At 49.5% G+C, this 122,533-nt stretch overlaps 5 protein-coding genes across 17 annotated transcripts; 4 read left to right on the plus strand and 1 right to left on the minus strand.

Moving 5' to 3' along the window:
* Positions 1-26,974: 26,974 nt before the first annotated feature.
* FXYD3 (FXYD domain containing ion transport regulator 3) lies at positions 26,975-34,342 on the plus strand. Its single transcript, XM_054464730.1, has 8 exons — positions 26,975-27,071; positions 30,054-30,107; positions 31,747-31,779; positions 31,894-31,917; positions 33,449-33,523; positions 33,601-33,637; positions 33,955-33,992; positions 34,134-34,342. Exons 2-8 carry the CDS (start codon positions 30,068-30,070, stop codon positions 34,148-34,150), a joined length of 264 nt encoding a protein of 87 aa, XP_054320705.1. The 5' UTR covers positions 26,975-27,071; positions 30,054-30,067; the 3' UTR covers positions 34,151-34,342.
* Positions 34,343-35,196: 854 nt separating this feature from the next.
* Positions 35,197-46,246, minus strand: LGI4 (leucine rich repeat LGI family member 4). 2 transcript variants are annotated; one of them, XM_054464728.2, is made up of 9 exons: positions 45,188-46,245; positions 44,710-44,781; positions 44,370-44,441; positions 42,642-42,713; positions 42,460-42,531; positions 42,055-42,224; positions 37,515-37,679; positions 36,932-37,437; positions 35,197-36,176 (listed from the first exon to the last, which is right to left on the minus strand). In XM_054464728.2, exons 1-9 carry the CDS (start codon positions 45,355-45,357, stop codon positions 35,862-35,864), a joined length of 1,614 nt encoding a protein of 537 aa, XP_054320703.1. In that variant the 5' UTR covers positions 45,358-46,245; the 3' UTR covers positions 35,197-35,861. The 2 variants fall into 2 exon arrangements, with proteins under 2 accessions (XP_054320703.1, XP_054320704.1); XM_054464729.2 differs by having other exon boundaries at positions 35,199-36,176; positions 42,055-42,169; positions 42,462-42,531; positions 45,188-46,246.
* Positions 46,247-49,496: 3,250 nt separating this feature from the next.
* On the plus strand, positions 49,497-53,923 carry FXYD1 (FXYD domain containing ion transport regulator 1). Of its 4 annotated transcripts, none has more exons than XM_054464735.1 (9): positions 49,497-49,608; positions 50,797-50,861; positions 51,318-51,350; positions 51,851-51,925; positions 52,164-52,200; positions 53,100-53,149; positions 53,348-53,399; positions 53,545-53,663; positions 53,905-53,923. In XM_054464735.1, exons 2-7 carry the CDS (start codon positions 50,801-50,803, stop codon positions 53,368-53,370), a joined length of 279 nt encoding a protein of 92 aa, XP_054320710.1. In that variant the 5' UTR covers positions 49,497-49,608; positions 50,797-50,800; the 3' UTR covers positions 53,371-53,399; positions 53,545-53,663; positions 53,905-53,923. The 4 variants fall into 4 exon arrangements, with proteins under 4 accessions (XP_054320710.1, XP_054320711.1, XP_054320709.1 ...); XM_054464736.1 differs by having other exon boundaries at positions 49,528-49,608; positions 50,712-50,861; XM_054464734.1 differs by lacking the exon at positions 49,497-49,608 and adding an exon at positions 49,824-49,946.
* Positions 53,911-64,808, plus strand: FXYD7 (FXYD domain containing ion transport regulator 7). Of its 2 annotated transcripts, none has more exons than XM_054464737.2 (6): positions 53,911-53,992; positions 59,289-59,318; positions 61,830-61,904; positions 62,016-62,058; positions 62,209-62,249; positions 64,401-64,808. In XM_054464737.2, the coding sequence occupies exons 1-6, from the start codon at positions 53,962-53,964 to the stop codon at positions 64,421-64,423; spliced, it is 243 nt and encodes an 80-aa protein (XP_054320712.1). In that variant the 5' UTR covers positions 53,911-53,961; the 3' UTR covers positions 64,424-64,808. The 2 variants fall into 2 exon arrangements, with proteins under 2 accessions (XP_054320712.1, XP_063513614.1); XM_063657544.1 differs by having other exon boundaries at positions 62,016-62,049.
* A 367-nt stretch (positions 64,809-65,175) lies between these two features.
* Positions 65,176-80,306, plus strand: FXYD5 (FXYD domain containing ion transport regulator 5). Of its 8 annotated transcripts, none has more exons than XM_054465637.2 (8): positions 65,176-65,316; positions 66,057-66,117; positions 67,943-68,023; positions 71,236-71,334; positions 74,593-74,682; positions 76,588-76,617; positions 76,697-76,771; positions 79,992-80,306. In XM_054465637.2, the coding sequence occupies exons 1-8, from the start codon at positions 65,191-65,193 to the stop codon at positions 80,039-80,041; spliced, it is 612 nt and encodes a 203-aa protein (XP_054321612.2). In that variant the 5' UTR covers positions 65,176-65,190; the 3' UTR covers positions 80,042-80,306. The 8 variants fall into 8 exon arrangements, with proteins under 8 accessions (XP_054321612.2, XP_054321614.2, XP_063513610.1 ...); XM_054465638.2 differs by having other exon boundaries at positions 65,224-65,376; XM_063657543.1 differs by lacking the exon at positions 65,176-65,316 and adding an exon at positions 65,445-65,539.
* Positions 80,307-122,533: the final 42,227 nt, after the last annotated feature.

Below are 122,533 nucleotides of genomic sequence, written 5' to 3' on the forward strand. Positions count from 1 at the left end.
ACCCTTCACCCAAACCCATACCCCCAAGGGAAAAACTTATTCTGTCTCTATTATTTCTACATTTTACCTCTATTCTCTGATTATACACCCATTTTTGACTATATCCATCAGATGCTTTCAGCTAAAATAACAGAAACGCTCTCAGACCAGCTTAAGAAAAAAAAAGAATTACTGATTTACACAACTGAAAAAAAAAATCTACAGGTGTATGGATTCAGGCATAGCTGGACCCAGGTGCTTGAACAATATGTCTCAAATCTGTCTCAATTTCTGGGCTCTCCTTTCCTTCATTTTCAGACACGCACCATTCCATCCCACCTTGCAGGGACAAGGACAGCTGCCAGGTTAGCAAATGTCACTGGAGGAAAAGTGTCCCCCTCACTGGCCCAGCTTGAGTCATGTGACCATCCCTGAATCCCTTGTGGACCAGCTGATTGGCTGGGCCTGGGTCACGTGCTGGAAGTTAGGATAGGATTGACTTTCTGTGAACCACATGGATTGATTTTGGAGGGGTGAGTTCTCAGGGAAATCCAGAGAAAGGAGAAATGAATGCAGAACAGGGTAAAACAAGAGATGGTCACTATTACAGTGATGTCTTTGTTCCTTCATCTAAAAATATTTTACATGTATTTGGTGCGGTGGCTCACATCTGTAATCCAAACACTTTGGAAGGCCAAGGCAGGTGGATCCCTTGAGCCCAGGAGTTCAAGACCAGCCTGTCTCAAGCAGGCAATACAGTGAGACACCGTATCTAAAAAAGAATTAGCTGGGTGTGTTGGCGCACGCTTGTAGTCCCAGCTACTTAGGAGGCTGAGGTAGGAAGATTGCATGAACCCAGGAGTTCAAGGCTGCAGTGAGCCATGATCATGCCACTGCATCCAGCCTGGGGGACAGAGTGAGACCCTATATCAAAAAAATACCAACATTTTTACATGTATTTGAACACCTGCTATGTGCCAAGCAACACTGACCCAACTGTGGTCCTATGCTCCCAAGCCTTCTTTTGATTCTGCCTGCTCCTTAGGTGAATGGTGAGAAAACAGCCCTCCCCTTAAGCCTGAATGGGGGCAGCCTTGCCGTCCACTGGAATGGCCTCTTCTCCCTGCTGCAGTCGGACTTTGGCCTCTGGCTCAGCACAGATCTCACCTACAGCCTCACCCCTGCTCCACCTCTACGAGGGTCACACTTGTGGGCTCTGCGGCAACTTCAACGGCAACCCCAGTGAGGATGCTAAGGCTGCTAAGGCTGACGTTACCTTGGAGAAGCAGAGCAAGGCTTGTAGGGACAACTGTGGGGCTGCCTGTCCAGTCTCAGTCTGCAATGGCCAGGGGCAGATTGTGTCAGCCAGGAGGCAGTGCTGTCTCCTACAGGACCCCCAGGGACCCTTCAGCCACTGCCACTGGGAGATCAACCCAGACCCATATGTTTCCAGCTGTGTCGATGATTTGTGTCTTGCTGGGGGCAATGACCACATCCTCTTCCTGGCCTTGCAGACATATGCCGCCATCTGCCAGGGCGCCAACATCACCATCAAGCACTGGAGGAATTCTTCCTTCTGTGGTGAGTCATGGTTGAGCAGGGCAGGAATTCATCCGCATGCTCTGTATGGCCACACACAGACTGACATCCTTCTGTACTCCTGGGCTGCCTGAGTACCCCAGCCACTTCCCATATTCCCAATTCCAGCACACGAAGGGCTTCCAGGTTCTCCTCCTAGGCTCCAGCTGGATGCATGTGGATTGGTAGGGGGCCTGTATGCTACCGACTGTTATGTTTTTTTGTTTTGTTTTGTTTTTTTTTGTTTTTTTTTGTTTTTGTTTTTGTTTTTGAGACAGAGTCTCACTCTGTCACCCACGCTGGAGTGCAGTGACTTGTTCTTAGCTCACTGCAACCTCCTCGTCCCGGGTTCAAACTATTCTTCTGCCTCAGCCTCCCGAGTAGCTGGGATTACAGGCACCCGCCACCACGCCCAGCTAATTTTTTGTGTTTTTAGTAGAGATGGGGTTTCACCATGTTGACCAGGCGGGTCTCGAACTCCTGACCTCAGGTGATCCGCCCACCTCGGCCTCCCAAAGTGCTGGGATTACAGGCATGAGCCATGGCACCCAGCCCGCTATGTATTTTGAATACCACCCTGGGCTGACTGGATCCCTGGCTCCCAGTCAAGGAGATGTCCTTTTCCACCCTCAGAAAGCCTGACCTGAGATGCCACAATAATAATCCCAACAACTGCTAATACTTATTGAACATCTACAATGTCACAGGCATGGGGCCGAAGGCTCTGTGTACCTCTTGCCGCCACTGTCTCAGAAACACCCTGCAAATGAGAGGCAATGACTGTTATTATTCCCACTTTACATTTGGGAAAACAGAGGCTCATAGAGGTAAAGCCATTTGTCCACAGCTAATCACAACAGACAGAGTTGAGACTTGAACCAAGACTTTCTCCACAGACAAAATAAGTTTTATTACTAGCCATATCCTCCAATTCTTTCTTTCTTATTTAACTATTATGGAAAATTTGAACATAAAAGTAGAGAGAATAGCCTATTGAATGCCCCTGTACCCAGAAGGCAGCCTCAACAACAGCCAAGTTGTGGCCGACCTGTGTCCACCTCCACCCCTCCCTTATTGATTTATTTTGTGTAAAGTAAATCCCAGACATCGTGTAAACCTGTAAATACTCCAGCATGATTTTTTAAATAGATTAGGACTTTTAAAAAGAAAAAAACCTGCTGTGGCCGGGCGCGGTGGCTCACGCTCACACCTGTAATCCCAGCACTTTGGGAGGCCGAGGCAGGCGGATCACCTGAGGTCGGGAGTTAGAGACCAGCCTGACCAACATGCAGAAACCCCGTCTCTACTAAAAATACAAAATTAGCCGGGCGTGGTGGTACATGCCTGTAATCCCAGCTACTCGGGAGGCTGGGGCAGGAGGATCACTTGAACCTAGGAGGCAGAGGTTGTGGTGAGCTAAGATTGTGCCATTGCACTCCAGCCTGGGCAACAAGAGCGAAACTCCGTCTCAAAAAACAAAGACAAAACAAACAAACAAACAAACAAACCTGCTGTGATTTGCTCACACCTAACAAAATAAGCAATAATTCCCAGATATCATGAAAAGCCTAGTCCATGTTCAGATTTTTCTGATTGTTCCTAAAACATCCGGCTTTCCTCCCTTACACCAAAGCTTTGCTGGCCCCTAATGCTTGCCCATTAAGGGTTCCTAGCTGGTTCCAACATTAGGGGCGCAATCGGGGCAGGTCATGTTCTATGGGGTGGGGGTGGAAGGTGACGCTTTCTTGCTCAACCAACAGGCAACAAAAGCCTGTCCGGTACCATCCTGGGGATCAGGACACCCCTAAAACCAGGTTCTAACCCACCTATGTTAGATCCAGATGTGAATCTCTGACACCTGGGCCGTAGGGAACCCTCAAAGGGTTTGGAATAGGGGCGGGGGGAGTGAGAAAGGTGGGCCACCTAGGGGCTATTTCTGGAATAACAATAGGTCGCATTTATCCAAGGTTCCCAGGGTGCCAGGCGCTGTCCCAACCACTTAATTTATTTTAACTTGCTTAACCCTCAAAGTCAGTTTGAGGTCAGTACTCTTTTTGGAGAGATGGGTACGGAGTCCTGGAGAGGTTAAGCACCACGACAGAGCCGAGATTTTAAGCACTCGGTCAGGGAGTTGGGCAAATGTGGCCTGCAGATCCTGTTTCCTTACCCGCGCTTTTTCTCCTCCCTGCACAGCCGCCACGTGTCCGAAGCACAGCAGCTACCAGCAACGCTTGGACCCGCGCCGAGTGCAGCTCTGCGTCCCCGCGGCCGCCCTGCCTGCTCCGAGGGCTGCGCCTGCGATAACGCGCACCTGTGGGCAGGGGCCAGGTGCGGGCGCCCCAAGGAGTGCGGCTCGGCGCACGGCGGCCCCTCCTACCAGGTGAGCTGGGGGCAGGGTCTTGCTGTTGCGAGAGGGTCGGCCCATCATGGGGATCAGGGAGCCCCCAAAACATGCCAGGGATGGGCGCCCATTGCGGGACACCTATATTCAATTGTGCGGATGGCACATTGTGGGTTCACAATGTGTTGACCTGCTTTATTATTGATGATTCCAATACTGCTACTAGTTACTAAGGTCATTCCCTGTGTGCTAAGTGCTTAGTAATATTGTTATTGGCTGGGTGCGGTGGCTCACGCCTGTAATCTGAGCACTTTGGAAGGCCGAGGCCGGCGGAGCACCTGAGGTCAGGAGTTTGAGACCAGCCTGGCCAACATGGCGAAACCCCATTCTACTAAAAATACAAAAATTAGCTGGATGTTATGGTCCACGCCTGTAATCTCAGCTACTTGGGAGGCTGAGGCAGGAGAATCGCTTGAGCCCGGAAGGAGGAAGCTGCAGTGAGCCGAGATGGCGCCACTGTACTCCAGCCTGGGCAACAGAGCAAGACTCTGTCTCAAAAAATATATGTATTATTATTATTACTGTCAGCACTATTGACTTTTTAAAATATTAGCCATCATTTATTGAGTGCATGGCCCCCACTACACACTTTGGCAATGTAATAGTAGTAATAACAATAATCAAAACAGCTCATTTTATTTATCATTAATAGGTACAAGACTCTGTCCTAAATGTTTTAGCATTGTGGTCAGTGCTATTTTTTATTTTTTTATTTTTTATTTTTATTTATTTTTATTTTATTTATTTATTTTTTATTTTTTTGAGACAGGGTCTTGCTCTGTTGCTGGGGCTAGAGTGCAGGGGCGCCATCTTAACTCACTGCAGCTTCAAACTCCCTGGCTCAAATGATCCTCCCCCTAAGCCACCTGAGTAGCTGGGACTTCAGTTGCGTGCCACCATGTCTGGCTAATTTTTAAATTTTTTGTAGAGATGAGGTCTAACCGTATTGCCTCACAATACGGTCTCAAACTCCTGGCCTCAAGGGATCCTTCTGCCTCAGCCTCGCAAAGTACTAGGGTTACAGGCGTCAACCACCACACCCAAACCGTTTGTATTATTTTGATGGCCAGCATTTGAGTAGTGATCACACATCAGGTCCCATACTGCTAATAATAATAATTAAAATGTGGCCAGGCACGGTGGCTCATGCCTATAATCCCAGAACTTTGGGAGGCTGAGGCGAGTGGATCACCTGAGGTCAGGAGTTCCAGACCACCCTGGCCAACATGGTAAAACCCAGTCTCTACTAAAAATACAAAAATTAGCTGGGTGTGGTGGTGTAGCAGGACGAGCTGCAGACAAAACCCCTCAGACACCGAGTTAAAGAAGGAAGGGCTTTATTCGGCCAGGAGCATCAGCAAGACTCACGTCTCAAAAAACCAAGCTCCCTGAGTGAGCAATTCCTGTCCCTTTTAAGGCCTCACAACTCTAAGGGGGTCCGTGTGAGAGGGTCATGATCTATCGAACAAGCAGGCGGTATGTGACTGGGGGCTGCATGCACCAGTAAGAACAGAACAGAACAGAACAGGGCAGGGATTTTCACAGTGCTTTTCTATACAATGTCTGTAATCTATAAATAACATAACTGATTAGGTCAGGAGTCGATCTTTAACTACCAGGCCCAGGGTGTGGTGCCGGGCTGTCTGCCTGTGGATGATCATTTCTGCCTTTTAGTTTTTACTTCTTTCTTTGGAGGCAGAAACTGGGCATAAGACAATATGAGGGGTGGTCTCCTCCCTTAGTGGCGGGCGCCTGTAATCCCAGCTACTCGGGGGCTGAGGCAGGAGAATCGCTTGAACCTGGGAGGCAGAGGTTGCAGTGAGCCGAGATTGTGCCATTGCACTCCAGCCTGGGGGACAAGAGCGAGACTTCATCTCAAAAAAAAAATTTAAAAGGTACTGGGGGCTGGGCACAGTGGCTCACACCTGTAATCCCAACATTGTGGGAGGCCAAGGTGGGCGGATCACTTGAGGTCAGGAGTTGGAGACCAGCCTAGCCAACATGTCGAAACCCTGTCTCTACTGAAAAATACAAAAATAAGCCGGGCATGGTGGCACATGCCTGTAGTCCCAGCTACTTGGGAGGCTGAGGCACAAGAATTGCTTGAACCCGGGAGGCAGAGGTTGCAGTGAGCTGAGATAACATCACTGCACTCCAGCCTGGGTGACAGAGCAAGAATCCATCTCAAAAAATAATTAAATGAATAAAATAAAATACATTGGGTATTTACTTTGTGTTCATGCCTGGGCTAAGCATTTTATGAATAGTAATAATAATAATAATGGCTAATATATTAAGAGTTTGGGCATTTACAATGTGCCTTGTGTAAGCATATTAAAATAATGGTGATATTAACAATAATAATGGCTAGTATGTACCAGGCATTTGCTGTGTTCCTGTGCTAACCATTTAATGATATATAATGATAACCATTGTGAACATATTTTGGTCATTTGCTGCGTGTGTAATCCTGCCATCAGGATTAAAGGTAATATTTTCTGAGTGCTTATTATGCCTTGAGCACTGGGCCAGCATATTATTAATAATGGTATCAGATATATGTCAAGAACTTGGTTACTGTAGGCTAGCTGGGTGGTGAGAGCCTTATGTGTATGACGCACTGACCTTCAAACAGCCCTTTGATTGCCCCCAATGTGCAGAGGGGGATACTGAGGCTGCAAGATGCACAGAGATCTCAAGGGACAGAGCTAGGTCTAGACTCCAGGTCTCTCTGACCCCAAAACTGTGCTGCTAATCACTAGGCTGTGCTTTCCACTAAGAGAAAACAGGTGTCACAAGTTTGCTGCCCTCTGGGTAAGGCAGTAGCCTGTCATGACCGTCAGACCCCCAGCTGTTGACTCTGGGCATGGCATTCCTGCCCATCCCATGCTGAGCCGGCCTCTGAGCCTCTGCTCTTCTGGGTCTGCTGCCAGGCCAGCCTCGGGCCTCCGCCAGGCCCTGTTTGGGTCTACCTGGGCTGGGCTGGGCTGGGCTGGGCAGGGCATGCTGATCTGGCCTCCTCCCCAGGTTGGGGACCTGGTCTGGCTGAACCAATGCACCCGCCGCTGCAGCTGTGACAGAATGGGGCATTTCCGCTGCAGCCCAGCGTGCTGCCCCACTGGGAAGATCTGTGGTCTGTAGGGCGGCCGGCTGGGCTGCCAGAGCCCCCTGGGCACCTGCGTGGCCACTGGAGATCCTCATTACTTCACCTTCGATAGGGCTGTAGCCCGCTTCCAGGGCACCTGCACCTACCACCTGGCCTATGCCATCCATCCATTCATCCATCTATCATCCATCCACTCATCCATCCTTCCATCCATTCATCCATTCATCCATCCATCCATTCATCTACCCATCCATCCACTCATCCATCCTTCCATCCATTCATCCATCCATCCATTCATCTACCCATCCATCCATCCATCCATCCATCCATCCATGCATCCATCCATCCATCCACTCATCCATCCTTCCATCCATTCATCCATTCATCCATCCATCCATTCATCTATCCATCCATCCATCCATCCATCCATCCATCCATCCATCCATGCATCCATCCTTCCATCCATTCATCCATTCATCCATCCATCCATTCATCTATCCATCCATCCATCCACTCATCCATCCATCCATCCATGCATCCATCCATCCATCCACTCATCCATCCTTCCATCCATTCATCCATTCATCCATCCATCCATTCATCTACCCATCCATCCACCCATCCATCCATCCATCCATCCATCCATCCATGCATCCATCCATCCATCCATCCATCCATGCATCCATCCATCCATCCACTCATCCATCCTTCCATCCATCCATTCACGAAATTTTTCTGAGTATCTACTTTGTAGCAGGCCCTTTTCTAGGCTCTGGAGACACAGCAAAGAACAAAAGAGACAGGTCTCTTCTCTCCTAAAGTGCACATTATAATAGTGAGAGACAAACAGTAAAAAATAAATACGTAATATTTCAGATGGTGATAAGTCCTGGAAAAATAAAACTAGAAAGGAGAATCAGGAGTGCTTGTGAGGATGGGGTGGGAGTTATAATTTTTAAACAGGGTGAGCAGGAAAAGCCTCATTGAGGAGGTGACTTTGGAGCAGAGACTTGCTGGAGGGAAGGAGAAGCCTTATGAGCAATGAGGGAAGAGCCCTCCAGGCACAGGGAAACTTGGGTGCAAAGTCCAGATGCAGAAATGCCCTTAGCCTTATTAAGAAAGAACAGGGTAATTCCAGCAGTTTAGGAGGCCAAAGTGGATCACTTGAGGCCAGAAGTTCAAGGCCAACGTGGGCAACATAGGTGAGACCCCTGTCGCTACTAAAAATTAAAAATTAAAAAATTAGCCGGGCATGGTGGCATGTACCTGTAGTCCCACCTACTCGGGAGGTTGATGTGGGAGGATCACTTGAGCCCAGGAGTTGGAGGCTGCAGTGACCATGGTAGTACCACTGCACTTCAGCCTGGGGGAGAGAGTGAGGCTCTGTCTCTAAAATAAAATAATATAAAATACAATTTTAAAAAAGAAAGGAAGAGGCTGGGCACAGTGGCTCACGCCTGTAATCCAAACACTTTGGGAGGCTGAGGCGGGCAGATCACGAGGTCAAGAGATTGACACACCCCCAGGTGTGGCGTGTCCAGCCAACAGCTACTACGACTTCTGTGGGCCACACTGCCTGGCCACCTGTGCCAGCCTCAACTCCTCCACGCCCTGCACCTGCCAGTGCACAATGAGCTGCTTCTGCCTCGAGGGCTTTGCCCTGGAGGCGGGCATCTGCGGTGCCCCATGCTTGCTGCGGCTGCCACCTGCAGGGCCGCTATATCTGCCTGGGTACTGAGGTGCTGCCTGCAGCCACCTGTGACCAGAGGTGCGATGGACCCAGATGCCCGCTCGAGTGCCACCCTCATGCCTGCAGGCCCTGTGAGCTGTGCTGCCAGCACAGGGGTGTTTGGGGTAGCCACCCCATGCGCTACGGGACACTGCGACTCTACAGAGACCCCCACCTGCACACTTTCAGTGGGACCCACCACCAGGGTCAAGGTCCTGGCTGGGAGATATTGGCTAGAACATGCCGGCCACACCACACCGCCTTTGCCATCTGGGTGGAGATCAGGCGCCAGGAGCCGTAGGATGCCACGTGGGCCCAGCAGATGGACGTGGATGTGGCAGGATGGCAGCTGTCACTGCTGGTAGGACAGTTTGGAGCCGTCCAGGTACGTGTCACCCAGCTCTGGTCCTGGGCCTCTGGGAGCTCTAGTGAGTAATGAGCATGAAGAACAGCAATGCCGGGCACGGGAGCTCACGCCTGTGATCCCAGCTCTTTGGGAGGCTGAGGCAGGAGGATAGCTTGAGGCCATGGGTTCAAGACTAGCCTAGCCAACATGGCGAAACCCTGTCTCTATAAAAAATTTAAAAATTTAGCCACAGGTGGTGGCACGTGCCTGTAGTCCCAGCTACTCAGGAGGCTGAGGTGGGAGGATCATTTGAGCCCAGGAAGTCGAGGCTGCAGTGAGCTGAGATCGCGTCACTGCACTCTAGCCTGGGCAACAGAGACCCCATCTCAAAGAAAAACAAAAACAAAAACAAACAGGCTGAAGAAATGGTGGTGGCCCAAGGGCCTTCCCTTTGGAGAAAGAGCTACTGGGACCTTTAGAAGTGGGCAGAGGGCCTCAGCCCTGAGCTTCAGAGGATCCACCCGCTTTGGCCTCTTCTGGCTGCGTCCCACTCCGTGGGCTTTGGAGTCCTTTGGGAAACGCCCCTGACCCCTACAGCCTGGAGCCTGCATGGCCCTCCCCTTCTAGACCATGCTCCAGGAATGGGAATTCCCTGCCTAAAAGGCTCAGAGCTGCTTCCAGGGTCCACGCCGGCCTTGCCCCCAGGTCCATCCTCACAAGAGTGGACCATGCGGCCCACATGACGCCTTCTAGGCACCATTGCAGGAAGCCAGCGTGGACCAAGCTGGGCAGAGCGGCGCAGGCTAGATGTATGGGGATGCAGTGCCTCTTGCAGTGAGGGCCAGAGCTGGGGCTGCACAGAGAAGAGACGGGCCCAGGGCAGTCTCTCCTTGGATGCCAGATCCTGTCCAGGAAAAGTTGGAAATTCTGATTTTGCACCTGACCACCAGGACGCTAGGGAGGTTTATGCATCAAGGCAGGAGGATAGACCGTATTCCGTGTAATAGTGTGACAGCTTGGTTTGTAATCCTAAACATGAAGATGTGTAAGGTGTGTGCCTCCATTTCTACTCTTGTCTGGGCCCCTCAGGTTTGATGGGTGTTGGGTCCACCTGGGGTTCGGTGGATGCTTTAGCTGGCAACGTGGTAACACGGTGAAGCCTGTGGTGATGGGCCCAGGGGGCCAGGACTGAATCCCACTGTGCCATTTGCTAGCTGTGGACCTGGACCTAGTGGCTTTACATCTCTGTGCCTCAGTTTCCCATCTGTAAAAGGGAAGTGAATGGTACCTACCTATATGTGAGGATTAAGAGGTGTGAATTGCCTAGGAGAAGGCATTTAGTAAGGGCATAAAAGCATTTGATCAATAAATAACACAGGTGAGGTGTGATGGCTCATGCCTTTAATCCCAGCAAACTGGGAGGCCGAGGCAGGAGGATCACTTGAGCCTAGGAGTTTAAGATCAGCCTAGGCAACATAGCAAGACCCTATCTCTATTTAAAATTTAAATTTAAAATGGAAAAATAATAGTAAATAAATAAAACATATAACTGCAAAGTCAAGCCAACTTTGTACAACTAGTGCTGCGTCCCCACCCCCAGCAGGCAGAGTAAAGATGCAGTCTTTAAAAATCTGAGGCCGGGCATGGTGGCTCACGCCTGTAATCCCAGCACTTTGGGAGGCCGAGGCCGGCAGATCACCTGAGGCCAGGAGTTCGAAACCAGCCTGACCAATATAATGAAATCCGTCTCTACTAAAAATACAAAAATTAGCCAGGAGAGGTGGCATGCGCCTATAATCCCAGGTACTCGGGAGGCTGAGACAGGAGAGTTGCTTAAATCTGCAGTGAGCTGAGATTGCAGCACCATTGTACTCCAGCCTGGGCAATAAGAGTGAAACTCTGTCTCAAAAAAACAAACAAAAAAAAAACTGAACTCAGGAGCCAGGTGTGGTGGTTCATGCCTGTAATCCCAGCACTTTAGGAGGCCGAGGCAGGCAGATTGCTTGAGCCTAGGAGTTTGAGACTAGACTGGGCAACATAGTGAGACCCCTTTCTACAAAAATAAAAAAAATTAGGTTGGGCACGGTGACTAACACCTGTAATCCCAGGACTTTGAGAAGCCAAGCTGGGCGGATCACCTGAGGTCAGGAGTTGGAGACCAGCCTGGCCAACATGGTGCAACCCCGTCTCTACTAAAAATACAAAAAATTACCTGGGCGTGGTGGCAGGCGCCTGTAATCCCAGCTACCTGGGAGGCTGAGGCAGGAGAATTGCTTGAACCTGGGAGGCGGAGGTTGCAGTGAGCCAAGATTGTGCCATTGCCCTTTAGCCTGGGCAACAGAGCAAGACTCCATCTCAAAAAATAAAATAAAAAATAAAATAAAAAAATACAAAATTAGCTGGACATGGTGGCGCATGCCTGTAGTCCCAGCTACTCAGGAGGCTGAGGCTGAGGTGGGAGGATCAGCTGAGTCCAGGAGGCAGAGGCTGTACCATGCACTTCAGCCTGGGCTACAGAGTGAGACCTTGTCTCAAAAAAAAAAAAAAAAGAAAAAAGAAAAGAACAAGAAATGAACTCAGGTCACATTCCTTCTGTCTCAAATCCCTCCCGTGGCTCCACCTCACTCAGAGTGAAACTGTGGCTTCTGGGCCCTCATCCCCTCCCATCTGCCCCTCACTCACTCTGCTCCAGCCACAGTGACCTCCTAGTGTGCTCCTGTACTCCAGGCAGGCTCCCACCTCAGGGCCTTTGCACAGGCTGTTCCCTCTGCCTGAAACACTCTTCCTGGAGGTCCTCATATAACTGATCATTCTCATCTTTCAAGTCTCAGCACAAATGTTACCCTCTCCGAGAAGCCCTCCTTGACCATACACATGAAAAGAACCACCACTCCCACCCTCTCTCTACTGTAACCCTACTCATTTTCTTTCCTTTTTTTTTTGAGATGGAGTCTCGCTGTTGCCCAGGCTGGAATGCAGTGGCGCGATCTCGGCTCACTGCAGGCTCCGCCCGTCAGGGTTCATGCCATTCTCCTGCCTCAGCCTCCCGCATAGCTGGGACTACAGGCACCCGCCACCTCGCCTGGCTAATTTTTTGTATTTTTAGTAGAGACAGGATTTCACCGTGTTAGCCAGGATGGTCTCGATCTCCTGACCTCCTGATCCTCCCGCCTCGGCCTCCAAAAGTGCTGGGATTACAGGCGTGAGCCACCACGCCTGGCCCTTTCCTTTGAAGTATCTGTCAGTCTCTTAAATCATCTTTTCTGTCAATCATTTCTTTCTTTATGATCTATCTTCCTTTTGGCAGAATATGTGTTCTTCGAAGGCAGGAACTTAATTTTGTTGAAAAATAGACAAAAATCCCTGGGAGAAAGACAATAAACGAATACAGAAGTAAATTTCTGATATGTCAGAAGGTAACAGCTGGTTCTGGAGAAGAAAAAAGCAGGAAAGGGGTGAGGGGCCAGTGAGGGTGTTGCCCTTTAAGACAGGGAAACAGGCCAGGCACAGTGGCTCATGGCTATAATCCCAGCACGTTGGGAGACTGAGGCAGGAGGATTGCTTGGGCCCAGGAGTTCAAGACCAGCCTGGGCAACATAGTGAGACCCCATCTCTACAAAAAGTCAAGTACATTATCCAGGTGTGATGGTGCGTCTGTAGTCCCAACAAGTCGAGAGGCTGAGGCGAGAGAATCACTTGAGCCCATGATGTTGAAGCTGCAGTGAGCCGAGATCATGCCATTGCACTGTAGCTTGAGTAACAGGGCAAGACCCTGTCTCCAAAAAAACAAAAAAAAAGGGAAGCAGTGAAGTGTGGAGCAGAGATCGGAAGGAGAGACCGAGAGCCATGTAGATACATGGGGAGGGTGTCCAGGCAGAGGAGCAGAGGCTGGAAGGGTGCCTGGTGTGTTGGAGGAGTGGCGGGGAGACCCGGGGAGCTGGTGCAGAGTGAGCAGATGAGTGAAGGGGTGAGTGAGACAAGATGAGGACAGACGGGACAGAGGTTTATTTTGTGGGACTGCCCAGGCCATGGTGGCAAGTTTGGATTTTCTCCAAGTGTACTAGGGAGCTATGGAAAGGTTTTGAGCAAAGGAGGGATAGGATCTAATGTGCGGTTTCAGAGGGCTCCTTGGGTGCTATGTGCAGAGTGGATCTCAGCAGTGGCAGGAGCAGGGGCCCAGGAGAGGCAGGTGTCTGGACGTGCTTGCCCGACGCAGCCTGGGTGTCTGTGTTCCAGGTGAACGGCTCCCAGGCTGGCCTGCCCCCGACCCTGGCTGGGGGGCACACTCCAGGCCTTCTCCATGCCCTTGGTCATCACAGTCCAGGTGGCACCCGGCCTCTCCGGGACCTTTCACGAATCCCATGCCCTCTGAGTGGCAGTGCCTGAGACCTACACCAACACCTTCTGTGGCCTGGATGGGGACTTCAGCATGGATACGCAGGATGACTTCAGCGGCTCTGATAGCATGTGGCTCTCTGATGCCAACAGCTTAATGGGGTCCCAGCCCCTCTGTGCCCACCAGACAAGGCAGCCCTATACCAGGCCTTCTGTGGCTTGCTGGGCACCCAAGATGGGCCCTATAGGGCCTGCAGTAAGGACGTGGATCCCCAGGTGCATGTGGAGAACTGCATCCATGACCTCTGTGCCACGGGGGGCTCAAGAGAGACTCTGTGTGCCGTACTGGGGAGCTACACCTAGGAATGCCAGCAGCGCAGCCTTCCCATGCAGCCCTGGAGACACCTCATGGCCTGCAGTGAGTGGGTATTCCCAGGGAGGGTCTTTCTCAGCCTGATCTTCCCAGCTGGCCCAATACCACTTCCAGGATGTCCTCCTAGGTCAACACCACCCAAAGTGAGCCACTGCATGCCTTGCTGGCTAACTGTTCCCCCGAAGAACCTACCTGCTTAAAACTCTGCAATGACAATGACAGATGACACTGAGTGCTATTGCATCAGTCAAGATGGTCTGGGTTATGCTGAAGTAACAAACTAACCTGAACATGACCCAGCATGACCAAGGTTGTTTCTCCATCACTATCTTCATCACCTTTGTCATCACCACTGTCACTATCATCATTACTGTCACCATCACCACCACCACTGTCATTGTTACCACAACCATCATCACCACTACCGTCATCACCATCACCACCATCACCACCAGCATTACCATCATCACCACCACCATCACCACCAGCATTACTGTCATCATCACCACCACCATCACCACCAGCATTACCATCATCACCACCACTACCAGCACCATTACCACCAGCATTACCATAATCACCACCACCATCACCACCAGCATTACCGTCATCACCACCACCATCACCACCATCATTACCGTCATCACCACCAGCATTACCGTCATCACCACCACCATCACCACCAGCATTACCGTCATCACCACCACTACCACCACCATCACCACCAGCATTACCATCATCACCACCACCATCACCACCAGCATTACCATCATCACCACCACCACCATCATTGTTACCACAACCACAACCATCACCATCATCATTGTTACCACAGCCACAGCCATCATCACCACTACCATCACCACCATCATCATTACCACAGTCACAGCCATCACATCATCACCATCACCACCATCACCACCAACATCACCACCATCACTATCATCACCATCATCACCACCATCATCATCATTGTTAGCACAACCACACCATCATCACCACTACCATCATCACCATCACCAGCATCATCACTATCACCATCATCACCATCACTATCACCATCATCACCATCACCATCATCATCACCACCATCAACATCATCATCACCACCACCACCATTACCACCATCAACATCATCATCACCACCACCACCATCATCACCACCACCATCACCACCAGCATTACCATCATCACCACCACCATCACCACCAGCATTACCGTCCTCACCACCACCACCATCACCACCAGCATTACCGTCATCACCACCACTACCAGCATCATTACCACCAGCATTACCGTCATCACCACCACCATCACCACCATCATTACCGTCATCACCACCAGCATTACCGTCATCACCACCACTACCACCACCATCACCACCAGCATTACCATCATCACCACCACCATCACCACCAGCATTACCATCATCACCACCACTACCAGCACCATTACCACCAGCATTACCATAATCACCACCACCATCACCACCAGCATTACCGTCATCACCACCACCATCACCACCATCATTACCGTCATCACCACCAGCATTACCGTCATCACCACCACCATCACCACCAGCATTACCGTCATCACCACCACTACCACCACCATCACCACCAGCATTACCATCATCACCACCACCATCACCACCAGCATTACCATCATCACCACCACCACCATCATTTTTACCACAACCACAACCATCACCATCATCATTGTTACCACAGCCACAGCCATCATCACCACTACCATCACCACCATCATCATTACCACAGTCACAGCCATCACATCATCACCATCACCACCATCACCACCAACATCACCACCATCACTATCATCACCATCATCACCACCATCATCATCATTGTTAGCACAACCACACCATCATCACCACTACCATCATCACCATCACCAGCATCATCACTATCACCATCATCACCATCACTATCACCATCATCACCATCACCATCATCATCACCACCATCAACATCATCATCACCACCACCACCATTACCACCATCAACATCATCATCACCACCACCACCATCATCACCACCACCATCACCACCAGCATTACCATCATCACCACCACCATCACCACCAGCATTACCGTCCTCACCACCACCACCATCACCACCAGCATTACTGTCATCACCACCACTACCAGCATCATTACCACCAGCATTACCGTCATCACCACCACCATCACCACCAGCATTACCATCATCACCACCACCATCGTTACCACAACCACAACCATCACCATCATCATTGTTACCACAGCCACAGCCATCATCACCACTACCATCACCACCATCATCATTACCACAGTCACAGCCATCACATCACTACCATCATCATCATCACCACCACCATCACTACCATCATCATCATCACCACCATCATCATCATTGTTACCACAACCACACCATCATCACCACTACCATCATCACCATCACCAGCATCATCACTATCACCATCATCACCATCACTATCACCATCATCACCATCACCATCACCATAATCATCAGCACCATCACCATTACCACCATCACCATCATCACCACCACCACCACCATTACCACCATCAACATCATCATCATCATCATAACCATCACCACCAGCATCACCATCACTACTATAATCACCATCACCATTATCACTACCAACCACCATCATTGTCACCACAACCACAACTATCGTCATCACCACCATCACCACTATTATCACTGTCACCATCACCACTATCATTACCATCACCATCAACACCATCACATCACCAACAACATCACCAGCACTACCACCATCATCACCATTACTATCACCACCACCACCACCATCATTACTATCACCACCACCACCATCATTATCACCATCATGATCACACCACCACCGTTATCACCACCATGATCACACCGCCACCGTTATCACCACCATGATCATGCCGCCACCGTTATCATCACCATGATCACACCACCATCATTATGCTACATCCTGATGATGCCTCCACCTCCCCTCCTTTGCCTTTATGACTTACCCTTGGCCCCCACAACCCTCTCTCTGCTCCCTTGGTCCTATTCTGGTTGGAAATGCTCCAGAATAGTAATGCTTGCTCAATTATTTAACTCCTACCTGTTTTCTTCCAGAGCTGGCCTGTCCTCCCCACAGCAATTACGAGCTCTGCGGCTACTCCTGTCCTAGCTCTTGTGCCGAGCCTGCCCTGCCCGACAGCTGCCTGACACCATGCCAGAATGGCTGCCAGTGTGACCCAGGCTTTGTGCTCAATGGCATGGACTGCGTGCCCCCAATCCAGTGCGGCTGCTCCACTGGGGGTAGGTACCACCCGGCCGGGGAGGCATTCTGGGCTGGGGAGCGCTGTGAGCCATTCTGCCACTGCGAGGCTTCCATCCATGCCGTGTGCTGTTCCCCGTCCTCCTGTGGGCTGGGGCAGAAATGTGGGACCCTCAGGGGCATCTTTGGGTGCCACCTACTCTCCCCTGGCATTTATGAAGCAACCATGCACTCACACATCGCCTCCTTTGACCGGAAGAGTGTTGAGTTTCCAGGCACTTGTGCTTCTGTTTTTACCAAGTCCTGTGGCTCCTCCAGCTCATTGCCCCTTTTCAAGGTGGAACTTGGGAAGGAGAAACAAGTCCAGCAGCCCCACTGTGTTCATTTCAAAGATGTAGGTTCATGGGACCCAGGTTTGTCTGCAGAGAGAGCCCTGCCCTGGCGAGGTAAGCACTCATTGGCATCTAGAGACTCTTGAACCGATTGAAGCTAAAAGAAATACATTGGCTCAAAGTAAGTAAAAATCATGTGATAGCCTAGTGAAAGTGTAGAGATTCTGGGTCCACAGAAGTTCCCTATATACCACTTTGGCTGTTTTGGTTACAGAAAGCCTCATAAAAAGTAACTCAAACCAGTCACAGACTGTGTTTTATGATTTTTAGATTAATTACATAACTGAAAATTCCAGAGGGAGATCAGGCATGGTTTGATCAGGGTGTTAACTCAGTTTCTCAGCATTTCTCTTGGTCTGTGGTTCTCTATAACATTAGCTTTGTCCTAAGGCTGGCTTTTCTTGTGATGGCAAAATAACTGCCAATTTTCCAGTCATTAAAGGTGTATTCCCCATTGTCCAAAACCCAAATCTTTTCTTACCCCAAGTACTCAACAAAAATTCCAATGCTTCACTTTGATTAAACCTCACTGAGCCAATCACTGCAGCCCAGAAGTTTTCTTAAGCCTATCTAATCCTACACAGGAGTTGTAGGTGGGAGAGATCCTGCCCCCACCCCGACCTCTGGCAGCCACTTCTTGCAGGGAGAGAGGGCAAAATAGGAATCCACCCCAGTGTCCTTATATCCCCCCAAACCAGTATTTCTTCTTAACAATCTTCAAAGAGTGTAAATGCCCTGGTGAACCTCCACTCTGAGACCTGAAACTTTTGTCTAGAACCCACAGGGGTGGATGTGTTTTCTACGCCCGAGGGCCCCTGCCTACAAGAGTTCCATTGTTGGCTATTGGAAAACACACAGCCACACCCCTCCCACTCCACCCCCTTCCAGGAAGGGAACCAGCTTTCAGAATTAGTCATGCTGTCAGCATCCCACACAACGAGCACATTGACTCCAAAGGGCAGCCCAGCAGATGGACTGCTGATATTATCCCAGTGGTACAGATGGGGAAACTGAGGCCCGGGAAGGGAGACTTCCTTGCCTAATGTCACACAAGGAGAAAGTGGCTGTGCTAGGATTTGAACCCAGACTGTCAGGCTCTGAGCCCTTCCCTTTCTGTCTGCGGGCCTACTGTGTGCTCCCAAAGCTGTGGCCAAATTAAGGAGGTGGCATGCCTGATTCATCTGTGGAGGGGCCAGGGAGATATAGTAACTCTCAACAATGGTGGTCATTAGTCCGGGCATGGAGGCTCACGCCTGTAATTCCAGCACTTTGGGAGGCCGAGGCGAGTGGATCACCTGAGGTCAGGAGTTCGAGACCAGTCTGGCCAAAATGGAGAAACCCCATCTCTACTAAAAATACAAAAAAATTGCACTTTAGGAGGCTGAGGCAGGCAGATCACCTGAGGTAGGGAGTTCGAAACCAGCCTAACCAACATGGAGAAACCCCGTCTCTACTAAAAATACAAAATTAGCCAGGCGTGGTAGTGCATGCCTGTAATCCCAGCTACTCGGGAGGCTGAGGCAGGAGAATCGCTCGAATCCGGGAGGCAGAGACTGCAGTGAGCTGAGAACGCCATTGCACTCCAGCCTGGGCAACAAGGTGAAATTCCGTCTCAAAAAAAAAAAAAAAAAAAAGAATGGCGTTCATTCATCCACTCATTAAAAACTTCCTGAGCACCTACTATGTGCCAGACCCTGGCCTCAGTGCTGGGGAAACAGCAGTGGGTGGAACGGTCAAGATCTCTCTGTCGTCGTGGAGCTGAGATTCCAGAGGAGAGAGAGACTATAGGCCTCACCAGTATGAATTATATAGTTTGTCAGGAGGCCGTATGCGTTCGTGTGAGGGAAGAACATACAGAACAGGATGGGGAGGGGTGGTGGTGGCTTCCAGATGGAAAAGATGGTTTTAAATTGAGAAGCCAAGGAAAGCCTCCTTGAGGAGGTGATATTTGAGCAGAACCCCAAGAAAGAGGAGGAGAGAGGGACTCATGTGCGTATCTCGGGTGTGGCTGGAGCTGAGTGAGGGGCTGGGGAGAAGAGACGATGAGGTCAGAGAGGTGACGGGGACCAGATGGTGGGGGACTTATGGGGCTGGTGAGGACTTTGCTTTTGCCTGGAGCGAGGTGCGCCCAGGACAGGGCTCTGAGCCAGGTGGGCCCTGATGGGACTCAGGTGGTCCCAGGCTCCCTTTGGCTACAGGTGGGAACGGACTGCGGTGGGGTGGGGACCGGAGCAGGGAGGCCAGGGAGGAGGCTCTGGGATGTCCAAGCTGGAGGCGACAAAGGCTGGGCCAGGGTAAGGGCAGTGGGAGGGGAGAAGTGGATGGTTCTGGAAATATTCTCTGGGGTCTTACCCCTCTTCAAACCCTGCTGACTGTTCCTGGGGCCCTCAAGGCTACGTGGGCCCCTGGTTTTGTTTTTGTTTTTGTTTTTTGAGATGGAGTCTTGCTCTGTCGCCCAGGCTGGAGTGCAGTGGCGCGATCTCAGCTCACGGCAACCTCTGCCTCCCGGGTTCAAGCAATTCTCCTGCCTCAGCCTCCAGAGTAGCTGGGATTACAGGCGTCCACCACCACGCCTGGCTAACTTTTATATTTTTAGTAGACATGGGGTTTCACCATGTTGGTCCGACTGGTCTCGAACTCCTGATCTCATGATCCGCCTGCCTCAGCCTCCCAAAGTGCTGGGATTACAGGCATGAGCCACCACGCCCAGCCGCCCCTGTTGTTTTTAGTACTCCGTGCACCCCCTGCAGTCACACAGGGTGTGTATGCAGCCAGACGTGGGTTGGAATCCTGACTGCCCATTAATTAACTGGGTGACTTTCCGCTAAGCAACTAAGCCCGGGTGCCGCAGTTTCCCCAAGTGGAAGAATAACTCCCCTCAGGCAGTTAAGTCCTGCAGCCACAAGCACCAGGATTGTTGGTTGAGAATAGAGACAGTCAGCAATTGTAGGTAAATGACTCAGGCCCGAGCAGGGGTGTGGCACTGGCGCAGGCTGAGTGCGGCACTGCCTTCTTGGATACCAGGGTGCAGGGGGAAGGGGATGTGGAGATGGGCCCCGGCTGCCAGCAGGCTGCTGGGTCAGTGCCTCCCCGCAGCCGAGAGTGCCAGCCAGGCTCTTAGAACTGCAGACTCATGGTCCTGCCTCTGCAGCCAGGAGGGAGCCTGCCAGCCCCAGCACCAGCCTCAGAGCCTTGGGGTTCCCACCGTTAGGGGGGCCGGGGCTGGGTGGCCAGGAGGAGTTAAGTCACCCACAGCCAGGAAGGGGCAGAGCTGGGACCCAAGGGGCTGTGAACGGTGAACTGATCCAGGAGGACGGAGAAGGAAGACATTGTGGGAGGGCCAACAAGAACACAGGCAAAGGAAAAATATATAGACAGTAAAAGGAAAAATATATATAGATAAAATATTTCATATATATACTATAGTAATATATATAAATACATAGTTTCTTAAGTTCATTTAAATTCTGTTTCCTTAACTGTTAGTTTAGCTGGTTCTAAATTTACTTTTCCTTCCACTTTTTCGGTGTTGTTTTTTATCTTGTGATTTATTATTTTGTGTTAACTTTAATTTATATTTTTAAGGGCTAGGCGCGATGGCTCACGCTTGTAATCCTAGCACTTTGGGAGGACCAGGCGGGCGGATCACTTGAGGTCAGGAGTTTGAGACTAGCCTGGCCAACATGGTGAAACCCATATCTACTAAAAAATTACAAAAAATTAGCCGGGTGTGGTGGCGGGCACCTGTGATTCCAGCTACTCAGAGGCTGAGACAGGAGAATTACTTGAACCCGGGAGGCGGAGTTTGCACAGTGAGCCAAGATCTCACCACTGCACTCTGGCCTGGGTGACAGAGCAAGACACTGTCTTGAAAAAATATATTGTTTAATTGATATTTTCCCCAACTTTTGAGATTTTTGACTATAGAAAAGTCATGTAACCCGTACAATCCACTCAAATACCCTTCACATAGCTTCCTCAATTCTTAATATTTTGCCTGAGTCGCTTTATCTCTATATATCTATGTAATTTTCTTCTGAGTTTCTGTGTCTCAGAAATCTTTTCCTGTCTCTATTTACTTGTCCAGGCATTTTCAAAAGACTCAGTCTTCTCTGTTGTTGGTTGACCAATAAATAAATATTTAGCCTTTTCCTGGAGGGAGATTACAAAACAGGACAGAGCTCTTCCTGAATCCTTCAGGCGGATGCGCTCTGTCTTCCTGGTCTGGGGAGGACAGTCCGGGGGCCTTTGCTGTGTCAACCACGCCCTGAGGCACCCCAGAAGCTGCATCTGTAGAGTCTGTGCTGTAATCATGGCCTTGAAGGTGGAAGGCAGGTCTGAGATGGGAGGTGACCGGAGCAGGTCTGGGCCGGAGCAACCGCAAGCCCCCCTCTCCTTCTCTCCCTCCCTGCCTCCCTCCCTCCCTCCATCAAACCAGGCAGAGCTGGGGCCTGGGGCACCCCAGGGAGACAGACCTGCCACCTCAGCAATGGCTTCCAGGTGGGAATGGGGGGTCTTTTAGTCTAGACCTTTCCAGAGATGCTGGAAACACAGCTTGTTATGTTGAAATGTCCTGCTGTTTAAATGTTCGCAATTATTAATTTTTGCAACGCTTTGTAAACTAAAGGAAAGGTACAATAGTTGGGTTCCACCCTGGGACCGCCAGTTTGCAATCCTTCTCTTAGGGACTGAGTCAGGCTGGGGGGGGATGCTGCAGGGCTCCCACTTGAACCAGAAGTCCCTGTCCCAGATGTCTAGCGCCAAATGTGTTCCCTGCCCTCTCCTGCTTCCCTGTAGTTCCTGCCCACACCTAGGACCCCCAGCCATCTGCCCAAGCCCTCCCCACCTCCACCACGCCGCCCCCACTCCCCGCATGATGGAGAAGCTGGCCAAGAAATTCATTCCTCCATACCCCCTGCCCCCATCGGCAGCTCCACCCTCAGCACCCCCACCTCAGCTCCTGCAAGGCCTCCATGGATGGGGGGTGGCGGCGGAGAAAGTCTTTCTTTTATAATTGTTTTAAACATACTTTTATTTTTATTTTTTTAGAGACAAGATCTCTCTATGTTGCCCAGGCTGGTCTTGAACTCCTGAACTCAAAGAATCCTCCAGCCTCGGCCCCCCAAAGTGCTGGGATTACAGGCGTGAGCCACGGTGCCCAGCCTGGTAATTAACAGATGCTTTGTGACCGCCACTATGCACGAGGCCCTGTTCTGTAATTCAGATGAAAATCCCTGAGAGGAGCTGACGTGCTAGCAGGGGAGGCAGATAGCACCACACACAAAAAAAAGCAAACAGAAGTTTCCTAGAATATGCTTTGAAGAGAGCTAAGTCACAAGGTCACAGAGAGGTCAGGGGGTAGGTGCGATGGTGGTTGGGGAAGGCCACTTGAGCCTCATGGCTTTGAGCTGTCCAGATGTGGGAGAAAAGAGAGCCAGGCAAGGGAATAGGCATTGCAAGGGCTCTTGGCCAGAAACATGCCTGGAGTGATCCAGGAACGGCAAGGAGGCCCAGGTGGCCAGAGCAGAGTGAGTGACAACCGGGGTTGGGGGGACCCTGAACCTCCCCTGAGTTTGCCTAGTCTGTAAGATGGGGGGCTCCAACTGGTGGCCCCAGGGCCTTATCCAACCACTGGATATTTTTCATTCTGTCTACAAAGTATTAAGAAAACGAAGTTACCAACATTTAAAAATGAGGGCCGGGTGCAGTGGCTTGCACCTGTAATCCCTGCACTTTGGGAAGCAAGGTGGGAGGATCACTTGAGACCAGGAGTTCAAGACCAGGTTGGGAAACATAGCGAGACCCCCATCTCTAAAAAAATTAAAAAATTAGCCAGGTGTGGTGGTATGCATTTGTAGTCCCAGCTACAGGGGAGGTTGAGGTGGGAGAATCACTTAAGCCCAGGAGTTGGAGGCTGCAGTGAGCCATGATTGGACCACTACACTCCAGCTTGGGCAACAGAGCAAGAACTCACCTCTTAAAAAAAAAAAAATCAGGAAGGCCAGGCTCAGTGGCTCATGCCTGTAATCCCAGCATTTTGGGAAGCTGAGGCAGGTGGATCACTTGAGGTCAGGAGTTGGAGACCAGCCTGGCCAACATGGTGAAACCCCGTCTGTACTAAATATACAAAAATTAGCCAGGTGTGGTGGCACACACCTGTAATCCCACCTACTCAGGAGGCTGAGGCATGAGAATTGCTTGAACCTGGAAGGCGGAGGTTGCAGTGAGCTGAGATCGTGCCACTGCACTCCAGCCTGGGCGACAAGAGCAAAATTCCATCTCAAAAAAAAAAAAAAAAAAGTCAGGAGATTTCATCTTAAAAACCTCCATTTCTAGCTTCTGTGGGTGAGTGATGACGTCAGAGCAGCACAGAGGCAGGTGTCGGGGAGCCTGTGGACTCTTGGCCACTGTGTCACCTCATGTGGCTCCTGGAAGCCATGCAGACAGTGATATGTCCACAGCCACACCATCCCCATGGTGGCGGGACAGGGCTACCTGCCAGTGCCCACTCTTCTCCCACAGGTGCTGAGACCACAACGCTGTTCCACAAAGCCCCAGGAAGCCACATCACCCTGCCCACCGGCCTCTCTAGCCCCATCTTGCCCAGGAAGTGGGACCTTGGCGTATCGCTGTGACCACACCTCCCAGCCAGTCAGCCTGGCCGCTCAGGCTCTACCTGCAAAGGCAAGGCCCCACCCAACCAGCACCCCTCTCATGGCTGGGGGTGCCTCCAGGCTGCCCTCTCTAGGGCCAGGAGCCTGCAGAAACACTCCCAGCCTTAAATAAAGAGCAACGAAATTATTGAAACAAAATCAACAAAAGTTTGAATCAGGGATGGTATAACATGCTCTGGCTTTGATTCTGTGCTTTAATTCAGCGTTCCTGAAAACCTTGTGATGTCAGAAACTATCTGTAGGTTTGGTTTTTTTTCATTTTGCAAGAATTCCCAGGATACGGAGAAATCACGGCCACTCACAGCCTTAACAGTTTCTTTGGGCCCAAATGATTCCAAAAGCAAAACGAGAGAAACTTTTTCAAATATGTTTATTATGTGTATTATTTACAATATATTAATAAAACATATTACCTACGTGCATTTAAAACATAACTGAAGTCAAATTGGCCTGGAAGGCTCAGTCCAAAGGAGACCTAATCCCCGATAGGGTGCAAGTGACTGCACAAACTCTGCTCCCCACAGCCCTTCCTAAGGATCTCAGTGTGCTCATCACACTGGGGTCTCAGAGTCCTTCCGACCATAAACCCAAGCCCCAGCCCCAGCCCAACACACACTTGGATGCAGCATATTCACGTCCAGCCTAGGAAGAATTTATGGTTGACCTGGGTTGGGTAAAAACCGTAAACGTCTGTACATCAGAATGTAAGATCATGGTGTTTAAAACTACAGAACATTCAGAGGTTGTCAGAAGGCTCTAATTGCTGGTCCCTCAGGTTGAAATCAGCCCTTAGGTTGAAAATTTGACCTGCAAATTTTTTTTTTTAAATCTGAACCAAATTTTTTAAATTAAACCTCTTTAATGTAGTACATTTTCAAGATGCAAAATTCAAAAAATATAAGAGGGCACGTGATGATGAGTGAGTCTCACTTCCACCCCATCCTCCAGCCTCCCAGTTTCCCTCTCCAGAAGCACCCATGGATGCCAATCTCCAAAAATATTTTATTCATTACAAGTATATACATATGCATTATTTTACCGCTCACAAATGGTAGCACACTGCACGGTTTCCCTAAATCTTGTTTTTTTTTCCTTTAGCAAGCTGTCTGGGAAATACTTCTGTATCTAACCACGGGCAGGGGTATTCCTCCAAGATTTTTAGACAACAGTTCTCCAGTTCACCCCCTTCCGGTGAAGGGCAGAGCATCCCCCGCCCTTCCCAGCCACCCTGCACACACCCCTGCTTGCTCTCGGATGCCTGCAGTTCCCAGGCTTCCCAGCAGAGGGAGACACCATTCCACTCCCAAGACCACCAAGGGGTCGTCCCAGACACAAGCTTCAAGGATCTGGGGAAGAGACGCTATCCGCCCAGACACAAAGACCCCTTTAGCTAGACTGAGTTGGCCTCCGGGCCCCCCCTTCCTGTTTCTATCTCCTCCTGGACTTCTTGCTTAGAGCCCTACCCCGAGGTCCCCCCCTCCCCCCTGCCTTCCTTATGGGAACTGGCTCCGCCTTAACAGTTGTAGGAGGGAGCCTTGTCCTGGTCTAGGGCCTGGGATTGACAACTTGCCCCAGGGAACCACACAGAGAAAGGGTGTAGCGCTGGGCGAGCGTTCCCCGCCCCCATCCCTCAGCGATGACAAGTGGGGGTCCTTCTCTCTGCCCCCAGCAGACCAGTTTCCGGAAGAGCCTTGACCCAAACCCTCTTTTCCTGTCCTGTGCTCTACACTCCCAGCAGCTGCTTCTCCCTGGCCTGGCCCTGCAGCCCTCCTCCCCGCCCCCACAATGGTGTTGGGGTCGCCTGGAGTCCAGCTGGTGTCCAGGGCAGAGCTACCCCTTTCCTGGCCCTACCCCTCCCCGTGACCCCAATCCTCCGCCAACCGCTCAAAGGATCCTTGTTCTCCATCCAGCCCCCAGACAAAAGTCCCTCTGTCTAAGAAGGCGGAATTGAGGGGAGGGGGCACCCCCAACTGGGACCATGGGGGAGCCTGCACAGACCCCATCCGGAAGGAATGCCTGGAGGAGGAGGAGCAGGAGACAGGGGAGGAAAGGGGGAGGGAGCCTTGTACAGTGCAGGGGGCCTTATGTGGACTGGGAGGCAGCCGCCCCCACCAGCGCCCACTCTATAGACCCAGGCGTCTGGTTCCCAGCACCCGGGGAAAGAGCCTGGCTAGGAAACTGCAGCCTGGTGCCTGGGAGCCAGTTCTCATTCTCTCCAAGGCAGGGAGCGGGTTATGACCAGGACTAAGGTCCCAGAGTCCCCACCCTGACCCCTCCCTGCTGTTCCAGCCGCTCCCTCATATCCACCCCTGCCCCATCTCCTGACTTTGGTCATGCTAGCATCTTCTGCTGATCCTGAAATTGTACCAGCAGCAAGATGTGGCCTGGAAGTTAAGTTCCCCACAACTGCCAGCAATCCTTCCACCAGGCAAAACACATCATCTAAGGAAAAGAAGTGAGGTTGGAACACCAACGCATCATCTCACTGCTTGGCCCAGGAGGCTCTGCCGTTTAAAGGCCCCAGAACCTTCCCCATTCAAGGTCTTCTCCTGGGCACAGGAGATTGGAGAAAGCTCCTCCCTTAATTCCAGGGACCGAGTTCCATCCAGCCCATCCAATTCTCCGTGTCACCTGAGGCTGCTATGGCCCTGGTGACCCCAGGGAGCAACCTGCCGCCCATGGCTGGGGAGGGGGTGAAGCTGTCTCTTTAAGAGCAGGAATGAAGCCCCTGGGCCTTAGGGCATCTGACTTGTTTTCTACCTGCCCAGGTTTGCTTAGGGCGTGGCAGCTTCGGATAAAGGCAGGACTCCGCCTGGCAGCCCGATTTCTCCCGGAACCTCTGCTCAGCCTGGTGAAGCACACAGGTGAGCAGCTGGGGCCCCTTCTTCCAAGCCCTCCTTGGTTCTGCCCCTAAATTAGGGAGTATCTACCTGCCCACTGACCCCGCCACATAGAAGCTCTGCTATTAAAGAGCCTAAAATCTTGTGAAATGCTTTTCTGGAGCCAGGAGATAGGAGAAAGTCCCTTCCCCTAATGTCCCTTTCCCCACCATTCTCCTCTCTGGGACTGGTTGAGCCAGCTGGGGTGAGGGCAGGACCGATAAGTGTGGTTGGGGTGTCTGGGAAGACTGATGTCTGCATGTATTAGGGATATCTGGGTGGAAAAGAGGGGGTGCCTGGGTAGGTGGGGGTATCTAAGTGGACCAGGGGTGCGTAGATGGACTGGGGACATCTGGGTGGATGAGGAGTGCTGGGTGGACTCGGGTTGTCCAGACATTGAGGGATCTGGGTGGATAAGGAGTGCTGGGTGGACTCGGGGTGTCCAGACATTGAGGGATCTGGATTCTGGAGACCTCTAGGAAAAAAGGATGGAGCTGCTGGGGGAAGCTGTAAATGGGGAGTTGCTTGGGAGATTTCAGGAGCACAGAGCGGGCAGGATCTTTCTGCCCACCCCTGAACATGAGCTCCTTCTCCCATGGTATGGAGGACTAGAGGGGATAGCAGAGGGCAGGTGGGGGAAACAGTCCTCAGGCCGGCCTTAGGACCTCATGGCCAGGAAGGATCACAGCAGGTAGACAGAGCATCAGCTGCAGGGCTGCCTTCCTCTCTAACCTGCCCGCCAACCACATCGGTTCAGGAGCAGCCCAGGGCCTCTTCAGACAACAGTGTGAATGGGGAATGTGAGGGCAGACCCAGCTCCCGGCTCCCTGCAGCCTCCAGAAACGTGGGGCTGGACATTGTTTTGCAGAGGCTGGGGCGAGGTGGATACCATCTGTCAGTCTTGGCTGCGTGACATCATAGGAAGGAGGAATAGTGGGGTCTTGCAGGCCAGAGGTGGCTTGGAGGAGCCCCTGGAAAGAGGCTTAAGAGGTGAGACTCAACAGCCATGGCGACGGAGCATAGGGCTTTAAGATGAATTTGCAAGGGTTACAGGATTACAACTGCAATGTGGGCTAATAATAGTGCCCCCTGCATTAAGCTGCAGAGATTGAGCGAGTAACTGGGAAGCTGAGAAAATGCCCCCATGGGGTAGACACTCAATAAGCATCTGCTGTTGTTACCAGGACTCGTATGGTCATTGGTGACAGCTCCGGACCACAGGCAGTCCACCTACAACCTGTGCCCCTATCCACCATGCCATCCTGCACACCCACCCATGCCAGCTCCCCCAACCCCCAACACTTTTGGGGATCCTAAACACTTCCTGGGCCTCAGTAATGCTCCCCAAAGCCTCAGGCTTTCTGCCCGCAAAAAAAAAAAAAAAAAAAAACGAAAAAAGAAAAGAAATGGATGCTCCAACTAAAATTGTGAGTTCAGCATGTGGAATTAACTGGGAAGCTGAGAGGATTCCCAGGCCCTAGGGTGCGCAGGCAGAGGGAGGAGTCTGTGCCAACCTGCAGGGACCACCCGCACCATTGGTTGCGGGCACCACCCTCTCTGAGCATTTTTGCTGTTCGTGAAATGAGGACATAGTGGACAACCTTGGGGATTGCTGTGGGGTTGAGTGAGAACACGGCAAGGTCAGTGTGCACTCCAGGGCAAGGTGGAGGAAGTGCCAGCTCTCGCTATCAAAATTATAACTAGGCCAGGCATGGTGGCTCACACCTGTAATCCCAGCACTTAGGGAGGCCAGGGTGGGTGGATCACCTGAGGTCAGGAGTTGGAGACCAGCCTGGCCAACACGGTGAAACCCTGTCTCTACCAAAAATACAAAAATTAGCCGAGACTGGTGGCACACGCCTGTAGTCTCAGCTACTCAGGAGGCTGAGGCAGGAGAATTGCTTGAACCCAGGAGGCAGAGGTTGCAGTGAGCTGAGATTACGCCATTGCACTCCAGCCTGGACGACGGAGTGAAACTCTGCCTCAAAAAAAAAAAATTATGATAACTACGCACTCAGCATTTGGGCAGGGACAGCGCAGAGGAGGGCATGCTCGGAGGCTAGGGCTTGGTGCAGCCTTGCAGGCTGGTGAGAGGGCAGGACTGGTGCCAGTTCAGGAAGGAGAGAGAAATGAGTTCCTTATGCTGAGCAGGTCTACCTGGGAAACAGAAAGTGTTTGCTGTCACCAGGAACTCTGCGGGGCCTAGGAGGGTCAGGGGCTGGGCTGGGGACCCAGGCTAGGCAGGGCCAGGGCTGGGACCGGGAAGGGCATGGGTGTGGGATGAGGGGCAGGAGGTTCGGGGGGAACAGAGATGGAGCTAGGGCTGCAGCCAGGAGGTAGAGTCCCCCTCTACCCCCAGTCCCAGCCTCAAGTCAATTCCTCCACACACTGCCCCACCCCAAGCAGCTTGAAGAACCTGCTCAGTCCTCAGCCTGAAGTCTGCAATGTCCTGGCAGGGCCAGGCAGGCTCTGAGCCGTCTACGGAGACACTCCCCGGAAGCGGGCCTCCTACACCTGGCTCCCAATGCCCCGCTTCCCCAAACACCCCAAGGCCTTGACAGTCCCTAGTTAAGAGCAGCTGCTGGGGAGCCAGGCCTGGCTTAAATCCTACTTCCTGGCTAGAGCACCTAGTTTCACCTCTCAGAGCCTCAGTTTCCCCATCTGTCCAGTGAGGACAACAGCGGGCAGTGGCGCCCTCGTTTGGTTGCGGGGTGATTCCCAGAAAGCCTGAAGTTCACGTCCAGTGAGTTATTATGGCTCCTCCCGCCTCAGGCCCGAGTTTCACCCAGTCCCCACTCCACGGTGCAGCTGAGGCTTATCTCTCAGCCCAGCGAGATGCCAGCCTTCCTGCCCCGGGTGAGCTGTGCACCCTGCCTGGGGAGGAGAGGAGGAAGGTTGGGGAGCCATAGGCACAGGGCCAGCCTCCCAGTGGCTCTGCTAAGGCTGGACTTCCCGCCACCCCTCTAGGCCAGTGCTCTGACATGCAGAAGGTGACCCTGGGCTTGCTTGTGTTCCTGGCAGGTGAGTACCCATCCCCCAACTGCCTTTTCCTCTGGATCCCCTGAATGCGGGGATCCAGCCTCTGTCGCTCTCCTGTGCTTTTCTACCTCCCCAGGAAGGTAGTAAATGTTAGAACAGCATTTCCCTGAGGGTAAGAAAAGTCAAACTAGTGATTGCCAGGGATACACGAGAAGAGCTGGCTCACACAGCTGGAAAGTCACCGTCTTCCCCATTCTCTCGCTCTCTTCTTTTTTTTTGCTTTTTTGTTTTTGAAAGGGAGTCTCTGTTGCTCAGGCTGGAGTGCGATGGCGCAATCACAGTTCACTACAGCCTTGAACTCTTGGGGTCAAGCGATCCTACTCTCTCAGCCTCCTACACAGCTAGAACTCCAGGCACACGCCACCATGGCCAGCGCATTTTTAAATTTTTTGCAGAGATGAGGTCTCACTGTGTTGCCCAAGCTGGTCTCAAACTCCTGGCTGAGTTTGATCCTCCCACCTCAGCCTTCCAAAGTGCTGGGATTACAGGCATGAGCCACACTGCACTGGCCTTGATTGGACTATTAAACAGAAATAACGGAAGCTAGAAGATGATGAAATGACACCTTCAAAGCACTGAAAGAAGATAACTGCCCGGCCAGTTCTCTAAAAACTTCAAGTAGAAGGCTCGGCTCAGTGCGACTGCATCTTTAACTTCCAAACACTTTTCCCTTTTTTCTTTTCTTTTCTTTTTTTTTTTTTGAGACAGAGTCTCGCTCTGTTGCCCAGGCTGGAGTGCAGTGGCATGATCTCGGCTCAATGCAACCTCCACCTCCCAGGTTCAAGCGATTCTCCTGCCTCAGCCTCCCAAGTAGCTGGCATTACAGGCATGTGCCGTCATGCCTGGCTAACTTTTGTATTTTTAGAAGAGACAAGGTTTCACCATATTGGCCAGGCTGGTCTCAAACTCCTGACCTCAAGTGATCCTCCTGCCTCGGCCTTCCAAAGTGTTGGGATTACAGGCCTAAGCCACTGTGCCCAGCCCCCTTTTTACTTTTTCACTGCAGCCTTGACCTCCCAGGCTCAAGAGATCCTTCCACGTCAGCCTCCCAAAGCTCTGGGATTACAGGCATACTTTTTATCCATCACATAGGGCAAGACTAGTATTCCCTGCAGGGTAGTGATCTAAAATTACATTTTCAATAAAGTCTATTTAAGTGTATAATAGTGAGTCATTTTCAATGATGTGCAAACACCAGACCAGGTGGGTGTGGACATGGCGGAAGCGAGAGGATGAGCTTTGAGCATGATGGGACTTGGGGAAACAGGAATCTGGGAACTGAAACCATCTGTCATCTTGACCAGAAAAGTCCCCGGCTGCTGCAGGAGGCATGGATTAACCACGTGTCTGGAAACACGAGACCAAACAGTGGCCAAAAACCTCCTAGATTAGAACCAATTTCAGGTGGCAGAATGCTGGCGTGACTCGGAGGTGTGGGGCTGAGTGCGCGAGTCCACATTTCCATGCTGGGATATGAGGGGATGAGGTGGTTGCTCAGTGACAGGACCCCTGTCCCTCAGGGGACCATTTCCCAAGGCCCCTGAAACTCCCCGGGCCCTGCCCAAGGGCTTGGCTGAGGCCGGCATCACCATCTCCCCTCCTTCCCCTCTTCTCCCACCAGGCTTGCCTGTCCTGGATGCCAATGACCCAGAAGGTGAGTCAGACTGGACTCTTTCACCCATCCCACCCCCAAATTCTCCCCTGGGTGTGGGGGGGCCTGCATCCTGGCTGTAATCCTGGATTCATGATCTTTTTTCTTTCCTCGCAGATAAAAACAGTCCTTTCTACTATGGTGAGAGCCTGTGCCCCCATTCCCCTCCCCCCAACCCCACATATTGCTTGGTGCCAAGGGTTCCCATACAGGGTTGGGTGAGGGTCTGACGTGAGCGTCACAGGACAAAGATAGGAAGGGACTAGGATGGGGGCACTGAACAGGCCACACAGTGGATTAAAGGAACTAGAGGCAGCAACCTGGCCTTTGGGAAGGTTCTATTCCAGCAAGATAGACACATGCAGGAGGTGAGGACAGTTTGCAAGAAGCCATTGTTTGGTTCAGATCAACTGCTGGGAGAAGTGTTGACTTGAGAAAACTTCCTGGAGGTGGTGAGCTATTTGGCCAAAACCCTCATCTGGCCTCCAGGTTCCAATGACCTGCTCCCTACTCCCCGCTCTGCCCTCACTTCCTCCACGCTCCTCACTCCTTCTGCTCCAAGCCTCTCAGACACAGCAGACATACTGCCAGCCTCAGACCTCTGCAACTTTTTGGTTCCTCTGCCTGGAACACTTCCTTCCATAGAACCACACAGCTCCCTCCCTTCCCTCTGCTCAAATGCAGCCCCCTGAGAGGCCTTCCATGACAACTCCCTGTAAAAGAGCTGCCCTCTGACTTTTTTCTTGTTTTAGAGACAGGGTCTCACACTGTTGCCCAAGCTGGAGTGCTGTGGTGTAATCATAGCTCACTGCAGCCTCAAATTCCTGGTCTCAAGCGATCCTCCTGCCTCAGCCTCCTGAATAGCTGGGACTGCAGGCATACACCACCATGTCTGGCTAATTTTTGTATACTTTGTAGAGATAGGGTCTCACTATGTTGCTCAGGCTGGTCTAGAACTCCTGAACTCCTGAAGTCCCAAAGCACTGGGATTATATTAGGTTGGTTCAAAAGTAATTGTGGTTTTTGCAACTGCTTTTAATGGCAAAAGTGCAATTTTTTTTTTTTTTTTTGAGGCAGAATTTTGCTCTTTCACCCAGAGTGTGACTGGCTGGAGTGCAATGGTGCAATTTTGGCTCACTGCAACCTCCGCCTCCCGGGTTCAAATGATTCTCCAGCCTCAGCCTGCTGAGTAGCTGGGATTACAGGCACCTGCCACCACGCCTGGCTAATTTTTGTATTTTTAGTAAAGATGGGGTTTCACCATGTTGGCCAGGCTGGTCTGGAACTCCTGACCTCAGGTGATCTGCCCACCTCGGCCTCCCAAAGTGCTGGGATATCAGGCGTAAGCCACCGTGTCTAGCCAGAAACGCAATCACTTTTGCTCCAACCTAATAGGTGTCAGCCATTATGCCCAGCCCGCCCTCTGACTTTCCATCTCCCACCCCGCTTATTTTTCTTCATATCACTTATCTCTGCCTGACCCTGCATGACAGATCTTGTTTGCTGGTGTGTGAACCACAATGTGAGCACCTGGGATTTTGTCTGTTTTCTTATGGCGGTGTCCCCAGTACCCTGTGCATCCTAGGTGCTCCATATGTATTTGTCAAGAGGATGGGGGGACAGATGGAGAGGACACAGCCTGGCACTGAGGTCCCCTCCACTTTCCTCCTAGACTGGCACAGCCTCCAGGTTGGCGGGCTCATCTGCGCCGGGGTTCTGTGCGCCATGGGCATCATCATCGTCATGAGTGAGTGGAGGAGCTGGGGGAGCAGGCGGGCCGGAGCTGGGGCTCCCCTCCCCTGACCACTCAGCTCTCCCCAACAGGTGGAAAATGCAAATGCAAGTTCGGCCAGAAGCCCAGGTAAGATACTGTTCCGGCATGGCCGCCTCAGGCTGGCTGGATGCTTTTCAGGGTGAAAGGGCTAACTCTCCCAGCAGGAGAGGCCTCCAGGCTCTGCCCTGCAGAGTTCCTGCCCGCTAAGATTTCCAGGTTCATTGTTTCTAGCTGGTAATCCCCAGGGGGGCCCAAATCCTGAAATGCTTTGGCCCCTGGGATTGCACAACCCCCCAAATGGAAAAGCAGCAAGGAAGACATGTCTAGGCAGGCTAAGAACCCTCTACCTGGAGGGAGAGGGCAAATGGGGGTGGACACGGATCTCACCACTTTTGTCTCCTTAGTCACCGTCCAGGGGAGACTCCACCTCTCATCACCCCAGGTAAGATGGGGCAGCATGGGGCTCAGGGGAACACGGAAGTGGTGTGTGTGTGTGTGTGTGTGCGCGCGCACGTGTGTGCACATGCACACTGGAAAGAAAACTCAATCCACCCTCACAAACGGACCCCATCACCTCCCCCAGGCTCAGCCCAAAACTGATGAGGATGGACCAGCTGAAATTGGGTGGAGGACCATTCTCTGTCCCCAGGTCCTGTCTCTGCACAGAAGCTTGAACTCCAGGACGGAATTCTTCCTCCTCTGCTGGGACTCCTTTGCATGGCAGGGCCTCATCTCACCTCTCGCAGGAGGGTCTCTTTGTTCAATTTTTTATCTAAAGTGATTGTGCCTCTGCCCAAGCAGCCTGGAGACTTCCTATGTGTGCACTGGGGTGGGGCTTGGGGCGCCATGAGAAGGTCGGCGTGCCCTGGAGGCTGACACAGAGGCTGGCGCTGAGCCTGCTTGTTGGGAAAAGCCCACAGGCCTGTTCCCTTGTGGCTTGGGACAAGGCACAGGCCCGCCCTCTGCCTCCTCAGCCATGGGAACCTCATATGCAATTTGGGATTTACTAGTAGCCAAAAGGAATGAAAGAGAGCTCTAACCAGATGGAACACTGGAACATTCCAGTGGACCCTGGACCATCCCAGGAAAACTGGGACATAGGATCATCCTACTATGATGGAAGTGTTCGGACAGTTTATAACAGTAAGACCCCTGTGACCCTCTCACTCACCCCCTGAGACCTCACTTTATTATAAGATCTTTCCAAATACCCAAATGTCCGTTAAAATAATTCCCTATGCTACCCTTAATAACGTACAATGACCACATCGTGTGAGAACTTCCAACAAGCCTCAAACTCCCTTGAGACTCCCCAGTACCTAATAAGGCATCCAAAATGTTCCCATGAACTGCCCCACAAAATGCCTAAAACTCAAAACACCCAAAAATATCTCCTCCAATGTCCTGAGACATGAACCCAAAAAGAGACCCACAATAAACTCGTGACTTGTCCCCTCATCATGCCGTTTTATCCCTCAAACATCCGCTGAGTCCCTCCATAACCACGAACCCACACTCAGAGACCATGAGCTGCGGAAATGCCTCCCTGGGACCTGGGCCGCTCCGAGCACTGCTCCAGGGACACCATCCCCGCCCTGTGCCGTTCACAGGACATCCTCTCCCAAGGATCCACAACACTGGGCGGGGAGGGTGCACAGCGCATTTATTGAGCTCAGACTCTTCTTGTCCTTGCCTCCGTCGCCCATCCAGGAGGGCACCGGGCTCCCCGCGACACCTCCCGCTGTCCCTCCCTGTGCCCCGCGCACGCGCAAGAAGCGCAAGAGGCACAGCTTGCTGGGCGGCCGCACGCATGCGCACAAGCAGCAGAGGGGAACCCGCCCAGCGCTGAGTTGTCTTCGAGGTTGGCGCTTCTCCAGGAAAGCGATTGGCTGCGTGGAGTTTAGAATGGGAAAGGAATGCCATCAACCCCTCAGTGCTTTCAGAGGGACCAGCGGGGGTGGGAGCGGGTTGAGAGGGGGGCTTCTGGACCTCATGGAGCTCTGCACGTGACCTGCACCTCGACTCCATGCAGTGCACCAGCCTGCACCCCCAGGTTGCCTTTGATGGGGAATCTGCCCCAGCCGAGATGTCCAGATGTCGCTTTAGATCTGAAGGGCAGCTCGGGAGGTCCAGTAGGCTGGGACCCTCTATGTCCCCCCCCGGGTGCAGATCCTTTAAGAAGCAGGCTTGAGGCCTAGACATGTGGCTGATGAATGTGGCCCATGGTCAGCCATCACCCCAAGTGGGGCCAGGAGCCAGCCAAGGGGCTGTCCAGGGTCCCCAGCCATGCCCAGAGTCCCATTGGTGGTTCTCAAGCACTGAGGTCGATCTCGTGATGCTGGTAGATCTGTGTGGGGCCCTTAAAGCAAGCAGCAAAGAGGAAGCGTCTGCCGGCCATAGTGATGTGGGCGAAGGCACGGGGGGCCACCAGGGCCGGGGGCCCCAGCTCCTGCAGCGGCTCCAGGAGCCCCTTGTCAGGCTCAAGGCGGAGGACCTGGCTGAAGGCGAAGTCGCTGCCTAGGATGGCCAGCTGGTCCCTGGCGATGAGCAGTGGCTGGAAGACGTGGGCACCGCGCGAGGGAAGTTGCTGCAGCAGACGAAACATGGAGCCATCCCAGCGCATGACCTGTGGGGGTGTGGCCAGTGAGGGCCTGGGGTCCCGAGGGTCTCTGGGGGCCCTGGAACAGCTTGGAAGCAGAAGCCTGTCGGTCCCCAAACTCTCATAGCTTTCTTATCTTCATAAAGGTCACCACCCACCTGTTCAGCCACACACACGCAGTTGTTCTGAGCCCTTCCCTTGCCCTCATGCCCCACAGAAGCACTCAGCCATGGACTCTGTCAGTTTCACCTTCTATAGTTGTACATTTCTCCCACCACCTCTGGCTGAACTCTATCCCCTCCCGTCTGGACCATCCTGGCAGCCTCTTCCCTGGTCTCTAGGCTCCTCTCCCTGCTCCCCCAGTCTGTTCCCCACCCAGAGACCTTGTGAACACCTGAGTCAGATCAGGGCCCTTCCAGACTCAGAACCCTCCCCTGCCTGCACCTCACTCCAGAAAGAGAGTGGACAGGACTTAACCCCAGCGTCAGCCTTGGGGGCTCAGTGTCAGGGTGGGGACAGGTGTGGCTGTGGTGAAGTCTGGAATGCATCCGAGTCACAGAGCTGGCGGTAGAATCAGGATGTTGGGGCCAGCATCAGTGTCGGGGACTGGGGAGTGGTTCAGAGTCAGCCAGCCTTGAGGGGGTCAGAGTCTTGGCATCAGTGTGTGGTGGGGTCCTGGTTCAAAGGTCGGCATGTGAGGCTAGGCCAGAGTTTAGAGGCTGAGTGTGCAAGATTGGGTCGGTGCTGAAAAGCCAGCCCCCCACCCCCAGGCCCAGCCTCACCATAGAGTCCCCAATGTAGCGTGTGAGGCACAGGAACACGTCCCCACCAGCCTGGAAGTGGCGTGTGGCATAGACATCCTCCGCCTCAGGGATGTCTGTGCGTCTCTCGAAGCGGCCACCGGTCCAGTGGAAGAGCACGGGCCGCTGGGAAGCCGAGGCCAGTAGCAGATGGGGCCGGCCGTCCAGCTCCAGGGCCTCAGCGTCCGTGTCCCGGTGCCAGGCGTGCAGGCTCTGGTGCGGGTAAAAGCCGGGCCCGTCGCGGCACAGCAGCGTGGTGCTGCCCGCCTTGGAGGCATCCGCCACCACGAAGCAGGGCTGCCCTTCCAGCCACAGGAGCTCGGCGTCATTGGGCCTCAGCAGCCGCCGCGGGGCCAGGGTCTGCGTTGGGGCCAGGCGCAGGCCTGGACTGGGCCGGGCCCACAGCTGTGAGCCCCCCGACAGGCGGGCAGCCAGCACGAAGAGGCTCGGGCCCAGCACCAGTGGCTTGCAGGACACCACGGAGGCCGCTGTGGGGAGGTGGGGAGGCAGGTCAGGCCAGCCAGGCAGGCTGCTGGACAGGCAGAAGGACGGGGAGGGGGCTCACCTGGCAGCTCTTCCTCGGGCCGGAAGCGCTGCAGGCTGTAGTCCCAGGAGAGAATCAAGCAGCGGCCAGCGAAGGGCTGTGCCAGCACAATGTGAGGCTCCCCTTGGTAGGAGAAGGGCTCTACGCTCAGTGCCGACTCCCCCACCGTCTGGAACCAGGACAGCTCTGCGGGTGGAAAACAGAGTCAGGCAGGCCCCAGGACCCCAGGGTCCTCATTGCTGAGCCTCAGTTTGCCTACATCTCTGAAATGGGGGCCATTCATGGTACTCCCCTTATAGGGACATATAACTGGAATCTTGATCTGTAGATGTTTGTTTGGTTTGGGTCGAGGGGTATTTTGTTTTGTTTTGAGACAGGGTCCCACTGTGTCTCCCAGGCTGAAGTGCAGTGGCACAATCATAGCTCAATGCAGCCTCCACCTTCTAGACTCAAGCAACCCTCCTTCCTCAGCCTCTTGAGCTGCTGAGACTACAGATGTGTGCTACCGTGCCTGGCTATTTTTTTATTTTTTGCAGAGATGAAGTCTTACTATGTTGCCCAGGTTGGTCCGGAATTCCTAGGCTCAAGAGATCCTCCTGCCTTGACCTCCCAAAGTGCTGGGATTACAGGCATGGGCCACCTCCACCTCCTGGGTTCAAACAATTCTACTTCCTCAGCCTCCCGAGTAGCTGGAATTACAGGTGCCTGCCACCATGCCCAGCTAATTTTTGTATTTTTAGTAGACATGGGGTTTCACCATGTTGGCCAGGCTTGTCTCGAACTCCTGACCTCATGATCCGCTCGCCTCAACTTCCCAAAGTGCTGGGATTACAGGCGTGAGCCACCGTGCCCAGCCCATAAGCCTTATTTTCTAAGCTGTGTGGCATCACCAAATAATCCCTTAGAAACAGCATCTGGATTAATTCATTTAACTTCACAACATCCCTATGAGGTACATTCTGTTATGATTTCCCCTTCGCAGATGAGAAAACAAGGCTAAATGGCACAGGCAGCCTGTTATCCAACGAAATCCATCCTTCCCACCTTCCAGGAGAGAGGATTGAAGCTGGTCACTAGGCCACCCAGCTAGAGGCTGCATTATCCCGGGACCCCCATTCATCACCCTCCCTGAAAGTTAGATGTGGCTGTTTTGAGACCGAGTGACCAGTGGAACAAGGGCAGATGTGATGAGTGTAATGAGCCACCACACCTGGAAACAGCTTGTCCCAATTTGGTCTCCTTTCCCACCACACGAGTGTTCCACATCATGGTTTCAAGCATGAAAGCAAGGATGATGCCCAGGGACTGCCCCCACACACCTGGACAGCTCACTCCAGATCCCTCTGTCCTTAATTCATGGTATTTTGAGAGTCTGTGAGAGCGGGTTGGCCTTCATGGTCACTGGGGCACCAAGGCTGCTCCGCTTGTTAGTGGGGGAGCTGGGTGGTTGACTCCAGGCTGTAACATTTCACTCTGCGTGCCAGGCCCTGTTTCCAGGTGCCAGCGTTGAAGCAATGAGCCAAACTACATATAATGCCCACCTAAAAGGCGAATCTTTTTTAAATGGCTATCAAATCACCTCTTCCTCAAAACTCTCAGCTGACAGTGGTGGTCCACGCCTGTAATCCCCACACTTTGGGAAGCCAAAGCGGATGGATCAGTAGAGCCCAGGAGTTCAAGAGCAGCCTGGACAACGTGGTGATAACCCCATCTCTACAAAAAATACAAAAAATTAGCAGGGCATGGTGGTGGTGCACCTGTAGCCCCAGCTACCAGAGAGGCTGGGGCGGGAGGATCACCTGAGCCTGGGGAGGTCAAGGCCTCAATGAGCCGTGATTGTACCACTGCACTCCAGCCTGGGCGACAGAGTGAGACCCTGTTTCAAATAAACAAACAAACACACAAAAAAACTCCATTCTTGCCATGGCCCAGAATAAAGTCTCCTCTCTCCTCTCTGTAGCTTCCAAAATCCATACCTGTCCCTCCACTCACCACCCCTGAGCCACACCTGCCTTCTTTCGATCTTCAAACAGGGCACACTCTATGCTGCCTCAGGGCCACCGGCCAGGCTGTTCCCCCTCTCTGAAGAGCCCTTCCCTCTGTTCCTCACTTAGCCACACCCAGACCTAACATCCCCACCTGAGAGAAGCCTTCTCTGACTCCCACAGGAACCCTCATTCTCTCATCACTCCTTGTAGTTATCACAACGTATAGCACACATTGATCTGTGCAGTGTTTGTTAAATGTCTGTCTCCCCAAATTCCCAGGACTGTAAGTCCCGTAAGGCCAGGGCTCAGGCCCCAACCACAGTGACCATCACCTCTTACAGGGCTGGGCACTGAGTGGACTTCAGTGAACATTTGTTGGATAACTTGAATGAAGAGGGACTCCCTAAGTTAAATCCCCTTCTTCTATGTGTCCCACAGACCAAAAATATCTTTCTTACACTTAGAATAATAATAATTATATGCTGATAATAATTATGTATGCATATATAATTATATCTATATTATATATATACATGTTGTGGGGGAAAGGAAGAGAGATCAGACTGTTACTGTGTCTATGCAGAAAAAGGAAGACATAAGAAACTGCATTTTGATTTGTACTAAGAAAAATTCTTCTGCTTTGAGATGCTGTTAATTTATAAACTTAGCCCCAACCCTATACTCACAGAAACATGTGCTGTATTGACTCAAGGTTTAATGAATTTAGGGCTATGCAAGATGTGCTTTGTTAAAAACGTGTTTGCAGGCAGTATGCTTGGTAAAAGTCATTGCCGTTCTCCAGTCTCGATTACCCAGGGACACAATGAACTGCGGGAGGCTGCAGGGACCTCTGCCCAAGAAAGCCTGGGTATTGTCCAAGGTTTCCCTGCACTGAGACAGCCTAAGATATGCCCTCGTGGGAAGGGAAAGACCTTACCGTCCCCCAGCCCGACACCTGTAAAGGGTCTGTGCTGAGGAGGATTGGTGAAAGAGGAAGGCCTCTTTGCAGTTGAGGTAAGAGGAAGGCATCTGTCTCCTGCTCCTCCCTGGGAATGGAATGTCTCAGTGTAAAACCTGATCGTACATTCTGTTTACTGAGGTAGGAGAAAACCGCCTTATGGCTGGAGGTGAGACATGCTGGCGGCAATACTGCTCAGCTACTCTTTACTGCACTGAGATGTTTGTGTAAAGTTAAACATAAATCTGGCCTACGTGCACATCCAAGCACAGCACCTTTCCTTAAACTTATTTATGACAAAGAATCCTTTGCTCACGTTTTCCTGCCGACCCCCTCCCCACCATTACCCTATAGTCCTGCCGCATCCCCCTCGCTGAGATAGTACAGATGGTGATCAATAAATACTGAGAGAACTCAGGGACCAGTGCCGGTGTGGGTCCTCACTTGCTGAGTGCCAGTCCCCTGGGCCCACTTCTCTTCCTCTATACTTTGTCTCTGTGTCTTATTTCTTTTCTTGGTCTCTCTTCTCCACCTTGTGAGAAATACCCACAGGTGTGGAGGGGCAGTCCCCCTTCATATTGTTATAGATAATAATAATTATTGCTGTTGTTATTGTATTCATAGCATCTGTGGCCGGGTGTGGTGGCACGTGCTTGTAATCCCAGCACTTTGGGAGGCTGAGGTAGGAAGATCACTTGAAGCCAGAAGTTCAAGACCAGCCTAGGCAACCTAGCATCTCCCAGACCCTATCTCTACAAAAAAGTTTTTTAAACAAAATTAGCCAGGCACAGTAGCATATGCCTGTAGTCCCAGCTATTTGTCAGGCTTAGGCAGGAGGATCTCTTGAGCACAGAAGTTTGAGGCTGCAGTGAGCTATGATGGTGCCATTGCACTCCAGCCTGGGCAAGAGAATGAAACCCCAACTCTTAGAAAAGAAAAGCATCTGTGTAAAGACCCTTCAGGCTTAAACTCCTTCAGGAAGCTCTTCCTGTACCCCCAGCTCTGTGTGGCCCTGGCCCTGACTCTGGGCTCCCTCAGCTCCCACGGCTTCCCCCATCCCTGCCCTGACCCCTCTGGCTGGGCCTCCCCATCCTGCCCAGATCGTCCTGGGCTGTCCTGTCTGGGCCTGCATTCCTCTGGACGTTGAACTCTTTGAGGGCAAGACCCAGGGCTGGCCTCATCATTCTGTGCTCTCTGCACTGCCCAGTATCCTAAAAGGCAACAAAATCTATTTATAGAAAAGGCGAGTCAATGTAAACGAGGTGACATTGCACCTGCAGTTCTTAGCGCAATACTTGGCACTTAACGAAGAATTTTTAAAGTGGTTGCTTTTATGTTAACAAGGGTGAACGTTTATAAGGACCTCCTGTCCCAGGCCCGGCGCCAAATGCCGAACACGTGAAGATGTATCATTGAATTCCCACGGCACTCCTATATCACTGTTTATTACCCCCACTTTACAGATGAGAAAACTGGGGCTCAGGAAGGCAGTGCTGCTTGCTCAGGGTCTTCCCACTCCGGGAAATGGCAGGGCAGGGAGTGAGGCGAGCCTCTTGGCCCTGGCAGCCATTCCCCCAGATCTCCCGCCTCCCACCCCATCGGGAAAGCCCCCCACCTATAGCTCTGCACTTGAAAGTCTTGGGGTCGAGGTGGTGGAGCTGCATGTGGCTCAGGGCGGCGGGGCCCGCACAGGCGCCGGTCCCCACGCTGGCGTTCACGGTGGGCATCCACTGCAGGAGCCAGAGGATGCCGCAGTCACACTGGAACGGGTTCCCGCGGAGGTCCCTGGGGCAAGAGGCCGGGGAGGGGCTGCGACCCGGCCTCCATGCCCTGGGGGCCATGCTCCTGCCCCTACCTCAGGCAAGTGTCCCCAGAGATGGGGCCCCATAATGGTAAGAAAAATACGTAAGAACCACTGCAGCCAAATAAATGCATGCACGCCAACCAGAAGTGGGCACGGATGCCCCCCCGACACAAACATTCCCCAACCCCCCACATTCCCAGCCCCCATGAGCCTCACACGTGAGTAAGGGTGTCCAGGCCTCGGAACAGGAATCTGGGGAGGGTCTCCAGATGGTTATTGGCCAGGCTTCTGGTGGAGGAAGAGAAGGCACCGTCAGCAGCCACAAGGATACCCTGTGTTCCCTCGGGGGTGGAGCATGGGTGCCTCTCATGGAGGGCTGGGGCGGTGGAGGCACGCACAGGTGTGTAAGTGAGCGAAGTCCTCTGAGGGCATTCTTAGAGATGGAGCCAATCTCATTGTCCTCGATGAAGCTGTGGAGGGAAGCTGGGGTCAGGGGGAGGCCCACTGAGCTTCAGGGAACGCACCCCATGAAAGACATAGGCCCACTGGAAGGTGCTGAATTCTCTTCCAATACCACGGACAATCCCAGGGAAAGCCTCTCAAAAACCTCTCCTCCCAAAGTCCCAGCCATCAATTATAGGAGCCATGAAACTGGCCCCATAGTCATTGCCAGTTTCACTGTGAACATTGCCCTGCTGCCACCACCACAATCACCATCACCAGTGCTAACACCCAAATCACCACCAATACCTCCAGCATCATTAGTAATGACCAACACCAATGCCAGCATCCTCAACACCCATGTCTTTATCACTGTCATCAACCCCAGGACCAATAACTGCCATTATCCCCAACACCACACCCTGCCACCACCATCACCACCACCAGTGCTAGCACCCACACCACCACATTACCTCCAACATCAACTGTAATGACCAACCCAATGCCAACATCCCCAACACTCATGTCTGTGTTACCGTCATCAACCCCAGGACCAATAACTGCTGTTATCCCCAACATTATACCTTGCCACTATCATCACCAACACTAGCATCATTGTCACAAATAACAAAGTCACCACCCACTCCCATCAACACCAACACCAATATCATCATTACCAAACTCCACACCAACAACACTGATAATCATCACCAGCAACACAACCTTCATGATCAACACCAAAAAGATTGCCACCCTCATCTCCAATGCTGCACTATCACACACATCAGCATGAGCGCCACCAACACTGCCAACATCATCTCCATTATGCCCAAGATGCACATATTCACCCACCACCAGTACTACCACTGCCAGAGTTTCCATAAATACCAACACCTTCACCATCATCACCAACCCAGTACCAACAACATTGCCATTCATACCAACCCCAACATCCTACCCACAGCCATCAGCAACATCAGCACCAGTACTGTAACGACCCACCCCCACAACACTGATAATTATCACAGACACAAGCCCCAAGAACTTCATCATTGATTTCATCCATAGCATCATCACCACTGGGGCTACCATTTTTACCAACATCATCCCCACTCCATCATCATCAATAATGCCATCAACCCCATGTCAGCAGCAGCAACAGGGTCATCACCACTGCCATTATCATCAACGCCATGACCAACACCAATGCCAGCGTTGTCATGCTGTGACTGCCACCGCCGCCACAATCACCACCACTACCCAATCATCAGCACCACCCTCAACACTACCACAGTATCACCACCACTACCTAATTCAGAGTTGTTTCCTGGTCATTTGAAACGTTTCTTGTCTCTGACTTCTTTACACCCTTCCTGGGTTTCCATGAGTCAGGTAGAGCCAGAATCAGGCTCTGGTTATCCGGGCCCTTTGTAGATCTTGAAGCAGAGAAGTGAGGTGATAGTCAACACTGATAAGCATCATGGACGCCAGCCCTGAGAACTTCATCAATATCACCCAAAGCATCATCACCATTGGGTTCGCCATTTTTATCAATATCATCCCACCATGATGTCCAAACACCTGCTCCTCAGGGCCACAGCTCCCATCTCCCCCTACTCTGGGAGCCACAGAAGGGTCCCTCCTTCTCCCAGACCCACCTGCCTCCATCCCCTGGCCTCACTCACAGGTACTGCAGGTGGGACAGGCCCGCAAATGCATCATCCTCAATTACGGAGAAGGAGTTGGAGGTGAAGAGGCTGACAAGGGGGCAAGAAAGAAATTTTTCCAGAATTGCAGCCCCTACCTGACATTTTAACCCTGGCCTCCACCCTCAGCCTATATGGACATGGGCACACAAGTGTGAGTATGTGCATGGACACAAATGCTTTTGCACACACGTGTGCACACACCCCCACACACGTGCATCAACTCCCACCTGACATCTGTGTGAGCATACACTCCCACACATGTGCATAAACGCCCACTCCCTTGAGCTGGTTGTCGGCCCAGCCAGGCCCCACTCACAGCAGGTGCAGAGACGGAATTCTCAGGAAGCTGCCGGCCTTCAGCTGGGTGACTCCTGTTCTGACGAGTGAGCTGGGGATGTGGGCAATGGTAGGTGAGAGGGACACCACAGCAATACTCCAGTTGCAAACCAGAGCCTTCTGCCGTCCGGGAGACCCCAGCGTGCCACTCTGACCCTGGATGTGTCTCCCCTGCATGCCACAGGAGGCAGGCATTTGTCTTCCTGGCTTGACAAGGACCCTGACAGCACTCAACCCTTCTCCTGGGCCCCAAATGCTGTCCCTGCCCTCTGGGGTTTCCCTCTGCTCCTTCCCAGATGCCAGCACCCCTCTTCGAGGCATCCCGACAGACTTTGCTGCCCATCTCCTGAGATCCTGATGGGCCCCTGTTTCCCTGGAGACTCGGCACCACATCCCAACCTCTGGGGTCCCAGGACTTCCGTCCCCACCTTCAGGCATGCAGAAGGCTGGACACTCACAGTGACAGCAGGGTCGGAGAGAAGCTGACAGGCAGGTCCGGGGAGCCCTCACACAGGGCGCTGTCTTTGGAGCAGGAGCAGCGCAGGGGACACTTTCCCTTTGGGGGTCTCCAGGCCACCACCACCCCCGCCCCAGCCAGCAGCAGCAGCAGAATGCCTGCCCCTCCCATGCCCCCACCCCCACGCTGAGGCACCCGCTTCTCCCGGCCCACCCAGCTGAGCCCAGGCCACTACGTCTCCTCCTCCACCAGGCCGCCCTCCATCCGCCTGCTGGCACGCTCGGCCCTGGCTTCTCTCTCCTCTTCTCCGTCTTTCTTTCAGTCGGCCTTCCTCCCTGTTCGTATGTCTTCGGTGTCTAATTTTCTGTTTCTCTTTCTCCCTATCTTTCTGTCTCTGTATTTCTGACTCTGTGTGTTAGTCTGTTTCTATTTCTGTCTTTGTCTCTCTTTCTGCCTGTTTCTCTTTTTCTGTGTTGCTGTCAGTCTTTCAGGCTTTAGGTAGCTGTCTATCTGTTGGCCTCTATGTGTGTGAGTGTATGTGAGTGTGTGTGTGTCCCGCTGCCTGGTGTCTTGATTTCTTGTCTCCTGCACCCCCCACCCCCCCTTCCAGCTCCCTGCCTGTTGTTTCTTTGCCTCCTCCCACCTCCCTTCTCCCTGAAGGTTTGGGAAAGGGGTTCACTGGACACCCGGCGCACCTAGCAGAGTAGGATGGGAAGGAGGAGGGGGTCAGAGGCCATGACAAGGTCGGCCTTGGGGGAAGGGACTGGACAGCCCCACAGGAGGGGGAGGGTCCACCAAGGGCTGGAGCCGCCCCACCACTCCCGCCAGCCCCCTCCCCAGATTCCCCACTCAACCCTATTGAGGGAGCAGGAGGACGATGTCACCAGGGTGGGGACCAGATGGCTCTGCAGACTGGAGCAGGGTGGGAGGAGAGGCCCCGGGGGGCTGGGGACATCCCATCCTGGCCACTCTCTGCCAGCCCCCTCCCCTGGCTCCAGGAGGGTGTGTCGGGCGCTGTCAGCGGGGCCAGATCAGGTCCAGCTGCTCCCTCTGGTGGTCATACTCGGCAGGACCTCTGCCTGGCCCCAAGCCCTTAGCCTCCCTCCCCTACCCTGAAATTAACCCTCGAGTGGCCAACACCCACTGGGGGGCAGCACCAACCCGAGGACATGATGATGATGATGATAATGATGATGAAGATGATGATGATGGTGAAGATGATGATGATGATGCCACCCCTTCTTCAGCGTCTACTCTGAGCCTGGCCTTGTCCTAAAAGCTCATCTATTAACTCATTCTGATCTTGCCAAAGCCCTCTGAAGTCGGTGCTGTCATCATCACCACTTTACAGCTGGAGGAAGTGGAGACAGAGGTCAGGGAACCTGAACTCTAGGTTACCCAGCTGAGGGCACAGCCAGGATTCAAACCCAGGCATCCGGCTCCAGGGCTGCTCCAGGCTATTTTGCATTCTTTCTTTGGAGATCAGAGTTCATGGATAGATGGATAATTGGTTGTTTTAATCTGGACTAAATTTTAGTCATTTGGATAGATTCTGTCCACTAAATAAGAAACATAAGTAAATGACACTTGTTAGCTAACATGAAATGTAGTAATGTTTATACTCACTCAACCTTCACAGCCACCCTGTGAGATGGGCAGTTACTGCTATCCCTGCTTTACAGATGGGGAAACTGAGGCACAGGGAAGTTATGTGATTAGTTTCCCGGCTCTAGTCAGCTCTAAACCTAACCCCTAGGCTGTACCACCTCATCACCTGAGGACGAGACTCGCCCTGTGATTGAGGAATTCATGCAGCCTCTCTCGACACTGACGCCCACGCCCAGAAGCCTCGTTGGAGGATAAGGGGGCTTAAGAGCTTGGAGGTCACGCAGATCTGGGTTCCAGGCCCAGTCTTGTGTGGCCTCAGTTTTCCCATCTGTCAAATGGGGACAATCGTGGCACCCACTTCCCAGTTGTGGAGAGGACTCAAGTGATGGAGGCAACTCATCCTTTTGGGGTTCAGCACAAGGTGGGCATCCCACAGTGGTCGGCAGGCTTGGGGGTGGGCTCCGGATCCAGGACCTAGAGGAGCAGACCCCAGCAGCTTGTGGTTTGAGCCATGCCCCTCAGCTCTCAGTTTCCTCTGCTGACTATCGGGTATGATAAACAGGGATCCTAAAAGTGAAGTTGGAGAGCTGAGTGCCAGGGACACAGAGGGATCTGAACCCACTCTCATAGGGTACCCAGCCCAGCAGTCCAGTTCACAAGGAGGAGGATGACAAGGACAATAATAATGGGCCAGGCATGGTGGCTCATGTCTGTAATCCCACACTTTGGCAGGCTGAATTGGGAGGATCACTTGAGGCCAGGAGTTCAAGACCAGCCTGGGCAACATAGTGAAACCCCGACTGTACAAAAAATTAAAAAATTCGCCAGGCGTGGTGTCGCACGCCCATAGTCCCAGCTACTCAGGAAGCTGAGGTGGGAGAATCACTTGAGCCCATGAAGTTCAGGCTACAGTGAGCTATGAATGTGCCATTGCACTTCAGCCTGGGTGACAGAGCAAGACCCGGTCTCAAACAAACAAACAAACAAAAAATGAAGTTAATCATAAGACAATGTCAAGTTCAGAGACCTCTGAGCCCTGTCCAGGATTATACACGTGATCTTAGTGATTTTTCCATTTTGGAGCATGTGAAAATGAGGCACAGAGCTGCTCAAGTTCACACAACCAGGAGTACAGTGCCTGGGCCTGATTCCAGGTTTTCCTGTCACCAGGACCTGTAAACCTGGCCTGCCCATGGGGACACCAGGTGTGTTGTCCCCGACAAGAGCTCAGGGGAAGGAAAGCGTGGGGTTAAATACATATCTGTGGTTTTGGAATGTGTGAACATGCAAGTGTGTCAGCCTACGCGTCTGTCACCATGGCCAACCATGTGCCTGTTTGCTCAAGCATAGGGTGTGAACCAGTGTGTGTGTTTCTGCTTTTGTGGGTATGTGTGAGAGTGGCGGGTTGTCCTTGATGGTGTTTCTGCTTGTGTATATGTGCCCATGGAAATCTGTCTGTGTGTACACAAGCTTGTTGGCCTTCCTATCTTTGGGACCGTGTAGGAGTGCTGGCTGCATGTCTGTACCTTTGGTTTTTTTTTGTTTTGTTTTTGTTTTTGAGACAGTCTCGCTCTGTTGCCCAGGCTAGAGTGCAGTGGCATGATCTCAGCTCACTGCAACCTCTGCCTCCCGGGCTCAAGTGACTCTCCTGCCTCAGCCTCTAGAGTAGCCATGATTACAGGCACATGCCACCACACCCAGCTAATTTTTGTATATTTTTTTAGTAGAGACGAGGTTTCGTCAGGTTGGCCAGGCTGGTGTTGAACTCCTGGCCTCAAGTGATCCTCCTGCCTTGGCCTCCCAAAGTGCTGGGAGTACAGGTGTGAGCCACCGTACCTGGCCATGTTTGGCCATGCATCTTTGAATGCATTTATGTGAGGTGTGCACATACTTGTGTGTTTCTGTATGGCCATTTGTGGGTGGGTCTTCACAGAAACATGGGTCTTCACAGAAACATGCATTTTTGTGGCCAGTTTGTGAGTGTAGATGGTGGTGTGGCTATGTCTTTGACTGTATCTCTGTGTGGCCATCCATCTACATGAGCGTGTGTGGGTCTGTGTAGACATAAATGTGCTTGTTTTGGTATTTTGTGACTGGCATAAGAGGTGCTGACTGTGTGTCCAGGTCTTTGGGTTTCTCTATCAATGTGTCATTCTGTGTGTGTCTGCTTCTATGGATGTACATACATACATGGTTTTGTCTGGTTTTGTACCTGTATATCTGGGTCTTTGGGATTCTGTGTGTGTGTGTGTGTGTGTGTGTGTGTGTGTGTGCTGCATTTCTGGGGATCTCACCGCAGCAGATAGTGCACACGCACCTCCCTCCCGTCCTCTAAAACAGCCCTGTTAAGGACCTCACGGAGCACTGGGATCGGGGATCAGTGGGATCCTGGGCAGTCGGGCTGGGTGACCTTAGGCCCTGGCTGGACCCAATTCCCGGGAGGCAGCCGCCTCAGCCCAGAAGCTCTTGGAGGCATGTGTGTTTGTGTGTGTGTGTGTTCACAACCCTGTCCTCCACAATCCTCCTGGCCTCTCCAGCCTGCCTGCTGGCTGCCTGCTGCTGCTCTCTCTGAACTGAGAGAGTTAACCTAGCAGGCCAGGGCAGTCTGGGCTGGGGGCCGCCCCCTGGCCCCCCTCCAGCCCCAGCTCCAGTTACAGCTGCTGGTTGGGGAGGGCATGGGTAGGGTGGGGCTGGGAGGGGAGCTTGCTGGGGGCGGCGCGTCCAGCTCTGGGCCAGGGGGTCCAAAGTGCTCAGCCCCCAGGGCACAGCAGGACGTTTGGGGGCCTTCTTTCAGCAGGGGACAGCCCGATTGGGGTGAGCGTCCCCCACTCCTTCCCTCCAGGCCTCACCCCTGGTCTGGCTGGGCCGCCTATTTTGGGAGCAGGAGTGGCCAGCCCGAGGCTTCCCAGGCAGGCCAACCCAAGAGGGAGGGAGTGTGGTTGAGGCAGTGGGTTCTGCAGGGTGGGATGTGGGCGACTCCTCCCTGCCCTGCTGGTGCGTGTGCACCCTGGCAGGGTGTGGAGTTTGGACACACACGTGTGTAGGGCTGGTTGCGTCACTGCGTGGGGGCACCGGAGGCCCAGAGGAGGAGTACTGGATGCCTGACGGTGTTTACACCCCACGTCCTGCTCCAACCAGAAGTTTGGGGAGAGGTTGTTGTCCATGTCCATTCCGGCCCCACTGTGTGTGTGTGTGTGTGTGTGTGTGTGTGTGTGTGTGTGTGTGTGTGTATCCCTGCCCCAGCATGTGTTTTCTATCTCTCAGGCCCACTGGGCTGGGCCTCATGTCACTTGCCTGACATCCGATTGTGAAAGATGTCACCCAGAGGCGGGCAGAGGGGCTGTCTTTTTCTTTTCTTGTTGCTGCCCAGGGAGGAGATGGGGTGGACTTTCCCACAGGGGCAGCCTGTGGCGATGTGGCAGCTGGGCCTCACCCCGGCAGGGCTGTGCGTGACCCCCTGAGTGGGGGAAGGCAGGCTGTTGCCATGGTGGCCTGAGCGAGCAGAATTCCTCCAGGGTGAAGTGGGAGATATTTATACCCCGGGTCAGGCCGGGAGCGGGCGGGCGGAGAGGGCAGGGAGCTGGGATTTTGCGGGGCACAGTGAGGCCGGGCATGTAGGCAGGTGGGACTTGGGCGTGCCCTGCTGTCTCCTGCTCCGTGTTTGTGTGAGGCAGCGCCTCCTCTGCCCTGCCAGGGTAGGTCTGGGAATCGGGGGCCTGCTGCGGGAGGTGGAGGCCTAAGGGAGGCCCCCAGGGACTGTGTGTCTCACCCCTGTCCCTGCTACGTTGTGTTGTTGTGTGACCCCATCGTGGAGGTTGTTTTGGTGACACTGTGTCCCCACGAAGCTGGGGATACCCGTTTCTCTAGCTTGGAGCCACCAAGCTAGAGGACGAACGCTTCTGTGATTCGGTCCCCAGACTGTCTCTGACTTAATCCCTTGGGTTCAAGCCCTGTGTGGGAGAGCAAGGGCACACACTGCCTAATCCGTGGTGTCCCCCCCAGGACAATGGCATCTCTTGGCCACATCTTGGTTTTCTGTGTGGGTCTCCTCACCATGGCCAAGGCAGGTGAGTGCAGGGGAGGCTGCCCGCTACCCACCTCAGCCCCAGGGATGGCGGCGGGGACCGAAGAACCAAGTTGGAGACCCCAACCTAGACTGAGTCAGCTGGGGTACCAAGAAGTTTGGGGGTCGCCACATGGGGTCCAGTCACAGGCTGGTATTTGGGGGAGGGGAGAGGAAGCCCCAGATCAGGCAAAGATGGGGTGGGATGGGGCTGAATTCCTGGTGGGATAACTGGGTCACAGACAGCCTGCCGTGAGTCAGGGAGCTGGGGCAGTTAGGTGCCGCCTGCCCCTTCTGGGACAGTGCAAAGGAGGCAGCTGGGACCCAGAGAGGGTGGGCAGCCTGCCTAGACACCCTCAGACTCTCAGCCCAGCACGGCAGAGCCCCCAGTGGTCTCCTTATGCCCCTCTCTGCCAGGACCCCAGGAAGCATTCAACCCCTGATTTCTCTCTCTTTCCAGAAAGTCCAAAGGAACACGACCCGTTCACTTATGGTGAGCGGGGGGTCTAATTTTGAGTCTTGGGGGAGAGCCTGGCTTTGCTGGTCGTTTGATTCCCCCTCGCCCTCCCCCAGAGTCCCAGTATTGATATCTGTCATTCTCCTTCCCTCTATTTTGTCCTTCCTCTCTGATTCCACCTGTCTGCATCTTCTCCTGTCTGTGTCTATCTGTGTCGCTGTCTGTGTGATACCTCTCTGGTTCTCTTTCTCTTGCCTGGGTCTGTCTCAGCCTCTCGTGGCCCATCCTCTGCTTCTTCCCATCTTCTCTCCCCGCTGTCCTCCTCCTCCCTGCCCCCTCCCTCCCTTTCCTATACACCCCTCTCCTCTCCCTGGTCCCCCACTTTCCTCCTTCCATATCTGCTCCCCCTTAATTATCTTATTTCCCCCCTTCTGCCTGCTGGTCCTTTCTCCCTGTTCCCTCCTCCCCAATTTACCCCTCTCCTATTCTCCCTCCTCTCCTCCCTGCCCTCACCTTCCCTGCTCTGCTGCTCACAGACTACCAGTCCCTGCAGATAGGAGGCCTCGTCATCGCCGGGATCCTCTTCATCCTGGGCATCCTCATCGTGCTGAGTGAGTGCCCCTAGCCCCCGCCCTCTACCCCGCCTCTCCCTGGCCCCGCCCCTCCCGCCCCAACCCCTCCCAGGCCTTGCCCCGCCTACCCTGCCTTGGCTCCCCGGCCCCCGGTCTCGCCTCTAGCCCCGCCCCGTCCCCCAAGCCCCGCCCCCCGCGCGGGCGAGCTGGAGCGACAGCGCCGCTTGGCGCCCGCCGGGAGGGAGCCTCAGCCTCTCCTACCTCTCCACGCCCACAGGCAGAAGATGCCGGTGCAAGTTCAACCAGCAGCAGAGGTAAGACGCCCATCCACGCCCTCCTTCGCCCGCTCCTGCTCTAGAGGGGGCCGCGGGTGAGGCGGGGAGTACCCCTGACCCGCAGCCCGATCCCCATCAGCGACTATGTATTAAGCACCTACTATGTGCCATGGCCCAAGCCTGGCCCTGGGACCAAGCGAGGAAAAAACCTCCCGCCCTTCCTGGCCGAGCTCCCAGCCTAGTGGAGGCGGTGGCCGTGGGTTCCAACAGCCCCACAGATAGAAAAATCACAAAGCGTGATAACACAAAATGCAGGAAAGAAGAAACGGCGGTGAAATGAGATCATCTCACACGCGGCCCAGTTTAGCTTAGAGTCCTGTTCCTAGCTCTTTGATTCCTCTTTGAATAAAATGTTAAAGCATGGACAATGTATGAATATGTTAGAACAATTATAGATATTATCATAAGTAGTAGCTAATATTTATTGGGTGTGTACCACGTGTCACATACGGTTTCACTTCCTCTGGGAGGGAGGTGCTGTTATTAACCCCATTTGACAGATGAGGAAACTGAGGCACAGGGAGGTAAAGTCACTTTGTTCAAGATCACTCAAGTGGAATATGGGGAATTCTGGGTTTCCAACCCAGGCCATCTCATGGCAGTCTGCCAAGTCCCCACGACTATCCCTCCCCTACCAACTTCACATCCCTGCCCCCAAATCCGAGGAGGTACTCACCGTTAACCAGCTTAGAAGCCCCCTGTCAGCACTTAAGCTGCTCCTGGGTGCTCCTCATTTCTAGCGGACCCCGAGCCCGCTCTTCGTCCATATCTGGGCCTAGTTACACCAATCTGGGAAAGGAGGCTTGTACTGGGGGGTTCCTAGAAGGGCAGCCTCTCCCCCTTTCCATCCCGAAATCCCTCTGCCTCTGTCTTCCCAGGACTGGGGAACCCGATGAAGAGGAGGGAACTTTCCGCAGCTCCATCCGCCGTGAGTCTGGGGAGACTGCGGGTATTTTGGGGAGAGGGCTGGTTCCAAGGAACCCTTTTCCTGGCCCTCCCTGGCTGCGTAGAGGGAGGGGCTGGATCTGAAAGCGGAGGGTGGGGAGTTGCCCCGCCGCGGGCCCCACCTGCCCAGGAGCTGGGGATGCCTCTCATGAATGACCCCCGATCTCCGTGTTCCCCCCAGGTCTGTCCACCCGCAGGCGGTAGAAACACCTGGCGCGATGCAATCCGGCCAGGTGCTGCAGCTCTGACACGGCGGTGGGAGGGAAGGAGGGAGGAAGGAAAGGCGGGAGAGGGAGGGGGCCAAGTGCCAGGGTTGAAGGGCGGCGAGGGGTGGGGCTGGACGTCCCCCCTCGCCTCTCACCCTTTTCACCCTCACAGGACTCCCCTGGCACCTGACGTCTCCCACGCTCCACCTGCGCACCCACCGCCCCCTCCGTCGCCCCTTCCCCAGCCCTGCCCCCGCAGACTCCCCCTGCCGCCCAGAATTCCAATAAAACGTGCGTTCCTCTCGACTGCACTTTGTCGGTCTCGGTCCCTCAGCGCGAAAGCCCAGCGCCCCTGGACCCCAGCAGGGGGCGCCCCACCCTAGAGGAAGGGGCGGGGACGACGGTGGTGGGCGGGGGCGGGGGCGGGGGTGGCCTGCACGGGGGCGGGCTCCCCGGGCCCCCATTGGCTGCAGGCCCCCCCACGCCAGGGCTCCCCCCAGCTCCCCCCGACATCGGTCCGTCCTGCTTCCAGCTGCTGCAGCGCGCCTTCGCCGCCAAAGCATCCAGCAGCCCCCTGCTCCGGCCCAGCATGGCGACCCCGACCCAGACCCCCACAAAGGGTGAGCGTCGTCTGGGGAGGGGGTTGCAGGGGGGCTCCGGGATCTGAGAGCCTAGGAGAGAGGGTGTCGGGAGATTCAAGCAATGGTAAGGCAGGGAAGTGGGGGGAGGGAGGTCCGCTCCTCCTGTGGGCGGAGGCCCCTGTAATGCACCCCCTGATCGCCCCTCGGGGTCTCTGGGACACCCCCTCCCCGGAGGGCGTCCTGTGCCAGACCTGCGGTTGGAGAGTGGCAGTCCCGGGAGAAGGGATGCTCGGACAGGTCGCTATGGCAACGGGGTGGCTGGTCCCGCACCGTGGTGGTAGCAGACAGGGAAGAGATGAGCTTGCAGGGTGGGAGCGGGTGGGTCTGCGACCAGAGACGTTCTGGAAGATTTCAGGGTCCCTGGGGTGGGCAAGGAAAGGGGAGGAGGTTCATGTCCCTCTTCTTTCCAGTGCTGTCTCCTAGGGTGTCTGTTTCCTGAAACCCTTGACAGCCAGGTTCAGAGGAAAGGAGTGAGAGCTGAAGGAAGAGACAGAGAGAAGGGATATAGCAAGAGACAGACAGGGAGAACCTGGAAGAGACAGAGACCAAGAGAGGCAGGATATCCAGAGTCACAGATACAAAGACCCAGGAAGACAAATAGATGAACTCAGAGAGATTCCCAGTGGAGGGGAGAGGCCGAGAGCAGTAGACAGAGATGCAGAGAGAGAGAGAAAAAATGAGAGCCTGGGAGATAGCGGGATTGAGACCGCTATGGAGAGAGAAGCAGAGAGACGGAGGGAGAGAGACGGACCCATGGGGAGAGAGGGGAGCAGAAAGAGAAGAAGGGAGCCATGTGGGGTGGGGCCCAAACCACTGCAGTGAGCCCCCATGGGTGGGAATGGGGCGATGGGACCCTCCTTCCAGCCCACAGCAGGGGTGTTTTCCAATCCCAGAGGTGCACTTGGGTATACACCTAGCTGTCCCTACTGCCCCCATCAAGCCGCAGACTGATTTCCATTCCACACCCATTAACCCAGTTATGCACCCACTTAAACACCCACTTCCACCGTCGCCCCCTAATAGCCCCCACTGCTAATCCTGCTTCTGCAGACGAGCAAGGCACAGACTGCTTCAAGAGGGAGCCGGTGCCCAGCAAGGGTCTCCAGCACTGAGGGCAGGGGATGGACCAGGGGTGCTGAGAAGCCCCTGGCAGTGAAGGGAACCCGAATTCCACTTGGATGGCTCCCTCCCTTCTGCGCTTCCCAGCAGGCGGGGGCTGCTGCACTGAGCCATATCTGCAGAATCCCAAGCAGGGCGGGGGGTGGGGGGGGCTGCAGAGGCTGGAAGCTACCCTAGGGAGGGGGGCAGGGCTGAGGCAGCAGGCCTGGCGGGAGCCCAGGGCTTCTTTTTGCAGAGGTGGTGGTTAGCAAGATCGATGGCAGCAGACGGGCAGAGGTGGGAGGACAGACTCCTTAACCCAACCTCCTCTGCCTCCCCCTTTCCCAGTCACAGCATGACAGGAGACCGCAGGTCTCGGGAAACCCCGGGGGAGAAAAAGCATGTTGTGCATTGCAAGCTGCTTAAGGAAACTAATTAATGAACTGTTGGGGAGCGACGGGGGAAGAGGGGAGATTGTCTCCCTCCACCCTGCCAGAGAACAGGAGGGAGAATTAGGAGTGAACAGAAGAGGGATGCATGAGCACAGCTGGGTCTGGGTCCCTATCCCTGAAATGGACCCTTAGCTTGGCCAGAAGCCAGTCCTGCAGGGGCAACAGCAGGAGGTGCAAAAGGAGGGAAGAGGGTCAAGATTGAAACCTGTATCTCACACAGGACCTCACAGGGGACCCCACCCAGCCTGGGGTGCCAGGACCTATCACCTCTCTTCACCTGGCAAGATGCCCCAGTTGCCATAGCAACCACCTCCTTCCTGATATCTCCTTGGCAGCTGGCCAGGAGTAGTGCACATTCCTTTGCCTGACTCCTGGCCCCACCCTTAGCCCAGCCACGCCTGAGGGCCCAGGTTGCTGGGGCAGCAGGGACCAGAGGAGGATCTTCCACATGGAACACCAGATTCTGGGACAGGTGCTCACCCAGTGGGCTCCCGATAACTTTGGGGAAGGGCGGGTGTGTGGAAAACAGACAAGTGAGACAATCCACCTTTTACAGCCTCCTGCAGCCTAGGACCAACTCATAATCATTCCTTCATTCATTCATCCCGAAAACTTGAAGAGCCTTTCATAAATGTCAGGATGAACAGCAGTGATGAGTCAAACAAATTTACTCTCTGGTGGGGAAACTTACACAGAGCACAAGGGACCCTGAAGCAGTGTTTCACCATCTTGGTGCTTTTGAGTACTACCGTCACAATTTTTGCTTTATTCAAATATTCCTCACACTGCTATTTATTTAATTTTTTTCCTTCAAAGGATTAGCTTTTTTATTTTTATTTTTTGAGACAAGGTCTCACTCTGTCGCCCAGGCTGGAGTGCAATGGCGCGATCACAGCTCACTGCAGCCTCAATGTCCTGGGCTCAATCTATCCTCCCGCCTCAGCCTCCCAAGTAGCTGCGACTACAAGGCACTCCTGCTACACCCAGCTAATTTTTGTATTTTTTGTAGAGACGGGTTTTGCTATGTTTCCCAGGCTGGTCTCAAACTCCTGGGCTCAAGCAATTCACCCACCTTGGCCTCCCAAAGTGCTTAGGATGACAGGTGTGGGCCACCATGCCCAACCCAGGATTAGCTTTTTAAAAACAACGAGCTTTATTTTATAGCACCATCACAACTGGAAAATTAATCTTCTTTTTTTTTTTTTTTTTTTTTTTGAGACAGAGTCTCGCTCTGTCGTCCAGGCTGGAGTGCAGTGGCACGATCTTGGCTCACTGCAACCTCTGCCTCCTGGGTTCAAGCAATTCTTCTGCCTCAGCCTCCCAAGTAGCTGGGACTGGCAGGGGCACACCACCACACCCAGCTAATTTTTGTATTGTTAGTACAGACGGGGTTTCACCATATTGGCCAGGCTGGTCTCAAACTCCTGACCTCGTGATCCGCCCACCTTGTATTCCCAAAGTGCTGGGATTACAGGCATGAACCACTGCGCCCAGCTGGAAAATTCATCTTCTTTTTGCCTTAAATTGAAGGCAGCATAAGAGCAATCTGAAGCAGGTGATTTCACTTTTCTGGGTCTGGTGTCCCCCTTCCAGGAAATGGGGATGAAGATAGCACCCATATGAAAGAGTTGCTATGAAGATTAAGAGTAAATGCGCTGATATCGGTCAGATGCTTAGCAGGGAGGCTGGAATGGAGTCAGGGCTACCCACTGCTAGTTACATCAATAAATAAAGGAGAAAACCAAATAATGCCACAAAATTCTGCCTAGATTTTATTGCCTGCTGAAGACTTGGAGCCCAAGGCCTGTTTTCTCTTAGGTAAAGGGGGAAATTAACAAGGGTTGGAAGGTGTTAAAGATACCTCAGCACCAACCTAAGACATCGTCTTTGAAGCCTGGACAGAGACCTGGGAAGGGTAAACTTACACATTGTGTGAATCGTGGTCTTGCTTTGGGGCCACCTCTATCAGTCAGTTTCGGCTAGAGCATGCTGTGGTAACAAACAGGTGTTGCTTTGGGGCCACCTCTATCAATCAGTTTCAGCTAGAGTATGCTGTGGTAACAAATAGTACCGAAAGTCTCAGGGGTTTATGACAACCAGGTTCACATATATGTCCATCACAGGTTGACCAGTCACCAAAGAAAACTAGAGCAGTCACCATCGTGAACATTCAGGCCACCAGGCTAGAAGTGAAACAGAGCTTTGGCCTGGAGGCCTGAATGTTCCTGAATGTTTAAACACCCCAGCCTGGAAGTGACAATGCACTTCTACTCGCAGTTCCTTGGCCAGAATTAGTCATATGGCCCTACCCAACCTCCAGGGAGCCATCCATCCCTGAGCCTGGAAGGGGGAAGGAGAACACCAATGACATCAGGCATCACCCTGGCACCCCTCACCCTCTCCCCATGTGGCAGACAGTCTGCTGCCAAATTCTGCTCTAGGGAAGGCCAAATATAATAAGAACTGTCAGAGGCATTCGAGAACCATCAGGATGAACTTGTTGAATGGGAAGGATGTTCTGAGCTCTCCTGCAGGGGAACATGATTAGGGCCAGGAAGGTGGGAAGTGGAGAAAAGTGAATCCAGAGACACACATTTTATCCACATGTGAACATTTCTGAAATCATTATGTGTCTTCTAATGGATGGGGACATTTCACGCGGTAGAGTTCCAAACATATTTACACATACACACACACACAGGGAAAACTATTACAAACTCAATTTTGAATCTTAAACTTGATGATGTCTCAGAAATAAGTAATAATGGGCTGGGCACGGTGGCTCACGTCTGTAATCCCAGCACTATGGGAGGCTGAGGCGGGCAGATCATCGGAGGTCAGGAGTTTGAGACCAGCCCAGCCAACATGGTGAAATCCTGTCTCTAATAAAAATACAAAAATTAGCCAGCAGTGGTAGTGCACACCTATAGTCCCGGTCCTTGGGAGGCTGAGGCAGAATTGCTTGAGCCTGGGAGGTGGAGGTTGTAGTTAGCTGAGATGGCGCCACTGCATTCCAGCCTGGGCGACAGAGCAAGACCCTGTCTCAAAAAAAGAAAGAAAGAAGAAAAAGAAGGAAAGAAAGAAGAAAGGAAGGAAAGAAAGAAAGAAAGAAAGAAAAAGAAAGAAGGAGGAGGGAGGGAGGAAGGGAAGGAGGGAGGGAGGAAGGAAAGAAAAATAAATAAGTAATGTGGGGTATGAATCAGCACAGCTTCCCTGTACTGGATGGAGTGTCAGGAGTGAGTGGATGTCAGCAGTAGCAGCAGGTGCCTGTCAGAGCCCTCAGGTGACTGAGAAGTTTTAGGGAGTGTTCAGGGGAAGCTGAGACATTCATTGGTCCACCAGTGGAAGTGAGGTCTGTTTTAACCTCATGACATCATGGGCAAGTGGGAGTGCGTCTGTGTTTTTCGGGGAATGAGTCCCTAGCTTGCATCAGACCTCCATAGGGGTCCAGAACCAGGACTGCCATGTAGTTTGGGTAGATTGTACACTGCATAGAGGATGGTGCTGACTGACGGAGTGAGTAGGGGCTGGAATCCAGCTTGAGCTATGCTCTTCCAGCCTTGCGGCTTGCCATGAGGCCACATCATCCAAACCAAGGGGTCTCTATCTGACTTCCACAAAGAAATGATTGGGCCAGTGGCTCCATCTGGATCCTAAAAAATATTAAGAAATACACTGTTAAGTTTTTTTTTTTCTTTCTCTTTTTCTTTGCTTCTTTCCCTCAGCTCCTGAGGAACCTGACCCATTTTACTATGGTGAGTGTTGGATTTGGGGATAGGGCTGGACTGGGGAGTAGCTGCAGGTGCTCACAGATCCCTCCAGACATGGCTTCAGCTATGGCCACACGATACGTGCTGGGCCACTGGCCATGGGACCATATATATGGGTGTGGCTCACATCAGCTGGGTTCATGGAGGGCAGAACCAGATGGGGGAGTGGGGATGCCTCACACTCTCTCTGAGCCCCCTTCAGGTCTCACCAGGATCTGGGCTGGTGCCTTGGTGTCGTCAGAGAAGCAGATGAAGGAAAACCTTAGAAGCAATGACTCTGAGCCCAGACTGCCTGGATTTGAATCCTGCCTTATCCACTCACTAGCTGTATGGCCTTGGGCAAGCGACTTTGCCTCTCTGGGCCCTTCTGTAAACAAGGGATAGTAATAGTTCCCACCTACGAGGACTGTGGGAAAGATACCTGGCTGGTGCCATTAAATCTCCTCCATGGCACTGAAGCCCAGGCCTGGTAGATCTGGCTCCAATTTCCCCCTCTGAACACCCTCCTGTTGCCCCCACCCCACCCCTTTGCTCATTCATACTTTTCCCCTAGGTGTCAATTCCTCTCCCATCTCAGGACCTTTGCATGTGCCATGATTCTGCAGGAATGCTTCTCCTCTAGCTTTGTACATGGCTGGCTAAGGCTCCCCCTTATTCAGGCCTCAGATCAAACATAGACTACTCTGCTAGGATAGGCCCTCCTGACTCCCTGGCAAAGAAGAGCCACACCATACCCAGCTGGGGTTGCATGACTTGTTTTTGGGTGGGGTTGTTTCTTTAATGCTTTATCACAATACGAGAGTCAACTCCTTGAGGGTAGAAGCCTGGACCACTACTGGTACAGAGTGAGTGCTCCATAAATTCATATCTCAACAAATACTTAGCGGGCACAGGCTCTATGTCTGGCAACGCTCCAAGCAGCTGGAGACACTGCAGTGAACCACACAGACAAGAATTCAAGAATGCAAGAATTCCGGCCCTCCTCCTGGACCTTCCACTCACTGGGAAAGATACAGATACTCAAGAAAACAAAATATGAAAATTATATATTAGACAAGAATATTATTGGCCAGGTACGGTGGCTCATAACTGTAATCCTAGTGCTTTGGGAGGCCGAGGCAGGAGGATCGCTCAAGTCCAGGAGTTTGAAGCTGCAATGAACTATGATTGTGATTTTTTTTTTTTTTTTTTGACAAAGTCCGACTCTGTGACTCAGGCTGGAGTGCAGTAGCACAATCTTGGCTCACTGCAACCCCCGCCTCCCAGGTTCAAGTGATTCTCCTGCCTCAGCCTCCCAAGTAGCTGGGACTACAGGCCCACACCACCACACCTGGCTATTTTCATATTTTTAGAAGAGACAGGATTTCACCATGTTGGCCAGGCTGGTCTTGGACTCCTGACCTGAAGTGATCTGCCTGCCTTGGCCTCCCAAAGTGCTGAGATTACAGGCATGAGCCACTGTGCCCAGCTCTACATAAAAAATTTAAAAATTAGCTGGGCATGATGGTGTGTGCCTGTAGTCTCAGCTACTTGGGAGGCTGAGCAGAGACAGTCTCTTGGAGCCCAAGAGGTGGAGGCTGCAGTGAGCCATGATTGCACCACTGCACCCCAGCCTGGGTGACAGAGTGACACTACATCTCTTAAAAAAAAAGACAAGAATATTATTAGGCAAGAATATTAGGCAAGAATAATTCCTATGAAGTAAAATAAAGAAGGGAATGCGATTGGAAAGTGTGGAGGAGAGGATGGAAAATTCTGAATAGGACAGCCAGAGGTTTTGCTCACAATCAAATAAAGCCCAGACAATGGTGAGGGAAGGAGCCATGTGGATATTTGGGGGAAGAGCTTTCAGGCTGCAGGAACAGCCAGTGCAAAGGCCTTCGGATAGGATCATGCTGGATATGCCCCAGGAACAGTGGGGAGGCCACTGTTGCTGGAGTAGGATTGATGGGGAGAGTGAGGTGGGGTGAGGTCCAAGAAGGAAAGGAACTGGATCATATGGGACTTTGAGGACCGTCGTGAGGACTGTGGTTTCTACCTTGAGGGCAATGGGCATGAGGAGGGCTCTGAGCGGAGGAGAACCCAGATCTGACTCAAATGTTGATGGGTCCTTGTGGCTATCAGAGGTGGGAGTGCAGGCAGGCCAGCAAGACCCTAGAGAAGGCTGCTGCAGAGGCCAGATGGGCGACAATGGTGGAGAGAACCAGTGCCGGGGAGGAGGTGGTAGAGGGAGAGTATTATGTATATATCCAGGGTGGAAAGCACAGCAGGAGAAGGCAGGGGAGGAAAGTAGAGGGTACACAGGGCAAGGGGAGCTAACGGTGCCCAAGCCCACACCCTACATCCTCACATCAACCCCCTGAAGGAGTGTCCAACCGGCCCACAGCCTCCCTGGGCAATTCTGGGCCCCTGGCTGGGCCATGCAGAGCCGGGACTGGGCTCCAGGTGGAGCCGAGGTGCTGTCCCTGCCTCGATGTCCCCCGTTATCTTCCCCAGACTACAACACGGTGCAGACTGTGGGCATGACTCTGGCAACCATCTTGTTCCTGCTGGGTATCCTCATCGTCATCAGTAAGTGCGACCCATTCCTGGGCTGCCTCGGCCTGCGCATCCTCTGCTGGTTTTCATCCATATCCTACACCCTATGTCCTGTCTTCTTGCTCTGTCTCTCTCTCCCAACAGGCAAGAAGGTGAAGTGCAGAAAGGCGGACTCCAGGTCTGAGAGGTCTGGCAGCAGTGGGCAAAGAGCGGGAGGGGGCCTCGGGGTGCCTCCCTAGCAGATGGGCAGGATCCGCTGGGCCTGCCATGTGATTTCCCCAAAGCCTATGGTTATTGAACCTCTTTCTACTTTTCTCTCTCATCTCTGCCTCCACAGCCCAACCTGCAAATCCTGTAAGTCCGAGCTTCCGTCTTCAGGTGAGGGTGAGAAACCGTGTGGTTCTGGGAGAGTTTTAGGTGGGGCACGGAAGGCAACCCTCAGAAGGGAAGTTGCATGGATGGACTGGATGCAGGGGCGGAGGGGGGGGGCGGGTGGCGCCTGCAGATGAAAGATGCTAAACCTGGCCGGGAGCGGTGGCTCACGCCTGTAATTCCAGCGCTTTGGGAGGCTGAGGCGGGCGGATCACCTGAGGTCAGGAGATCGAGACCAGCCTGGCCAACATGCTGAAACACTGTCTCTGCTAAAAATGCAAAAATTAGCCGGGCATGGTGGTGTCCACCTGTAATCCCAGCTACTCAGGATGCTGAGGCAAGAGAATCACCTGAACCTGGGAGGCGGAGGTTGCAATGAGCTGAGTTTGTGCCACTCCACTCCAGCCTGGGTGACAAAGTGAGACTGTCAAAAAAAAAAGGAAGGAAGAAAGGAAGGAAGGGAGGGAGGGAGGGAGGGAAAAGAAACATGATGCTAAACCGTGGGGAGGCTGTGGGATGTGACACGTCCCAGAATCCACAGAGATTCCCAGAAACAAATGCTCAAGCCTATAAAAGCCAGGACAAGCTGATTTGCCAGGAGAGGAAGCCACAGGCCTGTGAAGAGAAGGGCCCCATGTGGGAGGAGCTCTGTCAATCAGGAGGGAGAGAGAGGGAGCACTAAGGAAGATGGGGAGAGACTTTCCAGACTTGATCGTTCAGCCGGGCAGATCCAGGATGAAATAGCCGAGGAAGCGGGACAGAGGGAGGGAGGGAAGGTTTCTGAATAGTTGCATCAAAATAACAAAAAGAGAGATGAATAGAATGCAGATTTTAGAATTCACATTGGAAAAGAACATATGGGATGCAGGGAATGTGAGGATGGAGAAGAAAGCTGGGAAGCACAGGAGGGGATAGAGTGGAGAGGACGGAGGTGTTGGGGAGAATGTGGGAAGGAGAAGCCCAGGAAGGAAGGGGGGGAGGATGGGAGGAGGAGGGCGTGGAGGGTGGAGGAGGGAGAATGGGTGTAAGCATGGAAAGTGTAAAGGGAGAGCGAGAGGGATGCAGGGCAAGCATGTGGATGAAAGATTCTGACTCCTTTGGGGCTGTTAATTTTAATTATGTAAAAATATCTTGACCTGTTTTTAGTGGAAATGCAGCCTTTCTGGAGACTTGTAAAAAACCAGAAATGGGAATTTCTGTGTCTCTTATAAAGTTCTTATAACTTAAAAAAAAAAAAAAAAAAGCGGGAGGGGGACACGGGTTATTCAATGGTTGAGGAGTATTTGTTGTGGAATTTGTTTCATGTTCCTTTTTTTTTTTTTTTTTTTTTGTTGAGACAGAGTCTTGCTCTGTCCTCTGTTGCCCAGGCTGGAGTGCAGTGGCACGATCTCAGCTTACTACAACACTGCAACCTCTGCGTCCCGGGTTCAAGCGCTTCTTCTGCCTCGGCCTCCCAAGTAGCTGGGACTACAGGCACACACCACCACACCCGGCTAATTTTTATATTTTTAGCAGAGATGACGGTTCACCATTTTGGCCAGGCTGGTCTCAAACTCCTGACCTCAAGCGATCCCCCCTCCTCGGCCTCCCAAAGTGCTTGGATTACCGGCATGAGCCACCGCGCTCGGCCTGTTTCATGTTTATTTAATGAGTTTTAAAACATGAACAGGGCACTTATGGATGCGTGGGGCAGCATGGGGGTTGGCCTTGTCACCTGGGGCACAGCTGAAGGCTTTGCACAGGTTTCCGGTCTATCCTAGGTGAATGATGGTCTGCAGCGGATGGGGAATGGGGGAATTCCCGTTGTACCCAAATGTTCAGGACAGGGAGTGTAGGAAAGGAGTGAGGGTGTAGGAGGAGATTGCAGATGGGAAGGGAGATGGGGACTCCCTTTCTGGCAGGAGGACAGCTCCAAAAGCCCAGGTTGGGTCTGGGGTCGCCAGCCCCGTGGCAGGTGTTTCTCTCCATGACACCACGAGGTGTCCCCAAGGGAACCAGACATCGAGTGTGGGAGGCAAGACAGCTCCTCAGTGTTAGCTCTGGGGTGACGGTCCCTGGGGTCTGGCTTCCATGGTGCCGGGGAATGGAGAGCCAACGAGCTGTGGGGAAGGAGGCAGTTTCCACCTCTGGTGGCTCACGCACCCCCTCTCTCCTCAGCCCCTGGTGGCGGCGGCGTGTAACACCTGCCCGAGGAAACTCCGCTGCCGACCCTGCCTGAGCGCGGGAGCCTGAGGACCGGGTGGAGGCGGTGGGGACCCAGCCGCGCGCCGGGAGCGCTCCCCGGAATGAGCCGCCCCACCCACCCCAAGGCTGGAGCCGCTGCACCCTGCTGTCCCTCCCCAGGCCTTGGCAATGACGATCCCCCAAAGAGCCCGTCTGCACCCCAGACCCGGGGCCTCAGGCCTCCAGCTCCTGGGATCCGGGAGTCCATCCTGGCCCAGCCCCCCCAGCATCCCCGTGTACGGCCCCCCTGCACCTCCTTGTCTCATCCCCGAAGATCCGTCCCCCTGGCCCCTCAGTGTCCATGTCTTGAGCTTAATAAATGTGCATTTGGTTTTTTCCCCTGTTCTGTCTGTGTGTTCTCATCTGTGGGGCACGGTGTGGGTAGGGGTGCAGAACTGAACCTGGGGTAGCTCTCCCCTGCGTGCCCGGGGTTGCCCCCTCTTCCTTCTCCTCCCCCAGTGCCCCGAGTTGCCCCCCTTCAATCCCTTCTCTTTCCTCAACACCTCTGGATTTGTCCTTTCCCTTCCTCCAGCGACCCCAGAATAGACCTCTCCCCTTTCTCCCCCTGCTCACTCAGAGGCGCCCACTCACCCTAGACCTGCCTGCCCCATCCCCGTCCCCACCCTCCCCCACCACTATGCCCTCACCCCTGCCCCCCGTCGCCCTCAGCGTCTCCCCCTCCTGCTCCCACCCCGGGCTCTGAAGCCAGGAAACCCAAGAGGAAATGACTGAGCCCGTCTGGGTCCCCGCCCGCTCGCGCTCCCCTGGCCACACCCTCCGCCTGGACGCAGCAGCCACCGCCGCGTCCCTCTCCCCACGAGGCTGCCGGCTTAGGACCCCCAGCTCCGACGTAAGTCCCTCTCGCTCGCCACCTCCATCCGCTGCCCCTCTGCCCACGGGCCGGACTCAGGTGGGTAGGGGTTTGACCCCTTCCGCTCCTCTCCGCCCCCCATCCACGCCCACGTCTCTCTGCCTCCTCTCCTGGGCTACAGTGGGCCGCTCTGCCTCGCTCCCGACAGCCTGCCTCAGTCTCCCCAGCTATCTGCCACCCACCTCGGACCAGTGCCTCTCAGGTCTCCCCAGCGCGCCATCCCTGCAAGGCGGCCCCTGACACCAACTCACTTTTTCCTCTGAGCGCAGGAGGCGTTACTCACTCTTCCTCCTTCCCCTCCTCGCCGACTCCTGGGCTCTGGGCCCCTGGGGGAGGGAAGAGGCCTCCTATCTGCTCTTCTGCCCCAGTCCCCTCCTTGCGTCAGTCCCAGTGAGGGATAAGCGCCTGGCGGAAGGCGCCGGGAGGTGTTTCTCTGCTTCAGGAGTGCCCGCCGGCCCTTGCAGCTGCTGGGAGACCCATTTATCTGATGCTTCTTGTTTTCTTTGGGGACCTGCAGGGGAAGGAAGCAGGGTGACGGTTTGATATCCCCACCTAAGACCCTCCCCTTTCCCCTGAGGCTAGCCGTCAGCCCTGGCAGGGGGTCCTGGAAGCCAGAGGTGTTTGCTCAGGGCAGGCAAGGGGCTGCAGGATCCCCGGGGGCTGCCGGAGGTCGGCCTCACTGACATCATGGCTGACCCCGGCATCGCCTGGTCCCACAGATGTCGCCCTCTGGTCGCCTGTGTCTTCTCACCATCGTTGGCCTGATTCTTCCCACCAGAGGTAAGACCCATCTCTGGCCTCCACCCTGCCCCAGAGCCCCCAGCCAGGCCAGCCCCACGTGTGCTGCAGGGTGGGTGGCTGGCCCCTGTGAACGTTGCCCCGCCCTGTCACCCTCCCGCTGAGCCAGCACCAGGAAGTGGGGATCCCTATGGTGGGGCGATATTACACCCTCTTTGGACACCTCAGACCCGGGTGGCTGCTTCCAGTGAGTCTGGCCAGGGCCTGTCCTGCTGAGCATCCTCCAATTTCACCTCCAAGAAGAACTCACTGAGTTTGATTTGGCGGGGAGACTGGTGTCGGTTTTCTACTCAGCAGCCAGGAAACCTAGGCTCCCAGAAAAGAGGATCACTGGGTCCCTGGGCATTACACAGTTAGGCAAAGCTGTTGAGCTGGGGTTAGTCCAAAGAGTTGGCAAGTCTCAGCCTTGCCTGGGAAGTGTCTCCTGAAAGACGGGAACTGCGGGGGGGCGTTGACCATCCTTTCTGCATGGCAGGTGTGGTGTGTGTTAGCTCAGTTAGGCTTTGCCTCTGACAGTCAGTCACACCTGTTGTCATGCCCATTTTACTGATGAGGAAACTGAGGCTCAGCGAAGGGAAGTACCCTGTGTCAGAGGAGAGTGGGTAGAGGAGCTGGGAAAACAACTGTCCTGCCTGCCCCCAGAACCCAGAGTGCACGCCCCACTGAAGGCACCCTCATTTCTCCTTCATAAAATGATTTTCATATACTCATTCAGTCATTTGACAAATATTTATTGAGCACCTACTATGTGCTAGATATTCTGTGTACTGGGGAAACAGTGAATAAAACAAGAGGTCACACTCTAGTGGAGAGAGACAAGTTAGTAAATTATATCGTGTGTTAGGAGGTGATACGTGCTTGCAGAAAAGTAGAGGTAATGAGGATTGTTTAAACTGGGTGGTCAGGGAGGGCCTCACTGAGGAGGTGACATTTGGACCAACAAACACTTGGAGGAAATGAGGGAATGAGCTTTGCAGGTGTCTGGGGGCTGAGTGTTGTCTGGTGTGTTTTAAGAATAGCAGGCAGGTGGGGTGGCTGGGTTGGGATGAGAAGGGGCAGAGTGGGATGACGAGAGGACAGAGAAGTCATGGGACCAGATGGAGGAGGACTTACGGGCCACGTGAGGGCTTTGCTTTTATGTGGAGTGAAGTGCAGCCAGGGCAGGGCTCTGAACCAGGCAGGCTCTGACCTGACTCAGGTGGTCCCAGGCTCCCTCTGGCTGCAGGTTGGAACAGACTGTGGGGGCGGGGACAGGAGCAAGGAGCCCAAGGAGGAGGCTGCTGGGATGTCCAGGCTGGAGGGTACGGAGGCAGGACCAGGGTGGGGGCAGTGGAGTTATCCAGCACTGACGACACAGTAAGCTGTGTGGGAGACCCTTTCCCTGCTCTGTGTCATTTCACCCTATCTACAGCCCTGTGAAGTAGATTCAATTATTATCCCTGCTTTGCAGATGAAGCAACTGAGGCTCAGAGAAAGGACTTCATTTGTTCCAGGTCACACAGCAAGAAAGTTGTTGGGGGCAGGATTTGAAACCAGGGCCCAGGCTGACCCCATCTCCTGGGCTCACTAGACTAAACTGACTTTCCCATCCCACAGGGATAGGGAGGGAGGGGGCCTAGAAGAAGGGTTCCCAGGCATTGGCATAGCTGAAAACACTTTCAGAATTATGGATTGATACAGCCAAAGCTGAGTGATTCCACCAGCAGACAGGACCCCTAAGGTTTCACCAGGGAGGGGAGGGCAGGGGGGCGGGGGTGAGAGGAGGGGGACCAGGCTTCCTCCTGACTTCTCATCCTTGATTCCCCAGGACAGACACTGAAGGATACCACATCCAGTTCTTCAGCAAACTCAACTATCATGGACATTCAGGTCCCGACACCAGCCCCAGGTGAGGAAAGGGACACATCTATCAAGATCCTGTCATTGCAAATAACAACAGCAACAAAAATCCCAAACTTGGACCAAACAAGGGAATTTATGGATTTATGTAACAAAAAAGTCCAGGTACAGACCTTCAGGCATGGCGTGATCTAGGTGCTCAAATGATGCTATCAGGAACCTCTCTCCACCTCTTGGTTCTGTTTTCTCTGTGTTGGCTTCATTTTCAGGAACAGTCTCCTCTCATGGGGCCAAGATGATCCCTTGAAGCCTGGGGCTCTCATCCTGTCTGCTAAGAATCCCAGCAAGAGAATTTCCTTTCCCCAGTCCAGCAAATGTCCCAGAACTGAGTTATCTTTGGCCAGGCTCAGGTTGTATCCCTGAGCTGGCCACTGTGGCCACAGACATAGAAAGCTGATTGGCCAGGCCTGGGTCCCATGTCCAACCTCCACCAGGGCCGGTGTCAGCTCCACTGAATAAAGTGGACCAAGAGTCAGGGAAGGATGGTCCCTAAAGGAAGTTCTGGGGGCTTTTATCAGAGCAGGTGCATTTGGAAAGCTGAGTTAAACACGTTTTTTTAGGCAGCACTTCTCAGAGTCTTGAGAAAGCTAATTTGCAGCCAGCATCTTGAAGAAGGAGCTGTAGTGTGGCATCTGTGGGACGTAAGGTCCCAAAGAAGGGGACATATTGGTAGCACATTTCAGCAGTTAGCAAATGGCTGGATTAATTAAGCCATTTCTATTACATTAAAGTTGAGTTGCTATGGGAATCTCTGGCATCTCCATCCATAGACCTTGCCCACTTCTTTTTCTCTCTCCTTTTCTCTCCCTGATCTCTTGTTTCTGGACTCCGGATGCAGTCTATACAGAACTCCAGCCCACCCCTCCGACCCCAACGTGGCCTGCTGATGTTGAGTAGCACAGGGGCAGGGGGTGGGGACAGGACCAAGACAAACAAAGTTTCCCCTCTTCCTCTGACACTATAGGTCTTTGGTTGCCCATTTCAGTCCCTACTCCCAGCTCTGAATGCCCTGGTTTACTCTGGGTGGGGCAGCCAGCCAACTCCATTCAATTCTTTAGAAAAAGAAAACCAAAACACTTTTGAAATTGTGAAATTAACATGCATATAGAAAAATACAAAACCCATAAATTTACAGTGTAATAACTTACTCTGAATTGAATCCCTGTGTAACTACCAACCAGGTCAAGGAGCAGAGCTTTGCAAACACCCCCAGAAAGTCTCTGTGTGCCAGTCCCATTTATTTCTTCCTGTCATCTCTTTTTTCTCTAACCCTTTTTTGAATTTTTTGAACAACTTTTGGACATTTTCTTGGAGTATAATTCAAAAAGTGCTCCTGGCCAAGCACAGTGGCTCACGCCTATAATCCCAGCATTTTGAGAGGCCAAGGTGGATGGATCACTTGAGCTCAGGAGTTCTAGACCAGCCTGGGCAACACACTGAGACTCCATCTCTACAGAAAAATGCAAAAATTAGCCAAGTGCATTGGCGTGCTCCCGTAGTCCCAGCTACTCGAAAGGCTGAGGTGGGAGAATCACCTGAGCCCAGAGGCAGAGGTTGCAGTGAGCCAAGATCTTGCCACTGCACTCCAGCCTGGGCAACAGAGCGAGACCCTGTCTCAAAGAAAAAAAAAAGTGCTCCCTGATTTTTTCAATCGATGTTTAAAGACACAGTAGTACGTAAACACATTCTACCTGGAAAGAATAAAACGATTGTAGGCAAAACCAAACCCCTTTGTCACTTCCCCGCCCCAATCCTCGTTCTCTCCCTCTGTCTCTGAGAGGTCCCCACTGTTAGCATTGGGGTAGGTCCCCAGTGATACCACATCCCATGTATATTACTTGGAGAAAATGCACTGACTGTGTGCTGTGTTTGTGTGAGCTTAAGGAGATCGTATGATTGTTCTGCAGCTTGCTTTGTTTCTTCGTGCAGTCGTATGTTTGGAAGTTCTTCTCACATCACTGCATAAAGACTTGTTTTGTTTTCTCTGCTGCCTGGTATTCCACAAGGCGCCTATATCACAGCTTATGGAGTCACACACTTCTTGATGAACGATGTTGGCTGTTTCCAGCTTTTTCTGTCTACACACAGCACCACAATGAGCAACCTTGTCCCTTCCTCCTTGAGCAAACGCACTTGCAATATGTACTGACCATGTGCTGGTCATGGTTCTAAATATTTTGCATATGTTAACTCACTCAACCTTCACGCAAACCCTAAGAGGCAGAAATTATCATTGTCCCCATTTTACAGACAAGGAAACAGAGGCTCTGAGTAACTGGTTCAAGGTCTCACAGCAAGTCAGGGATGCAGCTGGAATCGAAGTCCAGGAATCTGGCACCAGAGCCTGTGCTTTTATCCAAAACAGTACAGGGCAAAGGACATGCATGCTTAATGTTTTAAAATTTGCCCTCCTGCCGCCCAGGCACAGTGGCTCATGCCTGTCATCCCAGCACTTTTGGAGGCTGAGGTGGGTGGATCGCTTGAGCCCAGGAATTTGAGACCAGCCTGGACAACACAACAAAACCTATTCTCTACAAAAAGTACAAAATGATTAGCTGGGCATGGTGGCATGTGCCTGTAGTCCCAGCTACCTGGGAGGCTAAGGCGGGAGAATCACTTGAGCCCAGGAGTTCAAGGCTGCAGTCAGCTATGATTGCACCACTGCACTCCAGCTCAGGTGATAGAGTGAGACCCTGTCTCAAAAATAAATAAAAGTAAAAATAAAAGTTGCCCTCCCAAGTGACTGTACCCATTTCCTAACCCACCAGCAGTGTGCAGGAGTGTCCCCCTTCCCAACCCTACAGTGACACTTGGTATATTCACGTCTTCAGGTTTTGCCAGCCTCTTAGGTTTTTTCTGAGATGGAGGTTTGCTCTTGTTGCCCAGGCTGCTGTGCAATGGTGCAATCTCGGCTCACCACAACCTCCGCCTCCCGGGTTCAAGCGATTCTCCTCCCTCAGCCTCCCGAGTAGCTGCGATTAGAGGCATGAGCCACCATGCCCAGCTAATTTTGTATTTTTAGTAGAGACAGGGTTTCTCCATGTTGGTCAGGCTGGTCTCGAACTCCCAACCTAAGGTAATCTGATTGCCTCAGCCTCCCAAAGTGCTGGGAATACAGATATGAGCCACCGCACCCGGCCCCAATTCTCTTTCCCCAATAACTTTCTTATCCTTCCCTCCTTGCTCTTCTGACCTGAATAGAAACACCACAACCCCAGACCCAGACCCAGACCCAGCGACCGGCAGGAACGGATGGGCCTCTAGTGACAGATCCAGAGACACACAAAAGCACCAAAGCAGGTATAGCATGGGACTGAGAGCAGCAGCGTACGATTTTTGTTTAATTCTCTATCTAGGTCAACATTTCCCTCAGTATGTTTCTCAGTGCCCCTGTTTGGGGAATTGTTAATACATTTTAAAAAAATGTTTTTGGTTTGTGGTCAAAGTTATTTGGGGAACCCTGAGTTAAAGTTAACCATGTTTCTTTATGGCAGGACTTCTGAGAGTCTTGATTAAGCTAATTTTCAGCAAAGGATCCCCAAGCAGCAGCGTGCAGTATGCAGTGTTTCCCTAACTGACAGACTTCGGAACTTTCTTTCCGTCAGTTCCCCTCAGAGGGCTGGTGCTATAAAATGTGCCTGCGGATATTTCTTTTTTGTACAGCTCCTTAATGTTAGAGCAGGAGCTTTTCAGTTGCAAAATATAGAAAATTCACCTTAAACACATACACACACACACACACAAGAATGATTGGCTTTATAAGTTCTGGAAAGTCCAGAAGTAGCCAACTTCAGGCATAGCTGAATCAAGGCGCATAAGCACTGTCATGAGTGCTTTGTTCCCTCTGTTGGTTCTGTTGTCTTCATTCTCGACTAACTTCTCCTCTTGATGGCAGAGATAGTCACATACGTGGTGGCTAGAGAACAAAATCTTTCCCATTATTTCTAGCCTGAGGCCTAGAATTGACTCTCATTGGTCCAGCTGGAGTCACATGCTCATGTCTGAACCAACGAGAGCCTGAGAAATGAGCTGCTCTCATTCGTCAGGCCTGAGTCTTGTGCCCCACCCTGGGGCTAGAGAGGAGGCTGAGCCAGACATGCCTGAACCACATAGACCAGGAGTCAGGGAAGAGGGGGTTTTCCTCTGGACAAGTGAGTTAGTATTACCAGAAGGTGTGGGAAAGGAGACTGAGCTGAGATAAGGCAACAGATCGCCTCTAATGCCTGTGTGATGATCCTTATTTGAGGGGCAGCCCCACACTGGAAAGTGTTGTAGTGTAGGCCACTCCCAGAGAGACATGTACAGTTGTGCAGACTGGGCACTGAACAAGAGCACCACCTCTCGGGCCATGCCATTCCCTTTGTCGGTCTTTATAATTGTTCCAGTTTTCTAGTGATAGCAGCAAAGCATCTCATTCTTACAGAACCTATCTATTAAAACAATCCTACAACGGATGGAAATAAAGTGCTTTACAGAAGGGAACTTTTCTAGTTTGTACAAAAGTGCATCTGTAGGGGATGGGGGATAGCAGCTGTGTCCACACTTATCAACTGATAAAGCATTTTCACATCTCTGCATTAATTTACTGAGTCTTTGCTGACCTGAGTTGCTCTATGTATTGGTCCATGTTCCTGGATATATGTGACAGAAATTCGTCAAGGACAAATGGCTGCCACTGCTGAGCCTCTGGGTTGCCTAGAGGCTGGGCATGAAAGCCCCCAGGCCTCTCTTCCTCCTCTATCTTTGCTTCTCTTCTGCCTAGGAAGGAAATGGCTCATGTTATTTGAGCCTCCTAGCTCAAAGCTTCCAGGCTTCACCTAGGGTTTTAATCTGCTCAGGTTACCATAACAAAATACCACAGACTGGATGGCTTAAACAATAGGAATTCATTTCTCCCGGTTCTGGAGATGGGAAGTCCAAGATCAAGGTGCCAGCAGGGTTGGTGTCTGGCGAGGGCTCCCCTTGGGTCACAGACAGCCATTCTCTTGCTCTGTCTTCACCATGTCCTCTCCATGTGTGGGTGGGCTTGTGAGCTTGAAAGCAAGCTCTCTGGTTTCTTCTTATAAGGGCACTAATCCCATCATGAGGGCCCCACCCTCATGTGGGGTGGATAGAATTCAGTCTATAGTACCTAGCTGTCACTCAATATCCCTACTTGGGATTTCAAAGGTCTCAGGGAAGGACCAGACTGGGGTCACATGCTTCCTTTTGTAGCCTGGGTTATAACTGGGGAAGGGAGGGCAATGTCCTCCCACAAAGAAAGGGAGAGCTGTTCCAGAAGGAGGAAGGAGTGCTGAGCAGACAGTAATAGCAACGGCTGACTTTTGCTGAGAGCTTATTCATGCTGGGCACTGTGCTAAGCTTTTGTATATTCAGTCGTTCGATGCTTGTGATCATCCTGTGTGGTGGGAACTGTCATTACTCCCATTTTACAGGAAAGGGAACTGAGGCCCAGAGAGGTTACTCAGCTTGCCTTAGGCAATACAGCCAAGAGTGGCAGAACCGGAATTTGAGTCCAGACTGTCTCACCACAGGGTGCATGAGCACCACACACCAGTATGGCTGTCCTTTGCATTCTTGTGGTCTCTGCCGTCGGTCTAGCTTATACCTTCCTCTGGGCAATGCATTCCCTGAATATCTTGTAATCCTCGGTTGCCAGTTCCTATTTAGGGTGTGGGGCACTGAGATAGTTCCAGGGAACTTGGGTTTCATGAGGGAGCTTCTCTGTCTGCTGGCTTCTTGTTGAGGCCTCAGATGTGGTGTGGGGGTACTTCTCAGTGCTTGGGGGAGGCCTTTTCTTTGGAGGTACAGATTTTTTTTTTTTTCAAGAGAAGAACCCTTTGGTATTTTCGGTCTGGGGGCAGAGGTGATATTCAGAATAGTTTTGTTGTTGTTGTTGTTTTTGAGGCGGAGTCTTGCTCTGTTGCCCAGACTGGAGTGCAGTGGCGAAATCTTGGCTCACTGCAATCTCCACCTCCCGAGTTCAGGCAATTCTCCTGCCTCAGCCTCCCAAGTACCTGGGATTACAGGTGTGTGCCACCAGGCCCAGCTAATTTTTGTATTTTTAGTAGAGACGGAGTTTCACCATGTTGGCCAGGCTGGTCTTGAACTCTTGGCTTCAGGTGATCTGCCCGCCTCAGCCTCCCAAAGTGCTGGGGTTACAGACATGAGCCACTGCAAGTGGGCAATATTCAGAATGTTTTACAAGTATCTCCAGACTATGTAGCTGGGTCAGAGTCCTTGGCAGGTGTTGTCCTTTAGTTCCTTTATCTCCTGGATTATAGTGTGGGCCAGAAGGTCCTAGGAGAGGGGTCTGGAGTCCCTGGGGATTGAGGCAAATCAGATAGTCATAACCGGGGGTACATGCTTATTTCAGCATTTCAATGCTTGCCATTACTTATTGCCTCTAGGTGTGGAGTAGGTGGGATGCCTGACCCTGCACACCGGCTGTGTAGATGTGGGAGAGGGGTTTCTTCCAGATGCAGACTCTCAGTAATATCTCTTGTTTCTGCCTCCATGGCTCACTCCTGCCCTCCACTGATCTGGCCACTCTCTCAGCTCATCCCACTGATGACACCACGACGCTCTCTGAGAGACCATCCCCAAGCACAGACGTCCAGACAGACCCCCAGACCCTCAAGCCATCTGGTCAGTAACTGCCTCCCCAGACTGGAAGCAGGCTATTTTCTGTTCACTGTGTATTTCCAGCACCTGGAATACAGCCCAGCACAGAATAGTTCTCAGTAAAGACGTGATGGGAAGGTAAATGACTTCAAGCCTGGCAGAGGGTGGGCACATGATAAATGTCTGAATAGATAAATGAATGCATAAATTATTGCTGCATACAAACCACCTAAAAACTCAGTGGCTTAAAAGGATAACCATTTATTTAGCTCTCATTTCTGCAATTTGGAAATCTAGGGTGTGCTCAGCTGGCTGGTTCTTCTGGTTTCAGCTGGACTTACTTATGCATCTGAGGTCAGTTGTGGGTCAGCAGGGACCTCTGTTTCTAGGGGCAATTTGATTCTTTCCCTGGTGGTCTTATCCTCCACTTCCTGCCCAGTCAGCCCCCCAGTGAATGAATGGAAATGATATGCCCATGGGTCACATAGAGAGCCCATTCATCCATTCATTCAACAAATATTCACTGAGTACCTGTTGTGTGCTAGGCTAGGTTCTAGGGGACAGAGATAGAGTGGTGAACAAGCCAGAAAAAATCTCTGCCCTCATGGAACTACTATTCTAGTGGTAAGAGAAACACAACAAGAAATAATCATAATAATTATGTATCAGCTGATTTCAACTTCCTATCAAGAAAAGTAGAGTAGGGTTAGAGAGTGACTGGGGAGTACAGGTTGAGTATTCCTTATCCAAAATGCTTTGGACCAGGAGTCTTTCAGATTTCAGATTTTAGAATATTTGCATTATACTTACCAGTTCAGCATTCCTGACCCAAAAATCTGAAGTCCAAAATGTTCCAGTGGGCATTTCCTTTCGGCGTCATGTCAGACTGTTACCAGAAAGGGGTCCCGATCCAGACCCCAAGAGAGGGTTCTTGGATCTTGCACAAAAAAAAAGAATTCAGAGTAGTCCATAGAGTTTATTAAGAAAGTAAAGGAATAAAGAATGGCTACTCCATAGGCAGAGCAGCCCCAAAGGCTGCTGGTTGCCTATTTTTATGGTTGTTTCTTGATTATATGCTAAACAAAAGGTGGATTATTCATGAGTTTTCTGGGGAAAGGGTGGGCAATTCCCAGAACTGAAGGTTCCTTCCCTTTTTATACTGCATAGGGTAACTTCCTGACATTGCCATGGCATTTGTAAACTGTCATGGTGCTGGTAGGACTGCCTTTTAGCATGCTAATGTATTATAACTAACGTATAATGAGCTGTGAGGATGACCAGAGGTCACTGTCATTGCCATCTTGGTTTTGGCGGGTTTTAACTGGCTTCTTTACTGCAACCTGTTTTATCACAAGGCCTTTATGACCTGTATCTCGTGCCGACCTCCTATCTCATCCTGTGACTAACAATGTCTAACCTCTGGGGAATACAGCCCAGTAGGTCTCAGCCTTATTTTACCCTATTCGACATGGAGTTGCTCTGGTTCAAACACCTCTGACATGACATCAAAAACTGTCAGATTTGGGAACATTTTGGATTTTGGATTTGGGGATTAGGGATAGTCAACCTGTATTTCATATACAAAACCAGGGAGGGCCCCACTGGGAAGGGAGTGAAGGAGGGAACCATGCAGATGTCTAGGGAAAGTGTGTTCCAGGCAGAGGAAACAGCCAGTGCAAAGGCCCTGAGGTGAGAAGGTGTCTGCATGTTCAACAGCAGGGAGGCCGGTAGGGCTGGAGTGCAGGGAGTGAGGGGGTGGGAAGGAAATGAGATTAGAGGAATAATGGGAGCCAGATTGTATGCCATGGTGAGGATTTTGGGTTTTGTTCTAAGGGTACCCAGGTGTCCCCCTTTCCTGACTTTGCCATTCATGTATTCACTTCACAAACCTTTGCTGAACCCTGACTTGCTCTTTGTCTGCCTCTCCAGGTTTTCATGAGGATGACCCCTTTTTCTATGGTAAGTTATCCACAGGAAGATGTGGGGGAAGGAAAGGTGAGGTCCCTCTGACTCTACCCCTTCATTTTTCTCTCTGCAGATGAACACACCCTCCGGAAACGGGGGCTGTTGGTCGCAGCTGTGCTGTTCATCACAGGCATCATCATCCTCACCAGTGAGAACTGGGGTTGGGTGGGAAAGGCACCAAGACCGGGAGGGGGACTTATGATTGAGGGCTGGGTTCTCAAAGGTCCCTGGGCAATTTTGTTTTAAATGAGGTATCTATTAGCTGCATATCCATACAAACCACCACAGAATTCAGTGGTTTAAAATAATGACCATTTATTGAGCTCTCAAGACCACAGTTTGGAAACATAGGCTGGGCTCAGCTGGGTGATTCTTCTGGTCTCAACTGGATTTACTCTTACACCTGAGTTCAGTTGTGGGTCAGCAGGAAACTCTGTTTCTGGGGTGCCTTGGCTCTTTGCCTCATCATCTTATCCTTCACTAAGCTAGCCTGGGCTTGTTCACATGGTGGTGGCAGGGATCTAAGATAGAGTGAATGCATGCAGGCTCAGAACTGGCCATTATCACTTCTGCCTCATTCCATAGGTCAAAGCAAGTCACGAGGCTGGGCTTCATTCAAGGAAACAGACTCCACCTCTTGATGGGAAGACAGGCAAAGCCACATGGCAAAGGACATGGATACTGACAGGGAGGGGTAGAGACTAAGGGCCATTTGGCAGTCAGCATACCACCCCAGCAGTCACAAGCTCACTGCACCCAGGCCTGGCAGGGAACAAGGGCTGAAAAAGGCTGTGTCAGGAGGAGACAACTGAGGATTAAATGCCTCATGGGACAACCCCACCCACTCAATCCAGCAAGAATAGAGGCTTGGAACAGCCAGAGTAACTACTCTTTTAAGAGCTTAATGTTTCTGTAAAATCTTTTGGTACTCAAATGTTGACAGCTGTGTTGATCAGGGCCATGGCAGGTGGCAGAAGGACCTGCAAAGGGTTAACTGGAGAACGTTTAATAGAGAGATATCTCCAGAGGTACAGGCAGGGTAATGAGATGGTGCAGTGCCTAGGACTAGCAAGGATGGGGACCTGTTATCCCCCAGCCTGAGGGACGAGAGGAGGCACTGGCTTTGCAGGAGGCCTGGTGAGAGATGGAACTGGAGGTGGGGCTGCTGGCAGGAGCTGTGGCCTCAGAAAGAGGGTTCCAGCCACTGCCTCACTTGTGACCAAACCAGGAGGGAGCAGGTGTGGTGGGGATCAGATACCTAAACCTCCCTCTCTTCCCACCCCCCTGTCTCCTACCAATGCTTAACCAGAGGGCAAGGCGCCTAGGGCCCAATGCAGGGAGAGGAAGTTGTGGGGAAACGCAGAATAACAAGCAGAGAAACTTTTAAAAAAGGATTTTAAAATGTTGTGGGTGAAATAAAACACGAGCTATCAGTTAATCTGTATAACCAATGCCAAGTTTCATTACCTCTCTTGTCCAACTTCCTCATCAAGAAAATGAGCATAGCCACATCTTTTTCTGCCTTAAGAGGAGAGGCAGAATTCTAACAATCATAAGACATGATTCCTGATGTGTGCGTGATCCCCACTGAATCTGAGAGTCAAGCACTGTTGCCTCGGTCATACAACATGTATGTGTTGATCCTGACTTTGCACCAGGCCCTATTCTCACCCCAGTGGCGAAGTTAAGGCTCAGAGAGTTAAGGAGTTTGCCTAAGGTCACACAGCACATAAGAGTCAGTAAATTCATTTGCTGGCAGGACACGGTGGCTCACTTCTGTAATCCCAGTACTTTGGGAGGCCAAGGTGGGAGGATGGCTTGAGCCCAGGGGTTCAAGACCAGCATGGGCAAAATAGCAAGACCCTGTCTCTACACAAATAATTTTTTTTAATTAAAAAAAAAAAAAAGAATCAGTGAAGGATTGGACCCAGTTTTGTGTGAGAGCAGAGCCTGAACGTTAGCTCTGGGGCCATGTATTTTTCCAACAGCAAATATTTGTGGGCACCTAGTCTGTGCCAAACCTATGCTGGGTGATGCTGGGGGCATGGTGGTGACAAGCAGCCCTGGTCCCTGTCCTCAGGAGCTCACATCTGGTCGAAGATGATAAGTAAATAAATGCATGAATGAGTGGATTCAGAGAAAGATATTTGCCAAATAAAGCAGAGTGACAGGGAAGAGAGGGGTGGGGAGAGAAGCCCTCCCTGGAGTGGTGAAATTGGAACTGATCCCTGATGATGAGATGAATCACCAGGTACAGAGAGCAGCAAGTGCCAAGCCCTGGAAGCAGGAATGAGCTGCGCCCATTGCTATAGCAGTGGAGGAGGCAAAGTAGCCAGGACAGGGTAGGCTGGGGGAGAGGAGAAGAAGACGAGGCCAGAGAGCTGAGGGGCTGGAGGAGGCAAGGGTGGCAGGTGTTTTCTAAAGTACCCTTGGCTTCTAAGTTCCCCTCTCCCTCACTCTGGAGCAGCCACAGATGAGTCTCTGGAACCCATCTGTGTCCTCCTACCTCAAGGCCTTTGCACTGCTGTTCCCTCTGCCTGTAACACCCTTCCTCCAGGTGTCTCCCTTACCTCCTTCAGAGCTTTGCTCAAATGTCACCTCCTTAGTGGGCCGCAGTGGTTCACATATGTAATCCCAGGACTTTGGGAGGCTGAGGCAGATGGATCCCTTGAGGCCAGGAGTTCAAGACCAGCGTGGCCAACATGATGAAACCCCATCTCTACTAAAAATACAAAAATTAGCTGGGCTTGGTGGCACGTGCTTGTCATCCCAGCTACTTGGGAGGCTGAGGCAGGAGAATCACTTAAATCCAGGAGGTGGAGGTTGCAGTGAGCCGAGATTGTGCCACTGCATTCCGGCCTGGGCGACACAGCAAGACTCTGTCCTAAAAAAAAAAAAAAAGTAACCTCCTCATTGAAGCCCCAGTAGCCATCCCTGTGAGGATCCATGCCTCCTTCCTGGTCTTATTTCCCTTCACAGGACTTAACACCCTCCCACTTAGCACCTTCATACATTTGACTTTGTTATTTTTCTCCTTGTTGGTCTTTCCCCATAGAAAGACAACTCTGCCAGGGCAGGGATTTTTTTCTTTGTCCTCAACTGTGTTCTTAGTGCCTGAATGAATGAATAAGTGACATACAAAATAATGGGGGTTTCCAAACGGCTCATCTGTGAGCCTGTGTGGGAAGGGCCTCTCGCAGGGCCCCAGCACTGGCTGTTCTCATTGTGTTTCTCCATCATTTGTTTATGGAGTTGCCTTTGAGTTTCCCGAGGGGCAGGGTTGATCAGTCTGGTTCCCCAGCCCCAGAACACACTATAAGAATCAATATCGTTCTAGCTCATGACTGAACCATTTCATTCACTCACAGGTGGCAAGTGCAGGCAGCTGTCCCGGTTATGCCGGAATCATTGCAGGTGAGTCCATCAGAAACAGGAGCCGACAACCCGCTGGGCACCCGAAGGCCAAGCCCCCTGCCAGCTCACCGTGCCCAGCCTCCTGCATCCCCTCGAAGAGCCTGGCCAGAGAGGGAAGACACAGACGATGAAGCTGGAGCCAGGGCTGCCGGTCCAAGTCTCCTACCTCCCCCAACCCTGCCCACCCCTGAAGGCTGCCTGGCACCTTGGGGGCTGTCCCTCAAGTTGTCTCCTCTGTTAAGACAAAAAGTAAAGCACTGTGGTCCTTGTCCCAGGATCTCTGATCATTTGGGACAGGGGAATGGAAAGAGGAGGCAGGGGCTGCCTCAGGGCCATCAAGGTATTCTTTGATAAAGCAAAGGCCGGACCTGGTGGCCCACACCTATAACCCCAACACTTTGGGAGGCTGAGGCGGGAGGATCACTTGAGGCCAGTAGTTCAAGACTAGTCTAGGCAACATAGTGTGACCTTGACTCTACAAAAAATAAAAATATTAACTGGGCATGGTGGTGCATGCCTAGAGTCCCAGCTACTCAGGAGGTTGAGGCAGGAGAACTGCTTGAGCCCAGGAGGTCGAGACTGTAGTGAGCTGTGATTGCACCACTATATTCCAGCCTGGGTGACAGAGTGAGATCCTGTTTCTAAAAAAGAAAAATAAAACAAGCCAAGGCAGGGAATAAAGTGAGGGAAGCCAGTCTAGTGTGTGGCAGACAGGATGGCGGTGGGTGGGTGCCGGTGAATCTGTGTGCTGGGTGACTCTGGCCAGAGAGAGAGCCAGGGCTGTCTTCTGCCTGCAGGCAGTTTGAGAACACTGGTATGGTCCCCATAGGAGAGCAGGTACCCAGTGTCAGCTCACCCCTAACAATTTTAAGGGTTTGGAGGTCCCAGATCACAGGGATCCCCTCTCCTTCCTACTTCTAGTCCCTTCCCACACCAGGAGGGGCCTTGCACACATGAGTGTGGATGCCACAGTCTGCACCTCCAAGCTCTATCCACAGCCCCCAATACACAAATGGCCACCCTCTGGGCCACTTCTTGGCTTAGGAATGTGTCCACCGAGAAGGCCCTGCAGGCCCCGGCATGGGCCCAGAGCAATTTGAGAGAGGAATTCAGGGGTCCTAGGGATCTAGAATGTGGTCAAGAAGAGCATAGGTGCTGGTGGGCACTTCCTGAAGGCCCTTGGGCTCGACCAGATTAGGCCAGAGCAGGTCCCCTGAAGTGCAGGACTTAGACCAGAGCTCTACCCAGGCTTAAGGGTCGTGCCAAAGTCAAGAGACAAGGTCCTGGTCACAGGGCTTACACAACAATGTTTCACAACTTCAGGTCACAGCCCATTCATGGGTTACTGAATCAGTTTAGTGGGCTCTGAGTAGCATAAGAAAAAAGAGAGAAAGAAAGAATAATTTTTAAAAGACATTAGTACATCACTAATAAATGTAAGATTGTATATATATAATATACATAGCATGTCATATTATATACATCATATGCAATAATATATAATGTATAGAATATGATAATTATAACATATAATTGTTATTAATGCATCACTATAAATGTTATTACTGCATCACTAATCTCAAATATAAGACTGTATATATATAATATATAGCATGTTATATACATTATATATGTATGCATATATACATTATAATATGTATATTATACACATACAGGGGGATACTAAAATTATTTCATTATTTGCACTTACCGCCTAAAGCAGAACAGATGTCTAACTGATCAGGATGTGATGTCATCTAGATATGAGTATACATTTATATATACAATGGATTATGTCTTTTTTTTTCTTTTTTTTTTTTAGATGGACTCTTGCTCTGTCACCCAAGCTGGAGTGCAGTGGAATGATCTCAGCTCACTACAACCTCTGCTTCCCAGGTTCAAGCAATTCTCCTGCCTCAGCCTCCCAAATAGCTGAGATCACAGGCATCCGCCACCACGCCTGGCTAATTTTTGTATTTTTAGTAGAGATGGGGTTTCGCCATGTTGGCCAGGCTGGTCTTGAACTCCTGACTTCAGGTGATCCGCCCGCGTCGGCCTCCCAAAGTGCTGGGATTACAGGTGTGAGCCACCGTACCTGGCCTGATTACATCTATTAAATTGAATCATTTGAAAATGTCAATATTCAAATGTATTTGACCTATAAAACTAGCAATGTCATATGGCTCAACCTAACAGTATACATGATAGTGTGACATGAAATGCATTTCATACTGCAGGTCACTTTTTGAAAATGTTAGGAAGCACTGGGGAGTGGGGGACATAGGTTGTGGTAGGGAAGATAAATTTCTGCTTAGAACGGGAAATGCTGGCAGCTACGTTTGCCCGCTGGCTGGGTGGTGGCCACACCAGTGTGTGCAAGATGTTTCTAATACGATAGTTCTCAAACTTCAATCATCACATATTCCCAACTTCTGACATATTTTCACCCCATCTGTACTATTATTCTCTCTTTTAAAAGATCAACTCCCTTTCTAGCTTAAACATATTTATTTTAAAAGCTACAATCATATATGGAAAATCAGTACTGCTTGATATAGATAGAAGATAGCTATAAAGATAAATCCAAGGCCAGGCGCAGTGGCTCACGCCTGTAATCTCAGCACTTTGGGAGGGAGGCCGAGATGGGTGGATTACTTGGGGTCAGGAGTAAGAGACCAGCCTGGCCAAGATGGTGAAACCCCATCTCTACTATATAAAAATACAAAAACTAGCTGGGCATGGTGATGCACACCTGTAGTCCCAGCTACCCAGGAGGCTGAAGCACAAAAATTGCTTGAACTCAGGAGGCAGAGGCTGCAGTTAGGTGAGATCGTGTCACTGCACTCCAGTCTGGGTGACAGAGTGAGACTCTGTCAAATAAATAAATAAATAAATCCAGTGAAAAGAAAAGATGTTATGTTGCATTCTAGCTGGGTCTGGAGTTTCTTGCAGAGGGCTCTGAACCAGAGGCCTGGGTCTGTGGTGTTGGAGGGAGACCCTCAAATATCAGGGAGGTGACCTCGCTGCTGCCCAGAGAAACTGCAGGGTTTGGGAGTCCCAGGAGAACTCTCACTTCTGACACCAGCTGCAGGTTTGAGAGTTCTCGAGGGTTTGACAATTCACTACAAGGACTCACGGAACTCACTGCTCTCAGACTCACAGTTACGGTTTATTATAGTGAAAGGAAACAGATGAAAGCCAGCCGAGGACAGAGACACATGCGGAAGCATCCAGGAATGTCCCAAGTGCAAAGCTTCCAGCTGCCTCCTCCCAGCGCTGTCTTCTGCGGGCACCCATGTGGGACAGCATACGCGGAGTGTTGCCAATCAGGGAAACCCACTCGAGCCTTGGCATCCAGAGTTTTTACTGGGGCTCAGTCATATAGGCGTAATTGACCACATGTGTGGCCGACATTAGTTTCCAGCCCCTCCAGGGGTGGAGCTGATACTGTGTGGCCCACATTCCCCAGCGGAAATCACACTGTTAGAAACGATCTGGTGTGGCCCTACGTCCCTATGTAAATAGAGACACTCTTATCAGGCAGAACATTCCAAGGGCTTAGAGATTACCTTCCAACAGCAAGGCCAGAAGTCAGCCCTTTCTTTGGGGTAAAATTAATTCCTTACTACAGAGACTTTCTCCTTCATCTCATTTGATGGATTAAGAGATATTCAAGGCCGGGCACTGTGGCTCATGCCTGTAATCCCAGCACTCTGGGAGGCTGAGGCAGGTGGATGACCTGAGGTCAGGAGTTTGAGACCAGCCTGGCCAACATGGTGAAATCCCATCTCTACTAAAAATACAAAAATTAGCCAAGCATGGTGGTGCATGCCTGTAGTCCAGCTACTTGGGAGGCTGAGGCAGGATAATCGCTTGAACCCAAGAGGTGGAGGTTTCAATGAGCCGAGATCACACCACTGCACTCCAGCGTGGGTGACAGAGTGAGACTCCATCTCAAAAACAAACCAACAAAAAAATAAGAGATATTCAAAGGTGATTTACTTTCTGACCACGTGACTCAACATGATTTTACCTTGTTTGGGGCCTAAAGCCATGTCGTGTGCTACCACGTCAGTTCAGGAGAATACGTGACAGCTTCCTTGCGCAGAATAGAGGCGGTACTAACTCAAGGGGGATGAGTGGGGTTGGCCCTCGGTGTTCTCTCGACACTCATTCTATCTTCCATGGGGTAGGGATGAAAACGCTAATACTATGTTTCCCAGATGCACTCAGAGATGTGGTTTTGGGTGTGGATTCAGCTCTGCGAATTAGAGGCCCTCACAGAAGACTTGGAAGACCAAAAGAGACCATCTTTCTGTGCCATTTGCTGTTTGCTGTGAGCTCATAAGATGGTGAAAGTGTTGAGTTTTTTTGGCTGTACCATTCCAATGTCCAGTCACTAGCCTCGTAGGTACTAAAAGGCAGTTATGCTCATAAAAGAATATCTAAATTGGCCAGGAGTGGTGGCTCATGCCTGTATTCCCAGTACTTTGGGAGGCCGAGGCAGGCGGATCACCTGAGGTCAGGAGTTCGAGACCAGCCAGGCCAACATGGCAAAACTCCATCTTTGCTAAAATACAAAAATTAGCCAGGTGTGGTGTAGTGCCAGCTGCTCAGGAGGCTGAGGCAGGAGAATCGCTTGAGCCTCGAAGGTGGAGGTTTCAGTGAGCAGAGATTGCACCATTGTACTCCAGCCTGGGCAACAGAGAGAGACTCCATTTTGAAAGAAAGAGAGAGAGAGAAAGAAGAGAGAAAGAAAGAAAGAGAAAGAAAGAAAGAAAGAAAAAGAGAAAGCGAAAGAAAGAAAGGAAGGAAGGAAGGGAAAGGGAAATCTAAATGGCCAATAAGCACATGAAAAGATGTTCAATATCAACAGTCATCAGTAAAAATAAATGAAAATCACAATGAGATACCACCACACACCCACTAGGATGGCTAAAATTAAAAAGACAGACACTTCCAAGTGGGAAGAGGATGTGGAACAAGTGGAATTTCCATTCGTAGCTGGACCAGAAAGGGATACAATCACTTTAGAAAACTGGCAGTTTCTAGGCCGGGCATGGTGGCTCACACCTGTAATCCCAGCACTTTGGGAGGCTGAAGACCATCTGAGGTCAGGAGTTCGAGACCAGCCTGGCCAACATGGTGAAGCCCCGTCTCTACTAAAAATACAAAAGTTAGCTGGGTGTGGTGGCGGGTGCTTGTAATCCCAGCTACCCGGGAGGCTGAGGCAGGAGAATCACTTGAACCCAGGAGACAGAGGTTGCAGTGAGCTGAGATCAGACCACTGTACTGCAGCCTGGGCAACAGAACGAGACTCGATCTCCAAAAAAAAAAAAAAAAGAAAAAGAAAGAAAGAAAAGAAAACTGGCAGTTTCTTAAAAAGGTAAATGTGCACTTAACCTATGACCCAGCTATTCAACTCTTAATTATTTATCCAACAGAAATCAAACCATATGTCCACACGAAGACCCACACACAAATGTTTACAAATGTTTACTGTAATAGTAAAAAGACTAGAAACAACCCCAATGTCCATCAGCACAAGTGAGTGGACTACAAACTGTGGAAGGAAGAAAGACTGAGCTACACAACACATGAATGAATCTCAAAAGCATTGTCCTGAGTGAAAGAAACCACACACAAAAGAGCACAGACTGTGTAATTCCATTTATATGAAGTTCTGAAATATGCAAAACTGATTAACAGTGATAAAAATCAGAAGAGTAGTGGCCTCTACTATGTCAGTAGGAGGTGGGGAGAGACTGCAAAGGGGCATGAAAGTACTTTCTGGAAGGATTGAAATGTTCTGTGCCCTGATGACAGTGGTGCAGATTACATGTCCATATATTGATCAGAATGATCAAATTGTACATTTAAGTTTTGAGGGCTGGGCACAGTGGCTCATGCCTGTAATCCCAACACTTTGGGAGGCCAAGGCAGGTGGATCACTTGAGGTTGGAGTTCAAGACCAGCCTGGCCAACATGGTGAAACCCTGTCTCTACTAAAAATACAAAAATTAGCCAGGCGTGGTGGTGCATGCCTGTAATCCCAGCTCCTCAGAAGGCTGAAGCAGGAGAATTGCCTGAACCTGGGAGGCGGAGGTTGCAGTGAGCCAAAATTGCGCCACTGGACTCCAGCCTGGGTGATGGAGTAAAACCCTGTCTCAAAGGAAAAAAAAAAAGATTTATACACTTTACTATGTGTAAGTGATATTTGGATGTGTGCCCCCTCCAAATCTCATGTTGAAATGTGATCCCCGATGATGGAGGGGGGCCTGGTGGGAGGTGATTGGGTCATGGGGGTGGATCCCTCATGAATGGCTTGGTGCCCTCCCCATGGTCATGCGTGAGTTCTTGCCCTCTTAGCTCACCTGACAGCTGGTTGCTTAAAGAGCCTGGCACCTCCCCCTCTCTCTCTTTTACTCCTGCTCTTGCCATGGGACACGCCTGCTATCCCTTCACTTCCTGCTATGAGTAAAAGATTCCTGAGGCCTCTTCACCAAAAGCCAAGCAGATGCTGGTGCTGTGCTTGTACAGCCTGAAGAACCATGAGCCAAAGAATTCTCTTTTCCTTATAAATTACTGTCTCAAGTATTCTTTTATGGCAATGCAAAATGAACTAACACAGTAAGTTATAACTCAATCCAAAACAAGAACATTGAAAACAAAAAGGCAGTTCTGTCCTGGGTGGTGATGATTTTCTGATCCCTGGATCTCAGACAGAGCAGCCAGATGCTGAAGCTGACATGTACAATGGAGGCTCCTGATTGGGGTGGAGGGAGAAGCTCCTTGGGCAAGTCAGTCTGCTCATGTTGTGGAATCATTTGCAGTCTTCACTTAGAGCCCACTCCACTAGCCTTTCAAAGAGCTTGTCAACCTCTAATTCCTTATACCAAGCCAGACCAATTTTGCTTAAAATTGACAGTCACAAATAATCTCAAAATCTCGTGACTTACAACAAAGGTTTGTTTCTCACTCTCACTACATGTCCCTCACGGTTCAGCTAGGAACTAGGATGGGACCCAAGATGATGGGGAAGCCTGGGCTGGGCACAGTGGCTCACACCTGTAATCCCAGCACTTTGGGAGGCCGATGCAGGCAGATCGCTTGAGCTCAGGAGTTCGAGACCAACCTGACCAATATGGTGAAACCTTGTCTCTACAAAAAATACAAAAATTAGGCCAAGTGCAGTGGCTTACACCTGTAATCCCAGCACTTTGGGAGGCCGAGGCAGGCGGATTACCTGAGGTCAGGAGTTTGAGACCAGCCTGGCCAACATGGCGAAACCCCATCTCTACTAAAAATAGAAAGATTAGCCCGGCATGGTGGTGCATACCTGTAATCCCAGCTACTCAGGAGACTGAGGCAGAAGAATTACTTGAACCTGAGAGGTGGAGGTTGCAGTGAGCCGAGATCGAGCCACTGCACTCCAGCCTGGGCGACAGAGTGACAGAGTGACACTCCGTCTCAAAAAATAAATAAATAAAAATAAGCTGGGCATGGTGGCTTGCGCCTGTGGTCCCACCTCCTTGGGGGGTGAGGTGGGGGGATCGCTTGAGCCCAAGAGATGGAGGTTGCAGTGAGCTGAGATCACGCCACTGCACTCCAGAGTGAGACCCTGTCTAAAAAAAAAGAAAAGAAATGTTTCTGGTTATCATGACAGGCAGAAGGCAGAACAAGGAACAAGGTGAGACACACATTGGCTCTTATAGCTTCTGTCAGGAAGGGACACACCTCATTTCTGCTCACATTGTCATTATCGAAAGCAAATCACATGGGCACATTTGAGTTCAACAGGGCAGGAAATTACAATCTTCTTATAGGAAGGTATATTAATCCGTTTTCATGCTGCTGATAAAGACATACCCGAGACTCGGCAACTTACAAAAGAAAGAACTTTATTGGATTTACAGTTCCACGTGGCTGGGGAGGCCTCAATCATGGCAGAAGGTGAAAGGCACATCTCACATGGTGGCAGACAAGAGAAGAGAGCTTGTGCAGGGAAACTCCCCTTTTTAAAACCCTCAGATCTCATGAGACTCATTCACCATCACAAGACCAGCAAGAGAAAGACCTGCCCTTGTGATTCAACCACCTTCCACTGGGCCCCTCCCACAATATGTGAAAATTCAAGATGAGATTTGGGTGGGGGCACAGCCAAACCACATCAGAAGGGAACTGGGTATTGATGGGCAGTAATATTGTTTACTACAAAGGACATTTATTATCTCACATAGCAAGAGTTCTAGAGGCAGAAACTGTATTCAGCTTCAGGAGACAGCCAGAAACAATGACTTAAACAGGTTATTTATTCCTCTCTCACATAGCAGAACTCTGAAGTACATAGTGCAAGGCTGGGAAAGAGGATCCCTAATATCATAAGGGACCGGACTTGCTGCTCTGCCACCCTAAGCATATGGCCTGAAGCCTCAAGATCACAAAATAGCTGCAGAAGCCTCAGCCATCATGCCACATTCCAGGAGAAAAATCAAGAGGGGGAGAAAAAAGTGTGGGAAAGGAAAGGCACCACTAGATGATTCAGCTCCTTTTAAAGAGACTTCCCAAGATTCCCTCCCAAAGATTTCTACTTCCTTTGGATTGCTACCTCTAATTGCAAAGGACACAGAAATGTGGTCTTTTAGCTGAGTCCATGACACCCCAAATACCATCAAAGAAAATAATTGCCCCCAGGAATTTGTTGTTTAGGATGCTGAGAAGGATGGGGAGCTGCCACCAAGTCAGGAGATGGAGCCTCAAGCCATTTTTACTCCAATGTAAAAGGAAAAGATAACTGTTAAGACTGGGGGTTGGCCAGGCACAGTGGCTCACACCTGTAATCTCAACTCTTTGGGAGGCCAAGGCAGGTGGATCACCTGAGGTCAGGAGTTCAAGACCAGCCTGGCCAACAGGGTGAAATCCCGTCTCTACTAAAAATACAAAAATTAGCCAGGCATGGTGACACATGCCTGTAATCCCAGCTACTCGGGAGGCTGAGGCAGGAGAATCACTTGAACCTGGGAGGCGGAGGTTGCAGTGAGCCAAGATTGCACCATTGCACTCCAGCCTGGGTGACAAGAGTGAGACGTCATCTCAAAAAAAAAAAAAAAAAAAAGAAAGACTGGTCGTTGTTGAAACTTCCAGAGGACAGCAGCACTGATTCTCAGACTTGATAGAGACTTCCAGACATCACTTCAACAGTGCCTCCAATGCTCTCAAAGAGCTTTTCATCTGCTGCCCAATCCCTTTCTGGCACAAGACATCTTTTTCTGTGGCATCATGGTCTGAAGTGAAGCCTCCTCCTCCTCCACCCTTACATCAGGGGAGATATCTTGCCAGGAGATAATGGAGTGGATGTTGTAATTCAGCTAGCCTCCTGAGTACAATTCTGTCAAGGTTCTTGTTTTGAAATTGAGGCCAGATCACATTAACTGGAAGGAATCTGCCTTTTCTCATCTGACACTAGATTGTGCTTTTCTTGGGGGTGTTGAGGATGACCTCCAATAATTGCTTCAGTAAAGTCTGTTGGCTTCTCAAGAAGTTATTGAGTCAAGGACTCCAGCTGCTGATGGTGGGAGGTTAAACAGGGTTTGAAACATAGCCTGAGGTGGCTTTGTAATGTGTCACCTTGGCCAGGTTAAACTACACTTCCCAGAATCTTTTTCCCTAGATACCTGTGTTCTCTGGTTAGGGTGAACCACAAGAGACATTCTTGTTGGGAATTTGCTGGGTAGAGGTGAAGCCGCGGACATTTCGCAGCTTATACCAGTTGTCACTTATCAGACAGCTCATCTCATTGGCATAAGGCAGCAACCAGGGCTGCAACTGTTCCACCTTCCCCTGGATCCTCCTTCAGCTTCCCCAGTTGTCGGGCCAGGCGTGTGTGCTCAGCCCCATGATGAAGGACCGTGACTCCAGCAAGACACCCACAGCACCAAGGTCATAGACAACAAGAATTAACATGGGGCTGGGCGCAGTGGCTCATGCCTGTAATCCCAGCACTCTGGGAGGCCGAGGCGGATGGATCACTTGAAGTCAAGAGTTCGAGACCAGCCTGGTCAACATGGTAAAACCCCATCTTTACTAAAAATACAAAAATTACCCAGGCATGATGTTGCATGCCTGCAATCCCAGCTACTCGGGAGGCTGAGGCAAGAGAATCTCTTCAACCTGGGAAGCAGAGGTTGCAGTGAGCAGAGATCACACCACTGCACTCCAGCCTAGTCGACCAAGTGAAACTGTCTCAAAAAGAAAAAAAAACAAAGAAAGAAAGAAAAAAAAGAAAAGAAAAGAAAAAGAAAAAGAATTAACATGGGGTTCAGTCCATCCTTGTGGACTCCAGCTTGTGCTTGTGGGTTCTAACTTGTTCCGTGCTCTCCCCAGTCTTACCTCAATCTTCCCTTCCTGACTTCCTGCACCTGTGGGTTTCAAGTTCCAGCATCAAGACAACAGCCCTACAAAGAGAGCTTCACTAGCAACTACAATTGTTGAAGGCCAAATTCGTGTAGCAAACTGTGTGTGTGTACGCCCACATATGTATTAAAGGTTTAGCTTTGCTGATACAGAATTTGGTACTAAGAGTGGTTCCAGAAGACCAGAATCTTAACAATGATATCTGGTTTTTCTTTTTCTTTTTCTTTTCTTTTTTTTTTTTTTTTGAGACGGAGTCTCACTCTGTCGCCCCGGCTGGAGTGCAGTGGCGTGATCTTGGCTTACTGCAAGTTCCACCTCCCGGGTTCACGCCATTCTCCTGCCTCAGCCTCCCCAGCAGCTGGGACTACAGGCGCCCGCCACCATGCCCAGCTAATTTTTTTGTACTTTTAGTAGAGACGGGGTTTCACCATGTTAGCCAAGATGGTCTCAATCTCCTGACCTCGTGATCTGCCTGCCTTGGCCTTCCAAAGTGCTGGGATTACAGGCTTGAGCCACCACGCCCGGCCGAGATCTGGTTTTTCTAGAATTGGTTCTCTAATTAAATTGAAAGCCATTAATGACCTTGTTTTCAGTGATGAAGGGTACACTGATAGGTCATAGCGTGGAGTGGCAAGGCACTCACTCAGACCATCACCAGTAGCTTTCTATATTAGGTTTCTATAGAAGGAAAGGCTCTGGGTCACTGAGTATTTGCTTCCACAGAACAGTTTAGTGAAAATAAGAAGTGTAATGGGGTTGGCTCATTGCTTCTGACTGTGCTGGAAAACTTGGAGCTGGGGTGGAATGATGGCACTCAGAACTTTACCTTCCCAGCTCTGGTTCTGTATAAGGGACTTGAAAGCTTCTGTGAGTGGTGGCCCTGAAAGAAACTTGTATTTCCCATAGTCATAGGGCTGAGATTTCTGAAAACCAAAGCTAAAGTCTAATCCAACAAAAGTTGAACTTCTAACCTTTTTTGTTAAAGTTAGGGCTTTTTTGTTAAAGTTAGGGCTTTGATTGGGGAGGAATGGGATCCTGAAAATTGGGATGGAGACATATGAGCAGATTCCAGTGAAGCTGAGGACTTTAAGACCCCTAAATTCTGCCAAGTCTCTTTGCCTGCAGAGGCAGCCCTTTCACTCTTGCCTGCAGAAGTGAGTCTCCTCTTCCCTGAAGAAATTGTAATGGCCTTCCATAAGGCAAGGCATCTATGCTCCTCAGGACCTATTCCTATCACTTCTTACTTCTAAGACCTATGACTAGACTCAAGGCTCAAGAGAATGTGAAAGGTGAGGTATAAAATGTGACCCATGGGGGGTGCAATACACACCCAAATAATTGCCAATTTATATCAACAGAGAACTGGGGAATATGTGCAGAAATGGATCTTAAGGGTGTGGAATCAAGGTGGAAGACAATATAGTTGGATCAAGTCAAATGTATTTACATTGGCCCACCAAGCAGAGATGTAATGTTTGAGCTTGAGGGGCTAGGAATGGTTCTGACAGTTTGCTAGGTTGGCTGATTGATATATGGACCCATACCTGGGCCTATAGTAGGTTGAAAATGCCAGAATTTCCTTGGGTGTACTAAAGAGCATGAATCAGCACATTTTTTTTTTTTCTGTAAAAAGCCATAGAGTAAATGTTTTAGGTTTTACAGGCCAGTCTCAGTTTTTCACTCTTCAGCTCTCCCATTGTAGCAATAAAGCCATCAAGGACAATTTGTAAGTAATTGAGCATGGCTGTGGTCCAATACAAGTTTATTGATAAACACTGAAATTTGAATTTGTATCATTTTCATGTGTCACAAATATTATTTTTCTTTTGATTTTATTTCAACTAAAAAAATGTAAAAACCAATTCTATTTTGTGGGCCACACAAAAGCAGCCCAGGAATTAGATTTAGCACATGGACTGTCATTTGACGATTCCTGCTGTACTGAAAGGTGGTCAAAGGCTCAGGGAGATTGGAACGCTGGAGTGGCTTTATCACGTAATCTTTGCTTATCTATACACATTGACAGCGCCAAGACACGACTTTCACCCTAGCTATCAGAAATAAATTTGTGAAGGAGAGTCCTAGCATCCTTGAAGAGCTCTGTGGTGGCTCTTCTTTGTAGGTCAGAAACTCTAGTGGAGGTCATCAACATGGCTGACCAGAAGTGCCCAACACTCAGCTGTGTAGAGTGTCTAAGAGAAAACACTGGAATTCAGCAAAGAAGCGACAAAAACCCAGAACATTGTGATGGCAGCATAGACAGGGAAGCAAAGCACCTGAGCAGTATTGGTGCAGAGCCAAGAGGACTCCCCATTGCAGGTAAAAGGTAAGTGGGAGGTGCCCTGCAGTCCTTACCACAATCCTAGCTATAGGAGGGCCTTGTGGTGCTCAGAGGCCTGAAGCCCAGTCTAGGGAGCTGCCTAGAATCCACATGGCTACTCTGCCCCAAAGAAGGAACTCACACTGAGGCCCCACTCCCAAAGACCCAGGCTGCTACCACACAGGGCTATTTTGAGAACAGAGCTCACTGCTAGAGGGCATTCTGCCTTGGAGGTCAATAGCCTCTGCATCTCCACATCCCTGGGGTCCTTCTGTTATTCCACCATGTCCACACAAAAGGGTGTCCATGTCCACACAAAAGGGTGCAATTCCATCATGTCCACACAAAAGGGTGCAATGCCACAACACCAGAAGTACAGTTAGATCCAGAAGCACAGCTATGACCCCAGCATTTGAACTCACACAGTGCCCCACACCCCAGGGAACAGGCAATGCATCACAGCAGGGTGGCAGCCCCCAAAACATGGGGAACCAATGTGCAAATCCCTCAGGGACCAAGGACTTGCCTGCCTGGTGCCCACCAGTGATGGCAATGCTGCCTCACAACTAGCAGAGCCACCATGCCCAGTGCACACTTCCCTAGGGTTCACCCAGCTCCTTCCTTCAGCAAAGCCACACCACTGCCTCCTCGAACACCTGAATATTAGGCCACCGAAGTATTCACAGACACTGCTGACATTAATTACAGCCAAAGAAATCACATGGAGATCATACTACTGTGTTTATCCAGAACCACAGCCAAAGCATCCTACACAACCAACACTATAGGATACATACACAGGAAAAAGTCTTTACTTATGAAAGTTACTCCATAAAATTGGAAGAGGTAACTATTACACCAGATGTGTAGGAACATAAGAAACATGAAAAAGCAAGAAAACATGACACCTCTAAAGGAACACAATAATCCTCCAATAATAGACCCCAAAGAAAAGAACATCTGTGCAATTCCCAAAAAAGAATTCAAATGATCTTAAGGAAATTTGATGGGATACCAGAGAATACAAATAGACAATTCAACAAAATCAGGAAAACAGGGCAGGTCACAGTGGCTCACGCCTGTAATCCCAGCACTTTGGGAGGCCAAGGCGGGTGGATCACCTGAGGTCAGGAATTTGAGAGCAGCCTGGCCAACATGGCGAAACCCTGTCTCTACTAAAAATACAAAAACTAGCCAGGCATGATGGTGCATGCCTGTAGTCCCAGCTACTCGGGAGGCTGAGGCAGAAGAATCGTTTGAACCCTGGAGGCAGAGGTTGCAGTGAGCCAAGGTCGTGCCACCATACTCCAGCCTGGGCAACAGGGTGAGACAACATCTCAAAAAAAAAAAAAAAAAAAAAATCAGGAAAACTGTTCATGATCTGAATGAAAAAATTCAGTAAAGAGATGGATATCATAAAAAAAAAAAAAACACGTAAATTTTGGAGCTGAAGACTTAATAAATGAATTTTTTTTTTTTGAGACAGAGTCTTGCTCTTGTCGCCCAGGCTGGAGTGTAATGGCATGATCTTGGCTCACTGCAACCTCTGCCTCCCAGGTTCAAGCAATTCTCCTGCCCCAGCCTCCTGAGTAGCTGGGATTATAGGCCCCTGCCACCACGCCCAGCTAATTTTTGTATTTTTAGTAGAGATGGGGTTTTGCCATGTTGGCCAGGCTGGTCTCGAACTCCTGACCTTGTGATCTGCCCACCTTGGCCTCCCAAAGTGCTGAAATTACAGGCGTGAGCCACCGAGCCCAGCCAATAAATGAAATTTAAAATATAACTGAGAGCTTCAACAACAGACTAGGTCAAGCAGAAGAAAGAATTTCTAAACTTGGAGACAGGTCTTTTGAAATAACTCAATCAGAAAAAAATAAAATTAAAAAATAAAATAAAATAAAAAGAATGAAGGAAGCCTACAAGACCTATGGGACATTGTTAAGCAAACAGATATTCAAATTTCCAAAAGGAAAAGAGATGGGAAAAGACACAGAAATCTTATGTAATAAAGTAATAGCTGAGAACTTCTAAAGTCTCGGGAAAGGTATGGACATCCAGATTCAGGATGCTCAGAAGTCCCCAAATAGATTCAACCCAAAAAGGTCCTCTCTGTGGCACATTCTGGTCAAACTGTCAAAAGCTGAAGACCATGAGGGAATTTGAAAAACGGCAAGAGAAAAGTATCAAGTCACATATAAGGGAATCCCCATTAGACTAATAGAAGACTTCTCAGCAGAAACCTTATATTACAGGAGCAAATGGGATGATGTATTCCAAGTGATGAAAGAAAAAAACCTGGCAGCCAAGAATACTGTAACAGCAAATCTATCCTTTAGAAATGAAGGAGTAATAAAGTCTTTCCCAGACAAGCAAAAACTGAGGGAATTTATCACCACTAGAGTAGCCTTACAAGAAATCCTCAAGGAGTATTAAATCAGCAAATTATCTGAATAGGCATTTCTCAAAAGAAGACATACAAATGACCAACAAGTATATATGAAAAATACTCAACATCATTATCATTTGGCAAATGCAAATTGATACTACAATAAGATATCATCTCACTCCACTTAGAATGGCTGTTATCAAAGAGAAAAAATAACAAAAGCTGTCAAGAGTGCAGAGGAAAAGGAACTCTTATACACTGTTGGTGGAAATGTAAATTAGTACAATCGTTATGGAAAACAGTATGGAGGCTCCTTAAAAACACCTAAAAATAGAACTATCCTATCTATAATCCAGCAATACACTCTAGGGTATATATTCAGAGGACAGGAAATGAGTATGTCAAAGAGATACCTGTACTTATATGCCAAAGATAAGGTAAGCATGGTTACTATAGTTGGTAGTGAAGTCAAAATAGTAATAAGAATAACCTGACTCAAAGAGACCTTTGGCATTCACTAGTTTATCATGGTATGCCTCGAAATGAAATAGATGGGGGAGCCTACTAAACTCTTGCTTGATCTGTCTAGGTGGGTAGGTTCTGAGTCTGGCAGACTTGCAGCACCATTCTCAATAGCCAAGATATGGAATCAACCTAAGTGTTTTTCAAGAGATGAATGGATAAGAAAATGTGGTATAGATACACAATGGAATACTATTCCACCATAAAAATAATGAAATCTTGTCATTTGTGGCAACATTAATGAGCCTGTAAGACATTATGTTAAGTGAATTAAGCCAAGCATGGGAAGATAAATACCACATATTCTCATTCATATGTGGAAGCTAAGAAAGTTGATATCATAGAAGTAGAGAATGTAATAGTGGTTACTAGAGGCTGGATAGGGGTTGAAGGGGATAGGAAGATGTTGGCAAATGGATACACAATTACAGCTAGATAGGAAAAATAACTTCTAGCATTCCTTAGCACTGTAGGATGACTATAATTAGCAATGATTTATTGCACCATTCCTCAGGACAATCAACCACTCTGCTGATGGCTGATTAATTACACTGAACTGTCTTTTTTTAAATTTTCTTTTCTTTTTTGAGACAGAGTCTCGTTCCTGTCACCTAGGCTTAAGTGCAATGGCACAATCTTGGCTCATTGGAACCTCCGCCTCCCAGGTTCAAGAGATTCTCCTGCCTCAGCCTCCTGAGTAGCTGGGATTATAGGCATCCATCACCATACCCAGCAAATTTTCGTATTTTTCCTGAAGACAGGGTTTCATCATGTTGGCCAGGTTGATCTCAAACTGCTGACCTCAGGTGATCCACCTATCTCAGCCTCCCAAAATGTTGGGATTACAGGTGTGAGCCACTGCGCCCAGCCACATTGAACTGTTTCTATCATGGAAAGGGCATCTCTTTTTTCTTATTTTAATTTTTGTAATATAATTCGCTTACCATACAATTCACATGCCATACTGTTCACACATTTAAAGGGTACAAGTCGATCTGATTATTTCACATTGCATGCGTGTATCAAAACATCTCATGTTCTCCATAAATATATACACCTATGATGTACCCACAGCAATTAAAAATTTTTAAAAATCATGTACAAGTCAATGGTTTTTAGTATATCCATAGATATGTACAGCCATCATCACGATCAATTAAAACAAATTTTTTTTTTTTGAGACGGAGTCTTGCTCTGTCACCCAGGCTGGAGTGTAGTGGCATGATCACGGCTCACTGCAAACTCGGCCTCCCAGATTCACGCCATTCTCCTGCCTCAGCGTCCCGAGTAGCTGGGACTACAGGTGCCTGCCACCATGCCCGGCTAATTTTTTGTATTTTTAGTAGAGCCGGGGTTTCGCCATGTTAGCCAGGATTGTCTCGATCTCCTGACCTTGTGATCCGCCTGCCTCGGCCTCCCAAAGCACTGGGATTACAGGTGTGAGCCACCACGCCCGGCCCAATTTTAAAATATTTTTATCACCCCCACAAAAGAAACCCAATGCTCCATAGCTATTTTCCTCCTGTCCCCAAACGTCTCAGCCCTAAGCAACCACTAGTCTACTCTCTGTCTCTATATATTTTCCTATTTTGGACATTTTATATGCATGTATTCATATAATATGTGGTGTCTTGTGATTGGCTTCTTTCACTGAACGTAATGTCTTCAAGGTTCATCCGCATCATAGCATGTATCAGTACTATGTTCCTTTCTATGGTTGAATAATATTTCATTGTGTGGATTTACCACATACTGTTTTTTTTTTTTTTACAGACCGCCCCCCACATATTATTTATGCATCCGTCAGTTGGTAGATGTTTGGTTTTGTTTTCACCTTTTGGCTATTATGAATAATATGAAAATAAACTTTTATGTATGTGTTATTATGTGGACATAAGTTTTCATTTCTCTTAGGAATAAAATTGCTGGGTCAAATGGTGACTGCATTTTTAACAGTTTGAGGAACTACTGGACTGTTTTCCATAGTGGCTGTACTGATGAGGTGCGGTGGCTCACGCCTGCAATCCCAGCATTTTGGGAGGCCAAGGGGGGCAGATCATCTAAGGTCAGGAGTACGAGACCAGCCTGGCCAACATGGCGAAACTCCGTCTCTACTAAAAATACAAAAATTAGCCTGGCGTGCTGGCAGGCACCTCTAATCCCAACTACTCGGGAAGCTGAGGCAAGAGAATCCCTTGAACCTGGGAGGCAGAGGTTGCAGTGAGCTGAGATCACACTGCTGCATTCCAGCCTGGGCAACAGAGGGAGACTCTGTCTCAAAAGAAAAAAAAAGTTTTGTTGAACTAACTCATGAAGCCATCTGGTTTAAGACTTTTCTGTGTCCATTAAAATGATCATGTGGTTTTGTAATTTATTCTATTGATATGGTGTATTACACTAATTTTCAGATGTTAAGCCACTGTTACATTCCTGGAAAAAGTCCCACTTGGTCATGGTGTATAACATTTTTTATATGTCTCTGGATTTAGTTTGCTAGTATTGTGTTAAGGATATTTGCATTTATATTTATAAGAGATATTTGTCTGTAGTTTTCTTGTGTCTTTTTCTGGTTTTTGTATTGGGATAATACTGGTCCCAAATAATCCACTGGAAAGCGTTGCCTCCTTTTATTAATTTTTGCAAGAGTTTGAGAAGAATTGGTATTAGTTCTTCTTTAAATTTTTAGAAAAATTTGCCAGTGAAGCTATCTGGTTCTTGGTGTGTGTGTGTGTGTGTGTGTGTGTGTGTGTGTGTGTGTGTGTGTCTTTGGTCATTAATTCAATCTCTTTACTTATTAGAGGACTATTCAAATTGTCTGATTTCTCTTGAATCAGTTTCAGTAGTATATGTCTTCTAATAATTTATTTCAACTGGGCACGGTGGCTCACGCCAGTCCCAACACTTTGAAAGGCCAAGGCAGGTGGATCACTTGAGGTCAGGAGTTTGAGACCAGCCTGGCCAACATGGTGAAACCCCATTTCTGCTAAAAATACAAAAATTAGCCAGGCATGGTGGCGGGTACCTGTAATCCCAGCTACTTCGGAGGCTGAGGCAGGATAATCGCTTGAATCCAGGAGGCAGAGGTTGCAGTGAGCCAAAATCACACCACTGCACTCCATCCTGGGCAACAGAGCAAGACTCCATCTCAAAAAAAAAAAAATGAATTTACGGCCGGCACGGTGGCTCATGCCTGTAATCACAGCACTTTGGGAGGCCGAGGCGGGCAGATCATCTGAAGTCAGGAGTTCAAGACCAGCCTGGCCAACATGGCGAAACCCCGTCTCTACTAAAAATACAAAAACTAGCCAGGCGTGGTGGCGGGTGCCTGTGATCTCAGCTATTTGGGGGGCTGAGGCAGGAGAATCGCTTGAACCCAGGAGGTGGAGATTGCAGATCGCCACCATGCCCGGCTAATTTTTGTATTTTTAGTAGAGACAGGGTTTCGCCATGTTGGCCAGGCTGGTCTCGAACTCCTGACCTCAGGTGATCCTCTCACCTCAACCTCCCAAAGTGCTATGATTACAGGCATGAGCCACTGTGCCCAGTCACATGATTTTGATTTTAATTTTAAAATCAAAATTTTATACAGATTTGTTTTGTTGCCTAGTGCAGGTCCTATCCTATAGAATATTCTCTGTGCAATCGAGAAGAATGTGTGTTCTGCTTTTGTTGGGAGAAGTGTGCTATAGTTGTCTGTTATATCTGGTTGATTTATACTGTTTTGATCTTCCATTTTCTTGTTGATTTTATGCCTAGTTGTTCTATCCATTATTGCAAGTGAGATACTGAAGTCTCCAACTATTGTTGTGGATTTGTTCATTTCTCTATTCATTTTTATTAGTTTTTGCTTTATGTATTTTGGTGCTTTATTATTAGATGTATATATGTTTATATTGTTATATATTCTGATGGACTGACCGCCTTATCATTATACAATGCTTCTCTTTATCTGTAATAACTTTTTTGTTACAAAGCTTATTTTTTCTGATGTTAGTAATTGCCACTCCAGCTTTCTTGTGGTCACTGCATGATATATTGATATATTGTCTTTCATCATTTTACTTTATATTTTTGAATCTTACATGTTTTTCCTATAGATAGCTTTTGGTTGTATCTTGGTTTTTAAAAAAATCTAGTCTGAAATATTTGACATTTAATTGAATTATTTCATCAACATTTAATGTTATTATTTATACAGTTGGATTTACATCTGCCATATTAGTTTGTGTTTCCTACAAAATTTATTTATTAGTGCCAGGAGGTTTTTGTTTTATTTATTGATTGATTTTATATTTATTGAGATTTTCTACATAGACAATCATTTCAACTGGGGATGGGAACAGTTTTATTTTTTCCTTCCCAATCTATATGCCTCTTACTTCCATTTTTCGACTGATTACACTGGCTAAGACTTTCAATATGATGTTGAATAGAAATGGTGAACATGCTTGACTTGTTCCCAATCTTAAGAAAGCAAGCATTCATTTTTCACTGTTTGGTAGCTGTAGGCTTTTTGATGCTCTTTATCAGGTTGATGAAGTTCTCTTCTATTCCTAGTTTGCTAGGATTATTTTTTGCAAAACAAAACAAAACATGTATGAGTGTTTTATTTTGTCAATACTTTGTCTGCACCTATTGATATAATCATGATTTTTCTTCTTTAGATGGTTAATATGGTAACAGTGATTGATTTTAAAAAATTGGACCATTGTTGCATTCTTAGTATAAATCTCATTTGGTCATAGTTTGTTGTATTTATTCATTTATTATTATTATTATTGTTTTGAGACAGAGTTTTCTCTTATTGCCCAGGCTGGAGTGCAATGGCAGGATCTTGGCTCACCTCAACCTCTGCCTCCCGGGTTCAAGCGATTCTCCTGCCTCATCCTCCCAAGTAGCTGGGATTACAGGCTGTGCACCACCATGCCTGGCTAATTTTGTATTTTTAGTAGAGATGAGATTTCTCCATGTTGGTCAGTCTGGTCTTGAACTCCTGATCTCAGGTGATCCGCCCACCTCGGACTCCCAAAGTGCTGGGATTACAGGCGTGAGCCACCGCGCCCAGCCGGTCATAGTTGATTACTCATTTCACATATTGCCGAGTTCAATTTGCTAACATTTTATTGAGTATCTTTGCATCCATATTCATGAGGAGTATTTTAGTTGTGTTTATTATTATTTTTTGTACTGTCTATCTGGTTTTTCATCAGGGTAATTCTGGCTTCATAACATGAGTTGGTGAGTATTTCTCCTTTTGTATTTTCTGGAAGAAATTATGAAGAATCGGTGCTATTTCTTCTTTAAATTACTTATTTAAAACCATTGAAACCCTGGGCCAGGATATTTTTTTAAATGGCATTAACTATACATGCAATTTTTTCAATAGTTACTAGACTATTCATATTATCTATTTCAACAGTAGGGAATGTAGTAGTTGGTAGTTTTTGAGAAATTGGTCCATTTCATCTAAGTTTTAGTATTTATGTATATAGAGTTATTACCGATATTCCTTTATAACCTTTTTAATAATTATAGGGTCTGTGGTGATAGCTGTCCTCTTTCTACCCTAATGTTGATAATCCCTCCCTTCTCTTCTCTCTCTATCTCTACCTCTATCTCTTTCTCTCCCTTCTTCTCTCCTCAGTCTTGTTAAAGGTTTATCAATTTTACTGATCTTTTCAAAGAAACAGCTTTTGGTTTTACTGATTTCTTCTATTGCTTTTTTGTTTTCATTGATTTTTGCACTTATTTTTTCCTTGCTGTTCGTTTGGGTTTATTTTGCTCTTCATTTTCTAGTTTCCTATGGTGAAAACTTAGATTACTGACTTGAGATCTTTCTTCTTTTCTAATATAATCAACATTTAAGACTATACATTTTTATATAAGTACTTCTTTAACAGAATTCCACAAATTTTGATACGTTTCTTACTTTCTTTCAGCTACAAATATTTCCTAATTCCCTTTGGAACGTCCTGTTTTTCAAATGATTAAAGATTGTCCTGTTATCTTCCTGTTATTGATTTCCAGTTTAATGCTGGCCAGGTATGATGGCTCATGCCTGTTATCTCAGCACTTTGGGATGCCAAAGCAGGAGGATCACTTGAGGTAAGGAGTTCGAGACCAACCTGAGCAACATAGCAAGACCTCATCTCTACAAAAAATTTCACGTGAGCCCAGAAGTTTGAGGTTTCAGTGAGCTATGATTGTGCTATTGCACTCCAGCCTGGGTGACAGAGTGAGACTATGTCTCAAAAAAAAAAAAAAAAAAAGTTCTAAATGGTCAAAGAACATACTTTGTATGATTTCAAATTTTTTCAACTTCTTAACTTCTGTTTCATGACTCACAATACCATTTGTCACGGTGAGTGTTCCATGTGCATGTAAAAAGGCTGCTTATTCTGCTATTTTTGGGGGAGATGTTCTGGTTGATGGGTAAGTCCTATGTCCGTGATATATAACTTCTATATCCTTAATTTTCTCTCTGCTAATTATATTTATTACTGAGAGGGGAATGTTGGTCTCTAACTACAGTTGTAGAATTATTTATTCTCTTCCCTGTTTTGTCAGTTTTCACGAAAGAAAAATAAAATGTTTTTTAATATCATATATGGATATTTCATTCTTGGGAATGGTGTTGTGCAATTACTGTGCATGAAATCAGATTATTCAAGAAAGCTGGTTTTTAAATACTGGTGTAATTGCCCCAAAAAAGGCCCAACAAGACCTGCAGCCTGTTTCATGCATGCGACATTTAATCTAACAGTTCCATCGGCCCTCTCTCTGCTTGTCATGGCTTTGCGTATTTTGAAGCTCTGTTAGGTTAATACATCATAATTGACCCTTTTATCAATATGAAATGCTTCTCTTTACTCCTGGTAATTTTTTTTTCTGAACTTTAATTTGTCTGATATAAATATAACAACTCCAGCTTTCTTTTGATTAATTTTACACGTATATCTTTTTTCACTCTTTTACTTTTAATCTACAAATTTCCTTAAATTTAAGGAGTTTCTTGTTGAGAGCATATAGTTAAGTGAATTTTTTAATCTATTCTCATAATCTCTTTTAATTCGTGTATTTAGACCATTTACATTTCATGTAATAGTTGATATGTTTGGATTGGGTATACCATTTTATCATTTGTTTTCTATTTGTTTCATTTATTTTTTATTTTATTTTTTTTCTGAGATGGAGTCTTGCTCTGTTTCCCAGGCTGGAGTGCAGTGGCATGATCTCACCTCACTGCAACCTCCGCCTCCTGGGTTTAAGCGATTCTCCTGCCTCAGCCTCCTGAGTAACTGGGATTACAGACACCTGCCACCACGCCCAGCTAATTTTTGTATTTTTAGTAGAGATGAGGTTTCACCATGTTAGCCAGGCTGGTCTCGAACTCCTGACCTCATGATCCGCCTGCTTCAGCCTCCCAAAGTGCTAGGATTACATGTATGAACCACTGTGCCCAGTCTATTTTGTTTTTGTTCCTCTCTTTTTCCTTTCCTGACAATTTTTTTGCTTATTTGAACATAGTTTAGTATTCCATTTTAAGTTATCAATTATGATTTTTATTATAACTATTTGTATAAGTTTTTAGTGGTAACTCTAGGGATTACAAAATGCATACTGAACTTTTTACACTGTATTTAGAAACAATATTTTGTCACTCAAAACTTTAGCACTAGTAGGTCCCTTAATTCTCCCCCTTTTATGTTATACTTGTCATGTATTACATACATGAAAATTCCATGGCCAATGTTATAGTTTTTTTCCAACTGTAAAACAGATTTTAAGGAACTCAAGAGGAGAATAGCCTATTATATTTACCCAGGTAAATTACTTCTGTTGTTCCTCCTTTATTCCTGATGTTCCAAGTTTCCTTCCGGTATCATTTCCCTTCTGTCTGAAGCAATTCCTTTAGCAATGTTTTTTACAGCATTTCTGCTGGGTATGAATTTTCTTAGTTTTACTTCATCTAAGAATGTCTTTATTTCACCTTTATTCCTGAAAGGTATTTTCACTGGAGATAGAATTCCAGATTGACACTTATTTTCTTTCAGCACTTTAAAAATATTAGGCCATTTCCTTCTGGCTTCCATGGTTTCTGCTGAGAAATATGCCATCATTTGAATTATTCACATGTATTGGCTTGTTGGGTTTTTTTCTTTTCTTTTTTTTTTTTTGCTTCTTTCAAGATATTTTCTTCATATTTAATTTTTAGCAGTTTATGATTTGTCTGTGCATGGATTTCTGTGGGTTTATCCTACTTGGGGTTCATTTAGCTCCTTGAATCTGCAGGTTTAAGTCTGTATATAGGGAAAACAAACTGTTTTTCCTCTTCTATACTCACCCTCAGCACTCACCACTTCTGACGCCACATGTGTGGGGTTTTTTTCCACCCCCCAACAAGCAATTCTCCTATGGCAGTTGGGAGTCCTACAATTCAATTCAGTTCTAACACTATTTACCTAGAGACAGTGTCAGATCCCAAAAGTTAAGGGCTCAGTCCCGTAAGACTGCATCCCACTTCAGATGTCAATCATAAGTGATGGGTTCCCAGGTTATCCACAACATCTGTCTGACTTGGCTACAAATTACAGGTTTGCAAGATCCTTTACTTGGGTTCAGTCATTTGCTAGAATGGCTCACAGAACCCACTCTGTATACTGAAACAGAGAATTAACTTGATTAAGGCCACTGAATTTAACCTGCCTTACTTACTTTTAATTCCTTACTTCTAGTTAATCTTAATACCTATATAGCTAAAAGTCACATAGCTAAGCAATCTACTAGCTGCCTTATAGATAACATCTCTGATGTATAGGTCACCATGGTAACAGTTGCTTAAAACTGTTTTTCATGAATTTGGGGTCAGCTCTTGTCCAGTTCAAGCCACTTGAGGCCACTTCACCTGGGCCTGCATGAATGTCCAAGAGGTGAGCTTTTGACATCAGAGGGCCATAAAGATCTTCCTACAGATCATACTAATGCCACCATTTTCTAAACATGCTTCCTATGAAGAGCCATGAGGCTTGACTATGTGTGTGCAGATTGCTAATTACCTCACTTTTTCTTATCCCAATTCCCTTTCTCCACACCTCAGACCACTCTGCTTCTTTATCTCATAAATATCCCTAAATCCCATCTTTGGGGAGGCAGATTTGAGACCCATTCATCCACCTCCTCACTTGGCTGTCTCATGAACAAACCCTTTATTTTTTGCAAAACCTTTCACTACAGTGATTGGCTTATTGAGTGCAGGCAAAATGAACCTTGCTCAGTATCAATATTTACCCACTTGTTATAAAGAATACAAATCAGGAACAGCCAGATGGAAGATGCATAGGGCAAGATATGAGGGAAGGGGTGCAGAGCTTCATGTCCTGTCCAGCTGTACCTGCCTCCTAGCATTTCCACTTGTTCAGCAGCCTCCTAGAAGCTCTCAGAACCCTATCTGTTTGGGTTTTGGTGGAAAGCTTCATTACATAGGCATGATTGATTGCATCACTGGCCTTTGGTGATGAACTCTACCTTCACTCCCCGTCCCGCTCCCCGGAGATGGAGGTGGGGTGTGGCTAGAAGTTCCATCCAACTCATCACATGTTTTGTTCTCTGCGCAAGCAGCCCTCATTCTGAAGCTGTCCTGTATCCCCCAACCATCAGTGATCTCATTAGCATACAAAAATATTTCAGTTGCTTTAGGAGCAGTGTGTCAGGAAGTGGAGGAAGGCGTAGACCAAAATTTATTTCTTGGCCGGGTGCAGTGGCTCATGCCTGTAATCCCAGCACTTTGGGAGGCCGAGGCGGGTGGATCACTTGAGGTCAGGAGTTGGAGACCAGCCTGGCCAACATGGTGAAACCCCATATCTACTAAAAATACAAAAATTAGCCAGGCATGGTGGTGCATGCCTGTAATCCCAGCTACTCGGGAGGCTAAGACAGTAGAATCACTTGAACCCGGGAGGCGGAGGTTTCAGTGGCACCACTGCACTCCAGCCTGGGCGACAGAGCTAGACTCTCTCAAAAAAAAAAAAAGAAAAAAAAGTTTACTTCTTATTATGTCACAATGGCTTTTGCTAAACTTGAGATGTTTTCTGTCATTATTTCTTCAAAATAGTTTTCAGCACCGCACTTTCCTCTGGCCTCTGGGATACAAATGTTAGAGCTTTGTGGTTGTCCCACAGGTTCCTAAGGCTCTATTCAGTTTTTTTTTTAATCTTTTTTCTTTCTACTATACAGATTTGGTTATTTTTATTGATGTGTCTTTAAGTTGACTGACTCTCTTCTCCTATCTCCATTTTGTTATTGAGCCCATTCAATGAATTTTTTATTTTGGTTATAGTGTTTTTCAGTTGCACAATTTCCATTTGTTTCTTCTTCATGTGTTTTATTTCCTGGCTGATATCTTTAATATTTGTTTTAAGAGTTTTTTTTTATATAATTGCAAAGTTCACATCATTGCAATAGCATGAATTGACTGTCTTTTCCCATGAGAGTTAATAATTTTGGTATCCTTTGTATGCCAAGTAATTTTGGACTGCATCCTGCACATTTTGAATATTATATTATGACACTCTGAGTCTTGTTTAAATCCTATTGAGAATATTGATGGTTTTGCTTTAGTGGCCAATTAACCTGGGTAAATTCAGACTGCTAAGTTCCTACTCGCCTTCTATGCCCTATAGTTCCAATGTCAGTTCAGTTTTTGAAGCATTTGCAATGCTATTTTGATCTATCTTCCAAATGTGTCATCCAGTGGTCAGTCTGGGCCCTGGGCAGAAGTCTAATCATTAGCTCAGTTTCCAGTCTGTGGCATGCTAATTAGGGCCAGATGAGTCCATGAGTTCATAAATAACTTTATGGGGTGACTTTCTCAAGCCCTTCCCTCTCTGCTATCTTCCAATACTTTCTGGTTCCCTGGGCTCCCCTTTTTGATCCTCCAGACAGAAACTGCCCAATTTCATGATCATGTCAGGTCTAGGATCAAGAGGTTGGAGAACAGAGAGGGAGAATAAAAGCAATGGAGTCTGATCCTTTCCACTGAATGGAGAGAAAAGTCCTTTCCTGAATTTTTGGCTTCTGCCAGCTGCTCTGCTACTGCAATGGGATTTCTTGAAAGAAAACAGAGAAAAGGGGGAGAAAATAAATTCTCCCCACTCTCTCTGAACTTTAGGAGTACACTTTCCTGCTCCTTCAGCCAGGCCTCTCCTAGGTTTCTCCCTGTCTGCACCACAGTGCTCATTTCCAAGTTTTTGACTGTATTGAGTTCGGGTCAGGGGATACAGGAGGAAAATAAAATAGTAAACTCATCATTGATTTGGTGGTACTTTGAATTTTTGTGTCCTTTCCCAATGCAACTGTTATAATTGACTTTCCAAAATTGTCAAATAGCTGGGCCATGTATTCTGTCTGGATTTTCTAGTTGTGTTCAGTGGAAAAGAAAGTGTAGCACGTGTTTACTCCTTCTTGCCTGGGTTTACTACTTCTTTCCCAGAACTGGAACTTGAAATGGATTTTTGAAGATTTGGTTTCAGTGTCATCTGTCTTAGTCTATTCAGGCTGCTCTAGCAAAAATACCATAAACTGGGTGGCTTAAACACTGGAAATTTATTGCTCACAGTTCTGGAGGCTGGTAAGTCCAAGATCAAGGCACCAGAAGATTCAGTGTCTGGTGAGGGCTTACTCTCCGGTTCATAAACAGTCCCTTCTCACTGTGTCTTCACATGGTAGAAGGTCTCTCTTGGGTCTTCTTTACAAGGGCACTAATCTCATTCATGAGGGATCTTCCCTCATGACCTAATCATCCTCCCAAGGGCTCCACCTCCTAATATTATCACCTCAGGAGTTAGAATTTCAACATATGAGGCTGGGTGCAGTGATTCATACCTGTAATGCCAGTACTTTGGGAGGTCGAGGCAGGCAGATCACTTGAGGTAAGGAGTTTGAGACCAGCCTGGCCAACGTGGTGAAACTCTGTCTCTACTAAAATACAAAAATTAGCTGGGCGTGGTGGTGCGCACGTGTAGTCCCAGCTACTCGGGAGGCTGAGGTGGGAGGATCTCTTGAACTCGGGAGGCAGAGGTTGCAGTGAGCTGAGATCATGCCACCACACTCTGGGTGACAGAGCGAGACTCTCTCAAAAAAAAAAAAAAAAAAATTCAACATATGAATTTGGCAGGGAGGACACAGACACTGGGATCATAACATAATCTGTATGGCAACACCTGTGGGGCTGGAGCAATGTCCTCTAGGATGTGGTATATGCCCTAAATCAATGACTAATATATGGTGCTGTCTTTCCCCAGGCAGGATTCATGGGTTCCCAACACAAAGGGATGAAAATAGGATTGGATTTTCTCATTATTTCCCCTAGTGATCCACTATCAACATTTTTGCTACCTCCCACAACTCTAGGTTCTTCTGGTCTAGAGGTCCTATTTCCAAAGGGAGTGATGCTTCCACCAGCAGACACAACAATGATTCCAGTAAACTGGAAGTTGGGAGTGCCCCCTGGCTACTTTGGGCTCCTCATGCCACTGAATCAACAGGCACAGGGGAGGTCACTGTACTGGCCAAGGCAATTAATTCTGAGTATCAAAGGGAAATTGAGTATAAAGAGTATGTCTGGAATACAGAATATGGTCTAGGGTGTCTCTTGGTACTATCATGTCTTGTGATTGAAGTCAATGGAAAACTACAGCAACTCAATTGAGACAGGGCTGCTAATGGCTCAGGTCCTTCAGAAGTGAGGGTTTAGGTCACCCTACCAGGCAAAGATCCAACCAGATGAGGTAGTTGCTGAGGGCAAAGTGAATATGGAATAGGTAATTGGAAAGGTAGCTGTAAACATAATTATAAATGCCAGCCATGATTATGTGTCCAGAAATAAAAAACTATAGTAGTGTAAACCAAAACTAAAATCCTAAACCCCCCAAACAACTGAACACACCCCCTCTTGGCTGAGGGGACACAGAGAAACCTGAAACACTGAATTCTCGGCCATGACAGGCAGGAAGGTCAGACGTGCCTCATTTCAGCCCCTCCATTTTGAGAAGTTAGGCACAACTGACCAGCATTAATATTAAAATGGGGCCAGAGATGTGTGTTTTGCCCCATGATAAAGGACCCTGGCTCCACCAGGATACCCACACCACCAAGGTTGGAGGCAACAAGAACTGAAATGGGGCTGGGCACAGTGGCTCATGCCTGTAATCCCAGCACTTTGAGAGTCCAAGGTGGGAGGATCACTTGAAGCCAGGAATTTGAGACCAGCCTGGGAAACACAGCAAGACCCCATTTCTACAAAAAAGTTTGAAAAATTAGCCAGGTGTGGTTGTGCACACCTGGCATCCCAGCTGCTTGGGAGGCTGAGGCAGGAGGATTGCTTGAGCTCGGGAGGTCAAGGCTACAGTGAGCTATGATCATGCCACTGCACTCCAGCGTAGGTGACAGACTGAGACCCTGTCTCAAAAATATAAAAAAAAAATAAGTAAAATTTACAAAAGAACTCACATGGGGTTTGGTTTGTCCTCGTGGACTCCGGCTTATGCGTGTGGGTTCCATCTTGTTCTTTGCTCTCCCCAACCTTTCCTCCATCTTCCCTTCCTGACTTCCTGCACCTACGGGGTTCAGTTCCAGCATCTGATTCAAAGATAACAATCTGACAGAGACCATTTAACCAGCTCCCTAAATTGCATAAGATCAAATCCAGTAACAAGTCCTTTTGTAGCAGCTAATCCGTCTATAGGTATATCTTAGTGGTGCTTCAGCCCCCCGCCTGCGACTGAATCCTGACTGATCCAGGCACCAAATTCTAGCCACTTCACAACCAGAGCCTGGAACATGTGTATGACCCCTTAAGAACAGGAGATCTGACTGGAGGAGGGCTTCTGTTATTATCTGACTGAAGCCTCAGTTAAAAAAAGAAATGCAAGGATGGAATTTCACAGGAAAGTAGAAGAACCCCAGACAGGAGGGCTGCAAAGAGAAGACTGTTGGAGGGAGGCTGAGAAGAGAAAAAGGGAGCAGGAGAGAGCAGCTTGCACTTCAGACACCTCCTTTTCCAAGCCTGGGGGGCAAGAAAGGTGGGTAAAGTCACATCCTTGAGCCCTCCAAGAAGAGATCTGCATGACTATAGGCGACATATGTTGCTGCACCCTGCTTAGCTACCATTTTCTCCTCTTTGGGTCACAGCACTCCTGTTTTCCTTTAGGGCGCACTTCTACCCATGTTCAGCCCCTATGATTTAAGTAAGATGTGATCCCCTTTCCAAGCTCTAGAAATGGACATATGTCCCAGGCCTGGGAAACGGGAATCTATGTAACCCTGTCAACTGTCTTTGGTTCTGGGATAGATTCATGGTCACACTGAACTGAGACCCAATTCTAGGACCTTTGCTGATCCTCTGTCTGGCTCAGACGGTAGAATGTGAACCTGGAGCTGCTGGTGGCCACTGTTTCCCCCAGAAGGGAGGAGTCAGTTTGAGAATGAGATCAACACAGAGGCACATTGAACTGGCAGAAGGGACAGGGAGACACTCCTCATGTCCTCCTTTGAGCACCTGGATACAACTATGCTGAAGCTAAATATAGCTGGACTTTTTGGTTACGTGTACCATTAAGTTCCATCTTTGTCATTGTTATTGTTGTCTTTCTGCTTAAGTCAATTTGAAATCGGGGTTCTGGCATTGGCAACAGGGTCAAAACTAATAAACTGATCCTTCAGTAAAAGAATTTGTTAACGCACATCTCACATCTCAGATGTGTTTGATTTGGGGGAAAAGCAGGGAGGCTGGAAATACTATTACCGATGGTAGCTAACTTTGTCGAGGACCATGCACCAGATGCTCTTCAAACACTATACGCATTGTACCTTATAATCCTCAAAACAGCCCTATGAGGTGGCTACTAAAATTGCCCCCGTTTTATTTATTTATTTATTTATTTATTTATTTATTGTTATTTTATTTTATTTTTTTTGAGATGGAGTCTCACTCTTGTCGCCCAGGCTGGACTGCAGTAGTGTGATCTTGGCTCATTGCAACCTCTGCCTCCCGGGTTCAAATGATTCTCCTGCCTTAGCCTCTTGAGTAGCTGGGATTACAGGCGCCCACCACCACGCCCGGCTAATTTTGTATTTTTAGTAGAGATAGGATTTCATCATGTTGGCCAGGCTAGTCTCAAACTCCTGACCTCAAGTGATCTGCCCGCCTCGGCCTCCCAAAGTGCTGGGATTACAGGTGTGAGCCACCGCGCTCGGCTGCCCCCAGTTTTAGATGTGGATCAGAGAGCTTAGGCAGCCACCTCAAGGTTATACAACAAGCAGGAAGCATTGTTAGGAAGGGAGTGTCCACCGCTTCCTGACAATAATGGCTGAGATGACTTCCCGGGCATGGGAATGGGAGAGGGAGACATCGAATCCCCCAATTTGGACCCGTCCAGGTTATCTAAGCACAACCTCTTGCAATGTTGAATGGGAGGGGTCCTGCCTCTGGCTAGTTAGGAAAGACCTTCTTTATTTTGGGCTAGAAGTGCCCCCTCATAATTGCCACCTAACAGTCCTCCTTCTGCCCTCTGTGGTCACAGGCAAGTGGAGCTCTGTTTCTCTCACTCTAAGACTAACAGATGCTAGAAGCAGCTGTGCCCTTTCACCATCAACCCCTGGTTTCTTCGATTGTTACTTGGAGGCTTTCCTGGCTGCCCTCAAAGTATCTTCTTGGTGTGGGCTGATTAGCTCCCACCTTAATTACCTCCTGACATCACCTCGAAGCTCACTTTAGGCTGAAAGAAAAACCATAAAGTAAATGCTTCTTATTTTACTGCCAGTGAAATGATGAGCTTTTCAGTGCTGTGGATTTTTTTTTTTTTTTCTTATCATGCTCACGTCTGATCTTTCAGAGGCTGACTTTTAAAATGCAGGTTAGCAAAAGTCATGTCAGGAGGAGATGCAGATGTCTCCTCTCCTCTGCATCTGTGAAGGGGGCAGTGGGTGCAATCTGCACCATAAATCTAGTTTGCAGAATCCAATAAGACGAGGTGTAAAAGAGGGCATGGCAATGCGAGAGTAGCTTTGTGAGAATTGCTCTTTGCATAAAAACCAGAGGCCTCGTGCTGCCTCAGACTCCGCATGGCCAGGATGTTCACATCTCCAACCTGGTATCTCTGTCTCTCACTCTGCTCCTACTTCCTCTCCACTACAGCTACGCTGTGCAGACTCGCCATCCTCTCTCAGCACCGGTCTTTTGCACACACTATTCCTTCTCCTTAAAATACTATTCCCTGCATTCTTTGTCTAGTTAAATCCCCTCATCCTTCAAGTCTCTGCTCAAACTTCTTGTGCTTGGAGAAGCCTTGTTCAAGTCCCTTCTGTTATTTTCTCTCATGAATTCCTATACTTCTCGTTCGTAGCAGGTGTATAGCACATAGCACACATAAGGCACGTGTTTATGTATGTTTTTGTGGTTGAGTAAAGTGTGCCGCCGTCCTTTTAGAACAGGCTGTGCCAGGGCAGGGTCCAGGTCTTCGTCACCGCTGACTAGCAGTGTGCTCATAAAGGTTTGACAACCATTGTAGGGGCTGGGGGATGCTGACTTATAGAGTTGCTGATTCCGTGGTGTAAATCTTCCACCACAACTGATTTCAAGCTACCAATGTGAGTTCAACCATAATTCCTGAAAAACTTAACAAAAGGCTCTTGTGAGTTGGGATAAACTGGCTTCGGCACATGGTATGGTTTGGCTGTGTCCCCATCTAAATCTCATCTTGAATTGTAGTTCCCATAATCCGCATGTGTCAGGGGAGGAACCCAGTGGGAGGTAACTGAATCATGGAGGAGGTTACCCTCATGCTGTTCTCATGACAGCGAGTGTGTTCTCTGAGATTTGATGGTTTTGTAAGGGGCCTTTCCCCCTTTGGCTCAGCACTTCTCTCTCTCGCTACCATGTGAAGAAGAACATGTTTGCTTTCCCTTCCACCATGATTGTAAGTTTCCTGAGGCCTCCCTAGCCATGCTGAACTGTGAGTCAATTAAACCTCTTTTCTTTATAAATTACCCAGTCTCAGGTACATCTTTTTTTTTTTTTTTTTTTTTTAGATGGAGTCTCACTCTGTTGCCCAGGCTGGAGTGTAGTGGCGCAATCTCAGCTCACTGCAAGCTCCGCCTCCCAGGTTCATGCCATTCTCTTTCCTCAGCCTCCCGAGTAGCTGGGACTACAGGCGTCCGCCACCATGCCCGGCTAATTTTTTGTATTTTCAGTAGAGACGGGGTTTCACCATGTTAGCCAGGATGGTCTCGATCTCCTGACCTCGTGATCTGCCCGCCTCGGCCTCCCCGAGGATTACAGGTGTGAGCCACTGCGCCCAGCCTTCAGGTATGTCTTTATTAGCAGTGTGAGAACAGATTAATACAGCACGCCACTGCTGCTGACCCTCTAACACCCGGTACAGATTTGTGGAATGAGTGAATGAGGTTAGGCCCAGAAAGCAGAGCCTCCTCTGCCTGTGCCTATCCATGGTATACTCTCCATCTGTCTGCAGTAGAAATTAGCTTTAAGCAAAAGTACAGCATTTTCTATCAAGTAAAATACATTCAGTGTAATGTAAAGGAATATTCTATGAGTAAAACTTTCCCATTTTCCCCTGGTGTTAAAACATACTTTCTAGTGTGTAATTAGAGCTTTGCATGCTGTGAGAAGTGACTTGTTAGTGGTTCATGAGATCAATCTAGAAGGTCCTAACCAGCCACTTTTTTTTGAAATGGAATTAAGTAGAAGAAAAAAGAAATTTCAGAGTATCAGAGTTTGTCTCCAGCCTTAAGTAAGTGTTACTTTGGTAAACTCTTATTGTGAGTGCGTATTGTTGACAAAAAAGCCAAACTTTGTAAAATATTTAAAGAGGTATATTCTGAGCCTATAAGAGTGGCCATGGCCTGGGGTACAGTCTCAAGCGGTCCTGAGAACATGTGCCCGAGGGGGTCAGGTTACAGTTTGGTTTTATACATTTTAGGGAGACAGGAGTTACAGGCAAAGACATAAATCAATACATGGAAGGTGTACATTGGTTCAGCCTAAAGAGGTGGGATATCTTGAGTCAGAGGGTGGGGAGCAGGGTTTACAGGTGGATTTAAAGACTTTCTGATTGCCATTTGGTTGGAAGAATTAAGCTTTGCCTAAAGACTTAAGAAGTCCTTAGAAAGGAATGCTTGAGCTAACATAAGGGGCTGTAGAAGACAAGGCCCTTGTTATGCAGATGAAGCCTCCTAAGTGGCAGAGCTCAGAGAACATGTGACCACGGTCAGCTTGGAATTTGGGATCTGATTGCCATAAAGAGTCTACTCTGTCAGTCCTGTGGTCTGTATTTTAATGTTAATGTTGGTCTCTTGTGCCTAAACTCCAGAAAGGAGGGGCTAGAATGAGGCATGTGCACCTCCCATTTCATCACGGCTAGAATTCAGTTTTTCAGATGTCTCTGGGGTCCCTTTGGCCCAGAAGGGGGTCCACTTAGTTAGCTGGGAGGCTTAGGATTTTATTTTTGATTCAAAGTATATATTCTAGGTTGTGATGTCAAATGACTCTCTTACAGTTAAAAAAAAAAAAATGTGAAAGCTACTGCAGTTGATAGCAATATCCTTTAGTTTAGTAGCTTTGTTTTGTTTTCCATGTTATTACTTGGAAATTCTTTTCCCCGGACTCTCCTAAGTCTCTCTCTCCTATCCCCCAGAGACCTAAAGGGTGAAGACACTGAGCTTCCAGATTTGAGGGCAGGAAAGTCCTAGTGAGGCCTGGCTTGGAGGCCAGGGAACTTCCTTTTCCAGTCTGCAATGTTACCCTTCAATCTCCAGCTCCCCTGGCTGTTGGTGCCCAGCCCAGAGTTGTGGAAGCCCTTTCAGTCTAGCTGCCCCACCTGGTGACAGCATGGGGAGGGCAGGGAGCATTATGGGGCTGATGCTTTCTGCCGTCCAGCCTCCCTACATGCAGGGCGATGGCCCCTAGCTGACCCTTGAGAGCTGAGGGGAGGCTGGGGAGAGGGTTAAAGGCGAAGCCAGACCCAGGCCATCATTGAAGTCACATGGCCTGCCAGGAAATCCCTCTCTATGTTGTAGCTGGTTGAACTAATTATATTATAAATACTTTTCCATTTTCTGCCTAGAACCATGCTCTAGACATCTGCATGAGGTCATTAAATCTGCACCACAGCCATGCACACACACGTGTGTGTGTGTGTAAAAGAGAGACATGAGGTATAGAAGAGCAACACAGAGTTCTCCATATTACGGAGGCACAGACAGTCCCAGAGCAGGAAGGTCACTTGAACAGGGTCGCGGAGGCAGGAGGCCACGATCATGGCTGGACACTGCAGGGCCAAGCAGGTAAACACTGTGCCTGACTCCCACCCAGACTTCGCAACAACCCTAAAGTATTCATAAGTCAGTAATAATAGTGTTACAGGAAAGGAGTCCCAATCCAGACTCCAAGAGAGGGTTCTTGGATCTTGCAGAAGAGAGAATTCAGGGCAGGTCCGTAAAGTGAAATCAAGTTTATTAGGAGAGTAAAGGAATAAAGAATGGCTACTCCATAGACAGAGCAGCCCCGAGGACTGCTGGTTGCCCATTTTTATGGTTATTTCTTGATGATACGCTAAACAAGGGGTGGATTATTCATTTCTCCCCTTTTTAGACCATAGAGGGTAACTTTCTAATGTTGCCATGGTATTTGTAAACTGTCATGGCGCTGGTGGGAGTGTAGCAGTGAGGATGACCAGAGGTCACTCTCGTGGCCATCTTGGTTTTGATGGGTATTATCTGGCTTCTTTACTGCAGCCTGTTTTATCAGCGAGGTCTTTATGACCTGTATCTTGTGTTGACCTCCCATCTCACCCTGTGATTTAGAATGCCCTAACCATCTGGTGACGCAGCCCAGTAAGTCTCAGCCTCATTTTACCTGGCCCCTACTCAAGATGGAGTTGCTCTGGTTCAAATGCCTCTGACAGGGTGACAACTATGACCACAACAGGTTCAAAAACATGACGTTTTCAGAGAGAGGAAGGTATGCAGGGTGGTGTGATTTGGAAGAGGCTGTGGGCGTAGAGGGATGGGTAATTCAGCTGGGGTGGTCAGGGAGGGCTGCTTGGTGGAGGGGACTCTTGGCTGAGACCTGAGGGCTGTGAAGTTCTTAGAGAAGGGTGTTCCAGGCAGAGGGAACAGCAAGCACAAAGGCCTGAGACGAGAGCTAGCTTGGTATGCAAGAGGAACAGAAAAGAGGAAGTGAGAGTGAGGTGGGGGAGGGAAGGGGCAGGGAATGGAGGCTGTGGAGCGGGGAGGGTTTCCAGGCAGCCCAGGACCCTCAAGGAGAGCAACGTTGGATGTAGTCTCCCAGGTAGGGTCCATCTGGCCCTTCCTCCTGGCTCCTGCGGAGTCTGAGTGGCTGTTTCCCTCCTTCCCCTCTCTCCCCTCTTCCTTCTCTCCCTCTCCATTTTCCTGCAAGGTCTGCAGCCCAACTCCAGCTCTCCCATTACTACAGGAGCTCGTGGGTCCTTCTGAGCAAGAAGATGGGGCTCTTTGTATACAGTGTCTGTCTATAGTCATTCATTCACTCATTCATTTAATCATTCATTCATTCATTCATTCATTTAGCCACTCATTTGTCAAATATTGATTTTTCTCAGGTGTTTTGCCCTCACAGGTCCTGCCACCTAAAACACTGACTTCTTATCCCTCAAGGCTTTGCTTTCAACACTGTCTCTTCCAAGACCCCTCCCTGACCACTCCCAACTTACTAAGCCCCTATCACCCTGTTAGCTTTTGAATTGCTCTTCATGGTAACACAGGGCAGGCTGATGCTCTCCGGGGCTCTTTCTACACATAAGAGAGAGATTAGCCTGACAGGCATTCGTTTACCTTTCTCATTTTCTTTGGGAACCAGCCTCCCCTGCTGCTGTGATTCGGACACAGCCAACTACATTCCCCAGATCCAGAAATGAACACGCCATCCAAGTAAAGCCAATGAGAGACAGCTGCAGGACTTTTGCTGGAACTATTGGGAAAGTGGTGTTTCTTTTTTTGCTATGGTTACTTATCTGCTATGCTCTAAGCCTGGAACTGCTGGAGGTAATCTTTGCTGCATGAAAATGAAGTCAATATTGAGGACAACAGAGGTGAGAGGGAGAGAGGCATAATCCTGAGTGTACTGTAGGGGCACCTGGATCCAGCCATACCTGAAATCCAAGACTTTCCATTCAAAGAACCAATACATTCTCTTTGTACTTAAGCTAGTTTGGGTTTTAATCACTTGTGCCAGAAGGCCTGATTGATAATAAAACCTCAGAGATAAGCAGGCAGTCAAGCTTAGGTACTTTCCTTTTAAGAGACGTGGGCAGGTGCTTCCTTCTCTCAGAAACCACTCCTTCTCTAGGACCTTCTATTCTAAGAAGCCTGGGTGTTTGAGGTTCGTTCATCCTGAGGCATAAACACAAGATCAAAGTGCCAGGCCAGATGGAGGCAGAGTGTCTACAGAAGCAGCCGTGCAACTAGCAGCAGGAATTGGGAATCTGCATTATTAATAAGCAAGCCCATTTTCCTTTACTTCTTTGTAAGCAGAGCCTTAATTTTATTAGCCTGTTTATTAGCTCTGACCATGTGTTCAGAAAAAGTACCCTCAGCCTCTGAGTGATCTAAGCCAGGCATAATTCTCCTGTCTCCTTGTTGGTGATTGGTTCTGGAAAAGGCTGGGACACACTCCTGGCCAAGGAGAAGTCACAGCAGTGACTGACTTGGAGGGGGAGTCTGCTGGGGGCTGGCTAGTGGAAGGTGTCTGGGGTAAAATGTTTTTGCTCTTAAAAAGTACTGTAGGAGGCCAGGCATGTTGACTCATGCCTGTAATCCCAGCACTTTGGGAGGCCAAGATGGGCAGATCACTTGAGGTCAGGAGTTCGAGACCAGCCTGGAACAACATGGTGAAACCCCATTTCTATTTTTAAAAATACAAAAATTAGCTGGGCATGGTGGTGTGCACCTGTAGTCCCAGCTACTTAGGAAGCTGAGGCAGGAGAATCACTTGAACCTGGGAGGCGGAGGTTGCAGTGAGCGGACATTGCACCACTACACTCCAGCCTGCGTGACAGAGTGAGACTTCATCTCAAAAGAAAAAGAAAACTACCGTAGGAGGCCAGGTGTGGTGGCTCACACCTGTAATCCCAGCATTTTGGGAGGTCAAGGCAGGATGATCACTTGAGCCCAGGAGTTTGAGACCAGCCTGAGCAACATAGCAAGACCCCATCTCTAAAAAAATTTTGAAAAGATACACAAAATTTGCCAGGCGTGGTGGTGTGTGCCTGTAGTCCTGGCTACTAAGGAAGCTGAGGAGGGAGAATCACCTGAACCCGGGAGATCAAGGCTGCAGTGAGTCATAATCACACCACTGCACTCCAGCCTACGTGACACAGTGAGATCCTATCTCAAAAAAAGAAAAAAAAATAATGTAAGAGAAATAAACGTTTCTTTGCCTCACAGAGAGAATGTGGCAGTGTGAGGAGGCATTTGCTGGCTGAAGCTGGGCTCTCAAACTCTTAGTCTAGAGCAGAGTTCTAACAGCATCACGTGTTTTTGTTTTCCCTTTCATCCATGTTGAAGAAGAGTGGGTAGTAAAAATATTCCTCTGGTTTAACAAAAAATTCACAAATATTTTTCCTTTTCAGAATCTACATGCAATTTAAGTATTAGTCCCAGGGCGATAAATCAGAATCACAGATGCTGGAATGTTAAAGTTTCCTTTGACAAGACATACTGATGATCTCTGAAGTCCCTGCGGCCTGCAAAGAATATTTGCAAACAGAGTTTTATGATGCCGAGGATGATTCTGAAACCACAGAGAAAGACATCATTTTCTTCTTTTCTTTCTGCAATTTCTTTCATTAGCACTTCGGAGCGCCCATAGTCACCATGAATTGAAATCTCATGAGTTAGTAGTAAGAGCAGAATCAGAGAGGCTAAACACTGAAAATACAGAAAGGAAATGGGTAGAGTAGGATTTTAGCAAGAGGAAATATATGGTTGTGATGCTTTGCACCTATAGGAAATGATGGCTGGGGCTGTGGCAGCCACGTTACCACCATGAGGGATGACATTGCCCACATGCTGAGAGCCTGAGTCTATAAGGACATCATTCAACTGATGCATTGACCCCTGGAGAACCTCCCCGCCTTTGGGGGACTAGCAGTTCTGTAAAATAATACGTGTCCTTATTGCTTTTTTTTTTTTTTTTGAGACAGAGTCTTGCTCTGTCCCCTAGGCGGGAGTGCAGTGGCGCGATCTCGGCTCACTGCAAGCTCCGCCTCCCGGGTTCATGCCATTGTCCTGCCTCAGCCTCCTGAGTAGCTGGGACTACAGGCGCCTGCCACCATGCCTGGTTAATTTTTTGTATTTTTAGTAGAGACAGGGTTTCACCGTGTTAGCCAGGATGATCTCAATCTCTTGACCTCGCAATTCACCCGCCTCGGCCTCCCAAAGTGCTGGGATTACAGGCGTGAGCCACTGTGCCTGGCGTCCTTATTGTTTTAAGATGTTTGGAATTTGTTCTTCTCTTACTTGCAGCCAACAGCATCCTACATGAGGCAGCCAGGGTAAGTGGTCCACATACAATGGGTGAACCAGTGCTTGTCCAGGAATTAAAACAGCCTGGCTCATTCAGTGCTAGGACCAGAGCCCTCAGTGGACATTGTCCCAGCTCTCAGCACTGAGGATGCCTCCTCCCCTCCAAGCCAGTCATTGCTGTGTGTGATCATGTTAATTAGGTATCCATATTCCATAGGAGGGAGCAACGACGTTTTCTTTTTTTTTTTTTAAGATGGAGTCTCGCTTTGTTGCCCAGGCTGGAGTGCAGTGGTGCCATCTCAGCTCATTACAACCTCCTGGTTCCAGCGATTCTCCTGCCTCAACCTCCCAGGTAGTTGGGATTACAGGTGCCCACTACCACACTGGGCTAAGTTTTGTATTTTTAGTAGAGATGGGGTTTCACTATGTTGGCCAGTCTGGTCTCAAACTCCTGACCTCAAGCTATCCGCCCACCTTGGCCTCCCAAAGTGCTGGGATTACAGGCATGAGCCACCACGCCTGGCCGCAATGAGGTGTTTTTTTGTTTTTTTGTTTTTTCAATTCTAGCCGCCAATCACAAAATTTAACTAAGGTCCCTCCCAGCACACACCTGTCATTCATCCTGAAAATTTAAAGTAAAGGTATAAAAATATCAAAACCGTGATTGCCTTTGGGGGTGGAGTGGAGGTGGGGATTATCTGGGAAGGGGCATAAGAGGACTTTGCAGGGGTCACGGAAATGTTCTTTATCTTAACAGGGACTTGTAGTCTAAAGCAGAAGCGTATACTTATTACATAAGTGCATTCATTGGTCAAAACTCAGCAAATGGATGTGGGAACAGTGGCCCATGCCTGTAATCTCAGCTACTGAGGAGGCTGAGGCAGGGGGATCACGTGAGGCCAGGAGGTCAAGACCAGTCTGTGCAACACAGAGAGATCTTATCTCTTTTAAAAAAAATTGTTTTAATTCCCCAGGCATAGAACTCATCCTGTGGGGGGAAAAAAAATTAGCCAGGCGTGGTGGCATGTTTCTGTAGTACCAGCTACTTTCGAGGCTGAGGCAGAAGGATCACTTGAGCCCAGGAGGTCAAGGCTGCAGTAAACTATGATCGCACCACTGCACTCCAGTCTGGGGTACAGAGCGGGACAGTATCTCTAAATAATAATGACAATACAAAGAAATTCAGCAAATGGATGTTTCATATGTGTGCATTTCATTGCATGCAAATTTATAAAATCTCAAAAATAACTGCAAACATTGAACTCCAGTTGGTGATATGAATCCTGAAATATTTAAGGGTAAAGAGTACTGATGTCTGCTTTAAAATTCTTTAACCTTCTTTAAAAATACATTTTTAAAAAATCAGATGACTTGATAAATAGAGGAATGGACTGATAGATATGTAATAAAGAAAATACAGAAAAATGTTAACAATTGTAGAATCTAGATGATGGGGCCAGGTGCAGTGGCTTACGCCTGTAATCCCAGCACTTTGGGAAGCCGAGGCAGGTGGATCACCTGAGGTCAGGAGTTTGAGACCAGCCTGGCCAACATGGTGAAACACCATCTCTACCAAAAATACAAAAATTAGCCAGGCGTGACAGTGCATGCTTGTAATCCCAGCTACTCAGGAGAATCGCTTGGACCTGGGAGGCAGAGGTTGCAGTGATCTGAGATCATACCACTGCACTCCAGCCCGGGTGACAGAGTGAGACTCCGTGTCAAAAAATAAAATAAAATAAAATAAAAGCGATGATGATCATAGCTATGAACAACAGTGAGAGTTCACACACTGCCTGTACTGTGGGCAAAGCCGTGTTCTCAGTGCTTCGTGTGAATGAATTTGTTCACTCCTCACTACAACCTTCTGAGATAGGTACCGTTATTCTCATTCACAGATGTGGACCCTGAGACCAGGGAGGTTGCGTGGCATCATTACAACAGAAGGGGAGTGGTCTGAATCCACTCCTCCCCTTCCAGGGCAGGAAGTCAACAGAGAAGGGCTCTGTGGTAACGCTGACAATCACAAATCAGTGGCATAAACATCTCCTTAAGACATGCAGAGGCAGCTGGGCATGGTGGCCCACGCCTGTAATCCCACCATGTGGGAGGCCAACGTGGGAGGATCACTTGAGGTTAGGAGTTTGAGACCAGCCCGGGCCACATAGTGAGACCCTGTCTCTACAAAAAAAAAATTTAAAAATTAGGCGGGCACGGTGGCTCATGCCTGTAATCCCAGCACTTTGGGAGGCTGAGGCAGGTGGATCACCTGAGGTCAGGAGTTCGAGACCAGCCTGGCCAACGTGGTGAAACCCCGTCTCTATTAAAAATACAAAAATTAACCAGGCATGGTGGCAGGTGCCTGTAATCCCAGTTACTCAGGAAGCTGAGACAGGAGAATTGCTTGAACCACGGGAGGTGGAGATTGCAGTGAGCCAAGATCGCACCAGTGCACTCCAGCCTGGACGACAAGAGCGAAACTCTGTCTCAAAGAAAAAATAAATAAATAAATAAAATTAAAAATTATCAGGGCGTGGTGGTGCATGCCTGTAGTCCTAACTACTCAGGAGGCTGAGGTGGGAGGATTGTTTGAGCCCAGGAGTTCAAGTCTTCAGTGAGCTATGATTGCACCACTGCACTCCAGCCTGGGCAACAGAACAAGACCCTGTCTCTGAAAAAAAAAAAAAAATGTGGAAATTGTGAGAGACACATGACAGCAGAAATGTGACTACTGCTTGCCTCTGGAGGAAGGAAGAGGTGGCGGAGGAGAGATAGGTGTCTGGGCACTGTGGCAACACCAGCATACCAGGGGCTGGGGGTGGGGGGCAGTCGGGACATGAGACCAGAAGCTGTGAATCTTGGAATCTGCAGGGTGCCCCTTATGAGACCCCAAGCATTCATGTAAGCGTCCATGCCCCCACTGATGATATCTGGGCAGAGAGGCAATAAAATCAGCATTGTTGATCAAGGTTTGGAGGCTGCGGTTGGAGGCCGGACATCCTGCCCGCAGGGCAGGCTTCAGCTTGGAAGCTTGCGGCCCAGAACAGTCCCTGTAGGCACACCCAGGCAGAGGGTTTTGCTAGGTGTCTGGCCCAGCTTCCAAAGCCAAGGTCTAATAACAACAGTGCCACCAACAACAGGAAACATTCGTGACGTGCATGCTGCCAAGCACTGTTCTAAGCACTCCATAGTACAGTTTAATCCTCCCAGCAATAAGAATGAGGTGGTACCAGTGCTAACCCCATTGTACATATGGGGAAACTTAGGCACAGAGAGGA

This window comes from Pongo pygmaeus, chromosome 20 (assembly GCF_028885625.2).
Source record: "Pongo pygmaeus isolate AG05252 chromosome 20, NHGRI_mPonPyg2-v2.0_pri, whole genome shotgun sequence".
Lineage (NCBI taxonomy): Eukaryota > Metazoa > Chordata > Mammalia > Primates > Hominidae > Pongo > Pongo pygmaeus.

Excerpts from the sequence above, each read along its gene's own strand:
- FXYD3 (XM_054464730.1), top strand. The coding sequence starts at position 30,068 with ATGCAGAAGGTGACCCTGGGCTTGCTTGTGTTCCTGGCAG. Across the intron at positions 33,524-33,600 it reads GGGCATCATCATCGTCATGA|GTGGAAAATGCAAATGCAAG; the intron begins GTGAGTGGAGGA and ends TCTCCCCAACAG. Across the intron at positions 33,638-33,954 it reads AAGTTCGGCCAGAAGCCCAG|TCACCGTCCAGGGGAGACTC; the intron begins GTAAGATACTGT and ends TTGTCTCCTTAG.
- LGI4 (XM_054464728.2), bottom strand. The coding sequence starts at position 45,357 with ATGGGAGGGGCAGGCATTCTGCTGCTGCTGCTGGCTGGGGCGGGGGTG. Across the intron at positions 42,714-44,369 it reads CTGTCCCACCTGCAGTACCT|CTTCATCGAGGACAATGAGA; the intron begins GTGAGTGAGGCC and ends TTCCCTCCACAG. Across the intron at positions 36,177-36,931 it reads GCTACATTGGGGACTCTATG|GTCATGCGCTGGGATGGCTC; the intron begins GTGAGGCTGGGC and ends ACACCCCCACAG.
- FXYD1 (XM_054464735.1), top strand. The coding sequence starts at position 50,801 with ATGGCATCTCTTGGCCACATCTTGGTTTTCTGTGTGGGTCTCCTCACC. Across the intron at positions 51,351-51,850 it reads ACACGACCCGTTCACTTATG|ACTACCAGTCCCTGCAGATA; the intron begins GTGAGCGGGGGG and ends TGCTGCTCACAG. Across the intron at positions 51,926-52,163 it reads GGGCATCCTCATCGTGCTGA|GCAGAAGATGCCGGTGCAAG; the intron begins GTGAGTGCCCCT and ends CCACGCCCACAG.
- FXYD7 (XM_054464737.2), top strand. The coding sequence starts at position 53,962 with ATGGCGACCCCGACCCAGACCCCCACAAAGG. Across the intron at positions 59,319-61,829 it reads ACCTGACCCATTTTACTATG|ACTACAACACGGTGCAGACT; the intron begins GTGAGTGTTGGA and ends TATCTTCCCCAG. Across the intron at positions 62,059-62,208 it reads GCGGACTCCAGGTCTGAGAG|CCCAACCTGCAAATCCTGTA; the intron begins GTCTGGCAGCAG and ends CTGCCTCCACAG.
- FXYD5 (XM_063657540.1), top strand. The coding sequence starts at position 65,191 with ATGACTGAGCCCGTCTGGGTCCCCGCCCGCTCGCGCTCCCCTGGCCAC. Across the intron at positions 65,317-66,056 it reads TTAGGACCCCCAGCTCCGAC|ATGTCGCCCTCTGGTCGCCT; the intron begins GTAAGTCCCTCT and ends CTGGTCCCACAG. Across the intron at positions 74,683-76,587 it reads CCAGACCCTCAAGCCATCTG|GTTTTCATGAGGATGACCCC; the intron begins GTCAGTAACTGC and ends CTGCCTCTCCAG.